This window comes from Schistocerca cancellata, chromosome 1 (genome assembly GCF_023864275.1).
Source record: "Schistocerca cancellata isolate TAMUIC-IGC-003103 chromosome 1, iqSchCanc2.1, whole genome shotgun sequence".
Lineage (NCBI taxonomy): Eukaryota > Metazoa > Arthropoda > Insecta > Orthoptera > Acrididae > Schistocerca > Schistocerca cancellata.
The window spans coordinates 1,035,043,068-1,035,187,246 of record NC_064626.1 but is presented as its reverse complement, the minus strand read 5'-3'; the positions used below and the strand labels follow the sequence as shown (position 1 = coordinate 1,035,187,246).

General features: G+C 40.9%; 1 protein-coding gene across 1 annotated transcript; it reads right to left on the bottom strand.

Annotated features, from left to right (window-relative positions):
* Nucleotides 1-32,007: 32,007 nt before the first annotated feature.
* On the bottom strand, nt 32,008-87,533 carry LOC126162892 (loricrin-like). Its single transcript, XM_049919701.1, has 4 exons — nt 87,419-87,533; nt 56,577-56,672; nt 45,915-46,572; nt 32,008-32,394 (listed from the first exon to the last, which is right to left on the bottom strand). The coding sequence occupies exons 1-4, from the start codon at nt 87,501-87,503 to the stop codon at nt 32,382-32,384; spliced, it is 852 nt and encodes a 283-aa protein (XP_049775658.1). The 5' UTR covers nt 87,504-87,533; the 3' UTR covers nt 32,008-32,381.
* Between the last annotated feature and the right edge of the window lie 56,646 nt (nt 87,534-144,179).

The following is a 144,179-nucleotide window of genomic DNA, read 5'->3' as shown; positions in this document are numbered from 1 at the left end:
AAAACACACACACCATGTCCGAGGGAGGACTCGAACCTCCGCCGGGACCAGCCGCACAGTCAATGACTGCAGCGCCCTAGACCGCTCGGCTGGAATCAGTTGATTGCGAGCAGGGACGGGGGGCAAAGACCAAAGACGGATAATGGATGTTGCCTCAAGCGCGAGCGTGCTCACATACCTTATGCTCAACCGGTCACATTTTTCAAGTTATTCGTAAGGCAGTAGGCAAATCAGAGAGCTCCTAAGCCAACGTACTGCACACACACACACACACACACACATACACACACACACATCAAGCTCAGAAAGAAAACGGACAAGGGGTATGTAGCCCCTATAGTTTACCATCTTAGTATCTTTTCCTCCCACTTGGCTCGCATTGCGTTAGTCACAATGTAGCCTCAGAATCAGGTACTGGTACCGCGTGACTGCTACAGTCCAAGGTTCGAATCCTGCCTCGGGCATGGATGTGTGTGATGTCCATAGGTTAGTTAGGTTCAAGTAGTTCTAAGTTCTAGGGGACTGATGACCTAAGATGTTAAGTCCCATAGTGCTCAGAGCCATTTGAACCAATCAGGTACCACATCGTTATTTCCGCGTCTAAATTACCTGTACTACATTTCTATAACAGCGCAAACCACATGTTGTTCACTTTGCTACTACTGGTCTAGCTTACAGATAAAATAATTTTGACGAAGACTGTAAATTGATCTTCGGACCCCATTTGGTGCAAGGTACAAATTAAATGTTATAATGTTATGAAGTATGGACCTTGCCGTTGGTGGGGAGGCTCAGCATGCCTCAGCGATACAGTGCAACCACAACGGAGGGGTATCTGTTGAGAGGCCATACAGACGTGTGGTTCCGCAAGAGGGGCAGCAGCCTTTTCAGTAGTTGCAGGGGCAACAGTCTGGATGATTGATCTGGCCTTGTACCATTAACCAAATCTACCTTCCTGTGCTGGTACTCCGAACTGCTGAAAGCAAGGGGAAAGTACAGCCGAAATTTTTCCCGAGGATATGCAGCTTTACTGTATGGTTTAATGACGATGGCATCCTCTTAGGTAAAATATTCCGGAGGTAAAATAGTCCCCCAATCGGACTTCTGGACGGTGAGTACCCAGGAGGACGTCGTTATTAGGAGAAAGAAAACTGGCGTTCTACGGGTCGGAGCGTGGAATGTCTGATCCCTTATTCGGGCAGGTAGGTTAGAAAATTTAAGAAGGGAAATGGATAGGTTAAAGTTAAATGTAGTGGGAATTAGTGAAATTCGGTGGCAGGAGGAACAAGACTTGTGATGAGGTGTATACAGGGTTAGAAATACAAAATCAAATACGGGTAATGCACGAGTGGGTTTAATAATGAATAAAAAATAGGAGCGTGTTTAAGCTACTACGAACAGCATAGTGAACGCATTATTGTAGCCAATATAGATACGAAGCCTATGCCTACCATAGTAGTACAAGTTTACATGCCAACTAGCTTTGCAGATGACGAAGAAATTAATGAAATGTATGATGAGACAAAAGATATTATTCAGATAGTGAAAGGAAACGAAAATTTAATAGTCATGGGTGACTGGAATTCAAAAACAGGAAAAGGAAGAGAAGGAAATGTTGTAGGTGAATATGGAATGGGGGTAAGCAGTGAAAGAGGAAGCTGCTTGGTAGAATTTTGCACAGAGGGTAACTTAATCATAGCTAACACTTGTTTCGAGACTCCTGAAAGAAGGTTGTATATATAGAAGAAGCCTGGAGACAGTATTAGGTTTCAGACAGAGTATATAATGGTAAGATAGAGATTTAGGAACCAGGTTTTAAACTGTAAGACATTTCCAGGGGCAGATGTGGACTCTGACCACAATCTATTCGTTATGAACTGTAGATTAAAACTGAAGAAACTGCAAAAAGGTGGGAATTTAATACGATGGGACCTGGATAAACTGACAGAACCAGAGGTTGTAGATAATTTCAGGGAGAGCATAAGGAAACGATTCACAAGAATGGGGGAAAGAAATACAGTAGAAGAAGAATGAGTGGCTTTGAGGGATGAAATAATGAAGGCAGCAGAGGATCAAGTAGGTAAAAAGACGAGGGCTAGTAGAAACCCTTGGGTAACAGAAGAGATATTGAATTTAATCGACGAAAGGAGAAAATATAAAAATGCAGTAAATGAAGCAGGCGCAAAGGAATACAAACGTCTCAAAAATGAGACCGACAGGAAGTGAAAAGTAGCTAATCAGGGATAGCTAGAGGACAAATGTAAGATTGTAGATGCATATATCACTATGGGTAAGATAGATACATCCTACAGGAAAATTAAAAAGACCTTTGGAGAAAAGGTATGTATGAATATCAAGAGCTCATGTGGAAAACCGGTTCTAAGCAAAGAAGGGAAAGCAGACAGGTGGATGGAGTATATAGAGGGTCTATATAAGGGCGATGTACTTAAGGGTAATATTATGGAAATGGAAGAGGACGTACATGAAGATGAAATGGGAGATATGATACTGCGTGAAGAATTTGACAGAGCACTGAAAGATCTAAGTCGAAATAAGGCCCCAGGAGTAGACAACATTCCATTATAACCACTGATAGCCGCTACCATCTGGTGAGCAAGACGTATGAGACAGGCGAAATACCCTCAGACTTCAAGAACAATGTAATAATCCCAATCCCAAAGAAAGCAGGTGTTGACAGGTTTTAAAATTACCGAACTATTAGTTTAATAAGTGGCGGCTGCAAAATACTGACACGAATTTTGTACAGACGAATGGGAAAACTGGTAGAAGCCGACCTCGGGGAAGATCAGTTTGGATTCCATAGAAATGTTGGAACACGTGTTGCAGTACTGACCCTACGACTTATCTTACTAGATGGATTAAGGAAAGGCAAACTTACTTTTCTAGCATTTGTAGACTTAGAGAAAGCTTTGGACAATGTTGCCTGGAATACTCTCTTTCCAATTCTGAAGGTGATAGAGGTCAAATATAGGGAGCAAAACGCTATTTACAATTTGTACAGGAACCAGTTGGAAGAGTCGAGGGGCACAAAAGGGAAGCAGTGGTTGGGAAGGGAGTGAGACAGTGTTGTAGCCTATCCCCGATGTTATTCAATTTGTGTATTGAGCTTGCAGTGAAGGAAACAAAAGAAAAATTCGGAAAAGGAATTAAAATACATGGAGAAGAAATAAAAGCTTTGACGTTTGCCGATGACGTTGTAATTCTGTCAGAGACAGCAAAGAACCTGGAAGAGCAGTTGAACGGAATGGATGGTATCTTGAAGGGAGGATATAAGATGAACATCAACAAAAGCAAAACGAGGATAATGGAACGTAGTCTAATTAAGTCGGATGATGCTAACGGAATTAGAGTAGGAAATGAGACACTTAAAGTAGTAAAGGAGTTTTGCTATTTAGGGAGCAAAATAACTGATGATGGCCGAAGTGGCGAGGATATAAAATGTAGACTGGCAATGGCAAGGAAAGCGTTTCTGAAGAAGAGAAATTTGTTAACATCGAGTATAGATTTAAGTGTCAGGAAGTCGTTTCTGAAAGTATTTGTGTGGAGTGTAGGCATGTATCGAAGTGAAACATGGACGATAACTAGTTTGGACAAGAAGAGAATAGAAGCTTTCGAAACGTGGTGCTACAGAAGAATGCTGAAGATTAGATGGGTAGATCACATAACTAATGAGGAGGTACTGAATAGGATTGCGGAGAAGAGGAGTTTGTGGCACAACTTGACTAGAAGAAGAGATCGGTTGGTAGGACACTTTCTGAGGCATGAAAGGATCTCCAGTTTAATACTGGAGGGAAGCGTTGAGGGTAAAAATCGTAGAGGGAGACCAAGGGATGAATACACTTCATTTTATAACACTTCATAACACGTGTGGCTGATATAGGAAGCTGTAGTACACGGGAAACTATCGTCGTTGAGTAACTGTAGAAGAATACAGGATGACTTAAAGAGAATTTCTACTTAGTGTGACGAATGACAGATTGCTCTAAATATAGAAAAATGTAAGTTAATGCAGGTAAGTGGAGAAACAAACCTGTAAGATTCGAATAAGTGCTAGTGGTGTGCTGCTTGACACAGTCACGTCAATTAAATATCGCTGCAAAGCGAAATGAAGCGAGCATGAAAGAATGGTACTTGGGAAGGCGAAAGGTTGACTTCGGTTTGCTGATAGAGTTTTCGGAAAGAGTTAGGAGGACAGAACATTTGGGGGCCGATTCTTGAATACTGCTCTCGTGCTTGTGATCCCCCACAATCGGATAAAAGTATGACAATGAAATTATTCAGAATCGTGCTGATAGATTTTTTGTAGGTAGATTCGATCTACATGGGAGTGTTTTGGAGACGCTTCGAGAACTCAGGTTGGACTCCCTGGAGAGAAAACGACTTTCTTCTTTTTTTGGAGTCGCTATTGAGAAAATGTAGAGAACAAGCATTTGTAGATGCCTGCCGAACTATTCTACTGCCACCAATGTATATTTTGCGTAAGGACCGCGAAGACAAAACGTAAAATTAGGACTCGTGCAGAGGCATACAGACAGTCGTTTCTCCCTCGCTCCATTTGCTAGTGGAACAGGAAAGATAATGAATAACACCTGTACTTGGTACCCTTTGCCATACACCACACGGTGGTTGCTCAGTACAGAAGTAGGTATGAAATAAGGTTTGCTATGTTTTCAACTACCCACTTTAACAACTTTTCAAAATCACGCTACTTCTCATTTTCAGCTATTCTTCGAGATCACCATGCATAAGAGACATACAGATTATTCTAAACAGAAGACCATTTCATTACCTTGCACAGGGTAACGAAAAAGAAAACAAATATTATTGTACTAAATATTTTTCGGCTTTTGTTTATGCGTTACACACCGCGAAAATTCTTTCTTTTTTATGATTGGTGTAGATTTAATAGTATCTAGCTTAATTCTTGATTTAACTTTAATGACCTAAGGTGGCGGCACTTCCGATCATATGATCATGACGTAATCCACACGCCAGTGTACGTGCAGGGTAGTACGATGTGTCTGTTATGTGTCGCGGTGCCCCGGGTTAAGCGATGTTGAACTAGGTTTTGCACCTGAAGGACAGCACCCACTAGCGTTTTAAATTTAGAGGGCGTAAAAGGAAGTGACACCATAGTCATGTAATCGGAAGTGCCGTCATATTGGTTCTTAAAGTATACAACAAGCCTTGATAGCCACAAGTGATCAGCATTCTGTGGTATCGAGAAGTGTCAACGTGGTTTCCTCCATTATGCTTAACATCCCTCACCTATTAGGCTAGAAGACGAGACCAAGCGATGAACACTTTGGTTTGTGTTTATTACTGGAGAACCTGGATAATCTTATTACTGACATTGGTAACATAAATTACACCGTCAATGGTGCACTTCTTGCCAAGAAGACTTTAAATGTGCTTGCACCCATTGTAGAACCGTTTCGTGTCTGTATATCATTCAAAAATCGTTAATGCCTTCGTGGCCACTTATTGAGAAACTGCTTGTTGGCTTCTGTATGGAGTTCTTCGGCCGACGTTTGTTTGATGATTTTTCTGACGTTACGCCAGCACGAATGGCTAGCATTGTCAAAGCTTCATCTTCCATTGCTGGTGGTGGAGTGCAGTCGAGCTCGCGGCCACAGATTGTATGTACCTGGCGATTCAACGTCCAAGGGCTTTTCCATGGTCATTTCCGGTGCTGTTCACCTCTTGTTGCCTGCAACGGTCTTTCGATGCATCTTGGGAATGCACGATCCGTTCGCTTTGAGGCTTTCGCTACCATTTCTCCTCTACAGGAACGGCAATGCGACAAAAAGAGACAAATTGGAAAAAATAGGCTGGGATGAACTAGAAACCATTTTGAAGAAAGATAAAACTCCTGTGCTGCATCATACAAAGCGTAATTGGTTGACGTTAAAATGGCTGTATTATTATAAGAGCTGCCTGGGATATTGAGGCAGCTTCTTGTAAACGACTATTACTTTACAAAAGTAAAGGTGATTTTCTGACAGAATGGAGGTATGTGATTGTTTAACATTAAACTCCTGTATGCACTAAGATACGAAGGAACCAGCAGTGTGACTGTGGACAGTGATAACACAGTTTTGTCTGGTGAATGTGAAATTCACGGCACGTTGTTTTTCCATTTGCCTATCCAGGACTGGTAGTGCTGATCTGACGATAACTGTATGGCCAGAGAACGTGGGCGGCGGTTTGAGCCACAGCCAGCAATAGTCCAACGTATGTTGGGATGGCGATGGTTGGAGGTAAGTCAGTGACCTGCTCCACTTGCTACCATGAATATCTCCTGGATTCCAACACCAAGATCGTGGTAGAGTGGTCGAGAAGCCTGCAGTACACCGCAAATGATCAGGCCTTGGGGAAACGGTCAAGGCTGTTGGTGGAAGCGGGCTAGACCTGGAGGTGCTGGACAGTGGGTGAGAGATGTAGCAACAACAACTTGAGTCTATGCTCGGAGCCGTGGTGCTAGTGACTGTGGAGTCTGCGGGCAGTGCCACTCCCAGAATCTAGTTGTGCTTCAATCACTTTGGATGAGTGTGTCAAGTTTAATTTGTTACAGTGGTTTGTTGTTGGAGGATGGAGCAGAGTGGATGGGAGAAGTGAGTCGGTTGGTGGCCAACAGCCATGAAAGTCAACTGGGAACTGGCGTGCCAAAAGCCAGGCCTTTTGAATAACCAATTGTCGATCTGGGATGTGGATGGGCACTCATAAGTGAGAGAAGAGGAAGGGAACCCCTGCAAAATAGGCAGGTGAGTGACTTTGGTTACTACATTAAAGGTGGAGCACTAGGAGTGTGCTCTAGCGATCTACAGTGATCCTCTGTCAGTTGACAAGTATCTAAATTCAGATTCGTAGGTGATGAGACAGCGTACAGTGAAGAGAGAGAGAGTCAATGGGCTTTGAGTGCGATGGTTCATTACAGTCATATATTGCATGGTGGGGCTGTGAGTACAGTATAGTGTGTTTCTAAGTTATTTGCTTACATGTTGTCAATGTGTATTAACGTTTCTCAAAATGAGAGTTCTAGGGGTTACTTGTTACGCTGAGAAAATGGTGAAGAAAACTGGTTTATTACTGTTGCTCACAGAGTAGGTAGATATGCAGTTTTCCTGACTGTAGTGCTAGTAATCAATAATTGGTGGAGGTACTTGCTACTGGAGGTAGAGGTAGATATTATTGTTCATTCGTTCCACTGTATGGAGTTGATGGCAAGTTCTAAAGTGTAAGGGCTGAAAGTCTGATTCTGTTGTTTGTATATCTGTTTTAAATCTAATGTGAGCCTTATATTAAGCATTTTTCCATTATATTGAATGGTGCCCACTTGTAACGTCTATGGGCCAAGTGTGGGAATTTTGGATCTGTAATTTTGTTCTAGATTGTGCCTACTTATGTGTTACTGTGGTTGTATCTAATATCAATTTGGTATACGATCTTGCTTAAAAACGGTAAACTCTGTCGACAGGCCCTGGTAGGCTCAATGGTAAAGACTGAATGCGCTGTCCTCCCGTGCCAGTGGCATCATTAGATTTGGTATGGAGGGATGTGGGTTCAGCCTTTGTCCGTTTTCGTTACCTGAAGCTGCTGCCACCCAGTCAAGTAGCTCCTCAGTTGTAATCATAAGGCTGAGTACACACCAGTCCTTCCACTGAGGAAAAATCCTTGGCAGTACTGGGAACCAAACCCAGGTTCTTGGCATGCTGGTCGCTGAGCTACAGAGGTGGACATGACTATTTCTTAAGGAGTATTTAAATTATCTGCTCCAGAAACAAAGCTGAGCTATATATATTTGTCATTATTGTTTAATATTCTGGACTTGTTATTTCGTTGTGGAACGTATTTATTTTATTAATAAATGTTTTTTGGTAAAATAAGCTCATGACAGCACCATCCAGTGTTGTGCAGTGGGTCTACTGGGGCAATAAGAATACATGAAAATTGACTGGTGAGGAAGTAAATCTTCCATGCAATCAAGACTGAGCAAGGTTGTAAATTATATTGCGTCCACCTATAATTTCAATTATATACTGGTAAACTATGAGGAAACTGTCAACAGAGAGATGGAAGAGTTTTCTCATGGCTGGGTCTCCCAATGCTATCAGTAGTTCTAACGGAATGTTGTCTACTCCCAGGGCCTTGTTTCGACTTAGGTCTTTCGGTGCTCTGACAAACTCTTCACATTTCTTCTTCACATTTCATTTCTCTTCATCTGCGTCCTTTTACAATTCCATAATATTACCCTCAATATATCCCTTCCACCTTTCTGCTTTCCCTTCTTTGCTTAGAACTGTTTTTCCATCTGAGCTCTTGATATTCATGCAAGTGGTTCTCTTTTCTCCAAAGGTCTCTTTAATTTTCCTGTAGGCAGTATCTACCTTACCCCTATGATATATCCCTCTGTATCCTTACATTTGCCCTCTAGTCATCCCCGCTTAGCCATTTGGCACTTCCTGTCGATATCATATTTGAGACGTTTGTACTCCTTTTTGCCTGTTTCATTTACTGCAATTTTATACTTTCTCCTTTCTTCAATTAAATTTAATATCTCTTCTGTTACCCAAGGATTTATACCAGCCTTCGTTTTTTACCTACTTGATTCTCTGCAACCTTCACTATTTCGTCTCTCAAAGCTAGCCATTCTTCCTCTGCTGTATTTATTTCCCCCATATTTGTCAGTTGTTCCCTAATGCTCTCTCTGAAACTCTCTATAACCTCTGGTTCTTTCAGTTTATCCAGGTCCCATTTCCTTAAATTCCCAAATTTCTGCAGTTTCTTCAGTTTTAATCTACAGCTCATAACCAACAGATTGTGGTCAGAGTCCACATATGCCCCTGGAAATGTCTTTCAGTTTAAAACCTGATTCCTAAATCTCTGTCTTATCATTATGTAATCTATCTGAAACCTTCCAGTGTCTCCAGGCCTCTTCCACGTATAATCTTTTTTCATGATTCTTAAACTGTTAGCTATGATTAAGTTATGCTCTGCGTAAAATTCTACCAGACGGCTTCCTCTTTCATTCCTTACCCCCATTCCATTATCACGGACTACTTTTCCTACTGTCGAATTCCAGTATCTGAAAAACTTCTTTTCTCTCATTGTACATTTCTTCAATCTCTTCGTCATCTGCGGAGCTAGTTGGCATATAAACTTGTACCATTGTGGTAAGCGTGGGTTTCGTGTCTATCTTGCCTACAATAATGCGTTCATTGTGCTGTTAGTACTAGCTTACCCGCGTTCCTATTTTTATTCATTATTAAACCTACTTCTGCGTTACACCTATTTGATTTTTTATTTCTATCCCAGTGTTCACCTGACCAGAAGTCCTGTTCCTCCTGCCACCGAACTTCACTAATTCCCACTATACCCAACTTTAACCTATCCATTTCCCTTTTTAAATTTTCTAACCTACCTCCCCGATTAAGGGATCTGAAATTCCACACTCCGATCCGTAGAACGCCAGTTTTCTTTCTCCTGATAACGACGTCCTCCTGAGTAGTCCTCGCCCGGAGTTCCAAATGGGGGACTATTTTACCTCCGGAATATTTTACCGAAGAGGACGCCATCATCATTTAACAATACACTAAAGCTGCATGCCCTAGGGAAAAATTTTGGCTGTAGTTTCCCCTCGCTTTCAGCCGTTCGTAGTACCCTCACAGCAAAGTCACTTTGGTTAATGTTACAAGGCCAGCTCAGTCAACATTCAGACTGTTGTCCCTGCAACTACTGAAAAGGAACCGGACGTAGTTTGTCTCGCCTCTCAACAGATACCCCTCAGTTGTGGTTGCACCTGCGGTACGGCTATCTGTATCGCTGAGGCACGCAAGCCTCCCCACCAACGGCAAGGCCCATGGTTCATGGCGGGCCACAGGGCATATGTTCTGTAGTTGAAGACGTCTCATGATGATTTCTCCACTGGCAAAAGATTCCAGGCTAGTCCGTCATTCAGATATCCAAGAGAGAACTTCCAAGTGGGAGGAGACCTTGAGAAAAAGACTGAAGAACCAGAGATAGGGTAACGTTCGACGAGTCGGGGTATGGAATGTCATGAGTCTGATAGCGGTGGGGAAGCTAGAAATCTGAAAAGGGAAATGCAGACGCTCTATGTACATATTGCACGTCAGTTAAGTAAAATGGAATGTTGACTAGGATTTCCGGTTAGACGAGTATGGGGTAATATCAACAGCAGCTGAAAATGATATAACTGGAGTAGGATTCCCTATGAATGGGAAGCTATGGCAGAGAGTGAGTTACTGTGAGCAGTGCAGTAGTATGGTTGCTCTCATCGGAGTTGACATCAAACCAACACTGATAACAACTCAGGTGTACATGCCGACGTCGCAATCAGAGGATGAAAGGATAGAGAAAGTATATGAGGATACTGAAAGCATATTTCAGTAAGTGAAGGGAGATGAAAATCTAATAGTCATGGAACACTGGAATGACGTTGTATGGGAGGGACCAGAAGAATGGGTTACCGGAGAATATGGGCTTCGTTATAGCAACGTGAGAGGAGAAAGACTAATTCAGCTCTGTAATAAATTTCAGCCAACAATAGCGAATATTCTGTTCAAGTATCGCAAGAGAAGGAGATATACTTGGAAAAGGCCGGTAGATACGGCAAGATTCCAGTTACATTACGTCATGGACAGGCAGAGATTCCGAAATGAGGTATTGGAGTGTAAGGCACACGCAGGAGCAGATATATAGTCAAACCACACTTTAGTAATGATGAAGAGTAGGGTGAAATTAAAGAGACTAGTAAGGAAGCGTCAGTTCCCGAAGAAATGAGATGCGGAAATACTAAGGAATGAAGATATATGGTGGAAGTTCTCCGAGGCGGTAGATACTACGATAATGGATAGCTTAGTAGGTAGTTCAATCGAAAAGGAATGGACATTACTAAAAAGAGCAATCACAGAAATTAGAAAGAAAAACGTAGAAGCAAGGAAGTTAGATGTGTAGATGATTACAGAAGACCGGTGTTATATCACTAGACTTTCGGAAAAGCATCATCGGTACATTGAAAAGATAGCAAAAGTCAACAAGTGTGAGAATTATCGCAGAATCAGCTTAACAGCTCACGCATCCAAGTTTCTGAGAATAATAATACATAGAAGAATGTAATAGAAAATTGAGTATGTGTCAGATCAGTTTGGCTTTAGGAAAGGTAAAGGCACCATAGAGGCAATTCTGACGTTGCAGTTGAAATTGGAAGCAAGACTGAAGAAAACTTAAGACACGTTGATAAGATTAGTTGACCTGGAAAAGCGTTCGACAATGTAAAACGTTGCAAGATGTTCGAAATTCTGAGCAAAATAGATGTAAGCGATAAAGAAAACTGGTAACATACAATATGAACATGAACCAAGAGGGCATATTAAGATTGGAAGATCAAGACCGACGTTCTCGGTTTTGAATAAACAGTCTAATGAGTGCAGAGCATGGATTGACAGTAATTAGAAAAAAGACGAAAGTAATTAGGAGTAGCAGAAATGAGAATATCGAGAAACTTAACATCAGATTTGGGATCATAAAGTAGACGGAGTTCTGCTACCTAGGAAGCAAAATGAACGAACGGAACAAAGAGGACATGAAAAGCAGATTAGCACTGACAAAGAAGGCATTTCTGTGCAAGAGAAGTACACTACTGTCATACATAGGTCTTAAATTGAGGAAGGAATGTCACAATATATTTGAGGAGTCTTGGATGATAGTGAAACTTTGTGTATAGAAAAACCGGAACAGAAAAGAATCGAAGAATCTGAGTCGTGGTGCTACAGAAGAATGTCGATAATCAGTGGAATGGTAAGGTAAGAAATGAGGAGGTTTTCCGCAGAATCGCCGAGGAAAGGAATAAATGGGAAAGACTGACAAGAAGAAAGGACTGGATGATAGGACACCTGTTAAGACATCAGGGAATAACTTCCAAGGTACTAAAGGGAGCTGTAGGAGGTAAAAACTGAAGAGAAAGACAGACATTAGAACACATGGAGCAAAAGTAATTAGCCTGCATTTTTGCACTTTTCAAGAGAGTTGGTATTCGTTATACAAAGTGGGAATTACGTCTACGTTTTCCTGCTTTTCTTTGCAATCAAACCACTGTTATTTACTCTTCTTTTTCCTGTTCCATTAGCGAACTGATGCTTGTTAAGAACGACTGCGTCTACACATCTGTATGAGAAAATTAGAAGTTTTATGTTAATGTATTCCTTGACTTGTTCCCCAACTTTGAAGAATCTCCTTTCGGATGGGAACTAGGGAACACGATGAAAACAGCAGTAAATTAGGCTCGTTTCTTTTGTCAACGTTGGAGATTGTAGGTGAATAACTGTATAAGCTAGTGAATGGCTCATTTCCGTGGTGTTTTCAATGTAAAATCCAGTTCCATCAACGGCTTGTGCCTTGTTGAGTTGATGTAATTACATTTCCCTGGAGACATATTGAGTCTTAACTAACCTTATCGACGGCTTGTGCGTTGCTCGCTTTGAGTAGTATTAATCAATTTTCTTTGCTCGTTCGCTTACATCCGCATCTCTCATTTGTGCCGTGTGGCTTATGTCAAATGTTTAGAAGATTGTTTGTAGTTACATAGTGGAAGTAACTTGGCAGGACAGTCACTTTTTTCTTTTCTTTGTGCTACATATTCTCGGCTGATATTGTACGTATCATCTGAAGATGTGGCTTAACGCCACGACACCAGTAGTGGTACAGTAATAAAGGGCCAAAATACAGTTGAAGCAATTATTAATAGCCAAGATAAATTGAAACAGAATGTATACATCAGAGCCTGGTGAACTTCTTACAGGCTGTCATTCTCATTGTGCCGGCTGAGAGAAGTTGCATCTATTTTGACTTTCTCACAGCTTCTTCCATATGTCGAATATGTCTGATATGTACTAGGCACTTTACGCGATTTGTTGCAACTCTTCTGTTCACAGCAGCATCATACAACATGGCGTTCCTATAGAAATGGAAACTGTCGAGATTATTTGAAATTAAAATCCCTTGGTTCTGAGAGTTAGAAGCAAACTGCAATGGAGAAATTGCAGAACAGTGAACGTTTTATGAATTTTAGCTACCATGTATAAATACTTAGTCTTATTTTAGCTGCGGCACCTAATAAGAAGGGTTACTTGCAAATTCTTTTGGGTTGTTACTGATATTACTGCCGCTTATGACGAGATCTGGGGGACTGCATTGCTCTTCAAATAGGACTATCAGACTATATGAACATCTTCGTATGATAATGCCCTTTTGCAGCATGATACGGAATTAAAACTTTTTGAGAAGTTACAGAGAAAAGTTATTGAATAACACAATATTGGTCGTTTCCAGAGCGAAACACCGAAAAAATGGCACTTTTATTGAACAGATAGCTCACAATCTCGCAAGCGTAGCATAATATAATGTCTTCCGAATTATATTGAATTGTACTTAATATATTTGAGATTTACATTTTGGGAGAAGTTCAAAGTTTTCTGTTCGCGTTTCAGAGATACTTCTGGATAATATTAGTTTTTGTAAACACGTACATGAGTTCTTGTTTCTGGAATAGTCAGTCAGATAGATGTACTGTGACACTGATAATTCTCTGTCCAATAATTCGTAGACATCCCATGGTCCAAAAGCCTCTGAATCGCCAGTTTCTTTGCATTTCAAGCATCATGTAAGTAATAATCGTACTGACGATCTGCTTGTAATAAATGGGATAATTAATTATGTCGTGCCTCAGAGCACTACGCCACATTAACAGGTTACATGTAACTGATATGAAATTCTTCTACTTCACGCAGAGAGTACAATACATTATATGTTACAACTTAGAACTATTTTAACCAAGAATAAACTCAAGAGCCTCATTTCTCGTTCGAGATCGCGTGATATATCGACTTAAAACTTTCTCTTGTCTTCAAGTTTCGTCCATTGCACTCAAACTTTACAGGAGCTCTCCTATTGGTGTTGTAGAACCAGCAGTCCTTGGAGATTACATTGTGCGGGAAGATGTGATGTTTTCACAGTCACTGAGTTGTAACTAATGTGAAATTATTTTATTCTTGGCGCTGTACACGGGACGTTGTTGATTTTTGGGAACGTACATCCATACAGCAGGTTGAAACACGAACGTCGATCCCTGTCGTTCATGGGCAGCGCCTACAAACTTTACTTTCTTGTACGGTCTATCTCCATTGAAAACTTCCTGCTCTTTATCTCATATTGCCGTAAGTTTTTGTATTTCGTGCACAATTTCGTGCATGATATATGTGTAGAAAATCTACTTCTTTGTCTTTGTCGATCGATAAATGTAAGTACATTTGTAGTATGGCAATGTACTAATTGTTACTTTGTTTACATTGGCGGCTGTGGTGCACTTCGTATACATCATGTGATCCAATCTGTTGAACTCTCCTTCACATTGACATCCAGAGAATATCAGTGTGTATTAACATTCAGTTTCCTTGAACATAATCGATGAAGTCTGCAACCATGTCATTCCTTATTTAAATAATTATAGTAAGCAAATAATCAAAGTAAGTAAGGAAAATAAATTTAAAAAATGCAAGGTTATGGAACTATTCCGGTTGTGCTTTGTAGCCTGTAAACCTCCCCTTTCACTTCCTCCTCTTCGTTTAATTATTTATTAAAAAATCACACACACACACACACACACACACACACACACACACACACACAAGCACACACACACACACACACACACAGAGAGAGAGAGAGAGAGAGAGAGAGAGAGAGAGAAACACACACCTACACATCATAGAACTTTAGTTTCAATTAATAAAGAAATGAGATAAATTTAAAAAATCCAACTAGCACAGTTACACTTTTCCCTTCTCATCACCACTGCATCCAATAATTCAACTAGCCCTACCCTCACCTGTTCTCCAGGTAGTATTAAAATGAAACAGCCCAGTCATAATGTAGTTTCAATAAATAAATGACATAATTTAAAGAACTACTCCTTGGAATGATTGATATGCCTCTCCAGTAATTGTGTGCGGAAAGCTTTATTTCCTATTGCTGACACACATATTTATCCCAAACGTAATTATAGGGTGTAACTTATAGTCATTCATAGCACATTATAGGATTCTCAAAGGTATCCGAACGCTCCTTTTTGCACCATGTTTGTCCAAAACATTATGTAAAACAGAACTTTGATACGTGCAGAATTTGAACGAAGCCTCGAATGTGTTATTTTCCACATCAGTAATGTTTTCAAGTGTCACAAGGCAGACAGGTAGGCATCAACAAATCTCAGCTCACCTACTAAGCATTTTGCAAGCCCCAACTTATCTGAGATTTAGACAAGCATTTTGTCAGGTCAACGACATTGTGATTCCATGACTAATAAAGAGACATAATTTTTTCCATTCTTTTACTACCTTGTACTCCATAGATATATTTCTGATGACGTAGAATATTTTTCAGTTGGTTATATAGTGTAGAACATGAAGTGTCTATGACTATGTTTACTGTGCTATTTTCTATACGAGTTCCTTATGTAAAGACTTGGATTTTGTTTCTGGTGGTATTTTATTAAACGTATTGAGTGAAACGGAATGCAGTAGGCAGAACTTTTTAAAGAACTGTGGAACGAGAGAGGTATCGTAGTTGTCGGGTGGAACAGTGTGCAGTTAGTGAGCATGGCGGTACGGAAGCAAGTACTGAGTGGAGTAGTGGTGCGCGTTTAACGCGATATCAATACCGGACGTTTTATGTTAGACCTGTTTGAAATCTGACTTTATGATGTATATGCTAAACGTGCGTTGTGTTACGCAAACGCTGTTGGTTTTCGCAGAATGATGCTTGTGGCAGTGACAATGCACTTGTGAACAGACAGTGTAGTCGTTGGTTTAGAATTGAGCTGCATTACATAAACTGTGAATTTAATAATGCTTATTTTCTTGACTACGATATATGAGACGTTCTATAACATTAACTGCCAATGTGGAAACTGTGAACTGTGTTGCTACGTAAGTGACTGTTTTCGCGGGAACAGCGTTATTGTAAACCATGAATATTAACAGAAGACGGACTGTCTAGCTTCGTAATTGGCAAAGTATAGTAAATGGAATGCTAATTTAAACACGATGTGGACTGTGCCAAACTATCGTGTGTGAAAGTTGCAGTTGAACTAATACGACTTTGAGGTGCTGCATAAGCAGTTACTTTGTTCTGGCCTACGACAAATGGATGCTACGCAACTTATTATCAGCGCCAGCCGAAAGAGGATCTAAGGATTGGATTGGATTTTTTTGGGGGAAGACACCAAACAGCGAGGTCATCGGTCTCATCGTATTAGGGAAGGAAGAGGAACGAAGTCGGCCGTGCCCTTTCAAAGGAACCGTCCTGGCATTTCCCTGGATCGATTTAGGGGAATCACGGAAAACCTAAATCAGGTTGGGCGGACGCGGGATTGAATCGTCGTCCTCCCGAATGTGAGTCCAGTGTGCTAATCACTGCGCCACCTCACTCGGTGTAAGGATGTAAGGAAAGAGGATACTTTAATGCCAAGGACATGACTGGATGAACTTACAGGATTCATATCAGCGGCTTCTAACTGCTTCTACCGCCTTCGCGACAACATACTGACCCAGAACAGATGAGAACCATTCCTCTTTTCGAGAGTCGCAATTGTAACCATTTCTTCCTGTGTTGTAATAGACTATCTCTTATGTTTCTCTCTGTAAATAAAAGTAGTGTACTGTAATGACTGTTCACCTTCAGTGACTGTTGACCACATCCCTAACAGTAGTTATTCCCATCAATTATTTGTTTTTGCTTTTCGGTGTATTTGTACTAGTCGTTGCATGCGTTGTATGTGTCTTTCGGAAGGGTGTGCTTCGATGTGTGTATACAGTAGTTTAGACAGGAGAATGTATGCGTTGCACTGCGAAATGTGGTCAAACGTGTAAGTTGAGGCATCTGCCATTGAAGTTATTCACAAAGAAGTAGCTTATTCGCCATTGGTTGAATTTAGCGTATTAGCGGGAACTTTGAGTCTGACAGCTGTCAAAGTACGTGATCTTTGTTTACATGCCACTTACCATCAGCCGGCCGCGGTGGCCGTGCGGTTCCAGGCGCTTCAGTCTGGAACCGCACGCCTGCTACGGTCGCAGGTTCGAATCTTGCCTCGGGCATGGATGTGTGTGATGTCCTTAGGTTAGTTCGGTTTAAGTAGTTCTAAGTTCTAGGGGACTGATGACCTCAGATGTTAAGTCCCATAGTGCTCAGAGCCATTTGAACCATTTTTGAACTTAACATCATATTCCCATTCATCCATGTTTAAATGCAAATTTATCTGGGTTTAACTGTTACTGGTAAGCAAAATTACAGCTTCAGATAGTTTTACTGTTTTCCACTTTCAATGGATTTTATTATCAGGATTTTAACAGGTTTGGGAAATTTCTCATATAGAGGTGCGCTTTTGAAGTTTCAGGAAATCAAACGGGTTAGGCGGGTTTACAAAATTTTAATTTAAATCATGCAGTTTTCCTTTAAAGATTTTCTGATTACAAATTCATGGTCATAGAAAATCTCCAGGAATTGTTTTCTTCACAACAATTAACATGTCTGGAAATTACAGAGTATGGATTCATTAGCTAAGCACTTTGCTTGTTCTGACAAGCCTCACATGCGGTCAGCATAATATGACATGCATGTCACACTCCAAAACACACTGGGCTACTTGATCTTAAAATGGACTTGTCAACATCAGTAAATAGTGTTAATACCACATCAAAAACTCGTCTGAAACGTTAGTCAGTTTAAAGTTATGTTGAGTCTCACAGAGCAATTCTTTTATACATGTATCACAGTGTTCTTTCCCCGCCAATATTTAAGTCACACTGCTTTCTAAGACACGACTGCGAACCCTTAAGTAAGTACCCCAAAGTTATTTTAATGCTTACACACATGTGGCATGTAAACAGGTACACAAACTTCTAATGGGATATGTGGGTGACTGACTGTAAGGCATACTCTCTACAAACTGACATTTGTGTGTGCAATGCAGCTAACGAATTAATAATATTTAACTATCAAATATGAGTTTTACTTTAAATGTTATTCTGAAAAACTTCAAAAACGCGGACGAAAATCAACCACTTCTTTAAATTCCTGTTACTTCTCACCACCTGCATGGCGTTCATACTACAGTCAGCATGCCACGCCTGATTTAAGACACAACAGAACCTGAAATTAATTATTTTCCACATTTATGGTGCTTGTCAAATGCCAACGTTCTTTTCTAGTTTAATATATTTGCAAAAACACGCCAGCAACTTGAAAAAGTACAATATTCACCTCGAGTACCATAATCTTATTTTTCAAACATATACATTTCCCTCAAATTGGTGCCTAAAACATTATTGTGAGCTGTAAAATAACTACCTCAACACCATTTCCAAAGCTAAAAAGTAGAAATAACATACTAAACCAAGTAATAAGTTAGCTTTACAAGTTAGGTCTAAAAATTTACGTTTTAGAACTAACCTGTCCAGGCCTACAACTGCAGAAAACACATGTTCACTAAAATAATACGCTAAGTGGGTAATCACATTAATAACCAGGCAGTCACAATTACTGGAAGTATGTCGTTAATTAAGTCTTCCCTTGGTCACAATACAGTCTTGCATCATCCATTAAACTGGTAAATAATTATTGCTTTTATTACAAATGATTCAGCCCTGCTAGAAATATGTACAATAACTACTTTTGATGAAGGCTACAATATTTATGTATCTGAACCGTTGTGCCGAGCCTTTCTAGAACAACCAACTGAGAAATCACAATTTAGCAAGGAAGAGAAAAGTGATTTGACGATTTAATTGCCATATAGAACTTGTAATTGCATATTTTGCGTAATTTAGAGTGAGAACTTCTCCTAAGTATGCACACAACACACTCAAGAACAATGATGGAGATGAAATTTCTCCAAAGAACTTAGTTGATGTCTCGAAGGTAGTCTCTCTCATAAAATTATTTATCATTTATTGAGTACATGAAACACATGAAAGCTGCTTGTCATAATATATAAGTAAAAATTCATACTTCAAAAAATAAAACTTCGCACCAAAGTAGAAGTGCATAATGTATAAGATTTTGCACACTTTGCAAGCACAATGACCCTCCAGATTAAATATTTCCACATCTGAGTCGTTTGTATTACTTGAATCATGACTTGTTAAAAGGTCCTGTAAAGTATGTTGTCAAGGAATTAACACATAAATAAATAAATTAGTCTTAAAAAGTGTTGTGGACTGGCAAGACAGCCAACCCACTGTGAGGAAGCCGAAAGGCACGCGTTTAAACTCACGCAGGCTGGCGTGAGGTCTGGAACAGGGCACGGAAATGAGACTAGTAAAAAACGTACATATCTTCTGGAATACTTAACTTTAATCCATAATTGGTGAACATCGCTCTTGACTGTACATGTTTTACAACATCAATAGTAACTGGTAATGACGCCTTGCTAGGTCGTAGCAAATGACGTAGCTGAAGGCTGTGCTAACTATCTCGGCAAATGAGAGCGTAATTTGTCAGTGAACCATCGCTAGCAAAGTCGGCTGTACAACTGGGGCGAGTGCTAGGAAGTGTCTCTAGACCTGCCGTGTGGCGGCGCTCGGTCTGCAATCACTGATAGTGGCGACACGCGGGTCCGACGTATACTAACGGACCGCAGCCGATTTAAAGGCTAGCAAGTGTGGTGTCTGGCGGTGACACCACAAAAAGACTTTCCTCCTACGAATCCCCGACTAGACACTAAGGCTTCAATCTCTTCATGTAGTGTCAGTAGGATTTAAGTCCTTTTAACAGTGAACTGTATGTGTGAACATAATGAAAGCGATTATGTCTCGAGATAATAGACTTATCTCTGACCATAAAGGTAATACAGAAGTAGCTGTGATTCTCTTTTTGATATTGCTTGATTATTTTATTATTTTAATATGGTTGACTTAGGTGGAATTGTTAATGAAACAACAAAAAAGGTAAAAGGAGGAAGTGTGTGAGTAATGACACCTTATATTCAATAAACATAATCAAACAATACAGCTTGTGTAACAGTACAATCAAAAATAAACAGTTGGAAGAAATGAATTCCTCCAAGTAAACCTGGTAACAAATGTAGGTAAATGTAAGGGAAAGGTTATGTGTGGAAGCATTATTTGGAAATCAGACACCTGAAGAACTAAATAATGTTAGTTAGTGGTACTGTAATGTAAACTAACAACAGTATTTATGATATTTCGTTCACTTGTAGACTGCACTGCTTTGTAAAGCTTAAGGAAGAAAAGCAGTTGGATATCTTACCCCATTTCAACAATGACATTGCAAACAAGGACACCCAAGATATACATCTTCAGAGCTGAATAGAAATGACACGTGTTAGTCATAAAAGAAAGAGAAAGATCGATAAAAATAAGCAATGGGGTGCTAGTTTCACCTACAATATATAGTGCTATGGTGAAAAATTAAAAATTTGTTAGACAGCTTTCTTAAGTTTACATGGCAATTCAGAACAAGGTGTTAATCGTTTGAAGATCCCTTTTATGCAAGGAAAATTACCAAAGGGCCACTGTGGTAGGCATCCAATCCAGAATGGAGCAGTGGTAGCACAACAAAACAAAATACACAACTGTATTTCATTGTATCCAGTGAAAGAGAATCACTATTCAGGAAGAACATCCAGTACCTTGGCGCTTGACTATGAATCAGTGCTCTGTATGACAAGTTTAAAGCAAAACACCCAGAAAGAAGTGTGAAATATCATTATTACATGCAGTATTTTCAAGAACACTTCGAACTTTCATTTGGTCGTCCTCATGTCTACACTTGTATAACCAGTGAGGAATTGAAGCTAAAACATAAAAGGTCCACCTTAACCATGTTGCAGAAAGCGTGATTCCAGCTGAACTTTTAATGCATACAAGAAGAAATTCTACTGCAGTCCGAAAGTGTCTGAGCAGAAGTGTCAGGACAACATTAACACACACGCCATAGCGATAGATTACATACAAAATCTGTCTTTGCTGCACATATTTCTATACAAACAGTGTTTCATTTATGTCAGCTCTGGGTGAAAGTATTTGCGTAGATGATTGAAAACTGAAGATTCTCGTTTTTGTTTATGCCATAAAGGTATAGCTCGAAAGGTAGCAAATGAATTTCTTTCTTTGAGATGGATTACATCAATATAAACATTCCATGTCATGTAAAAGAGCTACATATATAAATGATAGATGTGTGAGAAAAAACAAGAATCACATGGTTATATGTATGTTTCTATCACTCACTGGTAAAGACCATTTCACTACAATCATTCGCAGATTTCCTATTTGTGGATGAAGTGTGGACTCCTATCCAGTACACAGCACTAAAGTTACATAATTAGAAAAGTGTCACCACTGTGAAAATCATCTAATTACCTGACAAACTGAATTTTAGTACTTGGTGGAAACAATACTGTAAGAAAACAACACTATCGATGGAAACCATGAAATTTTCTGTGCGCCAATCTGGAGAAGTTACGTTTAAGTCTTGGGGTTTCATGGAATTTATGTACTCTTCAGATCTGAAAGGATGTGTAGTGACTTCACCATACATATACAGCTGTGTACATCATACATTTAAGGTTGCACAGCCTAATAATATGAATGGTGTAGCTTTCCGTAACACCTTAGTATATCCAGATGGCAGAGTTCCTAGCAAAACAAAGAAAGTAGCGGGCATTGAGTAACTATTGTCATATATTCCTCTTGGAGAACAAGAAGAGATTTTTTACCAAGCAATTGTTAAATGGAACAACATGGCCGAAGCAGATTATGTTCGTGAAGAAGAGTGAAAGAACATTGCTAAATAGTGTTCATAAAATTATTGCCTTCGTGCCAGGCCTAAAAATAACAGCTTATGTTCTGTTTATTATGTGTTTGGATGTTCTAAAATATTAAATAAATTTCCTTCTGGAATATTGTTAGAAACCTGCAAAAATGAATTAGATAAATTGTTTTACCTGAATTAAAAGTCATTCAGGTAAATATATTGTGTCACTATTGACTTCAAGAAAATAATCTTTATCAGATCGGAAAGTATGATTTTAGTTGAGAATAACAATACCAAAAACAGGAAGAATTACTATTTTAGAAATTTTTTACAAGGTAATTGTTAAATGGACTTTCATCCATACACTAAAAACACCTTTAAATACATCTAAATTGCTTCTGAAATAAAAAGTGTTCTAATAAACACGTCCAAGAGTAACAGTAGAAAGAGTTACAGTAGTCTGAACTGACATCACACAGCTGAACTAGATGGCAAACAGTATTCTTTAGTTTTCTCAAAAGTGGTTCAGTGGACTTAAGCCCTTTTAACAAGTCACAATTCACATATTAAAATACATGCAGCTCTCTTGCCAGCACTACTGAAATAAATTATTGGTTAGCAGATGAGCGTAGGTCGATCTGCAAACTAAGGGTTAAATTCATACAAATACTTAACAACTGCCTCTAAAAATACACATTTGCAAAACTGCTTAAAGGCCACTTGTCAGCCAGAATTAGCAATGTTTATTCTCACTTCAAAAATTCTCCTCTTACTACTCACTCAATGTTCGTAGTTTTACACGTATTTCCGATACCAAACTTACTAGAGAAATAAACAAAGTTCCTACTGAATGGAGTTTTCAGTCCTTCGTTAATGCATTAATTTCTTATGAGTAGCATTGAGTACAGGCACCCTGAGAGTGTCTTCAATGAAAAAAGATCATTTATGCTTACCTTGCAGATATCAGTCAAATACAAGCGTTTTTAAGAAAAAGGTCAGCTGTAGAACCACAGATCTGACAATGCAAAACTTTAAAAAATTTAAAATACTTGGTCTGGAATCGATATTAAAGTAAAGGTCAGCGTGGAACATATGGATAAATTCCCTGAATGCATCCTCCACACAGTTCTGTTGGATTTTGAGAAGTAACTGAGACCTCTTTCACAACTTTGTACTCCATCATGCAAAATATATAGGGTAAACCATTTATGATTTGGTAATGTATGTGAATTTCAATTGTCACCTCAGGCATCTAACACCATCTGTGAAATTTTCAAGTGTCACATCAAGCATACAATACAATTAATTTTTGGGGAAAGCTGATACATTTTCAGGGCAAGTAGATACATTTTCTCTTGTTGAAATACCATTTACCCCACATCCACTTTTATTTTTTGTAAAATTAGTATTCATGTTAATAATCTGATGTGTTCAAGGTCACTGATCTCACATGACATCATTAGGATTCAAGATAAAAAATATCCCTCACTGGAACATGAAGCCAAAAAAAAAAAATTAAAAATATTAAGTGGCATGTAATATTTTGTGTGATGTAATATCTTGTATAGACACCTTTTATTAACCTGACACATTCCACATCATTACGAAGTGTCATATTCATGATCTATGGAACAAGTACTAATATAATCTAATCTAGACCTGAAACAAGGGCTGAGGTTATCTTTCCACTTATATTTTGAAACATATTGCTTATTTCCTGTGATAAGCTCATAAACAAGCAAGTGCACCATATTTTCTGCTGCTTTCTACTATATTTGATGTTGGCTGCACAGGTGTATGGTGTGAAGCTCCATCATCTAATTTTTTAATTTTAATTTTTATTTTTGGTGTGTTCATTTATCGTGAGAGGGCTGTATCCATTGGCTGAGGCGGTGGTTTTTAATCATATTAACTTCTTTATGTCGTTCGATGGGTTCAATTGGTATTTCCTGTGATAAGCTCATAAACAAGCAAGTGCACCATATTTTCTGCTGCTTTCTACTATATTTGATGTTGGCTGCACAGGTGTATGGTGTGAAGCTCTATCATCTAATTTTTTAATTTTTATTTTTATTTTTGGTGTGTTCATTTATCGTTTATTCTCAGTTGGTATTGTTTTCGGGAGTTTCAGTGTGAATCTAAAACATACCATTTTATGGTCGTTTGGATTACAAGATGTGCTGTTTCAGAATGATGTCTATGGTTTTTTCTGGAGAAGTTAAATTCTAAAACGTTAACACTGAAGGCATTAGGAAACAACAGAAAATATGTTCCACCTTTTATAATAGAACTTATCCTACAAAATAAGCAATTTATTCAAAAATATAAACATAAAGAGAAGATTCCACACAACAAGAAACTTCAGCAGATAACCACTCATAATTTAAAGAATAATAGTCCTGATTCAAAAGAAATCTGGCATATACAAATTCAGCTGACATAGGTTTCCTCCTATTATACAGGGTGATTCAAAAAGAATACCACAACTTTAAAAATGTGTATTTAATGAAAGAAACATAATATAACCTTCTGTTATACATCATTACAAAGAGTTTTTAAAAAGGTTTTTTTTCACTCAAAAACAAATTCAGAGATGTTCAATATGGCGCCCTCCAGACACTGGTGCAATATCAACCCGATACTCCAACTCGTTCCACACTCTCTGTAGCATATCAGGCGTAACAGTTTGGATAGCTGCTGTTATTTCTCGTTTCAAATCATCAATGGTGGCTGGGAGAGGTGGCCGAAACACCATATCCTTAACATACCCTCATAAGAAAAAATCGCAGCTGGTAAGATCAGGACTTCTTGGAGGCCAGTGATGAAGTGCTCTGTCACGGGCTGCCTGGCGGCCGATCCATCGCCTCGGGTAGTTGACGTTCAGGTTTCATAACTAACCTTTTTCGTAGGACTCTCCATACAGTTGATTGTGGAATTTGCAGCTCTCTGGTAGCTCTGCGGGTCGATTTTCCTGGGCTGTGAACAAATGCTTGCTGGATGCGTGCTACGTTTTCATCACTCGTTCTCGGCCATTCAGAACTTTTCCCTTTGCACAAACACCCATTCTCTGTAAACTGTTTATACCAACGTTTAATACACCACCTATCAGGAGGTTTAACACCATACTTCGTTCGAAATGCACGCTGAACAACTGTCGTCGATTCACTTCTGCCGTACTCAATAACACAAAAAGCTTTCTGTTGAGCGGTCGCCATCTTAGCATCAACTGACGCTGACGCCTAGTCAACAGCACCTCAAGCGAACAAATGTACAACTAAATGAAACTTTATAGCTCCCTTAATTCGCCGACAGATAGTGCTTAGCTCTGCCTTTTGTCGTTGCAGAGTTTTAAATTCCTAAAGTTGTGGTATTCTTTTTGAATCACCCTGTATAGGAAAAACTTCGAGAATCTTCTAAACTCAGTTCAAAAAGCATTTAGATGCCTTACATTTAAACAACATACCAAAATCCTCACATGAAATAAGCACTTCTCTCAGCAGACATGGAATAAAAACATTGAACACCACATCTTGATACCCCATCATGCTGAAAAATGTAGCCTTTTAAATCTACTCAAAGAGGTAGAAATATATGAACGTAAAAGCAAATCACAATATCACTTCATCATTGAAGAGACTGAGTTAGGCAATGTGGAATTACTTCAAAACTTCGTTCACCTGCTTTCCAATCCAAAGCATACATTAACACTTCTCAATTTGACAATAATAACATGCAGGTAGTAATCCAACATTACACTAAAACATAACAGCCCACTTCTATTTGCCATGAAACGTTTGTACTTCGTAAATTTTCTACTGTCTCATCAGTATACAGATTGTAACAGAAAAATTCTTTGGCATATGGACATTTATATTTGTGGTATCACCATTTTTTAATACAGTCTTCAACGTGGCAAAGTCTTTTTGGTGTGTATGTATGTGGGCGTGTGTATGTGTGTGGGGGGAAAACATATACACGTAAAGGAGCGTATACAACCTTCAGCAAACACATAACACAATAAAGCGAGATTTGCAACTAAGTAACCTGAAAGTAAAGCAGTTCTGCCTTAAAAGATTTTCTTGGGTTGTGTTCAGTTGTTATTAGGCATGTAGAGCACTACACATGAAGGGCACTATGAACACAAGGAACTTTCACCACAAGGGAGGATGAAGAGGCGAAAAATAATATAAACATAAAAAAATGTACATCTAAACGGAAACAGCCGTCTGATGATGAATCTTCCAGTTCTAAACCGATCACAGCGCTATTTCTGTGAATAAATAGCATTATTAACAGTGGGTGGTTACTGTTTTCTTCTTTACAAATATCAACCTATATATTCTTCGTTACGGACTAAACAATTTTGAGTTTCTTTGCTATTGGCCAATTTCGACACTATAGTCACTATCAAGGAAGATACAGATTGCACTACGCAACAAGTCGCAGCAGATGTGAGATACTAATTAATCCTTAAGTCTTGACCGCATTGGCTATCCGTTCACGACACACGGCCAGATTCATACTTCCATATGTCCTAGTGTCTACGTCCCACATTGCACGGATGTCTGAAGGAACATTGCCTCGAATTATAAATACACTGTAAAATACAGACACTGCCGTACTGTATTTCATGTCAAGGCAAGGCAATTTGGCGAGCAAGAACGATATCTCTCCCGGTTCGGGAATCATACGATTTGCATGCGAACGCTAAGGGACGTTGAGAGTAGGTCATATGGACGTTTTATTCTGGCTGTAGGTCTTGCAGGGATAATCAATGCAATTAAGGCAACCACTTGCGTGAAGCGGGAGATCTGGGTTCGACTACTGGCACAATACAGATTTTTATATGTTACTAGTAAATAGTATAGCAGGTGTACAATCGGATTCACAATTTGGAAATACATTTCGCAATGCTCAAGATGTGTTGTGCTTTGTTATCCCTCATCTGCATTACTGAAACACTATCCAAGGACCCGGTACCAGTTGCTGCATAGGCACAATAAAAATTCGATTTTGAACATTTTGCGGAATTGTTGGCCGAACTTAAAAATGGTGACATAATCTGCTCAGTAAGAGGTACAATGTCGTGTTAAGATTTTAACACAATAAGACAAGACTTAGGGTTAGAAACAGTATGTGTTTTTCTTGAGGCAGAGTAATTGACAGCGTGCCAATATGCAGCATTTTAGAATGAGAGCGCTTAGCGACTACCAACAAACTTTACACATAATTTTGAACCATTATGAAATTTTTTCTCGCTGAAACCTCTCACAGAATGGTGAAGGAGAAAAGGGTTATCGCTTACTACATTTCCACTGTTCATGCAGTGAAATTTCAGCATTAAGAGTGATGCTATGATTTATTAATTCTTTACTACTAACTCTATTCAGGACGCAGTTTTCAGACAGTACCCACATATACCACTGTACATAACTGCACAATTGTATTATTGTGCGACACGTAGTTCAGGAGATATGTCGTCATACACATTTATATGCGTGAAAAACTAGCTTATGTTTGAAATGGCGCACAGTAAAACTTCAGGATCAGGAATCCATGTAGATGTAGATGTAGAATTAATTACTTCTTTACTACCAATTCTATTCTCAACACATTTTGGATGCAATATCTACATATATCACTCAACGTACCTGCCAAATTTTACCACTGTATGACTCATAGTTCAGGAGATATGATGTAAATATTAACATGCGCGCGAAACTAGTTGCTTAAAATCGAGAGCAGATTTAAGCATTATATTTATCTAGTTTTTCATTTGAGATGTGGTGCTATAGACGAATGTTGAAAATTAGGTGGACTGATAAGGTAAGGAATGCGGAGGTTCTACGCAGAATCGGAGAGGAAAGGAATATGTGGAAAACACTGATAAGGAGAAGGGACAGGATGATAGGACATCTGCTAAGACATGAGGGAATGACTTCCATGGTACTAGAGGGAGCTGTAGAGGGCAAAAACTGTAGAGGAAGACAGAGATTGGAATACGTCAAGCAAATAATTGAGGACGTAGGTTGCAAGTGCTACTCTGAGATGAAGAGGTTAGCACAGGAAAGGAATTCGTGGCGGGCCGCATCAAACCAGTCAGTAGACTGATGACAAAAAAAAAAAAAAAAAAAAAGTTTTTCATAATGAGAGCACTTAGTGACTTCCAGCAAACTTCAAGAATAATTTGAAGCCTTTCTTAAACTTTTTGTTGCTTGCATGCTTAAAGGCATGAATTTAACACATTAACTAATTTGTAAACTAATCAGTTGTTTTATACATGGGAGTTCGATTCCTTACAGAAGCGGTGATTACTGCTCTATTATAAACTTCCCCGTTCATATTCGATACAGATCTTATTAATGTTTATGTGTGCTTCCACATGTGGACTGATGGATTATTAATGTGTCACACCATTGTGGCATGTTGCGTAGCGATAATTTGTATGTTGCCTGGTATAGATTACAGAGGAGAAATTGGCCAATAGCAAATAAAATAAACTGAAAAATGTACAGCCCGTAACAGACAGTGCCCCCTTTTTTTTTTTTTTTTTGAAAAATATATCAAGGCTGTGGACTGGTGTACAAACAAGAATAGCTTTAGTTTACTTCACTTGCTAACTTATTGTTATGCGTAATATGGAGGTTTCTATCAAAAGGCATTATCCCCACGAAAACATAACATTGTTTCCAACGAAAATATCACAAATGAAACTGGTTATTCATTTACAGTTCTAGGTGTTCTGTTTCTTCACTAAGCCTGTTAATAATAAAACCTAATTAATATTTCTTTTAAATACAGATCTTTGCTGTAGAGCACCACCAATCAGATAAATATAAGCTCACCTGGAAACAGACAACATCTGAGTCAGAACATGAGGAAATATGAGATAAACGTGACCAGCAGCATGAAGAGAACCTTTCGGTTCGAATCAAGTAGTTGCGTTATCTTTTTTAGTAAATGGAGCCCTCAACAGTAGCTGGTTACTCGCTTTACTTTCTGTATTAAATTTGTATGCATAATACAAAGTTTAACAATAGCACTCATTCATAAGAAACTAAATGAATCTTGCTTACATAGGCTATCTGATCAAAATCCCCACACACCCTACCAAATTCACTATTTGTGACGTGAAACTAGCTATAAATTCAGATGTGTGAGATGAAAGGAACTCAACCCTGGCACGTATGTAGGGACAGAAATATTTCCCCAGACAGTAACACTCCAAGTGACGTGTTTGTTATTGTAATGGCTAAAAAGACAATGGTGACTCAACTCGAAGGCTCTTGTCCATGAATATAGCCGGTAACAAAACAGTAGAACCGGCAGTCGACGGAACCTGGAAGGATTTATATCGCAACAGGACTTGGAGTTCGCAGATTTACATTTATAAGGCAAAAGTAAAAAAAAAATGAACGCCTTTAGACACGAAAAATTTGGGAAGGTGTGTGTTTCAGCATGGGTGTTACGCGACAGCAACGAAAAGTTCTAGCAAATAATTTGATTTTGCAGACAAAGAGTCCAGATATAAGGACACGCTCAGGGAATGTTTCGTAGACGTGTGGCACGGTTGCTTCCACGTCTAATGTATGTCGAGTTCTGGTGAAAATTCTCTCGAGATTAACTCTGAGTATCAGTAAGGACTGTAAGCAAGACTCGTTGCTAGTAGACGCCTGATCGAGTTCAACCTGGTCACCATCACCATAGCTGGAAGATGCCTACACACAAGTCTCGTGACCTCAACTCATAACCATACACCAAGTGGTAATGACTGCAGAAGACCCCTAAAAGTCCGCATGCAGGAATCCTGTTTGTCTTAAAGTAAATCCTCATTTCTCTTCTGTCCTCAGGTGTGTCTAGGAATCAACGCATTACAATTCCTTGGAGATGGACGGGTCAAGTAAATAATAATTTCCTCCACTGCTTCATTCGGTAGAAAAAGTATGTCAGGACCGAAGAACATAACAAGAATGTTCTCATACACATCCCTGATGAAACTCTACACAGAATAGGAGCGCAGGAGTTTGAATCGATCGATGTACAGAATTACTGTGATTAATGCTGACGAAAAGTGTCTTCTCAGATTTGCACATCGACAGCTGGACAGACTTCTTGTGGGGAGTGGGATCATAAGCCATGCTTCTATGAACAATAACTAGTCTAGAGACGCAAAGAAGTCGTCACAGATTAACCACGCTAATAACGAGGATTTCAGATGAGATAGAATATCGCTCATTATATATCGAATAAGCTCTTTGGGGAAAAAAAGATATGGACACTGGACAAGAAGTCAATCAGCCCCAACAGGTGTCATGCTATTATCGTGTAATACCACCTCTAGCATTGGTTAATGGCCCTCACTGTCGAGGAAGAGGGATCACAAGATTTTTGAGAGGAATATGTATGCTTTGCATCCCTGCGAACACGGCTGTTGTCATCTTCCAATGGAGGAATGTGCGCAGCAGATTCGTCATGAAAATGTACTCGTAAAAGATAGGGCAAAACATGGTTACCGATAATCTTGAAATAAAGATTCTGGCCCATGTTCAAGGTAATGTGAACTGCTGGTTAAACTCCTCATTGAGTTGTCGCTTCACTAAACGATTTGAATCATTTGGAAATAAGCAAAATCGTTCGTTTATGAGACCACGTCTCCAAAATGCTACTATGAAGGTTCTGTTTTCTTTGGTCCACTGAAGATGTGCAGCTTCTTGTGTCGCTTTGAGTGATTGTAGTTTTCAAGGCATCCGAATCATAATGTTCTCTGCACCCAGTTCTTGGAAACTGGCTGATGTGATCCTACAGTCACTGACAGTTGCAATTCCTGTCGTATTTCAAATCGATTGTCATTGACTGGGTGCTATCTGATCCCGGTCAGTTATTAAACTTTTTCGAGCACTGTTCCTACGCCGTGCTAAATGGCTCCGAAGGGTGCAGCATTCCATGTAGACACATTAGAAAGCACACATTGAAATGTCCAAAACGGGCAGCTTTATTCCCCATGTAGTCATGGGCACGTCCAAACACGATAGCCATTTCCTGCCATTCTGTCACGTATCACTCTCGACTTATCTTGCTCCACTGATTCTATATAACGGAATGGTGCGCGCACACCACTTCATTCACAAATTTTATGTCAGCCATGCAGGGTCACATGAGTGACTTGTGCTAATTCCACACGAATTTCGGAAGCTTAGTCGGATCCTATGCTTCACAACTTGAAGCTGTTCGTAGATATTTCAGTGATTCTGTCCCAGCCCGAGCCCTTTTTTACTGTTTTCCGCGTTACTCCGCAACTTAACATTGAAGGCACGCCCTCCGGATGACGTGTTAGTCGCCCCCATAAAAGAGCACACCACAAGAGGTATTTTCATTCCAGAATAATCTATTTCGCAGAGTACTATACCTAGGCAAGAATGGCCCAATTCTGATTTTGAAACGAACTTACTTTTTTTTGCTATTTCTAATTCGATGCTTGTAATTGAGGTAATTACCATAAAAAAGCAAAATAGTACTATACCTCTTCCTCCCATTTCTTTTTACTTTTGAAAACTTTTGTATTTTTTGCTTAATAGCAGCTACAGCAGTTAACTCCACTCTTTTGCCGGTTTTTATGTTTACAATATTGTGGCATAGTGCGAGCTGATGCAGAGGCACAGTATTCACTGAATTCTCTGGTTCCTAAACAACATAACCTGCTCACCATTTTCTAATCAGCTGAGTGAACTATATATTAAATTATGCAAGAAGCAAAGATACGAGGCGTTTCACGGATGTTAAGCGTCCTTTGAAGGCTCTGTGTAGTAGATAGGAAATTTAGTACATTATCAACTTTTAACGAAATCATACTACTTGTTATACATTTTTAATATTTTTATTCAGTTCTTATACTATTTCACCTCCTAAATACACAATGCGCTACATTATTTTTCTTAGCAGAATGAAATTTTCAACTTACTTTGGATTGAAACTTCCTGGCAGATTAAAACTGTGTGCCCGACCGAGACTCGAACTCGGGACCTTTGCCTTTCGCGGGCAAGTATCGAGTCTCGGTCGGGCACACAGTTTTAATCTGCCAGGAAGTTTCATATCAGCGCACACTCCGCTGCAGAGTGAAAATCTCGTTCTGGATTACTTTGGATTATTAACAAATTCATAATTAAGGTCTCAGGTGCAGGCAACACTGATAGTGCGGTTACAGTCTTAGTCTCTGACTCCCTGTCACTCACACAAAAAATATTTTATTATTATTGAGAACGCTAATCAAATATAGTGTCACTGCTAATCGGATGTTGTATAATAGCTGAATAGTTTCTTTGAGAACACTTTTTGATGTATGTTCGGAGGTCTGTCGAGGAATTACATCAACTAACAATTTGGCAGTGTCCACTTCCAGTCTTCTGGAACGATTCTCTAAGTTCAGTAGTATCTGTTCAGAAAACAGGCAGTGCTTTTTAGAGTCGTCCGGATGTGAAGCATCGTCCATGGTGAAGCTCTCCAGGTGCAGAATATTACTTCTTTCTCCTGAAACAAACAAACAAATTGCTTATGAAAATATCTTAGTCAGGTCGTGCGTTTCAACTCTTCAAATATTTTAACAAGAATTTCTGTTGTAGGAGATACCGTTCTTTGTTCGCATATTGCGCTGTATTTCGTATGAACTCCAACTGTATCTTATTCGATATAATCTGCAAAGCGATTAGGTCAATCATTTGTTGTTTTCAGAATCACCACTGTGTGTAAAGAGCAACTATCAGAAAATGGTTTCCGAACAAACGATCATGGCTTCATGAATGATAGAGAAGTATTGTTGATTTATCTTTATTTGCTGCTAAAGTGGGGCTGTAAAGTCGTTTGTAGATTCCTGATTCCATTTCTACCAGAGAAAAACAAGTGAAAAAAGATTTTAGTTTCTCAAAATCATATTTTCTTAGTTGTATTATGTTTTATATGTTGATTCTCTATGGTGATATTTCGTACATGTATGAGCTGCTGACATTCGATACCATTTTAGTCTATTTTAGTTTCAACGATACTTTGTTAGTTATTAGGACTTGTATGTTTACTTTAATAATTGTCATATCATGTATTAGTTTTCATAAGTTTAGGATGTGTTGTAAATAGGGTTACTACATCAGTTTTTCTTTATTTTCCTTTTCTTACCTCGCTGCATAATGCATTAACTAAAACAACGTTGCACGTGAAGAGAATGATAACAGACACATATATTGATATTGATCCAGGTTGGATATTGCCGGAAATGTGATTCACAGTAACGCTGAAAAGGACACACCGTTATAGGAAAACCAGACACTGAGGAAGATGGAAGTGATAAAGGATGAGATTAAAAGCAAGAGAAAATTAGTTCAACCGCTTGCACTACTGGCCAAAAGATATGAATGTGCTGTGCAAGTGCCAAAACTGGTTACTCAAAATGAACAGATCAACATCCAGAGGAGGGAGAATTGGTCAAATATGGGATATGTACGGTGTACTGAATACGATATGTTCATTTGCTTTACTTCAGCAAGAAATGCGTTTAAGAAGTATCCTACATAACGACATATCACTATTTTAATATTTCTTGTAAGTTTGTAATGTCATTTATTTTTATTTTTAGAGAAGTTTTTTGATAACATCGAATGGTACACATTCTTTGAAATTCTGTACGTAGGAATAGTACCTACGAATTGTAAACAAATTGGACTGCAGTTACACAGCCGGAAAAAGAATTAGTACTCCTGGAAAGACGATGACGATTATATCCGATGATGGAATATGCCATCTGGGGAACAGTAGGTGTACTGATAATGGTTTCAGCGTTGCCAGCCAACAGATAGCATAGTGGCGTAGCTATCAGACCACCGTCTGTATCTAACCTTTACTAGAGAATGCTCGCAACCAGAAGGCTCGTGTGAAATGAGCAGGCAGTCTTACCACAGAGACGCACTCGTGCCTCATGCAGCCTACTGAGCGAGTTTGAAAGGGGTCAAACTGTGGCCTCTCGAGTATCTTATCAGGGTCACATGAATATTATCACAGCTATAGATGAGGTTCTGGACGTCCACGCAGCACATACACCCGCCAGGATCGTTGTATAGTAAGGGAAATAGGGGTGGATCGTGCAGCTACCACAGTACAGATAAGAGGGCTTGTCAGATCAGATGTGTCAACACAAACTGTTGCGAGTCAGTTATTAGCAGTGAGACTATAGGCAAGCACGTATCTGTCCCGTCTTAAACTCACGCCACGGCATCGACGTTCACGGATCGACTGGTACCGTCAGAGGATCACTTGGAAGATGGAATGGCTCGCGTTGGTCTTCAGCGATGGAAGCAGATTCTACCTGCACTTAAGCTATGGTCGTTCGAGCATACGACGTAGACGTGGTGAGCGCTGTCTCGTAGAGTACATTCGTTCTAGATGAGCCGTGGCGGCTCGGGTTTGATCTATCGAACGTACCGCGTATAACATTATCGCTGTATCGCGGAGGAAAGAGAGAAGTGGGGGAAGTCATCGAGGCACCTGTGACAGTCGAGTAGTTGGATTTTGGAGGACGAGCAGAACCAATGAGAGAGGCAGTAGTGCGCGCAGCGTGAAGCCGTGTCTGCCGACGCCGTGTGTGGTGGCAAGAGGGAAGTTTGCCATCTTACCTGGTTGTGTTTGGGCGTTTGCGGCGGACTTGGTGAGTAGAGGCGCTGATGCTGTCGGGAACAGGCTGCTTCCTTGTTTATGATGGATTTACCGTTTGCTTCTAGTGACTACATTCTCGTTTCCATGGCTCTGTGACTGATGTGATGCCATTGCGAGCACAGTTGCTTTGGATATAAGCAGCATTTTGTTTTCAGTGTCCATCGTTCTGTCGATTACTGAGTGTTGTGGTGTATTTATTGAGCAGTGTGCTTTGGGCGCTTGACCTTACTATTAGGAGTCCATTGCGTAAGGCCGCGTTTATCCTGTGAGGACTTGTGTTCTGCATTTAAAAACTTAGTTGTTGTTAGTCACTGAATTGCTCAAATGCATTCATACTTCTCTGCTTAAGTGTTATTGTTTTAAGCCCCTCTGAATGGGAAAATGATAAAGGGCCTTACTATTGCTGACCTTTTTGTGTGCCACTGACTTGGTTGTGTTTTTCAGCCACGTAATTAGTGCGTTTATTGTAACGAACCGATGTCTGTTTCTGATTAATGTTTCCCTGTGACATTGAGTGTTAATCTTGTAACGAACACTGTTTTAGATATTTTAATCAGTGTGTTGCAGGACATATCCTATTTGTGCCTCGCAAGTGGAGAGGCGGCTTATTGGCCATGATAATGTGTTGGTAGATCCATTTCACGAGTCCAGGCCAGTCACCCGGAGATTTAGAAGTAGTATGTTGTGTTAAGTTAATACTCCTTATTTTAACCGTAGTGCGCTCATGCACAGGAAGTTTATGTGGATTTGCGCAGATTGCGCGGTATGTTCAAATGACTCTGAATACAGTGTGTTAAGCTAGTACTCCTTATCTTAAGCGTAGTCTGCTCATGCACAGGAAGTTTATGTGGATTTGCGCAGATTGCGCGGTATGTTTAGATGATTCTGAATTAATTGTGTTAAGTGGTGTCCTCTGAGGTGCTGGAAGTTGTGGATAGACAGCTGTTTTCGACACGTTGTATATGCAAATAATTTATGTCCTTATTACGTTGGTGAGTTGCTTGCCTTTGTGTCACAGGTGGTACTAATTTTATTAATTTTGCCATCGGTCTTCGCAGAGGCTGCGGGAGGAACCGACCCACTGTGCTAAGCAGTTACGTAGTCGCGCCCGCCCACCGTAGCGGGCGTTGTTTACTAGCCCGACGCCTTCCAGTACTTGGTGGCGGGAGCGTGTTGACTGGTTTCTTACGGCTTGCAGTCTGGGAAACCGTGCCTTTGGTGTACACGTGGAAGACTTATGTTTTGCTTCCAGTACCTCGGAGTGGCTCTACGTGGGTAATGAGAACGACTTGTGTTGTTGGTGGCTCAGGCCGAAAGTGGTTCATTTGCTAAACAGAACGTGTATATGCATTTCTTTCCCATAATTCTGTAAACATGGTTTAGGTGGTTGTGTTTTTTTTTCAGGTCAATTGAATTGTTGTTCAGAGGTTACTCTGTATGGCCATTAACTTATGCAGACATTTAATAGCAAGGAACTGTATTGAAGTCTGGTTTCAAGTTGTGTTGATTGTATGGGGAAATTGCTTTGAACAGACATTTAATTAATTAATAAACAACTGAATGCTATGTCTGAGTTGAAGTTTATTGTGTTTCTAAACATATTAACTACTATTTTTAGTAGTTCACTTATGCAGTTAGGCGATTTACAAGGCCTGTTGCGTTGTTTCCTTTTAAAAGTATTATCAATGTTATTAATAAAGAAGTGTGTTGTAAAAAAAAAACAGTGAATGAAGTGCCTCAAATCCCTTTGGTCCACACCTTCCGTCATTCACCCTTGGGTGGTATTAGCAAACCGTGAAAGCCCATTCACTAGACACACTGGCCGCAACCCAGGTGTTAAGGTCTGGGGTACGATAAGCTACAACTCTCGTTCCCCTTTAGTGTTTTGGAAGGGACGCCCCTCCCACTGCCCATGAAACTCATCGTGCTCTGCAAGACGTGCAGCAACGTCCCTGGCTGGTAGAATATTGGGAATTTTCTCCAATGAAGTGCGTGTGGGATATGATGGGACGAGAAGTGACTCGTGCGACTCGTCAACCAACAACTCTTACAAAATACGTCAACAGGTCGAGAAGTCGTGGCATAACGTATCCCACGACAGTGTTCGCCATGTGTACGAGGCTGCGCCGTATTTCCTGTTTTGAACAGAACCGAGGTGGAATCTTCCTGCACGTCGGTCAGAGGCCTGAAGATGGAGTAGTAAATCGCCGAAACTGGTGGGATAATAAAATATGTTTGAAAATTAGACGGCTGAAAGGTGTTTGATTTGACATCCTGTATTCTAATATGGGTGTTTGAGCATGGTTCGATACCTGGTAGCTCAGAACCGCTTGTGCTATTGATCTGTAAATGTCATCATTTCATGTACTCAATGTACACTGTTGCAACAATAGATCTTGAATTAATTGGAAAATTTTAATATGGAGTATTAGTTTTTTCAGCCCGTGTACTCGTAACATCTTGATATTGTTAAATGGGGTAAGATGTTTGAGGTACTCAAAAAAGTAGGAATAGACTATAAAGATAGAAAAATGATATGGAACCTGTACAAAAACGAGACAGCAGTTATCTGTGGACGGACAAAACAAGAAGAGGTGCAGATACGGAAAGGTGTCCGACAAGGTTGCGTATTACCCCTGTTATCTTTAACCTAAACATTGAAGAGGCGCTGAAAAAAGTAAGAGAAAATTCACAGACAAGTGTAGTAATTCATGGTCAACGAATAGATGTGATAAGATATGCCGATGACATAGCTCTCCTAGCTGAAAGTGAAGAAGATCTTGTAGTCCCACTGAATAGAATGGATAAAGTTATGGGGGAAGAATATAATGTGAGAATTAATAAAGCAAAAACAAAAGTAATGGCATGTGACGAAAAAGATCATGTAGGCAATTAACTGCTTGAACAAGTTCATAAATTCACTTATCTGGGCAGTGATATTACCAGCATTGGAAGGAGCAAGGCAGAAGTGAGAAGTAGAATTGCTCACGCAAAGACTGCCTTTAACAAGAAGAAAAACATCTTAACGTCTAAGAGCATCAGCCTTGAAATCAGGAAAAGATTTTTGAAATCATATGTGTGGAGTGTGGCATGCTGTGGGTGTGAAACATGGACGCTCGGGACAGAGGAAGACCAGAAGCTAAATTCTTTTGAAATGTGGTGCTATAGACGCATGCTAAAAATAAAATGTATCGACATGGTCACAAACAAAGTGGTTCTGGAAAGTGCAGGTGAGAAGAGAAGCTTCTGGAGTTTCATTGTTAAAAGAAGAGTGCAATTTACAGGCCATCTATTAAGACATAAAGGACTCCTGAACACAATCATATAGAGACATGTCAAGGGAAAAAGACCAAGGGGAAGACCACGGCTGAGGTACATGGATCAAATCGTGAAAGATGTAACACCTATAAAGAAATGAAAAGAAAAACTGAAAGACGCTCAGAATGGAGACAAGCTGCCATTGTAGCTGTTGCAAACCAATCCTTGGATTGACCACTACAGAAGAAGACTCGTATAAGAGCCGAAGGCCCTGAAAGGGAAAAGGAGAAGGGGGTAAAAAAGGATTGTAGCCTCTCGCCGATGTTATTCAATCTGGACTTTGAGCAAGAAATACAGAAGAACCTGTAAAAGTTTGAAAAGGGAAGAAGGTTTCGGGGACAAAAACAAAACTTCGCAGTTTCCCAATAAGATTCAGTTTCTATCAGAGACAGCAAAGAACTTGCCGGGTCAGTTGAACGAAATGGATAATATCTTTAAAAGAGGTGTTAGACGAACACCCAACAAAATTAAAAAATAGATTTAATCAGGTGATGCTGACAGAATTATAGTAGTACATGAAATGTAAAATGTAGTATGTGACCTTTGCTATTTCTGATGCCAAGTGACTAACGATTGTCGAAGTACAGAAGTTATGAAATGCAGAGTAGCAACAGCAAGAAATTCGATTCCGGTGTAGAGAAATTTGTTAACACCGAATGCAAACGTAAACGTTAGAAAGTGTTTTTGTAGGTACTTGCATGGGGTGTACCCTCGTATGGTAGTGAAAAAAAGAAGGATAATAAGTTCACACTGGAAGAGTCTTGAGCCTGAAATGTGTTGCTAGAGAAGAATGTTGAAAAGTAGATGGGTAGATCAAGTAACTAATGAGAGGCATTCAATCGAGTTGAGGAAAAATTAAATATGTGGCACAGACTGACTAAAAGTAAGAATCAATGGACAAGATACATCCTGAGGCATCGAGATCGTCAGTTTGGTAGTGGAAGTAAGAGCATATAACACCACAACCCCTTTTGGAATCCTGTATCCTATTCCAGTCTCATCTCCACTCTTCCGAAGAGGGCATATATGTAGTATTAGTAACTTACACCAATTTAAACTGTTGCCTTGACTTTGTCTACCTTGTGTCTCACCAATATATGGAATGAAGAAGACACTTTTCTGGTTATCTGGATTCGAGGAGGAGGAGGAGGAGGAGATTAGTGTTTAACGTCCCGTCGACAACGAGGTCATTAAGGACGGAGCGCAAGCTCGGGTGAGGGATGGATGGGGAAGGAAATCGGCCGTGCCCTTTCAAAGGATCCATCCCGGCATTTGCCTGAAGCGATTTAGGGAAATCACGGAAAACCTAAATCAGGATGGCCGGAGACGGGATAGAACCGTCGTCCTCCCGAATGCGAGTCCAGTGTGCTAACCACTGCGCCACCTCGCTCGGTATCTGGATTCGAATAACTGAAGATTCTTCGTGCAGCAACTTAGTAATTTACACTAATTTAAACTGTTGTTTTGACATTTTTTACATTGGGCCTCACCAGCATATAGCATGAAGGAAACATATTGGATTAAAAACTAATGTACCATCGTAATTTACACACAATACGAACTGCAGGCACATAGTAGGAATAAATTTTCTATTGTAATTATGGAGTTATTAACGATTAAAGTTCTGATACTTCACGTCATCGAGAGACAGCTATTTTTATGGCTTTTTATGTCAGAAATTGATTACTTTCCTAACAGAAATATGTCACGACGATTTTTCAGTCAGAACCAAACATGTTTATGTTCTCATTGGTGTTAGTTAATAGAACTGTAATTACGACCATATAGGAATGTAAAATTTTGCTTATAGAAAAATTTAATTAGTTGAATCCAGGATTTTCATTCAATAACAGTAATAGCTCTATTCACCTGAAAATAATAAAGTGATTTAGCTTTAAGTCATTAAAATAAAATATGCAAATTAACGATATATATTGTTGCAATGATAAAACATGTAATTTATAGTCTTAATAGAAACAGGTCCTCTCCTGTCTTTGTATGAAATTGTTCACTGTTATTCCATGTAATTTTCTATGTAATTTGGGAAGATGTATGTATAAACTTTAATTGTTAATATGCAAAAGTGAATATGTAAAAATGACAGTAATTGTTTGAAATCATATAAATAGAGGCGATTTGTACGCCGCCATAAGTCAGTTTTAGGTTACTCTTAAGCCAGTCTTAACCCAGTCTTCGAGCGAATTTTGTATCAACAGCATGGAGTCAAACTTTGTAAGTTCGCCACCGAACATCTAGTGTGCGAAATAAAATGTATGGTGAACATGAAGTACTGAAACTTATTGAATCCATTGCATGAATCCCAAGTGGCGATGCAGCAACATCAAAACGAACCTAGGTCAGCATCAAGAAGCAGCACCATGGATTACACAAGATACGTATAATTTTTTTGGTGGAGAATATCCGTAATAAGACGTGGTATATTGAACATTGCTTTTCTTGTGTTTAGCAATGATACACATCCCAAATTTCACAAAAACATTTTCGTCACGTTTTATTGCAAGTAGGAATGTGGGAGGAATTGTAGAGGGAGACCAAGGCTTAGAAACAGTAGTCAGGTTCAAATGTATGTAGGTTGCAGTAGTTATGTAGATATGTACGGTCTTGTACAGAACATATTAGCGTCAAGAGTTGCATCAAAAGACCACAACACATTTTGGAATGTGTGTTCACATTTTTTGTCTATATTAATAACAATGCTAGGACAACATTAATCAATCACATGCACTTTACAGCATGAAAAGGTGTTAGTATTTCGTTGATAAACTACAATTAATAATAATTCTCTTTTCCAAGTGTAGCTTTGTCTTGTTAGCAACCATATGTATTAGGTGTGATACGTTGGCTTTAACAGTGTGTAAATACAATAAAATATTCATAAATATATTGTTATTAATGGTGTCGTCAAGGCGATTTCCTTCAATTTACTTTACAAATTTAGCAAGCACTTATGTCATGCAAGGGAAACTCTCGCGACGGAATGCCACCCGTTGCTTGATGCTTGAAACTACTCCTTATTCCAGCAGAATAATGCCTTGCCTCAGAAGACAAAGAGTTCCAGATCTCTACAAAAGTCCCCACAGTTCCTTGATAATAACGTCCCGCTGTTAGGAACACAGCTTGTGAGAGATGTGTTTAGGTAAAAAGTATGGTACGGTAGATACCTGTTCCTAACAGATTCCTGTTCGTTTTCTACGTTTTCTACAGTTAGTCGAGTTTTTGGAACTACTCGTAAAGGGGTCACTCACCATGTGATTGTTCTGTTAGTTTATTTAGAAATAAATTTATAGCTACAATATTTTTTTTGCGTAGTTTTTTTCAACGTCATTAAAACAAGGTAAGTTTCAATAAGTGTTCTGCATTAACGGTACAGAAGCTCAGGATGCAAGTATGTGTTTGTCATGACATATTTCGAGTGAATATTGTCCAGGATACGGTTTTTGGAAAGGGTGGGATTTAAAAATCTAACTACTTAACTGAAGGTAATCCAACACGTTCTAAAAAGCGAAGACGGGCAAGAGTTTCATAATCAGAAAGTTAATCTGGTAGTACACGGATGTGTAAGTTATGAAGCAGTCGTACTCGACTACACGCGACGAGCCGTGAAGATCAACAGTACTAAATGGATTTCAGGGAAAACGTCAAGAAGGATGCTGGCGCAAAGAGGCTGATGAAGCAGCAGGTTACGAAAGACGATCGCTAATAACACGTTTAGTTTAATTGGTGGCAGGCGACGTTTTTTATACCGCCCGGCAGGAATTGCTGCGGTTGCAGCTTTGAGCAGACTACTGCTGTAAAGAGGAAGAGCAAGAAGGTATGATGACGTAGACAGTGGTTGGCATTTACTTCGTTTTCGAATGAGAATCATCGCTTGGAGATCCGAGTGATCCATCTGAGGCATTTTTCTGTATGCTTGTACCTACATACAGGGTGACAATTATTGAACTATATGAAAAAAATGTAAAGTAGTTACAAACTACAGCGTCCACACATTTTATTCAACATGTAAACGTCACTACAGGTATTCGGTTCTAGCTTACGACATGTTCGGTATGCCTGCCATCGTTGGCGATGATGTGGCACAGACGAATACCGAAATTCTGCACGACCCGCCGAAGTCTTGGAACATCGATACTGTTGACGATCTCCTGAATGGCTGTTTTCAGCTCAGCTATGGTTTTGGGGTTACTGCTGTACCCCTGGATCTGGAGAACATGGCGGCCACTGGAGCCCATACCAGTGGCCTTTGCGGTGGTCTAGCGGTTCTAGGCGCTCAGTCCGGAACCGCGCGACTGCTACGGTCGCAGGTTCGAATCCTGCCTCTGGCATGGATGAGTGTGATGTCCTTAGGTTAGGTAGGTTTAAGTAGTTCTAAGTTCTAGGGGACTGATGACCACTGATGTTAAGTCCTATAGCGCTCAGAGCCATCTTGAACCAGAGGCCTTTGGCTACCTTAGAACCAAAATGCGATCCCCAAGTTGCTCCTCCAGGACATCAAACACTTTCCCGCTTCGATGGGGTTAAGCTCCGTCTTGCATGAACCACATCTTGTCGAAATCAGGGTCACTTTGGATAATGGGGATGAAATCATCTTCCAAAACCTTCACGTACCGTTCGGTAGCCACCGTGCCACCAAGCAATATCGCTCCGATTATTCGTGACTGGAGATTGCACACGACACATTCACTTGTTGAAGGCGAAGAGACTTCTCGAACGCGAAATGCGCATTCTCTGTCCCCAAAATGCTCCGATTTTGCTTATTGAAGAACCCATACAAATGAGTGTGGTCTTCATTGCTGAACCAAACCGTGCATGCGCATAGTAATTCCCATCATGCTCCGCGGCCAACCGTGAAGTTTGAGCGTCCTAACGCAAATCGTTCAGAAGTTACGACGATTTTTTTCATATAGTTCAATAATTGTCACCCTGTAAGAAAGGCATAAACATTAATGTGGGAATGGCGTCCTTATATTCAGACTGATGAAAACAGCTTCATCCATAAACTAACTAATCATGTAAAAGACTAACAGGTCAGACATAATTTCGGGGTATAAATTGTGGTACTCATATCCATCATTCTTACACGTACCACATTCCATCCATCCCTAAAAGCTTCTCGAAACTCTTCGTCTCACACACCGACAGCCTTGCAGTATGAAACCTTTCCTTTCTCATTAGCTCTTTTCATGACTTCGTTCCGTTGCATATATCTAGAGCATACCACGAAGACAAGTTCTTCAGATTTATTAACCTAGCAGTTCTCATGCTGTGTCTTCTATTACATTCACAAGAAAATGGTTCAAATGGCTCTGAGCACTATGGGACTTAACATTTTAGGTCATCGGTCCCCTAGAACTACTTAAACCTAACTAACCTATGGACATCACACACATCCATGCCGGAGGCAGGATTCGAACCTGCGACCGTAGCAGTCCCGCGGTTTCGGACTGCAGCGCCTAGAACCGCACGGCCACCGCGGCCAACTATTACATTCACAATATCTGTACATAATACGTTCTCTGTCCATAAATGTGCTGTTCTCTCCTGATCTTTCTAGTAGAGAGCATACCTTCACTTTCCCCTTTTCCATTCCCTGAAAAGTCCGCATTTCAACACAATGAAGTGCTCCATACTTACTAATTCGGAAACTTTTTTTAAAATTATGATCGGTAACAGCAGACTTTAAATGTCAGTGGTTGTTAAAAAATTCCTATGTTTGATCTCATCATTGCTGCTCTGTTCTTGCATGGTTCTGCTTTTCTGATTGAAAAATTCTTCTGTCATTCTACCGAGCCATCGTTATTTGTCAACCTTCTTCTTAGCAAACTCTTCTTATCGCTACTATTTTTATAGGGCTTTTCAACTTACAATTACAGACTCTGTGAGAAGAAGAAAGCAAATTCCTATAACTGGTAGCTCAATAGTAACTATTCCGTACACGTCTCCCTTTACCTCATTTAGAGCTCACTAGTATTCACTGAAAGGAAGCGAGAATACTATAATACACTGCCCTGCCCTGTTGAGCTGGCAGTGGTGGCCGTGCGGTTCTAGGCGCTTCAGTGTGGAACCGTGTGACTGCTACGGTCGCAGGTTCGAATCCTGCTTCGGGCATGGATGTGTGTGATGTCCTTAGGTAAGTTAGGTTCAAGTAGTTCTACGTTCTAGGGGACTGATGACCTAAGATGTTAAGTCCCATAGTGCTCAGAGCCATTTGAACCATTTGCCCTGTTGAGTAGGGAATGGTTGTTCCAAAGAGTGAATTCAACATTTCGTCCTAATAACGTTCTTTACTTTCGGTCAGAATGACACCATCATCCAAGAAATCTGGTATTGATAAGTGTTCAACTTGGACTTGTATTCCTGGCTGGAAATTTTCTATCACTTCTGTGTCTTCCTCTTAGAAATTCAACAATCAAGGTGCAACCCAGCCTTATGTACTCCTTGGCAGGAGATGGCCTTTATTGTTCCCTTGACTTCCACTCCCATTACTCTCACCTGTGAAGAAAATGAACTTATGTGGCTCGCGGGACATGATGTACAGTTTTTATTATTGTGGTATGTGGCTTGTATATCAAGCGCCGTAGGTGTAAATGTCTCGTCCACAGGGTGGAGAAGAACAATAATAACGCCTGGAAACCAGACGGCACGTCGAATCGAGTAAAATATTGCAAACAACTGTAACGCATCTTTGTGGAACTACGGCCATATCTACAACTTAATCTGCACCTACATGACTGCTCTACAACTCAAAAATCAACTGTGTGTGAAATCTTATGGGACTTAACTGCTAAGGTCATCAGTCCCTAAGCTTACACACTACTTAACCTAAATTATCCTAAGGACAAACACACACATCCATGCCCGAGGGAGGACTCGAACCTCCGCCGGGACCAGCCCCACAGTCCATGACTGCAGCGCCCAAGACCGCTCAGCTAATCCCGCGCGGCTCTGCAACTCACACTTAAGTGTTTGTCAGAGGGTTTATCGAACCACCTTGAAGCAATATCGGTACCGTTTCACTCTCCAATAACACGAGGGAAAAACGAACATTTAAATCTTTACGTGCGGGCTCTGATTCTCTTATTTTATCACAATTATCGTTTCTTCCAACATATGTAGACATCAACAAAATATTTTCGTATCAGGAAGAGAAAGCAGATGATTGAAATTTCGTGAAAAGCTCTATCCGCAACGAAAAACGCCTTCATTTAGTGAATGCCAGCCTAACTCGTGTATCATGTTCTTGGCACCTTCTCCCCTATTAGGCAATAATACAAAACGAGGTACCGCTCATTGAACATTTTGTATGTCGTCTGTCAGTCCCATCTGGTAAGGATCTCATATCCGGCAGCAATACTCCAGAAGAGGACTGTTGGCAGTCTCTATTTTGGTAGACCACTTGAAACTTCCAAGTGTTCTGCGATAAAACAACAACCAATCAAGAATGAGCAAACGGAAGTTTGTCCGCTAAGGCAACAGGTTTGTCCGATTAAACTCCTGCTGTGGTATGCTGTGGATGTTGCACATTACCGTATTTTCAGCGTAGTTGGTAGTAGTTGGTGTAACAGTTAAGCTGTACCCAGCAAACATTACAGAATATTCTCCTCTAGCGTAAGCAACCGCAGATAAGAATTTAAGGTTTGCGTAGAGTTGTGTGTTTAGCAGGAACCGTTGTATTCAGCTTGTTTAGTTAGTTACTGCACTATTTAGCATATCAGGTGCTAGCTGTGGCGTGTTAGTTTACTCGCACGCACCGCCACGCGCTCGTCCTTGATGTCCGTAACTGTAAGTCGGTGCATTTTAGAACTATGCCATTTTAGAACTATGGTTGTCTAGAAAATTTTTCTCGATTCGACTTCCCTTAGCTTGCTCTGAACTTATAATGAGATTTTCTTTATGCTCTATAAGACTGTAGCGAAACTACCACTTATTTCTTGTGGGAAACTGTAGATTAAAATATAGTTATAAGTGGGAAGGGTTTGTGGATAAAAGCCAGTAACAGATGGACGACTTACCAGCCGGAGCTGTAGCTGGAGCTGGACGCTTGGCTGGAGGCCTGGCTGTACGAGTGGCTTCCTCCGCCCCCGCCGCCTCCGCAGGTGGAACAGACCTGGGGCTGCGGGTTGCAGCCGCCACCTCCGCAGCCAGAGGGCGGGTAGTGCACTGGAGGCGGAGCAGGCTGGAAGCAGCCTCCCGTCGGACATCCGCCCCCGCTGGGCGGGTAACGAGGGGGCGGAGGGGGAGGAGGCGGCTGATAACAGCCTCCGGTCGGGCAGCCGCCGCCGCCGCCGCCGCCGCCACTTGGTACCACAGTGATTTTGACAGGGACCTTCACTTCCACTGGCTGGGTGATCTGCTTGTAACTGCCGCCGCCACCCCCACAGCCACCGTATCCACAGCCGCCGCCCCCGCTGGGCGCATATCCGCCTCCGCCGCCGCAGCCTGGATGGCCGCAGCCGCCGCCGCCGCCCCCAGAATAGACGGGAACAGGTACGGCCACGGGGACCGGGACAAAACCACCCCCGCCGCCTCCGCAGCCGCCACCACCGCAACCGCCACCTCCTCCCCCGAAGCCACCAAGTTTCTTCCCCAACAGACACTTGAGGCAAACTGTCCGTTTCTTCCTCTTTCTCGGATCAGGTTGTGCTTCGGTATCTTCTTGGTTGTTGGTAGCTGGAGGAAAGGGAATGCAATTTGTTAGAATAGATCCAGTATTGAACACGTTATCAAAATGGCAGTTGAATAAATTGAGTTCGCGCGACTGCACGCCTGAATGCTAATGGGTGTTAAATATACTGCTCTTCAGCAGGACAAAGAATTTTGAAAAATGGCGATAAATGTTTTAAAATACACAACTGGCTATTAAAATTGCTACACCACGAAGATGACTTGCTATAGACGTGAAATTTAACCGACACGAGGAAGATGCTGTGATAGGCAAATGATTTGCTTTTCAGAGCATTCACAGAAGGTTGGCGCCGGTGGACACACCTACAATGTGCTGTCATGAGGAAAGGTTCCACCCGATTTCTCATAACAAACAGCAGTTGACCGGCGTTGCCTGGTGAAACGTTGTTGTGATGCCTCGTGTAAGGAGGAGAAATGCGTACCATCACGTTTCCGACTTTGATAAAGGTCGGATTTTAGCCTATCGCGATTGCGGTTTATCGTATCGCGACATTGCTGCTCGCGTTAGTCAAGATCCAATGACTGTTAGCAGAATATGGAATCGGTGGGTTCAGGAGGGTAATACGGAACGCCGTGCTGGATCCCAACGGCCTCGTATCACTAGCAGTCGAGATGACAGGCATCTTATCCGCATGGATGTAACGGATCGTGCAGCCACGTCTCGATCCCTGGGTAAACAGATGGGGACGTTTGCAAGACTGACTATTCAGGATCTATGCGCCCAAATTGCGTGAAAATGTAATCACATGTCAGTTCTAGTATAATATATTTGTCCAGTGAATACCCGTTTATCATCTGCATTTCTTCTTGGTGTAGCAATTTTAATGGCCAGTAGTGGAAGATTATTGGAAAGAGATCTAACGGTTTGAAATATTTTTAGATGGTGGGTGGTGTTGATGTTGGAAGAAAAAACCTATTGAAAAATCTGCAAAGTGTATTGGTATGTGGTAAGTATAGTAGGGGCATGGAGCTATTAAAGGAAGGAATGTTCGACATGCTGAGAACATATGTTGTCCGAGGTAAGTTATTACGCTTATGAGCTTCCTGCGATTGAAGGTGAGTGAATGAAGACAAGTTTTTTAGGGATGGCTTAACCCTTTCAGAGAGGAGTGCGTTGTCACAGTGTGCTTCACTCCGCACATTCGTGTGCCGCTGAGCCGCTCCGTGCCGCACTCCCGGCCGTTGTGGGTACGATACGCGCTGAGTACTCCGGTGTCTGCTACGCTGAGTTATCATCACTGACTCCTCAGCATTCATTCTCACCTACCTGTTTAAAAAATTAAGTCTAGTTTGGATATTCTTCATTTTAGAAGATTCTGAAAGCTAGATAACATTACAAAGAAGCACAAATCGGAAATTTTATTCTTGTGTGATATACACCGACGGGAAAAAATCGCAGCACCAAAGAAGGAGCTGTGCGACCCAGACGAAAGTTGGCAGGTGTGTTCTACATCTGAAAGACGACGTCTATTCCAATTTCGCGCCAGTCGATTAAGGGTGGCACTAGAAGCGCCACTATGAGGCTGCAAATCTGGTTTGCTTTAAATACACGGTGTTACGGTCGTGAGTGTTAGTTACCTCAGAGATTGGCCGTTAGGAGTTGATGTTAGTCTAGAATGCCTTTATGGCGACGAAGACGCCATTATCAACACTTCACTGAGATTGAACGAGATCGTGTAATAGTGCTACGAGGAGCTGGATGTTCCTGCTACATACTGCAGAAACACTTGGCAAGAATGTAGCCACTGTACATGATTCCTGCCAGCGGTGGTCAGCAGAGTATACGATAGCAAGAACACTGGGCTCCGGGCACCCGCGGATACTACTGAGAGAGCAGACCATCGTGTGTGGCGTATGGTTCTGGTACGTCGTACTGCACCTGCAACAGCAATCTGAGCAACAGTTGTCACCACAGTGACACAGCGAATGTTACAAATCTGCTGCTTCAATGCCTGCTCCGAGCCAGACCTCCTGTAGCGTGTATTCCACTGACCCCAAGACACCGCCGTTTGCTACTTCAGTAGTGTCATTAGAGAGCTAATTGGAGGGCCGGGTGAAGGTCTTTTGTGATTTCTGCATTCAACTTCTTCTTTCTTCTGGTAGACAAAACAAAAGGCATACTAGGAACAAGAGTGCCATAAGGCTGTTTAGCCATAAGTCATGTAGTCTCAGCAATACTCCAAGTCTTACATGTAATAATATTGGCATCTGGAAATGCTTCAAGGCCACCATAATCTGCATGATTGGCCCAAACAACAGCCAGTGACAGCCATGTACTGTATCCAAACACTGCTTGCACATCACAAGTGAAGTTCAGACACAGTCCACGAAACACATTGGACCTCCAAATTAATTGCTGTTTATTAAATTGTCCAGCCAAGTCAATATCAATTGCTTTTAAGCTCCGATACACAGGTACACTGCGCCGCCAGCGATGACGGTAACCTAGACGTCGCAGAGGCATTGCTGAGGCACGTTAACACACAGTGAACGTAGGAAGCCAACGCCCAGCGAGACCCAGTGCTATGCGTCCGTACTCCTCGATGTTTTCAGAGCGAATAACGCTCCGTGCACGTGATGGCCATGTCTTGGTTAGAAATAGCAGAATCGGGGGCCTGTAACCAACCTGTCTGCGTACCAGACGCACTGAACCTATACATGGAATTGTGGTCTGGTGATGCAAAACTGTTTGTCAGTCTGATGATTCGACCTATTGTGCTGCCATTCAGAATAGAATTCCAGGGGATGTTTTCCAACAGGATAACGCTTGCCTGCATACCACTGTCGTAAACCAATATGCTATGCGGAGTGACGACATCTTGTCTTAGCGTACTCCATCACGAGACTAGTGTCCAATACAGCGCATAAGGGACATCAAAGTGCGTCACCTTCATTGTCATCCATAAACAGCATTAACCGTCCCTGTATTGACCGACCAGGTGCAACACCATGGAGCTGCATTCTACAAACTGACATCCGGCGCCTGTACAGCTAAATGCATGAATTTTATATGCTTGCATTCAACATTCTGACTGTTATAACGGTTATTACAGTATCAGAAGTTCACATTTACAGTGGCTTATCTCGGGCTTACATTAACCTGTGATCTTACAATATAAATCACGGAAATGTGTTCCTTAGACAAATGTATTCCAGAAATTTCAATACCCTACATTAATAATGTTTTGGTGTTGCGACTTTTTTGGGTCAGTGTATTTCGAAAAAAGGCCAAACACACAGCTCCCCTCCACAGTGTTCATAGCAGTCACACAGATTCCTTTCCTTTCTCCATCTCGCTGCATTTGACGCATATTCTTATGCGTCTTGTGTTTTACTGACGATTCAGTAACGCTTAGGAAGTTCCTTTTTCGAAGCAACAGTGGATTTTCCATGTCTAATCGACGAACTCCGTATGCTTTCATTTCTTGGTGGTCTCTTTTCTAAGATTTCACAATGAAGCTGACACGAAATTCAGGGAATAAAGTATTCTTTCGCGTATGATCTTGTAAACAACGTGGGAATCTAGCACTGACATGTCTAAGCAGTGAAAATAGAGCTATTTGTATCATTTTAGTGAGTAAAGTAGCGCGTTGCAATTGTCCAATGCATCCATTAACTTGTAATTCAGCACACAATGCGGGAACATCATCTTTATCTTCATTATTTCTGTCAGTTGTACTTCTGGAAGTGGAAGGTATGCAAGAATTTCCAGTCCCGGAAATTTAAAAGATGAGAAACCGGAGGCACAGTATTCTCAATTTGAGACGAAGGAAGAGAAACCTCATTCTCACTAACATTTCCCGTGAGAATACGTTCTCTTTATTCGTCTGACAGCATGGATATAAACATTTTCAAATACAATGAAACAATGCTAAGCAAGCCACGAGGTCAACAAACCGCCACTTCTGCAATCTGAGTCACATCAAGGAACAACTAGTAACCCTTTAAACTGCCCAGCGCACTGTAAGCAATGACGTGTTATCACGCTTACTTTGAAAACCTCGGAACGGATATATCCAACGTCAGCACTCCTGGTACTCCCAGCTCCCGTTTCATACACAGCGTGATTCAGCTGCCCCTACCCAGGGGTTTTTTACAACCCGCAACACTTTTAGATACCACGGCCAAGATCTTCTTCTCCTCTCGTACGATATGTACAAATCATTAGTAAAAAAAATTCTTGTTGCAACTAGTGTTTCTTTAAATCAAACTTATCCAAAATCTAGGCTATAGTTATGGTCGTCCTAGAGACAATATTTAATTTTTTGCTACCACCTAACTACAACGGTCATACACTTGGACTGAAACTAGATTATGAGTTAGTCCACCCGCAAAACCCACTAACCATTCACCATCAATATGTTACAGCCGATGAAGCTGGTGATTGTACACCTCAGCTACCAGAGCCTGTAGTTTTAGAATTATTCGAGGAAAATGTACAAAAGTGACCTTAAAATGCGTTTTTTTAATGGCTCAAAAACCAGACAAAAAACACGCCAGTACAACATTTAGCTTCATTAAATTTCTTGCAAGACGACCCTGTTAATTTTTTATGTAGAACTAACAGTTTGCACGTAGTGAGCGAGAGAATATGAAAATCTCAAATGCGGTTTTTGACCGCATTGCAGGTTACATAAAACCCAGAGGTTGGGACAACTGAATCACCCTGCATGTATATAGTACTGGAGGCACGACGATTGTGTGCTGGTATGTTAGGTCGTAGCTAGCAGTTAAAGGGTCAATAATAGTAAAGTTAAGGACGCAGTCCTTTCATATTTTAAGAAAAGGAGGAGGAGAGGGAAAGGAAGGAGGTTATATGAGAGATGGAACATGAGATTTTATAGTCAGTATAGATATCAGGATGTAGTTCGGGTTAAGAAAGATGGTCTTTGTCGAAGTTGTGTTGGGATACGATGTGAAGTGAGTAAGGTACAAGTTGCCACTGAGCAGAGCTGGGTGAGAATTAGAAATGAAAAAGTGGGACATCTGGTTTAAATCTTAGATTTGTAAATGTACAGTATGAGTGGGTGATGGAATTTCAGGTATGCAGAAATGCGAACGAAAGGGGCAGGTGTCTAAAAAAAGTAGATGATATCTGAGAGGTACAATCACCAGCTTCATTGGCTGTAGCCTATTAATGTTGACTGCTTAGTAGATCGCGGGGGTGGAGAGGAGGTTGCATACTAGCTCATAATCAAGTTTTACTCCAAGTTCTCAATGTAGTAGTTGGCTAGGTGGTTGTAAGAATTAAGTAGTGTCTCTGCAACGACTAGAATTATGGTCTATATTTTAGCAAAATTTTGATTTAAAGAAGGACTAGTTGCAACAAGGCATGAAATAGGTGTGATGTAGCAGGAGTGATTATTGGAAATTGTGCAGAATATGATTAGGAATGTGACGTCCTAACTGAACAGGAGAAGACAGATGGAAGGAGATGTTTTGGGTATGTTATCGGACCTGATTTTCGACGGTACAGTTCCGATGGTACTTTTAATTCTGACCTACGATGGGGACTGGAAAAAGGAATTGAAAAAGACGGACATGATTACTAAGTGCCTTAGGCTGGAGCTTTAGACGGACATACCACAAATACTTGTAGGCTTCTTTAAAGTAGACAAACACAGAGCTGTTGTAACAGGAGATGGGTGGGGCGCAGGAATTCCTAATCAACATAGATGTAGCGAGAATACACATATGATTAACACGGGGATACATGAGCCGGCTAGATTCTTTGTGGATGTATGGGTGTGTTGGGCGAGGGCAAATTCGGAAATCTAGCTGAACACTGAAGATGAGCTGCTAGATTGGTTGGAGAAAATTTCGCTGGTAGGTTTTGTGAGATTCAGAAAAATCGGGATTCTAGAAGCGTTACACGGTTTAGCAAAATAAACTTCACAGACGTTCGTGTTTTGAGGACAGTGACGTTTTACTAAGAAGGCTCCAGTTTGCAATGATTGTGGTCAAGGAACGATTCTGATGCATTTCTTTTTAATTCTTATTTTTATTAATTTTTATAGTACTTATTCAGTTTTGTGATCTAAAGTCAGTTTGTATCATTAGGAAATAAGAAAGTATCGAAGTTCGCTTTGTTAAGATTGACAGTTAGTACACAGAGGGTACGAGAGAACACGCACTGGAGCGCAGTGGTATGGTTTCTTGTGCTTAAAAGAGCTTATGTACACTGTGTCAGGCACTTTGTATGGCGCAGTTTTCACATCAGTCCCAACATTTTCCTGCGGTACAGAGATTTATGTGTCATTGTTTTTTTGGTGTGGCAATTTGATTGGCGAGTCACCTGTGGCAAAGAAGTAATTATCAGTTTACAAGAACGTCAGATGATGCGTACAGCTGTTGGGGTGGATGATATTGATAGATTTGATTGGTATGTGACTGGATACAGCGTCGGACGACCTGTTCTAGAGGAAGAACGCGGGGTGAGGAATATCACTGAGTTTCTGAGGGCTAGATCACTAGGTACTGACCTAGATGAAAGTATTATGATCAGGTTTTAATTATCACAGAGTCGAGAATGGGATCGTTAGAGATGGAATTTAATATCGAATTGGGCAAGGACAGCGAAGGATATTGCCACGCTGTTTCGAAAGAAACTAAATCGAATTTCATCGTTAGCGATTTAAAGTAAACACGAAAAACCTAAAACTCGATAGGTAGGCTATTATATCAATGTTTCTTAACCTCTGTTCCGCCAGTTTCGGTACTGATATGTCTGTCTGTGACTACGACAGTTATACCACTCTGGACGAAGTGGTCTTGTATATGTTAAGCAGGAGTTCTGCGCGGTGGGTGTGAGTGTGGACTGGAGTGTAAATGATGTTGAGAGAAGGGTGTAGGTAGCCACAACTGCATAGAGGAGTCATGCAGTGTCATCCCCAAGAAGGAAAACCAAAGCGAAGATGACATCTGCCTTAGAATTCTCAGAGGTAACTATTCCATGAAATATACTCCATATTTTCGTGCTGCGCATCATTAAATCGACAGCACTCTTATAATTCTGTTTGGGACTAGCTATGCGCGGTAGGGTTTGAGCAAGAAGAGTGGAACTAAGAGGGCTTACGAGGCATGATTATTTAGTTGTACATGGTGGACTCTAGATTTAGTGTCATGATAACTTTACACACTCAGTGGTTCCATGTGCAATTAGTTCTAAACTATACATGAAAGGTAACACTAAGTATGCAATGCCTTGTACAAGTCACAGTAATCTCTATGGAGCCTGTAGCAGTTGAAGAAGCAGAACTGTCCCAGCTATCTTATCTACCCAAAATATCTCTGGAACAATAACAGCTATTGGAAAACGACTTTCACCGGTATTAATGTAGGGCTGGGGCCCATGAATGTACATATTTGGAGACATTCTAAAACGAAAGCATATTTGTTTTTTAACACAAACTTACGTTTCTTTAAATGGACCTCCTATATTTTTTCTTCAGCAATCCATAGCATGACAAAGCACATACACAATGGCATTGATTGCATCGCAATATTCCCATTACATCCCGAGATATTAAGACGCGAAGTTGACGCTTGAAACACCCGACATGCGCTGCTAGCGCACGTCCTGAGGCTCAGGCGTGAACCCCATGCTGCCCGTAATCGCGATGTGATTGACATGCGTAATCACACTTCCACACACACATATATATATATATATATATATATATACACTCCTGGAAATTGAAATAAGAACACCGTGAATTCATTGTCCCAGGAAGGGGAAACTTTATTGACACATTCCTGGGGTCAGATACATCACATGATCACACTGACAGAACCACAGGTACATAGACACAGGCAACAGAGCATGCACAATGTCAGCACTAGTACAGTGTATATCCACCTTTCGCAGCAATGCAGGCTGCTATTCTCCCATGGAGAAGATCGTAGAGATGCTGGATGTAGTCCTGTGGAACGGCTTGCCATGCCATTTCCACCTGGCGCCTCAGTTGGACCAGCGTTCGTGCTGAACGTGCAGACCGCGTGAGACGACGCTTCATCCAGTCCCAAACATGCTCAGTGGGGGACAGATCCCTTCTAGAGCACGTTGGGTGGCACGGGATACATGCGGTCGTGCATTGTCCTGTTGGAACAGCAAGTTCCCTTGCCGGTCTAGGAAGGGTAGAACGATGGGTTCGATGACGGTTTGGATGTACCGTGCACTATTCAGTGTCCCCTCGACGATCACCAGTGGTGTACAGCCAGTGTAGGAGGTCGCTCCCCACACCATGATGCCGGGTGTTGGCCCTGTGTGCCTTGGTCGTATGCAGTCCTGATTGTGGCGCTCACCTGCACGGCGCCAAACACGCATACGACCATCATTGGCACCAAGGCAGAAGCGACTCTCATCGCTGAAGACGACACGTCTCCATTCGTCCCTCCATTCACGCCTGTCGCGACACCACTGGAGGCGGGCTGCACGATGTTGGGGCGTGAGCGGAAGACGGCCTAACGGTGTGCGGGACCGTAGCCCAGCTTCATGGAGACGGTTGCGAATGGTCCTCGCCGATACCCCAGGAGCAACAGTGTCCCTAATTTGCTGGGAAGTGGCGGTGCGGTCCCCTACGGCACTGCGTAGGATCCTACGGTCTTGGCGTGCATCCGTGCGTCGCTGCGGTCCGGTCTCAGGTCGACGGGCACGTGCACCTTCCGCCGACCACTGGCGACAACATCGATGTACTGTGGAGACCTCACGCCGCACGTGTTGAGCAATGCGGCCTCCCGCATGCCCACTATACGCCCTCGCTCAAAGTCCGTCAACTGCACATACGGTTCACGTCCACGCTGTCGCGGCATGCTACCAGTGTTAAAGACTGCGATGGAGCTCCGTATGCCACGGCAAACTGGCTGACACTGACGGCGGCGGTGCACAAATGCTGCGCAGCTAGCGCCATTCGACGGGCAACGCCGCGGTTCCTGGTGTGTCCGCTGTGCCGTGCGTGTGATAATTGCTTGTACAGCCCTCTCGCAGTGTCCGGAGCAAGTATGGTGGGTCTGACACACTGGTGTCAATGTGTTCTTGTTTCCATTTCCAGGAGTGTATATAGGGTGTCCCAGCTATCTCGTCCACCCAAAATATCTCTGGAACAATAACAGCTATTGGAAAACGACTTTCACCGGTATTAATGTAGGGCTGGGGCCCATGAATGTACATATTTGGAAACATTCTAAAACGAAAGCATAATTGTTTTTTAACACAAACTTACGTTTCTTTAAATGGACCTCCTATATTTTTTCTTTAGCAATCGATAGCATGACAAAGCACATACACAATGGCGTTGTATGTATATTCCCATTACATCCCGAGATATTAAGACGCGAAGTTGACGCTTGAAACACCCGACATGCGCTTCTAGAAATAATATATATATATATATTATTTCTCAAATCAACACCCCTTTTTTTCAATACATATTAATCGTACAGGGCTGAATGAGGTATCATTAGAAATGATTTTTAACAGTCTTCTGACATTGAATACTGATTTTGCGCTGGAATGCAAAACACATTTTTAGACACATAGGAATGTCTATAAAGGGATGTATCGTAACTTCATGAGCATTATTTCACATCGTCGGTTCATCTGTAAAGATGTTTTCTCTTTATTCCCCACAACTACCCTCGTCGCAACGGCTACGCTTATTCAAAGTATTATTATTATTATTATTATTATTATTATTTTAAAAGCGGGAAAGTTTCTCACTGACTCCCAGATTAATATAATACTAGAACAGCACTGCAATTATGGGCATCAAAGGTAAATACTTACTTGACAGTTTGTAAAATGTTTTTATAGTATTGTGGTTTTTGCTAGAAGCTCATTGGTACCACCACGTTCGCAAAAGTAAGACATCTACGCTGTTGTCTTTGAATTCACTAGTTTGATTTCGTCGATACAGTGTATTTACCTATAGGATAGTTTCAAGAAGATGCTTCCTTAATATAACTCATTCACATATAAAAAACATACTTACGAGAAACGGCGTCAGCCCGCGACTTAATGAAATCGGCGACAGTTCCTCGCTGAGGTTCTGGTGGCTGCTGACTAATTACTTCAGCATCATTTCCACCTGAAAAACACCATGTTGTTTATGATGAATTCATTTTCTTCTAAGCCTGTTTATTACGATGTACTATCACTATTCCAAGTATTAGGGTTAATAAAAGGAAGAAAGAGCAGTATTGTGTCCGAACGCTTAAATACGCCAAGACGAGCTAGAGATGAGATTTAATATGGATTTTGACTTCTACCAACACCCAAAACAAATAGTCATAAAAAGTTTGTGGAGACATTTATGTTTGGGAGAGACCTTAACAAGATAAGGAGAATAAAGCTGATATACGAAGTATATTTTGGTAACAAACAAAACGTAACTTTTCTTTTCAGAGAACTGTATGGCATATTGGTTAACTTTCTCACACTCAGACGCAGAGCAGTTTAAATATCCATCAAGCCATCTCGTATTTGGTTTATATTTGTCTCCCTAAATCACTACAGGAATATGTCGGATGATTCCTTTTATGATATGCAGAAAAGCAGTGATTTGTTTCTTATTCATATCACGTAAAGCTTAGCCGTAATTCAATTCTTTCGTGATTTTTGTAGCTGTAAGCTTTAATAATAATATTTTTAGCTTTTAAAAGGAGGAAAATCAACAGATAGTGCGTATACCACTCACAGAACTCATGTCGGTGAGACCAATGGATCAACCGTCGTAATTCTTCCATATTTGCGTTGCTTAAACACGCAAACTGATATCATGATGTTTCACGGCTACGAAGGCATTACTGTTTACATCACACCAATCATATTTCGTCAGTCCCATACAATGAAACGTCCTCAGCTATTTGAAGGACATAATCCAATCTCTGTCTTCCCCTACTGGTTTCCCTCTCTACAGCTCACTCTAGTATCATGTAAGTTATTCCTTGATGTCTTAATACGTGTCCTAACATCCTGTCACTTGATTTTGTCAACGTCTTCCAATTATTCCGCTCCTCGTCAGATCAGAGAATCTCCCAATTTCTTATTAGTTCACGTAATTTTAAATATCCTTCAACAGCATAACGCCTCGAGCGCTTAGCTCCTCTAATTTGCCGGTTTTTCCACAGTCCAGCATTCATCTGCATACAGTGCTATGATCCAAACGTATATTATTAGAAATTTCTTCGTCAAATCACTACCAATGTTTGATACTAGCTGACTTCTTCTGGCCAGGAATGCTCTCTTGGTTTGTGGTAACGTACTTCTTATGTTCCTCTTGATTCGTTTGACACACATGTAATATGCTCTCATAGGTTGATGAGTAAGTATGCACTGATGAAGATGATTTTTTAGTCGAAGGTTTTCAACTAGTTCTTCATACCGCAAAGAGCAATCATTTCCCTGCGAGAAGCATTGGAGGTTTCCTTGTTTCGGAAACAATTCTACTGACAGTGAAACTCCAGAATGGGTATATATCTGTGAGTTTCTCTTTCTTTACTGCTTAATACGTTGACGCCAGTGTGTACCGTTGGTGGCACACGCTGGAACCTCCAACCTAGCGGCATGTACCAATGGTGGCTCACATTCGACTCTGCTAATCACGCTACCAGCAGCACATTAACGTATGATGTGTTACCTGTCAACCAGGAGCATCGAAAAGCTGTGCATATAATTTTGTGTGATCGTTCAATGAGGGATCTTTCTCAGCAAATGAGATCACATAATTTTTGATTAATGTAGTGTAAACTTATTTATGTGATCTCCATCGATTTAAAACAACGGACTTATAATGGACTTTTTTTCCTAGGAAAATCGCCAAACAGCCGTACGTTTTGATAAGTTATTTTATTTTATTTTAACAATCAGTTTCGGCATTTAAATATACCGTCCTCAGACCCCAATGCATTTCATGTATATTTTGAAACGCTGAAATTGGTTGTTAAAATAAAATAGCTTTTCAAAAGGGTACGACTCTTTGACGATTTTCCTTTGTAAATATTTGACCACCCGCTGTCCCACGTCCACAATGGAACAACAGAAATTCAGAATAAAAAATTAATATTTTAAAATACGAGGCCTATTGGGAAAATAAGGAAAGATCGGCCGCGAAGATGGAGTTTTGCACAGATATGTTGGCCGGTGTCTCTTGTACGCCAGTAGACAGCGTCACGTCGCCCTTCTCAGGTCTGATCACACAGTGAAGACTAAAAATACCCCAAAAATAGTGTCTTCCTAGAATATGGGTATCTACCGAGAGATTTCGCCTGATTTCATGCACCGCTGATCGAAACCGATAGCCAGAAAAATAAAGGTTTCTTGCGGCCAGCACTGTTTATGTTCATTTCAAAGATTCATTACGTTCATTCTTTCTTCATATTCTAAACTGATACAGTTTATTTAGAATATGCTCCGTGAAACGGGGTGTTTGGACCTTTTTGTCGTTTCACTGTGTGAGGTGGCGCACTGGTTAGCACAAGTGACTCACATTCGGGAAGAAGACGGTGCAAATACATGTCTAGCGATGCAGATGTTGGTTTTCCATGAATTTCCAAAATCGCTTCAGGCAAATGCCAGTATGATTTCTTTTAATGGGGCGGCTTACATCCTTTCGATTTCCCGAAACATTCCTAGCTTGAGTTCAGTTTCTAATGACCTCGATGTTAAAGTGACGTTATACTCGAATCTTCATTTTTTTTATCGTTTTCTTCTTTTCCCGTGCCCTTTACGAAACCGTGCCGGGTCGGAATTGGAATGATGCTTCTCAGTTTCGCGGACAGTCAACCATACCCTTATATGGGCCACTACTGTGTTTGGGCCTCCATTCGCTAAGGCATTTTAAAAATGCTGCTAGATTCCGCCCTGGTAGGAATGCGTATTCTCGTTCTGTCGGCGTCTAATATAAAAACATTGTCAAATATGACCCAGCTTTTCAAAGCGATCGCCCATCGTATATGTGAGGCGAAACGTCGTGTTCAGCCTGGTATTTACTAGAGATCAGAAATTAACTCTATACACTGGCTTTGAACTAGCCATTGCGTCCCGTGATGTCATCTCCGAACTCGCCGACCCCGTGTGCCCGTGAGTTCGTAAGAACAGTAGTGGACTCGCGGCATTCCCCCTACATATCCAACATTCCTGAAAAAAATTTTCACTATTAAACTATAAATTACTATTCATTTATTTCACACAGGTGTGATTTTGGCTTTGTAGCCATACTAAAGAACAATTTCAAATGCCGCCAAATGTCTGACATTTCTAAATCACGAAGCAAGTTATATAACAATACATCGACTCATAGTTTTGTAGTGAACATTGTTCTGTTTCTACATACATTTACATAAATAAATCTTTTTCGAAGACTGCTTTAAATTTATTTTAATTTTGAATATCTGCTCAGAAAATCTATAACTTCTACGTTGACATATACACCCTTACGAGGCGCTACCGAGTCTGTAACAACACTATCAGGAAATATCATATGAGGATGAATTGCAGTCTGGAAATGGCGATTAATTATTAAAATAATTACATGCTCCACATCTTGCTGTTAGCCTACAAATGGAAACAGACATGACCCAGTGAGTGCAGAAACAACATGCTTTTTTGGCACAGGGATGTACCAATGACGTTGCTCTGTATCCAGTTTTCGTTTGACGCAGCACACACGGTGGAGGAGGAATAAACAGGAAAAGAACCATTTCGTTTGGACTCGACATGGTTTGAATGCTTTTCGTATGAAACGTGTATTATAGCGTGAAACTTATTCCTGATATCATTCCTCCTTCAAAGGGAAACATTTGCTATTGTGTACTTCGCATCAATTAACTATCGCCTCACAGCCTCCACAGTCTTACAAGACACAGATTCGTTAAAGCCCAGCCTGGCAATATGTCTTTTCGCTTTGCCAGTGCTACTTTGCAGTAGCAAGATTTTGCACTCATCTTTAGCGCTACCAATAAGCCACGACTAGCCTCACATTCCGGCATTCTTCAGTGCCAGAGAACGAGTATACGGGTATGAAGCGAACACAGCGCCAAAGTTCTCAGATTCGTCATACTCGCGGAACTACAGGCGGAATGAAGGAAGAAACACTTCAGCACTGACATAATAGCGGCGCCTTGATTTCTTCTTTTGCTTGCTTTACTGTTTGCTCAATATACAGATTGAATAACATCGGGGATAGGCTACAACCCTGTCTCACCCCCTACCCCACCCACTGCTTCCCTTTCATGCCCCTCAACTCTTACAAATGCCATCTGATTTCTGTAGAAATTGTAAATAGCCTCTCCGTTCTTTGCATAGAATTAGTGGTTCTCTTTTCTCCAACCCCTGCCACCTTCAGAATTTGAAAGAGAGTATTTAAGTCAACATTGTCAATACTTTCTCTAGGTCTACAAATGCTACAAAAGTAGTTTTGTCTTTCCTTAGTTTATCTTCTGAGATAAGAAACTGATTTTCCCTGATGTTGGCTTTTACCAGTTTTACCATCCCTCTGTAAAGAGTTGGTGTTAGTATTTTGCCACCATGACTTATTAAACTGATAGTTCGCTAATATTCACACCTGTCAACACCTGCATTCTTGGGGATTGGAATTATTATATTCTTCTTGAAGGGTACTTCGCCTGTCTCATACAACTTACAAGATGGTAGATCTTTGTCAGGGCTTGTTCTCTCAAGGCTCTCAGTAGTTCTGATGGAATGTTGTCTACTCCTGAGGCCTTGTTTCGACTTGGGATTTGCAGTGCTCTGTCAAACTCTTCATGCAGTATCATGTCGCCGATTTCATCTTCATCTGTGCCCTCTCCCATTTCCATAATATTGTCCTCAAGTACATCACCCTTGTATAAACCGCCGCTGTATACTCCTTCAACCTTTCTGCTTTCCCTTCTTTGCTTAGAACTGGTTTTCCATCTGAACTCTTGAAATTCATACAAGTGGCTCTCTTTTCTCCAAAGGTCTCTTTAATTTTCCTGTTGGCAGTATCTATCTTACCCTAGTACGCCTCTACATCATTACATTTATCCTCTACCAAGCGCTGCTTAATCATTTTGCACTTCCCGTTGATCTCATTTTAGAGAGGTTTGTAATAAATTTACTGCATTTTTGTATTTTCTCCTTTCATCAATTAAATTCAGTATTACTTCTGTTACCCAAGGATTTCTACTATCCCTTGTCTTTTTACCTACTTTATCCTCCCATCATCTCTCAAAGCTAGTCATTCTTCTTCTACTGTATTTCTTTCCCCAGGTTCTTGTCAATCGTTCCCTAATGCTGTCACTGAAAGTCTCTACAACCTCTGGTTCTTTCAATTTATCCAGGTCACATCTCCTTAAATTCCCACCTTTTTGCAATTTCTTCAGTTTTAATCTACAGATCATAACCAATAGCTTGGAGCCAGAGTATATAGCTGTCCCTGGAAATGTCTTACAATGTAAAACCTGGTTCCTAAATCTCTGTCTTACCATTATGTAATGTGTACGAAACCCTGCAGTGTCCCCAGGCCTCTTCCACGTATACAGTCTTCTTTCATGATTCTTGAGCCAAGTGTTAGCTATGATTAATTTATGCTCTGTGCAGTAATCTGCCAGACGGCATCTTCTTTCATTCCTTACCCCCATTCCATGTTCAACTACTACCTTTCCTTCTTTTCCTTTTTCTACTATCGAATTTCAGTCCCCGACGACTATTAAATTTTGGCCTCTCTTCACTATCTGAATAATATATTTTATCTTATCATACATTTCATCAATCTCTTCGTCATCTGCGGAGCTAGTTGGCGTATAATGGTAGGCGTGGGTTTCGTGTCTATCTTGGCTACAATAATGCGTTCACTATGATGTTCGTAGTAGCTTACTCGCACTCCTATTTCTTTATTCATTATTAAACCTACTCCTGTATTACCCCTATTTGATTTTGTATTTATACCCATGTATACTCCTGACCAGAAGTCTTGTTCCTCCTGCCACCGAACTTCACTAATTTCCACTACACTTAACTTTAACTTTGCCTTTTTAAATTTTCTAACCTACCTGCCCGATTAAGAGATCTGACATTCCACGCTCCGATACGTAGAACGCCAGTTTTCTTTCTCTTGTTTACGACGTCCTCCTGAGTAGTCGCGAAGATCTGAATGTGGGACTATTTTGCCTCCGGAATATTTTACCCAAGACGACGCCATCTTCATTTAACCATACAGTAAATCTGCATGACCTCGGGAAAAATTACAGCTGTAGTTGCCCCTTGCTTTCAGCCATTCGCAGTTCCAGCACAGCAATACCGTTTCGGGTAATGTTACAAGGCCAGATCAGTGAATCATCCAGACTGTTGCCCCTGCAACCACTGAAAAGGCTGCTGCCCCTCTTCAGGAACGACGTGTTTGTCTGGCCTTTTATCTGATACCCCTCTGTTGTGGTTGGACCTACGGTACAGCTATCTGTATCGCTGAGGCACGCAAGCTTCCCCACCGACAGCGAGGTCCATGGTTCATGGGGGGGGGGGGTGGGGGGGGGGGTGGGGGGGGGGTGGGAGGGCACACTACGAAAGGAAGAAAATGGTCACTATAGCAATCTGGTTTACTGCTAAAAGGTATAAACTACTGAATCAAGAACACAGAAAATTAATAAGTGGACAAGGGATTCCTAACGATATAAAGATGTGTAGCAAATATGATCATTGATTTTGGAATAGGTTAAGAGCACAAAGGTCTCAGACAAATATGAATGAACAACAGCGCTCTCGCCTAAGTGCATGGTGGGTGCAACTAGCTGGCTGTGAAAATTAGATCAGCGAAACTAGAGCCTGATTTTAGTTATCTGACTTCGCACTTGTCTCGTCTCAGCCTGTGCAAAGATGGCCCAAGCTTACTACTCTAAAGATGCGCAAGGGCAGAAAATGGCTAATAATTCTAAGTTTTATATTTCCTATGTGTTCTGCTCTAAGAAAGAGATGTCTCTCCCCTCAGCTCTCTGCAATGGCCTGGAGCAACTACCTTCTATGATGTCCTCAGGAGAAGTGTTCTCTATGATGTCAATTCAGGAAATGTTCTATGATGCCCTGTGGAGAAGTGCTCTATAACTTTCCTGTACCTAATCTGGCTGATTCTGCCAGCGTTGGAATCTTGACGCCCAATCGCAGCAGAGCTTGTGAGTGATGGCCAATGATAATTTAATAAAAAAGCTTAACAATCATGTTTATCAGATTTTATCTTGGTTAACCAGTGGGTTATATTTTTCCTGTGGTGCGGGGAAGAAGTCAGAAAATCTCCCCAACTGTGTACCAGCTTTCAGCTAATGGCCAGTATGAAAACATCCGTTAGGCAAATGTAGGAACTCTCCCCTACTACTACCAAAATAATTACTAAGAGCCAACCAGTGAAGGACCAGTTATTAAAATCTGAACAAATTTTCCAGACGGCTTTCTGTTTACTTAGAAGCTGTTCCAATTTTGGTAGTGTCGTATCATCTCCTGCATTTCAGATTTTTATCGCTGTGAAAAAGCATTCCTTTCATTTTCTTGCACAATGACCATCCTCACTCCATGCCACTGCTGGGTTGGGCTGGTAGACTGCCCTACCTTGCACTTTACTTGCCCACAACTGGCTTTCAATAGAAACATATGTTCCCTTAAGTAAATCTTCCCTTTCAATAGCCAATTAAAAGCCCCAAGGCTGATGTTATTCCAGGACTCTCTCATCACACCAAGAGGAAAAGAGATATAGAAATAATTAGAAATGCAATCATTGGCAGTTGTTATTGTTGCCTGCAGTGTGCATACTGGATTAAAGATATGACTTGTGTTAATGTTTTGATCTGCATTTTAAATTATAAATCAGGTTATGGGACAGTTTGGGAATAACCTGCCATGCAACAATTGACTGTGCATTTCATGTTACTCTCTTACAAAAACTTAAGTTTCACTAAATTAATGAAGTTGTTAGAATCGTACTTAACAATCAGAATGCAAAATGTTATGCTGAATAATTCAAACAATGTTGGCAGAAATGTACTGAATAAGTCAGACAATGCTGAAGGGAGATAAAATTTTAGAGATTGGAAAGAAAGTATGAAGGGGGTCCTACATGGTACAATTTTTACTCCACTCGTGTTCTTTATATACGAATACGTCAATGACTTTCCACTTAACATTCATGAAGCAGAATTGCTATTATATGTTGACAGTACCGAATTATAATAAATACCATTAGAAAGAAAGCAAGAGAATAAATTTTTAATGATGTTTTTCAAAGAATTATTAAATTATTTTCTGAAAAGTGTTTTTCCATTTAATTTTGAGAAAACATACTATATTTACTTCTGGGCAAAAAAAGAGTAATTTCAACTACTGATGTAGCACCATAACAGGGATCAGTAAACAAGGTAGAAATCTCAAAATTGTTGGGCTTACATATTGATGAAAACTTGAACCGGAAGAAGCGTATGACGGAGAAGCTCAAAGAGCTAAATCCCGCTATTTTTGGTCTTCATATAGATGCTAGTTTTCGTAATAAATGGATCACCTTCCTCACATATTTTATATACTTCCACATAACAATGTTTTACGAGATGATTTTCTTGTGCAATGCAATATTTGATTGCATAAAAGAGAGGAGTAAGTATAATATGCGGTGTCCACCTGCCATAATCTTGTAGGTATCTCATCAAGAAGTTAAGCATTTTAACTGTAGTCTCAAAAATATATATATCATTAATGAAATTCGTAATAAATAGTCTGTCACCATAATCCATTACGATTTTGAAGAATGATTATTTCCATATCTACAATACGAGAAAGACAACGACCTTTATTACCCACTGTCAAAGCTGTCAGGAGTTCAGTACGTATCTACAAAATTTTTTGATCTCTCGATCAATAAGATTAATTGTCTGAAAGGTAACAAAGAAAGCTTTAAATCTAAGCTAAACCCAGCTTTTCTGGGCAACTCTTTCTCTTTGAAAGAACAATTAATTTTTGATCATAGGTCAGTAAATGGGCCTGGAAAATATTATGTTCGTTACTGTTAACTACATGTACTGTAAACTGACTCGTTGTACACAATTTCGATTTAAAAAATTTATTCAAGTGATCTACGGTACACGTGACTTTGTAAGAGAGTTCTTTCTCGTATGTAGCTTTCAGGTGGACCACTTATGAGTCAGTCGTCTTCGAAAAATTTTCAGACGAACAACATCGAGGAAGAAAGAATTCTGGCTGTGTAAAATTTTTACCTAAAATGGGCCTAAACCTTTCTACTGCAGTGAATACGTTGTTTTTGGTCTTAAAAGAAGATGCTCCGAGTCACCTTTTGACGTTTCTGTACGAAAGCTGTGATTGCTGTTCCACAGGGCTGGATGTTAGGTACCACACTTCAAATTCTTTACGGTGTAGAGGTGCTCTGTATAGAGCAGCATTTAGAAGCGGTAACGACCGTAATTTCTGCAAGACTAACAGGAGGACTGTCATAAGTCTCGAAGTAAAAAATTTACTCCAGAAGAGTCCTTGCACTTGCTAACTGCAAGCCCCCGACTGTCAAATTCCATTGGAGGCCGAAACTTGGAACGCAATGATACAAGGTCTATTTAGGCTTCGAACTCGATGTGAGATTAATTTCCTGCTGGTGTATTAAAAGAGCTTGCAGTAAAGGTTGAATTATCACACAAAGACACACACACACACACACACACACACACACACACACACACACACACGTATACAAAGAAGTTCTGCTATCTCTGCAAAGCAAGATCATATGCACAGTAGCATACACTTGCCAGTATCTATCAGCAAGCAACGCAGAAACTTCTGACAGGAGTTAGAAAATCTCCGCGATATGGACGCAGTTCACTGATACTTCAGAAAAAGGCCAATCTGCAAGCTCAGCAGGAAATTTACCCCATTGCATGCACCGAATATCATTTTCACTCTATCAGTCAAGAAGAAAACCAGATTCAATATTGATGATGCCAAGCTAGATGTTTAATTAGCGTAGTACAGTTATGTTAGTGAGGTAAAAATTCAACAAATGGTTACGTTACAGTCGGTTTATTTGTTAACATATTCTCCTTTGGAGCCTATACATTTGGTGTAGCGGGGACTCCAGTTTCTCATACAATCGTAAAAGTGGGTTGTGTATCCTCATCCAAACATACCCTTTACAGAGATAATGAAATTCTTGCCTAACGAAAATTTCTTCTCACTGAGATAGTGTTTCAAGAAGAGAGTTGGAAATTTTAGTAAAAAAAAGTGTACATGAAACAAATTCGGATCACAACTGATGTACTTTTACCATTGTACTATGTCGACGGGACGTTAAACATTAAACTCTTCTCTTCATCATCGTACCACAGCTGTGAGTTTGTGGAAGATAACTACCTTACAAAAATTGGCTGCTGTTTCAGTAAGCAGTTCTTTCAAATAACCCTGTAATAAAACGCAAGAGGATTTATACTCATCACCACCTTTCAAGCTGACAAAACACTTTTTCCAATCTTTGATTCACTTTCACTACCTTCTGTCCATTGTTTGACTCCTTTTCTTATTTTCTGAGTTTCCGTAATGGAAAAATATTTCATGCACATCCGGAATCTATATATATATATTGTAACAATACCCGAAGTTGGTTTGTGGTGCCAGAGCTGGCAGAGGGGTCGTTAACTGTCTGTATGGTGTCTAGATATTATGCTCGACAACAGAAATGAATAAAGTTACACCACTAGAGTAATTACCTCATACGAAATACCAATGAAATCTGACGATGTCAGCAAAGAGCACAGTAGGTTGCACTTCAAATTCAACATGTGTATTGGAAACAACAGATGATTAATTAAAATATGTAAATGCAAATATGCCAGAGCCATAAATTCTATACTAGATGTACATGGTGTGGAGGCAGTACGAGTTCTGTAGTTCCTTATCTAATCATTCCAGGTCATGTCTACCTGCAGTTAAGTATCAAAAACGCTGCATATTTTTATTACGTAAATGGCCGTTAACAGTTAACGTTTTTATATCATTAACAAAATTTGTATTAAATCGCTACGGGAGTGTGAATAATAAAACTTAAAACATGTCCATGAAAGAACCTGTATCAAGAGAGCAGAAGCATGCACTCTCTCCAATAATACAATATGTAAAACTTCCTGGCAGATTAAAACTGTGTGCTGGACCGAGACTCGAACGCGGGACCTTTGCCTTTCGCGGGCAAGTGCTCTACCAACTGAGCTACCCAAGCACGACGCACGCCCCGTCCTCACTGCTTTACTTCTGCCACTATCTCGTCTCCCACCTTCCAAGCCTTACAGAAGCTCTCCTGCAAACCCTGCAGAACTAGCACTCCTGAAAGAAAGGAGCTTCTGTAAGGTTTGGAAGGTGGGAGACGAGATACTGGCAGAAGTAAAGCTGTGAGGACGGGGCATGAGTCGTGCTTGGGTAGCTCAGTTGGTAGAGCACTTGCCCGCGAAAGGGAAAGGTCCCGCGTTCGAGTCTCGGTCCGGCACACAGTTTTAATGTGCCAGGAATTTCATATCAGCGCACACTCCGCTGCAGAGTGAAAATTTCATTCTGAATACAATATGTATTCTGCAATTTTAACGTAACTATTTAATATTTTAAAACTGAATGTAAGCATATTTAGACATTTTGTTAATAACTGAAGTAATACTGTGCCGTTTTTATAATGAGAGGTCCAAAATTATTGTAATAATTGTGGGAATATTTAGCATCATGTGTATAATTGTTATATTTAAATGGTTTCAATTGTGTGTGACATAACGGAAGGCATTTAAGGGCGAGCTGTAGGAAACATGCATTCGTTTGTTGGCACCCTGTCGTTGTTGGCGGTTTTCACTTCTTACTAGCGGTATTGCATCAGCGGACCTAGAATAATTTTGGTGAGCGCAAGCTCATACTTCAGTTTTTCACTGGACTTAGAGTATTAGATGGTAGTTTTAAGCGCCCGTACGAATTTGAACTTTGTTTGTGGGACTTTAGGTAGCTGAGAATTTACACAATTTAACTGCAGCTAATATTGAGAGTCACGTGTGGCGCACTTGTTTGCTACTTATCGCTTTGATTATTTTGGAAAAGGAACTTTAGTTGCATATCACAATGAACAGTGAGAATTTGTGGTATCAGACGTTGAGTGTTTGTTTAAGATTCCGTGATTAATTGGCTTTCAAAGGAAGTTTGCATGCATGTGTTCCATTTATGTTGCTCTGCTGAACTACAACAATTATTATCTGTTTTTGTTTTCACATGAGTGCCCATTTGTGTAAGGCCACCATTCAAAATTGTGTGCATTTGTTGTAGTAAACATTCATTGAATTTTAATGACAGTTGTTCTGTTTCGAGAACATTATTAATCCCGTGTAATATACGTACAGTTTATCTGTTTTGAAATTATTTCGCCAATGTGCCTTCTACCTTAAAATGAGCTAAGGGCTAGATGTTTGTTAAATATGTGTGATTTAGACCGTTGGTGTACGACTGACTATTACTACAACGAAGCGAGCCAACCTAAGAGACTAGGTCGTACACTGGTCAAACCAAAAGCGGTTTGTAAAACTGATGGAGCAGTCATAATATTCTACATCTACATACACAATCCGCAAGCCACTGTGAAATCCATGGTGGACAGTACACACACCAATATTATCAGATTTCTTTCGTAATTCATTAACATATTGATGGAGGAAAAAAGTCCATTTGCTAGTGTTCGTGCCCTATTGTCTTTCATCGTATCTCATGACTGCTATGAGAGATATAAAATGGTGGAGGCATAATGGTCGTACAGCTTTCTTCGAATATACACTCCTGGAAATTGAAATAAGAACACCGTGAATTCATTGTCCCAGGAAGGGGAAACTTTATTGACACATTCCTGGGGTCAGATACATCACATGATCACACTGGCAGAACCACAGGCACATAGACACAGGCAACAGAGCATGCACAATGTCGGCACTAGTACAGTGTATATCCACCTTTCGCAGCAATGCAGGCTGCTATTCTCCCATGGAGACGATCGTAGAGATGCTGGATGTAGTCCTGTGGAACGGCTTGCCATGCCATTTCCACCTGGCGCCTCAGTTGGACCAGCGTTCGTGCTGGACGTGCAGACCGCGTGAGACGACGCTTCATCCAGTCCCAAACATGCTCAATGGGGGACAGATCCGGAGATCTTGCTGGCCAGGGTAGTTGACTTACACCTTCTAGAGCACGTTGGGTGGAACGGGATACATGCGGACGTGCGTTGTCCTGTTGGAACAGCAAGTTCCCTTGCCGGTCTAGGAATGGTAGAACGATGGGTTCGATGACGGTTTGGATGTACCGTGCACTATTCAGTGTCCCCTCGACGATCACCAGTGGTGTACAGCCAGTGTAGGAGATCGCTCCCCACACCATGATGCCGGGTGTTGGCCCTGTGTGCCTCGGTCGTATGCAGTCCTGATTGTGGCGCTCACCTGCACGGCGCCAAACACGCATACGACCATCATTGGCACCAAGGCAGAAGCGACTCTCATCGCTGAAGACGACACGTCTCGATTCGTCCCTCCATTCACGCCTGTCGCGACACCACTGGAGGCGGGCTGCACGATGTTGGGGCGTGAGCGGAAGACGGCCTAACGGTGTGCGGGACCGTAGCCCAGCTTCATGGAGACGGTTGCGAATGGTCCTCGCCGATACCCCAGGAGCAACAGTGTCCCTAATTTGCTGGGAAGTGGCGGTGCGGTCCCCTACGGCACTGCGTAGGATCCTACGGTCTTGGCGTGCATCCGTGCGTCGCTGCGGTCCGGTCCCAGGTCGACGGGCACGTGCACCTTCCGCCGACCACTGGCGACAACATCGATGTACTGTGGAGACCTCACGCCCCACGTGTTGAGCAATTCGGCGGTACGTCCACCCGGCCTCCCGCATGCCCACTATACGCCCTCGCTCAAAGTCCGTCAACTGCACATACGGTTCACGTCCACGCTGTCGCGGCATGCTACCAGTGTTAAAGACTGCGATGGAGCTCCGTATGCCACGGCAAACTGGCTGACACTGACGGCGGCGGAACACAAATGCTGCGCAGCTAGCGCCATTCGACGGCCAACACCGCGGTTCCTGGTGTGTCCGCTGTGCCGTTCGTGTGATCATTGCTTGTACAGCCCCCTCGCAGTGTCCGGAGCAAGTATGGTGGGTCTGACACACCGGTGTCAATGTGTTCTTTTTTCCATTTCCAGGAGTGTAGATCTACTAAATTTGCTCACCATGGTTTCGAAGGATCTACGTTATCTTTCAGGGTTTGCATTTAAAGTTTCTCGATATCCGTCGCGCAAGAGTTTTGTAAGCGACTTCCGCCGCGCAGGATAGCCGCGTGGTGGAAGGCCGCGCATCTCTCCCCGTCGGAGGTTGGAGTCTTCCCTCGGGCATGGGTGTGTGTGTCGTCCTTCGCGTAAGTTAGTTTAAGTTAGATTAAGTAGTGTGTAAGCTTAGCGACCGATGACCTCAGCAGTTTGGTCTCATAAGACCTTACCACAAATTTTCAAATTTGTAAGCGACTTCCCTCTCAGATTTATTGCATTTACCCAGAACTCTTATAGCAAAGTTGTCTCCCACTCACCTCCCCAGATACTGAATTTGCGCTATCGTTTCATTACCTATTGCTTCTTAGTTTTAACCCTAAATACTTACAAGTAATGATGTTCGTAAGACGCTCATTATCGGGTACACCTGGGTTCTTTCTCCATTTGATAGGGACTGACTTTCGTGTGCCTGGATTTAAACAAAAACTGCCTGTCATTACACCAAGTAGAAATTTCGTCCAAGTCTTTCTACGTTTCCTTATGATTGTTCAGTTACGGTATTTTCCTATAGGGGACAGGACCATTAGCTCATAATCTTATACTACCGTTGACTCTATATTATAAACAATTTATCTACACTGCCGGAAAAAGTGCAACAAGTTCAAGGGAAGTGTTCAGTGGCACCAGGCTACAACACGTGCATACTGAAGGTTTTTAGTGTTAGTGATTCATTTGTTACGGCCATCGGCGATCAGATGGCATTCAGACGGCCTGTCTGCGCACTCACTCTGCAGGCTGTAACTGGGTTGAGCCAACACCGACTCAAAGGAAGGCCTCGACGCTTGTTGGTGACGTCACGTCAGCTAGACACGGCGAAAGCCAGGTCTGTTGCAGGCAGAAACGCCTGGGCGTGCTTATCACTATAAAGCTCTTATTTTTGGACAAAATGTTTGGTATTGTTTTGGATTCTGCAGTTTTATTTAGATGAAAGATTTTCATACTATCGAAAAGCTACAAATGAAGATCATAGTTCTGTATTACTGAATCCTGTCGAAACAAACGTAGATCAATATGAGAAGATACTTTGCCCCATTGCAAGCTTCGGAAATTTTAGATTCAATTAACTGTATTTACTTGATCCATTTTGTTATCGAAACTTATCCCAACCCCCTTACAATTAACTAGTTTGTTTTATTTATTTATTTATTTATTTTAGTTTACCATAGTCACTGGAAATGTGAAGTAATTTACATGTCTAAATGTCCAGCTGTTGTCAGTCATTAGACTACAGTCGTTTTCAACGAAAGGAATTCTAAACAGGAAACAAAATAGCTTCATACATCGAAAATACTCCTGAGCTTAAACTTTTTTAAACATGCACATTAGAAAAGATAAATATTCCCCTCTCGCATCTGAAAGGAGGAACCTTATAAGATAAAAAAAATATTTGATAAAACAAGTATCTCTCTTTTGCCTGTTCTTCTGTCCCCAACCCCCTCCCCCAACGTGTACAATCGCAAGATATTTCATTAACATTCAGTGCTCCTCACTCCATAGCCAACCAAGATACCTAAAGAAGAGCACCAATATGTTCACAGTTTCTTGTAAAAGCAACCCAGTACAAACGTAACTTCCTCAGATTTACAAATAAGGTAAAGAAGCATGAATTCTGCTGCTGCTGGACCATGAAGTTGTTTTTGTATGTCAGTCCTAAAAACAGGTGGAAATATAAGTTCAGGAGTACACTAATTGTTAAGAAATGTAATGAATTGCACAATTAATTGATTGTAGAAATCTCTCAGAACAATATGTGTTGGTCAACTACCGCCAATAGTTTCACATTTTCGTGCGTCAGAGAGGGAGACACCACCATTATGAATTTGCCTGCAACAGACCTGGCGTTCGCCGTGCCTAGCTGACGTGACGTCACGAACAAGCGCCGAGGCCTTCCTTTGAGTCGGTGTTGGTTGAGCTCAGAGGTGAAAGCTCTTTTTGGCATAAAACAAATGCCCTGGCCAGCAAGATCACCAGATTTCTCTCCAGCTGAACGCGTATGGGACATGATGAAACGGGATCTTACTCTTCCTCCAGGGAAGCAAAAAAAGGCACAAGATGCTTGGGGCAATCTATCGCAGGATGCCATTTGGCACCTCTGTGATCGTTTGCATGCCAAAAGACACGCCTGCGTTACCGCCACAGGGGGATACACTGTGTAATGATGTGACTGTTTGGGCATCATTTACAGTGACATGTGTGTTTCAGTTGATCCGAATTTGCATCTGATATGATCATATCTGTCTTCCTGTAGAAACAGTTAACAGCCAATCACTTGCAAATTCGAAGGGTTATTAAAACCAATTTACCACAGTTTCAACTTTTATAAAAACGGACTCTTCAGAAGGAATTATAGACAACTGGATTACATATTTGGCACACGTATTTTAAAATGAAGGCGAAAGACATCAGTCAAAATAAAATTTCACCTCCATCAGAAATTAAAATTAGCACGTCGTGGTTGTTGTCGTATGGTATTGCCTCACCAATCTACGGCTAGTGCGTTAGCTGTACATTGGTGTGGAAGTACAATGCGACAACAAGGATGTTGTGAATCTTTTTATTTATTCTGAAGGTGAAATTTTGTATGTGACTAACACCTGTCGACTATATTTTAACGTAGCTCTGCCACAACACGTAATCCAGGTGTCTACATTTGCTTCTGAAGAACGCTTTTACATAAATTTTAAAATCATGGTAAAGGGGTTCTAATAAACCTTGCAATTACGACTTCTACAAGAAGATTTCATTCTACTTTTGCTGCTCCAGCCATGGACAAAATTTTAATATGATCATATCTGTTTTACTATTGACGATGTGGTACAGCCTCGAACGACTTTCGGAAATCTAGGAAGAGGACTCTACCTGTGCAACTGCATTTATTGCTTGCAAGAAGTCGCATATGAATAAGGCAAACTGCATATCACACCCGTTCGAACTTCCTGAAACCACTCTGGCTCCCTGAAGGCAGACTGTTTTCATGCAGGAACAGAGTAGTGTTGGAGTTCAGAATATGCTCTAGCATCCTTCAACAATTTGACGTGAGAGATATTCGTCTGTGCATCCGATCTTTTATCCTTTTTGCAAACAGAAATAAGTACGGCCTTTTCCAGCCAAATGGGACTGAATGTTGTGCAAGATTTTCCCTACAAATATGAAATAGGAAAGCAGCTAATTCCTTGGAATATTCGATGTAAAATCCAAGTCTAAACCTAAGCTTAAAATTAGATCCCATGTTAAGAGTTTGGTCAAAATACATCATTCACGACACCAAAAAAAACTTAATTGTGTAAATGTATGTTCGTTTCCATTATTTCTCATCTAAAGATTCCGTTCAGGTTCTAACATGCTAGTGAGATTGAGATTCACGCTATATCAGGCATCCCGTGCAGTTACTTTTTGCGCTCTTCCATAGTAGCTTTATGAACATTTCTATGGGTGCTAGAGAGACAACTTTATGTAATGAGCTTCGGCATTTGAACTGATTTTTATTTTAGTCTGCGCAACTATCGCTCCAAAACTCAATGTTTAATTGCAGCACTACATTCACTATCGTTCACACCACACTGAACACTTTAAAGGCCTACAACAGTTTTAGACTTTCATAAAAAGTGATACAGTCGTGACCTTTGTAAGTAGTGAACGTGGTTATCAAAATATCTCTAACTTCCACAGAATTTTTTTTTATGTTATAGAAATTCCTAGGTTCATACCATTTAAATAAATGGTATGAAATTTGTTAGTGAAATACAATGGTGGTGATGGTCAAAAGTCAACATTATTTAAAAAGACGCAGGTAGAGTGAATTCGGTTAAATATTATTAGGAACTGTTCTCCAGCTCAGGTAGAATTGTGATGGAATTTTGAAGTGTCTTTATTTGCAATAACTATCGCAGAAGTTAGTTGAAAGGATCTATTGAATCAATGAGACTCTCAAATGAGGGCAGATGTGAGGAAATTCGAATTTTGCACTATCCGATTTCGAGTCCAGACTCTGAACCACAGCGTCACCCCGGTATGTACAACGCACGCTGCACAGTAATTTGGTTGTCTGTCATTTTGATGCAAAGGGCAAGGAATCAAATATTATTTTAGTTTGTGCGAATTGAAGAACTCAGATGGTTCAGTTAAAAATAAGCACTACCCTGAATACTTGCATGGTTAGTGTCTGTTTGCTCACAGGCCTTTCTTTACCACAGGAACGCACTACGTATAGCCGGTATAATAAAGGTAAACTTAAGCCTGCATTACCATTGCTGTTCATTAGAACCTGCTTGAGATGTGAATAAACATTTTGGTTGATAAAGCAGAAGGTGAATGTATCTGCAGTTTCAGGTAACCTATGTGACAGAAAAACATCCAGTAACGTCATTCTTATGCTTAATTGAGCATTAAAAACGGTATAAGACGAAATAAACGCATTCACCATTTTATTGCGAAATTGAAGTATCAGACTGTAGTTAATGATAAGGGTTCTTGAAGGTTTGTTTTCTCTGTGAGAGTAATAGGTTAAGAAACACTCGAGAGGGTTTCTTCCTCTGAATGAAGAATGCTTATAGTTTAAAGTCTCTTTGAAGTCTCTTGGTGATTCAATAGTTACAGAGGAAACAGTAGCTCATTTCGGCAAGAAAGGGCGAACGAAGTGGAAATATCCTGTTCGGCCCGTCGTATTCCTGCACTGACTTTGGGCGACATGGGAATCACAAAATCTGTATGACCGAAATGGGATCTGAATTCTCCACCTGAAAAAGAGACCTGAGTTTCAACCATTGCATTACCTATCTCGGTCGTCCCACCTAATTGTGGCCGTATGTCTGGGAAACATATCAAGAATGTCAGATTGAGGGAAATCAAACATGGTCCAACATACTGAGTATTTGATAACGTGTCTAAATGGTCTGCACGTCAGTATACAGAGAAATAATAACTTCAATTTAGAGTTGTCATACATATCAAGTGCCGTTAGTTTTATGATTCGAAGGGGCTATCTTCACAGTGGATTTTAAGAAGGTATTACTTCTTCCTGGTACACAGCGCGAGGATCAAACCGATCACACCAGAGTGAATGGCGTACGTATCCTATTTGCAAGAGGATTCATGTAAACACCTGGGGGTGTTAAAATGACTCACCTATCATTCTAAAACAGTACACGGAATTGAATATGGCGTCATGGGTAATACCAGGTGCACTTCGTTTAGTGTCGTCGTTGCTTAATGGGAAATGATAGGTTCGCGCAAGGAGTTGCGAAACGTTTGTGACGCCCTCGTCTGCACGTAGCATCTGCCGCCATAAAGCGAATATCTGCTGGGAGATTTCCTACCTGCCTTGAACCCGACGAGACCTGTGTGAGCGCACGTGCGTGCAACCCGTTCCACGTCATACTGCGACGTTTTGTTGTTACACTGGAGCGGTTGTGCTTTCTTTTCTGTAGTGGCGCTTCTTCTCTTTTGCGTCCCCATCTGCGGATTATGTGCGACAAACAAGGAAAGAGGCGAAACTTGCTATACAAGATGTTCTGGATTTCGAATTGCGTATTAGTAACACTTAAGTATTCAGTGGTAGTTACACCCACTACAAGCAGCCCTTGAATATACGACTGCAAGAATCAAGTACTTAACGTTCGGAAGGAAAATAAATTAGTATAGGTAGTCATTTATCAACATCCTCTGGTATGTATAGGTGTAGGCGTTGTCGAATCTTGAATTACCACGGGTGGCTGATATACAGATACCACTAACGCAAAGAGATAACTTGGCTTTCCATCAGTTTGTCTGGCAGTATACACTGAGATGACAAAAAGTAATGGGATAGTGATGGGAAAATATACAGAAGGCGGTAGTATCGCCTACACAGATTATAAAAGGGCAGTGAACTGCTTGAGCTGTCACTTGTAGGTAGGTGATTCACGAGATCAGGTTTCTGACTGTTATGATGGCACCACGACGGGAATGAACAGACTTTGAACGCGGAGTGGTAGCTCAACCTAGACGCGTAGGACATTCCATTTCGGAAATCGTTAGGGAAGTCAATATTCAGAGATCCACAGTGACAAGAGAATAACAAATTTCAGGCATTACCTCTCACCACGGACAACGCAGTGTAGGACGGCTTTCACGTAACGGCCGAGAACACCGGCGTTTGCGAAGAATTTGCGGTGCTAACAGACAAACAACAATTACTGCAAAAATCAGTGTAGGACGTACGACGAACGTATCAGTTAGGACATTTCGGCGAAATTTGGTGTTAATGGGCTATGGCTGCAGACGACCGACGCTTTGTTAGCAGTACGACATCGTCTGCAGAAACTCTCCTGGAAAAGTGACCATATCGTTTGGACCCTAGATGACTGGAAAAACCGTGACTTGGTTAGATAAGCCCCAACTTGAGGGAGTAAGAGCTGATGGTAGGGTTCGAGTGTGGCACAGGTCCCAAGAAGCCATGGACGCAAGTTGACAACAAGGCACTGTGCAAACTGGTGGTGGTTGTATAATGGTGTGGGCTGTGTTTAAATGGAATGGACTTGGTCCTCTGCTCCAGCTGAAATGACCATTGACTGTAAATGGTTATTTTCGGCTACTTGGAGACCATTTTCAGTCATTCAGGAACTTCATGTCCCCATACAACGATGGCATTTTTATGGATGGCAATACGCCATGTCACCGTGCCACGATTGTTCGCGACTGGTCTGAAGAATATTCTGGACAGTTCGAGCGAATTGTTTGGCCACCTATCGAACATTAACGGGATCGAGAGATCAGTTAGTGCGCAAAAACCTGTACCTTCAACACTTTCACAATTATGGACGGCTATAGAAGCAGCGTGGCTCAATATTTCTGTAGGGGATTCCAACGAATTGTTGAATCTAAGCCACGTAAAGTTGGTGCACTATGATGGGTAAACGGATCTCCGATGCGATATTAGGATTCGGTCCCCACCACAGTGAAATTACGCACACATTGCGTGCTGAGTATCACAACTGACATGCCCTCTTATTCACGTTATCGTCCATAGAGGATGTATGTCAGCATGTCTGTACGGAAAAATGTTAGTACCACGATATATTTGACAGAACAACTGTACTACATGTCCCACGTGTCCAGACTGAAACTACCATGGATTTGATAGTGAATGGATCATTACTTAAAATCGTCAAACATGCTCACCAACGCGCATCCAAACCTAATTCACCTCCTGGAATAACTCATCGCCCTGAAAGAACAAATAGGAAGCTAAAGAAGTAGGTTTCAAGTAGTCTTTGACGACGACTAATGTCAGTTGAGCTGAACACGAAAAGCACGAAACATACGTCACACAATGCACAGTGGTTGGTTGGTTCGTGGGATTAAAGGGACCATACTGCCACGGTCATCGGTCCACAATGCACAATGTTCTACCTGAAAACAAGATGTATAGTTTCGTGTGCGAGAGGTCATATTTAGATCGGACCATCACTTCTGAACGAGCATCTCGACTTATCTGACCGAACCACAGGTTTTGAATTTTCTGTGGTTTACAGAGCGAACGGACGTGTTGCGATATACGTAACTGTTATTTGTTCTGAATACTCTTTGCAGTGCCAGGTGTAAGAGTTTTCGATCCTTAAAGCAGTTCAGCTGTTACTTATACGTACATGTGATACAGCTGATCGAGAGTACTAAATCATGAACTGAGTGCTCACCTATTTAGCGCCTGTTCTTCAGCCTGTGCTACATTTAGTAGAAGTTCATATCGTGTTCTCAAACGCATGTTCGCCTTCCTTCAACGGATATAAACAAATGTATGGCACAGGCATATACATCAGAATCTCACTATTATTTTTGAGTATTTGAAGGAATTTTACCGCTAGTAACTAATGACTATTTCAACTAAAGGTGAAAGGTAAATAAGATATGCTCTGTCAGTTAAGGATCATTGAAACCCATTATACACAAGTCTCACTTTTTTTGCGTTCCCTATTGTTTTCGCAAATCACTACTGGTTAATACCTAGTTAGTTTCCAATTGTAATGGATATCTTATGCAAAGTCTTATTGTGTGTATCCATTATTTTTAATTGTTATTCACTTAATGTTGTAATATGTTTTGTACTCGTAATTATTGAGCTATGATGAAGTGGTCATAAAGAATTAAGAAACGTAAAAGAATCATTTCCCAGCATCCAGTTATTAAAAGATGAATACAGACTCTGAAAACCAGAACTATAGAGATCACTGAAGATGAGATAGGAAATTAAGTCCGAGTTATACAAATTTTTCTTTAAAGGCAGAAATCGGGATAGCAAACTTGTTATACAGCCGTTTATATAGCACCCTGTCATAAGATAAATGAGTTTTCTCGCATTAATAAGAAACTGTTCCGATGTTGATCTGTATCCTTACATTGTGATAGGTTACATCAACTTCTGGCAGAGGAAGAGACGTTCCGTGAACATATGTGCGTGCACTGTGTGAAAACGTCTCGTATGCGTTGTGACAGGACAGCAGTGAGACTGACGCTGGAGATCTATCTACTACGGAGCGCAAGAACACATTTGCAGTAAACAGGTCGATGTTGATGAATCTTGTCACACTGAAGAGACACAGCTGAAGGTCGAATGGCAGACGCGCACTAACTGCTACGAGAAATCCTTCGTCAGTAATACAAGCAGTCATCTTTATATGCTGTTGATATGACACCATTGTAACACACTGTAGACGGTTAGCGGTAGGTATATACGAAGAAACAACAGCACTATCAGGAATGATCGATCGGAATGGCACATTTGTGAAGCACTGGAATTTTGTAGGATCGGGGCTTAGTTCCCCGTCTGGCCGTACGAGAGTCGTATTTCTGTTCTTTCCATAAATCGCTTTAGGCAAATTCGGAGGTGGTTCCCTTGGAAGAGACGATGCTGTTTTCCCTCTCTGCAGACGCTGAAGCTGACTTCATGCTCCGTCTCTAATGACCTCACGTCGACGGGATGTCAGCATTAATCTTCCTTCTTTCCTTCCTTCTTTTTCTAATAGAAGCGGGATACTCAGTGAATATCTATCCGTTAACGAGAAATATCAGCCTACTAACTAATTTGTGAGGAAATCTCTCATTCTGGGGCGCTTTTAATGCCCATTCTGGAGCCCCCAGAATCGTTTTAGTGATCGTGGGGCACAGTCACGCCTTCCCTTTCAACTTTAGCAGCTGAACAATTGCATCGTTGGATATGTTTTCCTAATCACGGAGGAAGTGACATTAAAATGTGTTATTTTCTTTGGAGAATCATTCTGCAGTTACGTATGGACTGTAGATGACTAACAATGACCCTAAACCGTTTAGTAACTCTTATTTACAAGACATAACGGGCTGGGATACGATCATCTCCCGTGAATACTTGAAGATTGGCGAGAAGCACAAAGTCCAGTAACATTTAGCAGCGAATTGACGCATGGTGCAGGGAATGGCAATTGAATCTCAATGTAGACAAGTGTAATGTGCTGCGAATATACAGAAAGATAGATCTTTTATCATTTAGCTACAAAATAGCAGGTCAGCAACTGGAAGCAGTTAATACCATAAATTATCTGGGAGTACGCATTAGGAGTGATTTAAAATGGAATGATCATATAATGTTGATCGTCGGTAAAGCAGATGCCAGACTCAGATTCATTGGAAGAATCCTAAGGAAATGCAATCCGGAAACAAAGGAAGTAGGTTACAGTACGCTTGTTCGCCCACTGCTTGAATACTGCTCAGCAGTGTGGGATCCGTACCAGATAGGGTTGATAGAAGAGATAGAGAAGATCCAACGGAGAGCAGCGCGCTTCGTTACAGGATCATTTAGTAATCGCGAAAGCGTTACGGAGATGATAGATAAACTCCAGTGGAAGACTCTGCAGGAGAGACGCTCAGTAGCTCGGTACGGGCTTTTATTGAAGTTTCGAGAACATACCTTCACCGAAGAGTCAAGCAGTATATTGCTCCCTCCTACGTATATCTCGCGAAGAGACCATGAGGATAAAATCAGAGAGATTAGAGCCCACACAGAGGCATACCGACAATCCTTCTTTCCACGAACAATACGAGACTGGAATAGAAGGGAGAACCGATAGAGGTACTGAAGGTACCCTCCGCCACACACCGTGAGGTGGCTTGCGGAGTATGGACGTAGACGTAGACGTAGACGTAGAGAGTCTGCACGTATGTCTTAAGTTAGCACTCTCCATGAGGTTAACCCAGTTGTGACGTATGGTGAACGGCTTTAGACTATGGTAAATGTCAATCAATCAGCCTTTCGGTAGGCCACTGTCTTCCTTTGAAGTGGCAAAGTAAACACAATTTGATTCTATTTTATGTTTCTCTCGTGTGAACCTGCGTTGCAGATACGCCTAGCATTCCTTTTATGGTGATGCATATAACTGCTTCACTTGTCCTAATTGATTTTGTAGTCCGGTAGATGGTACACCCACATTCGTAATTTTTGAGATTTGCGTTTCTGCGAATACCATGATGCAACACTTAAAGCACCATCGTCCAAATTATGGAACATTATTTGTTGTAAAACCTTTGCAGTATGTGAGCTCTTAATAGCGCAGGTACTCGACAGAAACTATTTTGGTTTGGGTTCACGGAAGTAGGGGCGACGAAGCGAAGCGAACAAGATGCATTCCAAGAGATACCGGTTCATGATATATTTGCTTAGCAAAACAGTACCTTAACAAGGGATCTTCGTCATAAAAATTGCAATAAGCAATAATTGTTCTTCAAGTAAGGAGACAACAATACTAAATGCATCTTACATTGATTGTAAGAGTACGAATAATTCCATAGTTCTGGAAAGACTTAGGGTTCTTCGAGTTAAGCTATTTTTAAACGACTGGTACTAAACTGCACCGTAGTACGAAGTCCAATTTATATTGTAGGACCCCTGTAACTGGCTGGGTAAATCAGCCAGAAGCTCGCAAGTAGGCAAGTGCAACCTATCTGCATCAGGGCCACGCCCACGGGAGCACCGTGGGATTTAAACCGGCCTTCGGGTCAAGGAGAGCTTTATAAGTTGTTTTGAAACAGTTATGAAAAGAAATCTGAAGGTATTTGTATGGAGTGCAGCCATGTATGGAAATGAAACGTGGACGATAAATAGTTTAGACAAAAAGAGAATAGAAGCTTTCGAAATGTGATGCTACAGAAGGATGCTGAGGATTAGATGGGTAGATCACGTAACTAAGGAGGAGGTATTGAATAGAATTGGGGAGAAGAGAAATTTGTGGTACAATTTGACTAGAAGAAGGGATCGGTTGGTAGGACATATTCTGAGAAATAAAAGGATGACCAATTTAGTATTGGAGGGCAGCACGGAGGGTAAAAATCGTAGATGGAGACAAAGAAATGAATACACTAAACAGATTCAGAATGATGTAGGTTGCAGTAGGTACTGGGAGATGAAGAAGCTTGCACAGGATAGAGTAGCGTGGAGAGCTGCTTCAAATCAGTCTCTGGACTGAAGACCATAACAGCAACAACAACAACAACATGAATAGAAAAGAGATAATTCTTAAAGATGAATAGAAGGAACTGGAACCCTGTCAGAAGAGTGAATTTTTTAAATTCGAACGACTGCGCTAAGAGGAACAACAGCTCACGAATCCCAGATACCCGACACATCGAGGTTACAAACCACGTCCTATGCCTGAAAATCATATTGCTTACAAGCGGAAGCAGAGCAGAGTCAGCCAAGTTGTGAGAAATGCTAAACTTGGATATGACCATACATCAACTACCAACAGAAATAGACCATCTGTCCTATGGAAAAATGTGCATGGGTGTGGTGTAGGCAAAGTGGAAGTTGCAGCTGATCCCATTGTCCCAGCCGAAGAACTGAACCGGTACTTCGCATTTCCTACGACCACAGTTAAAACAGAAACAAAACAGAGACCCATTCATTAGTGGTAAACGACTATAATCCCGAAGAATTGTATCTACAGCATGTTACTTGCAATGTCGTCGAAAAAGGCATCACGCGTATCAGATCAACATCTACTGGACACGATAGTATCACAGTCCAAATGATGAAGCTTACTGTTGATCCACTACTGTCCACTAAAACAGATATTCTCAACCACTGCTTAACCGCAAGTATTTTCCCTGAGGCCTGGGAACAGGGATATTTATGCAATTTCCTAAAAAGGACATTGCCACAGCATCCTCTGGTTAGCGACCTACTTGCATTCTTCCTGCACTACCAAGGCCTTGAATATATAGACCACGACCAGCTAACAAACAACCTAACCATAAACAGCCTACTAGAAGAATACTATTCAGGTTTCCATAAACATCGCAGCACAACGTAAAGGTAGCAGATGACCTGGAATTTGTCATGGATGCACAAGAGGCGACTATCATATGCTACTTAGACTTCAGCAAAGCCTCTGACGCCTACCACTTCGACATTTTAGCTGCAAAACCTAGCATACTAAGTGTCTCTCCAAGCGCTGTGCACTGGTTTCGCTCATACTTGACGTCTCGCCAGCAATGCGGAAAGTTTGGCATCATAAGGTCACAATGGAGCATTGTAGTATTAGATCTCACCCACGGTTGGGTATTAGATACTATACTATTTTCATTGTATGTCAATGATGTGCCATCAATTTGTTCTGATGCAAATACCATAGGTGTGCTGAGGACCTCCAGTTATCTGTAAGTCCAGAACCAATAAAGCTGAAGACAACTATCGAGAATCTTAATATTGATCTGAGCACCCTATCAAAATAGGCGCAGAATATAGGGTTAGAGCTCCGTTCATCCAAAACCCAAGCGGCACTGGATGATCATTCCAGGCTCATTAGCCCAAAATATAGAGAGTCTCTACTGTCTTTAATCATAAATGGGACAAATATCAACTGCTCACCCTCAGCAAAGAGTCTAGGAGTAATAATGAAAACCTAAATTGGATTGAGCACTTAACTGAAATGTGCAAGAAGGCATCAGTATCTCTCCACGCCCTAAAAAAAATATAAAAGGTTCTTCCTTCTTGACCTGAAGGGACTTATACCTCCAGATATTGCTTATATCGATGTTATCCTGCAAGGTCTTTCTCAGGGAGGCTAACGGCTCCAGGAACCAGTTGTGAATGCCTTCGTTCGATATATTTGTGATCTTCAATCTTTGATCATATTTCACCACATATGCACAGCTATCCTGGCTGCAGGTAGTCACGCGCAGAGGTTTCCATGCATTCTGTCTTCTCTACTGTCTTATTGACGTACACTGTCCCTCACATCTCTCCTAGACCTTAACGCTCTTGTCTGAATAACACGGCGGAAACACCCGTTCCCATCAGAGCAAAATCCTTTCCGTCCCATTCCATCGTTCAGGCAGATTCTCGAAGTTCTTCTCAGTAGCAGGAACTTGACTCTAGAATAACCACTCGTATTTTATTAGAAAAGTGAATGATACACTGAGGCGCAAAAGAAACTGGTTTAAGGATGCGTATTCAAATACAGAGATATGTAAACAAGCAGAATACTGGGCTGCTGTTGCAACGCCTATATAAGACAACAAGTGCCTGGCGCAGTTGTTAGCTCGGTTACCGCTGCTACAATGGTAGGTTATTAACATGTGAGTGAGACTGAACGTTATATTATGGACTTGGCTTGTTTTAGGCAAACATTTAAATGATATTTTATGTTCTGAAGAAGACGTTATTACTAACGTTGAAACCTAGGTAAACGGTAAAGTTAACCTGCAACTGTAGGCTGTATATTCTTACATAAACAATATCAGTTGCTGTCGCTGCATAAAAATGTTAAAAATTATGACGTTGTATTATAGTCGGCGCACGAGCGATGGGACACAGCACCTGCGAGATAGCAATGAAGTGGAGATTTTCCCATACGACCATATCACGAGTGTACCGTGAATAACAAGATTCCGGTGAAAGATCAAATCTGCGACATCGCTGCGACCGGAAAAAGATCCTGCAAGAACGGGGCCAACGACGACTGAAGAGAATCGTTCAACTTGACAGAAGTGAACCCCTTCTGCAAACTGCAGCAGATTTCAGTGCTGTACCATCAAGTATCATGGTGTGAATCATTCAACGAAACACCATCGATATGGGCTTTCGGAGCTGAAGGCCCACTCGTGTACCCTTGATGACTGCACGAGACAAAGTTTTACACCTCGCTTGGGCCCGTCAACACCGACACTGGACTGTTGATGACTGGATGCATGTTGCCTGGTCGAACGACACTTGTTTCAAGTTGTATCTAGCGGATGGACGTGTACGGATATGGAGACAACCTCATGAATCTGTGGATATTGCATGTCAGTAGGGGACTGTTCAAGCTGGTGAGACTCTGTAATAGTGTGGGGCGTGTGCAGTTGGATTGATATGGAACCACTGATACGTCTAGATACGACTCTGGCAGATGACACGTACGTAAGCATCCTATCTGATCTCCTGCACCCATTCATGTCCATTGTGCATTCCGATGGACTTGGGCAATTCTAGCAGGACAATGCGACACCCCACAAGTCCAGATCTACGCAGAGTGCCTTCAGGAACGCTATTCTGAGTTCAAGCACTTCAGCTGACCACCAAACTCCCCAGGCATGAATATTACTGAGCATATTTGTGATGGCTTGCCACGTGCTGTTCTGAATAGATCTCCACCCCGTCGTACTGTTACGGATTTATGGACAGCCCTGCAGGATTCATAATGTCAAGTCTCTCTAGCACTACGTCAGACATTAGTCGTGTTGGGGCATTTCTGCATGCTCGCGGGGCTTCTACACGATATTAGGCAGGTGAACCAGTTTCTTTCGCTGTTCAGTGTATCCCCAAGTTCAGAAGACACTTAATGAGATACCTACTGAAGCAACAATAATGACAAACACCGTCCCTGTACGCACTCGTTACCCCTGTACGTCCTTCTTTCCACCAAGCCTTCCTCGTTTCCCAGTATTCCTAGTTGGTGGAAACTCCTCAAATTTCTTTTCACGAACCTCGTTGTATCTGAAAACATCAGTTTTGCACACCCATAAAATGTTTCTACATCTACCACTATCAATATATTATTGCTTTTATTATTGTTGTTATCACTACTATTAGTCGTAGCGGTAGAAGTACGGCAGTACTAACTTTGTTAGTTTTAGTCAGTATTATTTGGTCACGTTGTCTCTATGGACACAAAAACCATTTTAATATTATGTATCACATAAAAATTATTATTTCTTAGCTAACTATGATTTATGAAGGCACTGCATGAGTAAAACCATGGTCTGATGTAAGAGAGGGCCTGAAGGCCCTAATCAGATGAAATTAAGTAAATAAATAAGTAAAAATAAAAGAAATATTCTATTGCAAAGTATCAGGTCGATGACAATATAGTACGGTTCACTTATTTGGTTTTTAAACGAGTTCAGTGGAATCACCTTAGTTCGTCTTTTAAGTTTGGGGATAGATGGTAGCTTCTTTCATGTGGAGGTACCTTAACAACAGTTAAGGTAACCGACGAAACAGTCTGCTTAGGCAGCAGATGACCGACACGAGTGCCTTAACAGCACGATGTCTCCTGCAGCGCCTCTCCTGGGCACTTGACCATATCGATTGGACCCTACGCAACTGGAAAACTGTGCTCTGGTCAAACGAGTCCAGATTCCAGTGAGTACGTACTGACCGTAGCGTTCGTGTGTGATCCAGAGCCCACGAAGCCATGGACGCAAGTTGTCAACAAGACACTGTGGAATCTAGTGTCGACTCCATAATGGTGTGGGCTGTGTTTAAATGGAATAAACTGGGTCCTCTGGTCCAACTGGAACGACCATTTACTGGAAATTGGCTACTTGGAGACCATTTGCAGCGATCCAAGGACTTCACGTTCCCATACAACTATGGGATTTTTATGGATGACATTGCGCCATGTCGCCGTGCAACTACTGTTCGCGAATGGGCTGAAGAACACTTTGGACAGTGCGAGCGAATGGTTTGGTCACCCATCGAACATTTATGGAATCGAGAGTTCAGTTTGTGCACCAAAACCTACACCTTCAACACTTCCGCGTTTATGGGCGGCTACAGAGGCAGCAAGGCTTAATATTTCTCCAGGGGACTCCCAATGACTTGTTGAGTCCATGCCATGTCAAGCTGCTGCAGACACCGGGCAAAAGGAGGTTCGACACGATGTTAGGTGGTATCACATGACTTTTGTCACCTGAGTGTACATTGCTCCATGGAGATATAAAAAAAAGCAGCGCGTGAGACATATTTAAGAAATACTATTGCACTTGCCGCACCAAACTTCCTGGAAACCTGGCACACTAACACCAGATTGTCTCTAGTGAGACTCGGAGCGCCAGAATAGTGGATGTACACAAATTATGCACCGCATTAGGTTGCGTTGCACATCAGACTAGCATCGACACCACAAATATCCTGAATTATCAGCAATGAAGTGACCAGCTTGTGGCACAAGCTCTGCCATAGCTACGTCAGTGTCGCCCCAGATGTGCGGCGACGACTCACCTGGCTGTGCGACGACGCCGACGCCGCCCCCGCAGACAGCAGCGACGGCGAGAGACGCCAGCAGGGCGAGGGTCCGCGGATGCATGTCGGCTGGACGCGGCCGGCACCCACGCCTCTATTTGTAGGCTCGCAGATACCGCCGCCGCCGCCACTGGCGTTACGTAAGCCCGCAGCCTCTGGGGCGCGCGACGGCCATCCGGAGGCCGCTGGTTGTCCTCTTCCCCTACTTCCCCTCCACTTCCCGCTGCTGCCGTACCTTATGGAGAGAGAATGAACATTTCAATGAAGCTGGGGAAACACAGAATTCAGCCAGCGTTAAATATCAACCCGAGCAGCTACGTAAAAAAACGAGTACAGACCGCAGTTCGCAGTGCGTATCATCGCCTCTACAGAGCCTGACTCGGTACACCGAAACTACGGGAAATTTTTCTTGTCATAATGTGCGGTCGGGCGAGATTAGCGGATCCTCTCTGGAAATTTGTGTTGTGTATCTTGTTCACACAACAAATTCCCTCTTTGTTTCTTCTTACATGCATGACAACCGCAGTAGAAATTGGCCAACGAATAGCAACGCATTTCAGTGTATACCCTGTGGTCCCAGGAGAGGAAATGCTACCGTACCATTTGGAGAATGGTTTATTTGTAAAAAGGTAACATTCTCTGCAAACAATTGCGACATCATTTACTGTCGGCTGGCCGGTGTGGCCGAGTGGTTCTAGGCGCTTCAGTCTGGAATCGCGCGCCCGCTACGGTCGTGGGTTTGAATCCTGCCTCGGGAGTGAATTCGTGTGATGCCCTTAGGTTAGTTAGGTTTCAGTAGTTCTAAGTTCTAGGGGACTGATGACCTCAGGTGTTAAGTCCCGTAGTGCTCAGAGCCATTTGAACCATTTATTGTCGTGAGGGTCCGACTGGTTTGCTATCATGTGCTTTAGCCAGGAGATGCAAAGATTGTCAGGCAACCAGAGTTGTCATCTCTTTAGCTGTATCCGGAATCCATCACGTGGCGATGAGCTGATGTTGCACTCCAGTCCCACTACTATTGTAGGCAATTAAAGACGTTCTACCTTCCTGCAAGAAAACTTGTTTTGTTTAATATATAAACATGTTTCACGACAGTTGTGATATTTTCAGTGGATTCTTTTTCCTTTTATCTATCTGAAATATATACTCGAAAATTTTATTTCGTCAGGAATACTCAGTTATCAGATTTTGTAGCTGTTTATATTACATATGTACTTTACCTTTTTTTATTATGTATGCACTGAGGCTGCCAAGAGAAATCAGTCACAAGCCTAAATTAGTACAGCGTTTCATCTGCAATGTAGAGATATTAGGGCTACGTCTGAATGGAAGTTTTGTTTAGAATGTTAGCTTTAAGCTGTGTATTCTGGTTAGACTGTGGTGTGAGTCCCTTTTTTGTGCCTGCCATCGGTGTCGTTGAGCTGTCCTGAGCTGTATATAATTTAAATTCCAGAAAAATGTTTTGGTCTTACGTTTAAAATGAGCTAAAATTTGTTGAGGTTTGCTCTGAAAAACAATTTTGGTGCGGTTTGCTGCTTACAAATTGTGTTTCAGATTTTTAACAGCGTTTAGCCAGGTTTTTATTCCTGATTAGTCAATTCAGGATGTTACCATGTTGTTACTACACACTATTCGCTTCATTTTTGATGAGTTGCCAGGAAATTTTAGTTTACCCGATTTTGTTTCATTCTGGTTGTGTGTGTTTGTTTTCTTGAGTTTTCTTGTGAACTGCTAGATAGTTCACTTAGAGTGATGAAGAATGGAAAGTGGAAATTTTTGGTAAGGTCTTATTGGAGCGAACTGCTGAGGCCATCGGTCCCTAAGCTTACGCACTACTTAACCTAACTTAAACTAACTTACGCTAAGGACAACACACACACCCATGCCCGAGGGAGAACTCGTACCTCCGACGTGGGGAGCCGTGTGGACCGTGACAAAGCACCTTAGACCGCACGGCTACCCCGCGCGGCGATGAATAATGTTTTGTTGCGCAGCTCTGTTTGGACATTGATAACTTTTTGCGCTGTAGGATAGGTTTTTGGATTTAGTAATATTCATTTATTGTTAATATGTGGTGCAGATGATAACTTGAGAATACTATATGATTACTTAATCGATACTGTCTGTAACATCCCTAGCATGTTCCTAGCGCGGCCCATAGCTGATTACTCGATCTAAATGAAAAGAACACCTGACGCTCGGCTGGTAATAATTTGCAATAAATGAAGTCAGATTAACTAAAATAATAAGGAAACGCCGAGAGGTCGTCGCTGTAGAAAGACCCATTATTGTGTGATTACATGACTGAAGGACAATCACTGGAAGCAGTCACATCCGTAAAATGCCTGGGGATATATGTATGTAGCGATTTAAAGTGAAACGACTGCATACAAGTGAAGACAGATGCCAGACTGGGACTCAATAGAAGGATCCGTAACAAATCTAGTAAACTCACAAAGGAGGCAGCCTACAAAATCCTTGTTCGGGCAGTAATTGATGATTGTTCGTCAGTTCAGGGTCCGTACCAGATAGTATTGATAGAAAAAAACAGAGCAGATACAAAGAAGAGCAGCGCGTTTCGTTTCAGGTTCATTCAGGAAGCGTGAAAGCGACGCGGAGATGGTCAGTCAGCTCCAGAGGCAACACTGCAAGAGAAGTATCCTGCATAACGTGGGGTCCGAGTGCATACTTCCTAGAAGAGTGCACCAATATATTGCATCATCATACGTATGTATCGTGGAAAGGTAGTGAAGGCAAATTGAGAAGAGATTCGATTTCACACGGAGGCTCACCGGTAATCGTACTTCCTGCGAACCTTTCGTGACTGTGACAGGAAAAGTGGGAAATGGCAGTGTGAAAGAGTACCTACCTGGGAATTCTATTCCAATCTCCATATCTCACAGAATGTCATTGTTGTAATACTGGCTTTATGGAAAATGATCCAATAATACACCCTATACAACTTGGAGTTAATGTAACTTGCTCCACATTTATTTTGACTACTGACCCTACTTGAATACTTTCAGCTTTCACCTATGATGGTTTCCACAGCCAGGTATTTTCAATATCTTACTAATTAAGTTACAGTGGCAAATACAGCGCGCTATCAAAAGTGAAGTCTAACAGCTGAACATTTCAGTGTTCACATCAAATTGTACACTTAATGGACAGAGAAACTTTTACAAAGAATGATAATAATGCGCGGAAATGATTATAGTTGGCACTCAACAATTAACACCACATATTGTTTTCTTGTTACAATCATCGGTCTTCTGACTGGTTTGACGCGGCTCGCCAAGAATTCCTAGCATTTGCAACATACGTCGTCAATTATTTTCTTGATATATTCCAGTTTCTCTCTTCCTGGACAGTTTTTCGCTTCTACAGCTCCTTCTTGTCCCGTGTAATTTCATCTGACTTCCTAACAAGTGTCCTATCATCCTGTCCCTTCTTCTTGTCAGTGTTTTCCATATATCCCTTTCCTTGCCGATTCTGCGGAGAATTTTCTCATTCCACCTAATTTTCAATGTTCTTCTGTAGCACCACATCTCAAATGCTCCTATTCTCTTCTGTTTCGGTTTTCTCGGCCATACAAAGCTGCGCTCCAAACATCTATTCAAGGAATATCTTCCTCAAATTAAGATCTCTGTTTGATGCTATAGATTTCTCCCGGCCAGGAATACCCGTTTTGTCAGTGAACTCTGCTTTTTTTGTTCTCATTGCCCCGTCCAGCATGGATTATTTTGTTGCCTAGGTAGCAGAATTCCTTAACTTCATTCGCTGCTCCATCACCAATTATGATGCTACGTTTGTCGCTCTTCTCATTTATCCTATTTCTCATTACTTACGTCTTTCTTCGATTTACTCTCAGCCCATATTCTGTAGTCATTAGACTGTCCATTCCATCCGAAGGATGCTGTAATTATTCTTCGCTTTCACTGAGGACAGCAACGTCATCAGCGAATCTTACCGCTGATATCCTTTCACCTCGAATTTTGATCCTAGTCTTGAAACTTTCTTTTTTTCCGTCAAAGCTTTTTTGACGTATAAATTGAATAGCAGGAGCGGAAGACTACATCCCTGTCTTATACCGATTTTAATCCAAACACTTCGTTCTACATCTTGCGCTCTTATTTTTCCCCCTTGTTTCTTGTTCATATTGTATATTACCAGTCTTTTCCTATAGCTCACCCCTATCTTACTCAGGATTTCGAAAATCTTACACCATTTGACATAGTGGAACGCTTCCTCCATGCTGACAAATCCTATGAACGAGTCTTGATTTTTCTTCAATCTTGCTTCCATTGCCAACCGCAACGTCAGAATTGTCTGTCTGGTACATTTGCCCTTCATAAAGGCAAACTGATAGTCATTCAACAAGTCCTCAATTTTCTTTTTCATGCTTCCGAAAATTCATCTTCTCAGCAACTTGGCTGCAAGAGCTGTTGTGGTGCTTGTCCGACAATTCCCGCAAATGTCGGCTTTTGCAGTCTTCGGAATGTGTGGATGACGTTTTTTCGAAAGTCTGATGATATATCGCCAGTCTCATACATTCTACATATCAGCGTGAATAATCATTTTGTTGCTACTTCCCTCAGTGATTTTATAAATCCCGGTGGCATGTTATTCAAAGCTCTTCTAAATTCTGGTTCTAGTACTGGATGCCCTATCTCGTCCCTTTTGACTCTTGTTTCTTCTTCTATCACGTCATCAAATAATTATTCCTCCTCACGTAGGCCATTAATGTATCCTGCCACCTATCCACTCTCTCAGCTGTATTTAACAGAGAAATTACCATTGCACTCTTAATGTTACGGCCCTTGCTTTTAATTTTACCGAACGTTGCTTCGTCTTTTCGATATGCTGAGTCAGTCCTTGCTAAAATCATTTGTTTATCGATTTCTTCATATATTTCTTGTAGCCATTTCACCTTACCTTCCCTACAATTCCAATTTATTTCATTCCTAAGTGACTTGTATTTCTGTATTCCGGGATTCCCTGAACATTCTTATACTTCCTTCTTTCGTCGATCAACTGAAATATTTCTTCTGTTACCCATAGTTTCTTCGCCGTTACCTTCTTTGTACCGACGTTTCTCTCTCCAACTTCTGTAGTTGCCCTTCTTAGAGACGTCCAGTCCATTCCTCTTCAACTGAACTGCCTACTGAACTATTCCTTATCGCAGTATACATAGCCTCAGAAAACTTCAAGCGCATTTCTTCATGCCTTAATACTTCTGTATCCCACTTCTTCTTCTACAGTCATTATACTCTCTGCCTGATCATAATATATTCTAACTGAAATCGTTCCTCATCTCCCAGCCTTTTCCTAGTACACCACCCTATTTGTGATTATTGAACACAGTTTTTGCTATTACCATTTGAAGTTTATTGTAGAACTGAATTAGTCTTTCTTCTCTCTCATTCCTACTACCAAGCCCATATTCTCCCGTAACCTTTCCTTCTACTCCTTCCCCTACAACAGCATTCCAATCCCCCATGACTATTACATTTTCATCTCCTCATATCTTCCTACACTATTTCTATCTCTTCATCTTCTAGGCGCTTCAGTCTGGAACTGCGCTGCTGCTACGGTCGCAGGTTCGAATCCTGCCTCGGGCATGGATATGTGTGGTGCCCTTAGGTTCGTTAGGTTTGTGTAGTTCTAAGTCTAGGGGACTGATGACCTCAGATGTTAAGTCCCATAGTGCTTAGAGCCATTTGAACCACCATCAGCTAGCGGGGTCGGCATGTATAACGGAACAATTGATGTCGATGTTGGTTTTCTGTCGATTCTGATGAGAACAACCTCATCACTGAACTGTTCACAGTAACACAGTCTCTGTCTACCTTCCCTATTCATAACGAATCCTACCACCGTTATACTGTGTTCTGCTGCTCCCTTAAAATCTTCTGACGAGAAATCCTTTTCTTCCTTTCATTTCACTTTAGTGACGCCCACTACCTAATATCGTGTGAGACCTCCTTTTGTCCGTCGCAGTGCAGCAGCTCGGCATGGCATAAACTCACAAGTCGATGGAAGTTCCCTGCAGGAATATTGAGCCTTGCTGCCACTATAGCCGTCCATAATTACGAATGTGACTCCGGTGGAGGATTTTGTCCACGAACTGATCTCACGATTACGTCCCACAAATGTTCGATGGGATTCATGTCCGGCGATCTGGGTGGCCAAATCATTCGCTCGAATTGTCTTCAAGCCAACCGCGAACAACTGTGGACCGGTGAAAGGCACTTTCTCACCCATAAAAATTCTATCGTTGTTTGGGAACATGAAGTGCATGAATGGCTGGAAATGGTGTCCAGGCCTCCAAACATAACCATTTCCAGTCAATGGATGGTTGAATTGGACCAGAGGACCCAGTCCATTCCATATAAACACAGCCCACACCGTATGGAGCCAGTACCAGTTTGGACAGGGCCTTGTTGAGGAATTTGGTCCATGGCTTCGTGGGGTCTGCGTCATACTCGAACCCTACCATCAGCTCGTACCTACTGAAATTGGACTTGTTTGACCAGACCACAGTTTTACAGTTGTAAGGATACACCCAATGTTGTCACGAGCCCAGGAGAGGTGCTTCAGACGATGTAGTGCCGTTAGCAAAGGCTTTCGCGTCAGTCGTCCGCTACCATAGTCCATTAATGTCAAATGTCACCGCACTGTCCCAACGGATACTATAGTTGTCCGTCCAACCTTGATTTACGAGGTTATTTCACGCAGTGTTGTTTGCCTGTTAGCACTGCCAACTCTATGCAAACGCCACTGGTCTCGGTCCTTCAGTGAAGGGCGTCGCCACAGCGACGTCCGTGGTGAGGGGTAATGCCTGAAATTTGCTGTTCACAGTGTACTGTGAATCTGGGAATACTGGAGTCTCTATTTCCGAAATGGAATGTCCCATGCACCTAGCCCCAATTGCCGATTCCGCGTTCTAAGTTTGTTAATTGGCGTCGTGCGGTCATAATCACGTCGAGAACCTTTTCACATGAATCACAACTCCGCAATGTCCTTTTATACCTTGTGCACGCGATACTAGCACCATCTATATAATGAATATCGCTATGCCATACCTTTTGTCGCCTCAGTGTATATCCAGATTGTCCCTTAACATTTCCCTTTACAGATTTTATAGGTTCCTTACCACGTTCATACTTCAGACGTTCCACTCCCCAAGTCGTAGAACGTTATCGTTTCGTTGGTTATACCTTTCCTATCTTTTTCTCAAGGTCGTGTCCTCCTTAGCAGCCCCCACCTGGTAATCCGTATGGAAGATAGTCCGGAGTCTTTTGTCAATGGAGGGATAATCCTTACACTTTTTCAATTACAGGCCATGTGTTCTGTGGATATGCGTTATATGTCCTTAAAGCAGTGGTCTGTAATGCCTTCTTTCCAATGCCCTGAACTTAAGTACACTCCTCCCGCCCTCTTTGACATCGTTGCTGGCTGAAAGAGGCTGACTTCTTCTGCCGGGATCTTCGGCTTCAATAGCAATGATTTTTTCACTTAGAATTAAGCAGTGGAACCCCTCTACACAGGACTATTGTAATACAAAAGAAGCAGGTAATCACGTTCAAGTAGAGAGTGATCAATGTTGTGGCTCGAAGAGAATTTTATCCATGCTGATTTGGAAAGATACGGCAGAGGAGATGACTTGTTACCACATTAACTACTGGCCTCCGGGTATGAATACTGCCGGCAGACTTGTTGCATGGTTGTTGCTCATGTGCTAGCGTGTGCAATACAGCATATTTCGGGGTATATGAGCGTATTAGTATATCTGAAGCTACATGATGGTTTGAAAAGCTGATAGGCTAGATTTTACTAATTCTCCTGAGTTATAATTTGATTTGTATAATATTTGTAACTTGGTTTACGTAACTTATATTTATATAAATCTAGAACTGAACTAAACTCCGTCCGAACAGACCTCGGAAGGCCCAACCTTGCCGACCATCCGCCGTGTCATCCTCAGCCGAGTGTATCATCGCATGCGGGTATGGAGGGGCGTGTGGTCAGCACACCACTCTCTCAATCGTTGTCAGCTTTCGTGACCAGAACCGCTACTTCTCAGTCAAGTAGCTCCTCAATTGGTTTCACAAGGGCTGAGTGCACTCCGCCTGCCAGTTGCGCTCGGGAGACCAGAACGGTCACCCATCCAAGTGCTAGCCAAGCCCAACAGTGCTCAACTTCGGTGATCCGACGGGAACCAGTGTTACCACTGCGGCAAGGCCGTTGACTCTTATGTAAATCTATATAATTTTTATTTATAATTTTATTTGCACAATAAAAGATTAGTTAACAAAATAAAAGAAATGATGAAACTATTTAGTGTGTGTACGCTGTGATTTCCCTAATTACAAGTACGGCTGCCATATTTAGATGTACAATAATTTACAATAATTAACTAAAATTCTCAATTAATGGCTTAATTAAATAGCGAGTGGTGTAATTCAGTCTAGAAAATGTAGAGCGACTAAAGTATAGCGTCAAATTTAGGAAACTAACAGTGCAATAACATACAGGGCAACAGCAGTTTTAGGCGTTTCCAAGATTCAGTACCAATTACGTTTTAAATTAGATTGTGCAGGAAAGTTAGAACACATTAATCTAAAGTCAGGAACATTAGCTTTCTACTAGTAGATGTCACCACGAATAACAGGACTATTTACCTCACGTCAGTCAAAATCTGTCCTTACGTGTCCTTGTGATAGGTTCAGTTACTCATTACTTTTAACAAATACAGTTTCCTGCGAAACTAAATACAGGGTGGTCCATTGATAGTGACCGGGTCAAATATCTCACGAAATAAGCATCAAACGAAAAAACTACAAAAAACGAAACTCGTCTAGCTTGAAGGGGGAAACCAGATGGTGCTATGGTTGGCCCGCTAGATGGCGCTGCCATAGGTCAAACGGATATCAACTGCGTTTTTTTTAAATAGGAACTCCCATTTTTTATTACATATTCGTGTAGTACGTAAAGAAATATGAATGTTTTAGTTGGACCACTTTTTTCACTTTGTGATAGATGGCGCTGTAACAGTCACAATCGTATAAGTACGTGGTATCACGTAACATTCCGCCAGTGCGGACGGTATTTGCTTCGTGATACATTACCCGTGTTAAAATGGACCGTTTACCAATTGCGGCAAAGGTCGATATCGTGTTGATGTATGGCTATTGTGATCAAAATGCGTGTGCTATGTATGCTGCTCGGTATCCTGGACGACATCATCAAGTGTCCGGACCGTTCGCCGGAGAGTTACATTATTTAAGGAAACAGGATGTGTTCAGCCACATGTGAAACGTCAGCCACGACCTGCAACAAGTGATGATGCCCAAGTAGGTGTTTTAGCTGCAGTCGCGGCTAATTCGCACATCAGTAGCAGACAAGTTGCGCGAGAATCGGGAATCTCAAAAACGTCGGTGTTGAGAATGTTACATCAACATCGATTGCAGCCGTACCATATTTCTACGCACCAGGAATTGCAAGGCGACGACTCTGAACGTCGTGTACAGTTCTGGCTCTGGGCACAAGAGAAATTACGGGACGATGACAGATTTTTTTGCACGCGTTCTATTTAGCGACGAAGCGCCATTCACCAACAGCGGTAATGTAAACCGGCATAATATGCACTATTGGGCAACGGAAAAACCACGATGGCTGCGACAAGTGGAACGTCAGCGACCTTGGCGGGTTAATGTATGGTGCATCATTATGGGAGGAAGGATAATTGGCCCCCATTTTATCGATGGCAATCTAAATGGTGCAATGCATGCTCATTTCCCACGTAATGTTCTACCAATGTTATTACAAGATGTTTTACTGCATGACAGAATTGCGATGTACGTCCAACATGATGGATGTCCGGCACATAGCTCGCGTGCGATTGAAGCGGTATTGAATAGCATGTTTCATGACAGGTGGATTGGTCGTCATACCATGGCCCGCACGTTCACCGGATCTGATGTCCCCGGATTTCTTTCTGTGGGGAATGTTGAAGGATATTTGCTATTGTGATCCAGCGACAACGCCTGACAACATGCTTCAGCGCATTGTAAATGCATGTGCGAACGTTACGGAAGGCGAACTACTCGCGGCTGAGAGGAATGTCGTTACACGTATTGCCAAATGCACTGTGGTTGACGGACATCATTTTGAGCATTTATTGCGTTAATGTGGTATTTACAGCTAATCACGCTGTAACAGCATGCGTTTTCAGAAATGATAAATGATACAAAGACACATGTATCACACTGGAACAACCGAAATAAAATGTTCAAACGTACCTACGTTCTGTATTTTAATTTCAAAAACCTACCTGTAACCAACTGTTCGTCTAAAATTGTAAGCCATATGTTTGTGACTATTACAGCGCCATGTATCACAAAGCGAAAAAAGTGGTCCAACTAAAACATTCATATTTCTTTACGTGCTACAGGAATATGTAGTAAAAATCGGGGTTCCTATTTAAAAAAACACAGTAGATGTGCGTTTGACCTATGGCAGCGCCATCTAGCTGGCCAACCATAGTGACCTCTGGTTTCCCCCTTCAAGCTAGACAAGTTTCGTTCTTTGTATTTTTTTTTTTCGTTTGACGCTTATTTCGTGAGATATTTGGCCGCTGGTAAAAACTGTAATTACATAGGGAAGAAATTTCAGCAGCAAACCTTACATGAGTATAAAAAGCAGATCGTTATGAACAATTGCCTTGTTACGTTTTCTCCCAATTCGAGTAATGACATCTAATATAAATGTGCAGCAGAAGAAGAAAGGAGTCCAAAGCTGAAAATGTTTACTTATCTGGAGAAGAACAAGGAACAACTGAGTAAGATTAGTAGGTAAGATGGAGGAAAGAAGACAAAAACAGAAAGGAATGAACAAAGCATGATTAATGTTGACAAAATAGCAGAAATACTTGTTCGCTTTTGGACAAAAATAATGTAGTTGCGATATGCTGAGAGAAAGTCTACGTCGATGGTCACAGGTAAAGCCTTAATATTCTTCGATAAGACACAGGTTATTAATTTGTTCCATAGTCCCATTGCTGACATGCAGAAGAAGGGGAAAATTTAGTGTTATGCAGAGATACAGCCAAGACACTAGATGATTCAATTTGCATGTTGCAGTTACGGAAAAATGATAGGTGTCTGATATGCGAGGAGACATGTTAAGGCCACCTGTGGGTTAGGAACCAGTATGTGAAAATCAAATCGTCCATCCAGTAGCGTCCACTATAGATGAGCATAGACTGGACTGCAGTAATCAAACAACAGAAGGTAATATACATATTTTACGTATACATTCATGGCTACCTTGTGTCTTCTAGTGTTATCACTATCTGTAGTCCGTTGAAGCTATTCACAGTAGTAAAGATTATACCTCAATAAAGATTGTACAAGTTTATGTTTTGTTGTAGATGGAAACACTTTTCTAAATTTATGCATTGTACATATCTAAAAGAGAGATTTACTGCGTGTTGTGATGCTTTGTTCTTCTGAGTTTAAATGCTCATCAAAGATTACAGCAGGATCTTTTACTGGTTTTAGAGAGAATACTATGATACATTCAAGGTGTCAATGGGGAATTTTTTAATAAAAATGTTTACTGACAATTTTTCGATGTGATACGAGGATGATTACTAATCAAAATGTCATCGGTCCCGCGTTCGAAACACGCCACCGCTTAAATTTTGATCAATAATCAGTATTAACGGAGAAGACTTCCGGCATAAGGTGTCAATCTCATTCTGCCAAAGGCCTTGTCAAAAAGGATACATTAAAGACACATATTGTGTATCCAGCCTGTGACTGGAAAAGTGTCCTGATGATCTCTCCATGGCAAAATATTGCGGAATAGTCTCCCATTCGGATCTCCGGGAGGGGATTGCCAAAGGGAAGGTGACCATGAGAAAAAGATTGAACAACCAACGGAAGGATCACGTTCTACGAGTCGGGGGGGGGGGGGGGGGGGGTGAAATGTCAGAAGCTTGAACGTCGTAAGAAAGCTAGAAAATCTGAAAAGGGAAACGTAAAGGCTCACTCTATATACAGTTGGGGACAGTGAAGTGAAATGGAAAGAAGGCAGGGATTTCTCGCCAGATGAATATCAACAGTAGCAGAAATAGGTATAATGGGAAGGTAGGGCAAAGAGAGTGTTACTAAGAACAGTTCAGTGACAGGGTTGTTCTTGTCAGAATCAACAGCAAACCAACATCGACAATACTAGTCGAAATACACATGCTGATGACGAAATCTGAAGCCGAAGAGATATTGTAAAGGTAATACAGTACGTAATGTGAGATGAAAATAAGGGAAGGAACACAAGAGAAGATTACAAGAGAATATGGGATTGGGACAAGAAATGAGAGAGGAAAAAGACTAATTGAGTTCTGTAACAAATTTCAGCTAGTAACAGCGAAATCTCTTTTCAGGAATCACAGGAGGAGGAGGTACACTTGGAAAAGGCCGGGCGGTACGGTAAGATTTCAGTTAGATTACGTCATGGCCAGACAGGGATTCCGAAATCAGGTACCAGATTTTAAGATATACCCAGGAACAGAGAAAGACTCAGAATATACAGAATTCCTGTTGTTTTCCTTATGTTACCAACACTGCTTTTAATGTCACCGAAGTTTGTTTTTTCTTTCCTATACGCTGAATCACTCCTTCCGCCAACCATTTCTTTTTCGATTTCTTCACATTTTTCGTGCAGCCATTTCGTCTAGTACATTAATAACAGCTGTAACCGCCAGAATGGCTTCGAAACCAGAACAGCTGTTAGCATGAGTGACATAAAAGTAGATATTTTACGTGTTGCGAAACAACTCAGATCACTTAAGAAAGGCAAATCTTCCGGTACTTATGGTATACCAATCAGGTTCCTTTCAGAGTATGCAGACACAATAGCGCCTTTCTTAGCAATCATATACAACCGCTCGCTTGACGAAAGGTCTGTTCCTAAAGACTGTAAAGTATCACAGGTCACGCCAATATTCAAGAGAAGAAATAAGAGTCACCTATTTAATTACAGACCCATCACTGACCTCAGTTTGCAGTAGAATTTTGGAGCATATACTGTACTCGAACATTATGAATCACCTTCCAGAAAATGACTTATTGATGCATAACCAACACGGACTCAGAAAATATCGTTCTTGTGCAACACCGCTAGCTCATTATTCCCATGAAGTAATGAGTGCTGTCGACAAAGGATCTCAAATCGATTCCATATTCCTAGATTTCCAGAATGCTTTTGATACCGTTCCTCACAAGCGACTATTAATCAAATTTCGTGCATATGGAGTATCGTCTCAGTTTTGTGACTGGATTCGTGATTTCCTCTCAGAGAGGTCACAGTTTGTAGTGATAGGCGGTAAATCATCGAGTAGTACAGAAGTGATATCTGGTGTTCCGCAAGTTAGTGTCATAGGCCCTCTGCTGTTCCTGATTTACATAAATGATCTCGGTGATAATCTGAGCAGCCCCCTTAGACTGTTTCCAGATGACACTGTAATTTACCGTCTAGTAAAATCATCAGACGATCAATTCCAATTACAAAATGATCTAGAGAGAAGTTATGTATGGTGTGATAGATGGCAATTGGCACTAAACAGGTCACCTATATGGGTACTAAAGGAAATTCGATAAATTTTGGGTACCGTATTACAATAAATCGCACAGATCTAAGGCCTGTCAAATCGACTAAATACCTAGGAATTACAATTACGAGCAACTTAAATTGGAAAGACCACATAGATAACACTGTGGGGAAGGCGAAACAAAGACTGCGCTTTGTTGGCAAAACAGAAGATGCGGCAAATCCACTGAAGAGACAGCCTATATTATACTTGTCCGTCCTCTGCTGGAATATTGCTGCGCGCTATGGGATCCTTACCAGGTGGAATTGACGGAGGACATCGAAAAAGTGCAAAGAAGGGCAGCTTGTTTCCTGTTATCGCGCAACAGGGGTGAGAGTGTCACTGATATGTTACGCGAGTTGGGGTGGCAGTCATTGAGACAAAGGCGGTTTTCTTTGCGGCGAGATATATTTACGAATTTTTAATCACCAACTTTCTCTTCGAAATGCGAAAATATTTTGTTGACATCCACCTACGTAGGGAGAAATGATCATCATAATAAAATAAGAGAAATCAGTGCTCGAACGGAAAGATGTAGGTGTTCTTTTTCCCACTCGCCATTCGAGAGTGGAATGGTAGAGAAGTAGTATGAAAATGGTTCGATGAACCTTCTGCCAGGCACTTAAGTGTGAGTTGCAGAGTAACCATGTAGATGCAGATGTAGATGTAGGTGCAGAATGTTGAATGTAAGCATACAGGTGTGCTTGTGCTGAGTTGCACAGGTGCCGGACGCCATTTTAAGAGATGGAGTTACATGGCTGCTGCACTTGGTCGGTCAAAACGTGCACCGTTCATGATGTTTCTGGATGACGCTGGAGTTGATATCCGATTATATCCCATGTCTGCCCGACTGGAGACAGGTCTGGTGATCGAGCAGGCCAAGGCAACATGTCGACACACAATAGAGCATTTTGGGTTAGAACAAAGTTATGTAGGCGAGCATTATCCTGTTGGAAAGCACTCCTGCAATGTTGTTCATGAATGTCAGCATAAGAGGACGAATCACCTGATTTACGACCAAACGTGCTTCAGGGTGCAAGGGGTAACCCTGAGAGTGCTCTTGCTGTCATACGAAACCGCACCCCAGACTACAACTCCAGGAGTAGGTCCATTATGTCTTGCACGCAGGAGGGTTGGTTGCAGACTCTCAACTGGCGTCCATCTGTCCAACACACAGTCGTCACTGCCACCAAGAAAAGGCAGCTTTCATCACAAAACTCCACAGGCCTCCACCCTGCCCTCTAATGAGCTCTCGTTTGACATCACTGTAGTCGCAAATGACTTTGGTTTGGGGTCAGTGGAATGCAAGCTACAGGGCGTCTGGCTCGGAGCAGTTCTTGAAATAATCTATTCGTAACAGTTCGTTGTGTTACTGTGGTGCCAACTGCTACTCAAATTGTTCCTGAAGATGCTGTACGATGCACAACTCCATCTTCGTGTCTCGATTTTTTTCCATCAGTGTATGTCAGAAATGGTTAGTCACTTCGTATAGCATGTTACATCCGTTCTTACCTCGTCTAGTAGTTTTATCTTACTGATAAAGGCAGGAGGTATGATGCATCTGATTTGCGGTCACTCCAAAACACAACTAATGAGATTTGATATGTATGGCATTCTCGAACTTCCCTTATTCAGTACAGACACGTAAGGAAGCATATCCTGTTCTAATCAATACCAAAAAGAGGTCACCTAAAAGAAACTGTTTATGACAAATTCACAGACTAACTTTGCAACTATAACAAGAACGATAAATATCAGCTGCACTTTGGAACCACCAAATCATAGCAACTATAATCCTTGACGTGATAAACGACACCGACATACGTAAATCCGCCATTTTAACAATGTCTGATTTCGGCAAGTCTTTTAATACTCTTGAAGTAGACAAATTGCTTATGAAAATGAAACATCTGAAGTTTTTAAACACTGACATATTACACTTCGATATATACCCTAATAACAGGCATCAAAGAGTAGTCTGTGGATTGGAGACCTCATCATGGGAACATGTCTTCCCAGAAGTCCTTGGTCTATTGGTCTCCTCGCCGTGTATAAATGACATTTCATCGGCACGAAATTATTGCAATATCACTCAAATACTAATGACATACAGTTGTATCCAAACGCCAGCCTTAAGATAACCTAAACAAGTCACAGGTCATCCTCATTCCATTTTTTTTTTTCTGACTGGTTTGATGCGGCCCGCCACGAATTCCTCTCCTGTGTCAACCTCTTCATCTAAGACTAGCATTTGCAACCTCGTCCTCAATTATTTGCTGGAAGTATTCCAGTTTTTGTCTTCTTCTACAGTTTTCGCTATGTACAGCTCCCTGTAGTAGCATGGAGGTAATTTCCTGATGTGTGAACAGATGTCCTATCACACAGTCCTTTCTTCTTGTCAGTGTTTTCCACATATTTCTTTCCTCTCCTATTTTATGCAGAACATCCTCATTCCCTACCTTATCACTCCATCCAATTTTCAACATTCAGCGAATCATATCATTGATATCCTTTCACCTTGAATCGTAATTCCACTCCTGATCTTTTCTCTTGTTTCCCTCAGTGCTTCTTCGATGTAACGATTGAACAGTAGGAGTGAAAGACTACATCCTTGTCTTACGTCCTTTCGTTCTTGGTCTTCCACTCTTATTATTCCCTCTTGGCTCTTGTAGATATTGTATATTACTCATCTTTCCCTACAGCTTACACCTATTGTTAACGCTATTTTGTCGAAAGTCGACATGTTAAGAAACGTGGCTGTTGTACTTAAGGTTTATAATTTATATAAAAAACAGCTACCAGCCACATGTATGGTTTAAAAAGGTTTATTATCTTCAGACCATGACCGGTTTCGGATTTTTCTTTACAAATCCATCTTCAGATGGCAGATTACAAGCATTCTTAGTTGTACCTAGTTTTGTTTATGTTATTGATTTGCTGCACTGGGAAAGAAAAGAAATATTTTTGTTGTCATATCGGTAATGGTATTTTTAAGAAAGATTTACTTCTTTTACAAGATCTAATTGCTCAGAGATGGTTTTATAAACATTAGTAAACTTGCAGGTTAGTGTACTTACGAGCTGTGTAGTTCTGCCTGACGAAATATTCGTGCGTTTATGTTTTCGAACGCAAGCTTGATACACTTTTCAATATGCACTATGTGAGTGCTATTCCAGTCAATGGACGTCACTTTCAATCTCATCATCTTAATTACACACGCAGCACACACGAATAACGTTTACAAATGTTTACTAATGTTTATAAAAAACATCTCTGAGCAATTAGATCTTGTAAAAGAAGTAAATCTTTCGTAAAAATACCATTACCGATAGGACAACAAAAAATTTCTTTTCTTTCCCAGTGCAGCAAATGAGTAACATAAACAAAACTAGGTCCAACTTAGAATGCTTGTAATCTGCCATCTGAAGATGGATTTGTAAAGAAAAATCCGAAACCGGTCATGGTCTGAAGATAATAAACCTTTTTAAACCATACATGTGGCTGGTAGCTGTTTTTTATATAAATTATAAACCTTACACCTATTGTTCTCAGAATTTCGAATATATTGCACTATTTTACATTTTCGAATGCTTTTTCAAGGTCAAGAAATCCTATGAAAGTCTCTTGGTTTTTCTTTAGTCTTGCTTCCATTATCAACAGCAACGTCAGAATTGCCTCTCTGGTGCCTTTACTTTTCTTAAAGCCAAACTGATCGTCAGCTAGCACATCCTCAATTTTATTTTCGTTTGTATATTATGAAACGTCCCCTTTGAACAATTATACATGACTGTGTTTAAACTGACACACAATATTTTTAGCGCAACGCAATCTGACTTTCAAAAATCCCTACAAAAGAATGGCCCTGACTAACATTAACCTATACCAAATCTCCGTTACTCGAACTACTGCAATACAGCGAGCGCCACTACTGCCAGCTAAATAAAAGATTCAAACTACTGAAGGCACTAACTACTAATAGGCATAGTTTGCAAATGAAAGATTTTGATGGAGAACAAACAATGTATTTACCTCAATAGTGTTCAAAAGTCATAATGTATATAGCAGTTCATGACATCCAGTCTTACAAATTTCAAAACTCCGCCATCTCTCTCCCCACATCCACCACTGCTGGCGGCTCACCTCCAACTGCGCAACGCTACGTGCTGTTAACATCCAGCTGCCCAACACTACAATGGCAGACAACAATGCAGACTACCCACAGACTGCACACAGCACAGCCAGTGATTTTCATACAGAGCGCTACGTGGCGTTACCAATATAAAAACCTAAGCAGCCTATTTACATAGCCCCCATGCTCCCCACAAAAAATTTTACAAATTGTTTTGGGCACTGGCCAATACATGTTTGTTAAAATTTTTTACAATTACAATAACGAAGAAATCAAATGCACACACTTATTGATACAATGTTGGTCAAAAGATAAAATTTTCTCACCATAAAGACAGTCCTGATCGTTCATCACAGTAAAATAGCAGTGTTTTTATCAAAGTCTGAGCATTAAAAGAAAATGCACACAGAAGTAGTGGGTTTCCATGCAGTCTTGAAGAAGTAGTGTTGTCCTTCCAACGGAAAGACAGTGCTGACTCTCGACATGCAGACAGGTAATGGGCCACAACAGAGCAAACCCACAGCAGAGTCAGTCGAAGTTTTGAAGAATATTGGTAGGTAGGTCATCACAGAGCAGACCCACTGTAGTCCTGGTAGAGATTATGTTATTGGTGGGCCACCAGAGGTGCAGACCCACTGCAGTGATTGTAGAAATAATGGTATTGGTGAGTCATCAAATGTGTAGACCCACTGTAGTCCTTGTAGAGACGGCCAGCAACCATCTGTTGCGACTGTGCAGATGCACAATCACCATCGAAGAGTCTTGCGGACAATATAGCAAGTCCATAAACCACTTGTGCAGTCACAAAGTTTTTGTTTTTTGTCCTTAGAACCAGCAATGCTGTTAACCAGTCCCTTGCTGAATTATCAACACACGTGCAAACACTAACGGTCCCAACTTCTTACATATTGTGCATATACTATGGCCAACAGAAATGTGTGCACTGAAATGAATGCTTACAAATTTCTTAATTTGCTGAACTGGTGTCCATTACAATTCTATAACATGAGAATACAATTACAAAGATACAGAAAACATCATTAAAAACATAATAATACAGATAACATTTGTAATAGTACAGGCTTTACAAAATAATAAAAATAAACATATACATCAGTGTTACAGGAATTATGACATAAGTAAATATAGAAAATAATGAGAATAGTTTTCTAAACATTAATTTCACGCATGAGCATTAAAACAGAACAAAATAAATAATGTATAAACATCTTTACAAAGAAAATAACATAGTATTTGAAAAATTCTACAACATAAATCTTATTAGCTAAACACATAAAGACAGGAAAAAGACAAATACACAAGGATACATAAACACATAGCGGAATAATACGAAAGGAAACACAGGGTTCGTTTTCAGGGTAACATTTGGTACTGCAGTCCAACCCAAAACTTCATTCCATAGATCTTTCGTCTTATTTCAACATTTGTTTCCACCAAATAAATCCTATCCAAGCATGCTTTCTGTATTTATATGTTCACATATTTCTTACCTCATTATTTATTTTCCATTATCTTACCTCATCATTTATTTCCAAGAAAATCCTACCTAAACCTGTTGTCCCTAAACCATACGTTTTTGTTCATATCCTCTTTCACAATACTTTTTGGCCAAACCATTTTCTTCTCAATGCATTTCTTCCAATTCATCACAACTCGTTCTCACATATAGCCTACCCCATCTTAAGCTAACATAAATCTACTGAGCCCAGATGCTAAACTAAGGAACGAGGCAATGCAGCAGCACAAAACAATTTAACACAAACAGCAATGACAAAAAATGCCAATTTGCAAAGCAAGCAGCAGTAAATCTAAATTAACTGATAAAATGCAAAATTACAACTAATATGAACCAATGTGCAGCAACAAGAAAAATAAATCAGTAGTAAAACTGGCTTAACAGAGTAATGTAAAGTGAAATTTAGTAGTGCTATGCCTGGCAAACAGCAGCAGCAAATGCAATAACTTATATCTAAACATGACATAGCTCAAGCAGAAAAAATATTACACTAAAGACAACAATGCAGATAAGGGAAATGTCTATTCACATCTTAATGTCTATGTAATTAAAGTGGTGCACCATAAAAACTATTTCTACAAAAAAATTACCAAGTACTTGAAACGAAAATTCTGTATGCAATTCCTGTGAAATGTTTTTGTGCTCCTCCGTTTTTTAAGCACATCATAAAGTGATTATTTACTGGATCTGTAGGCATAAAATATCTATATTAGTACATCTATTAAATTTTATTTTAACCAATGCTGCAGTGCAGCTAGAAACTAGATATTAAACAAAATGAGCAATCTCTCAACTAGAAAGACAATAGATGTAAAATGTTTCTCATCATTTCATCAGGCATTTTAGTAAATATCATAAATTAAGAGCTCCACAGTGTAATCATGTATTTTCAAGTTTGAGCATGTCGTATTTGTGATGCTTTCTACAAAGAAATGTCAATAGCGAGGATAGTGTCTGTGCCTCTGAAAGGCACACACTAATGGCTTTTTTCCAGACGACTGTCGCGCAGCTGCCCACGTAATGCGCCGTGCCCACGACACATTACGTGAAGGTCACTTAACTTTCTTACCGAAATATTTACAACACCAGTTTGCACTACAGTGGCAGTCTCATATTCAAAATTTCACGGGTCGAGAATTTGCGTTGCAAATGTGTAGAAACAAAATCTTATGAATATAAGAGTGTCCAAAAATTTTCGCTGGCATTGTGATACATTCGCGCATTTACACAGATTTCATAACTCTTAAAGTACGATTCTTGGTTTCCAACATCCTTCTCCACAAATCAGAGTCCCTAACCACTACTCATTATTCCTTACCTTATTATACATATACATATTTGTCGACACTTCTTCAATATTTCATCATAACAGATACGTAGCATAATCAAATAACTCATATAGCATCAGCTTATTAATCATAAACATACCTCAGCAGCATAATACACATCGTCGTCGTAATAATAACATCATAACACCTCAGTCAAATCTCAAAAACGTTGTAGCTTTCTGCAATAATTTCAAAACCTAAAGAAAATTCTTTGCTCATTTCAATAGTGTCATCTACCTCAAACGTACTTTAAAATCATGCTCCCTTACCAAATACATCATTCAAAGCTCTCATAGTATCACAATGGTTCCAAAAAAATATGAACAGGTCACAAAGTACAGACAAAATACAATTTCATAAGTGTGAAGTTACCCAACTGTGTAATTGCGTAAACATGTGTCACTGATGTAGTAAAAAAAAATGTTTATCTCTCAGTTAAATGATCAGATAGCTGTGTAATTTGTGTGTTAGAGAAATATGGTACCAATGTGTAAAGTTATATAAGCAAATACCATATTAGCTAGGGCTCCTTGTGCTTGCCAAACACAGTAAGCATGTACCCCTCTGAGGATTAATGTAATTATACCCTCAGGTGTTACAGATTACAGCAATGGAATGAAATGTATCACAGAAAACCTTTGTATCATTGTACTTCAAATATCTTTATAAATAAATGATTTAAGTACAAAATTAATCACTCAAATACGTGTACTATAGCGCTAAATGTGCGTCTTGCTGTAAGATAATTCTGTGGAAGTGACGTAGTTATCGTCCTCCGAAAGCTAAGTTCTGCAGAAGCCAATGTACTTACCTCATGATAAACAAAAGTGAAATGCTTTGCTTATAGATATCTTAGTTATTACGCTTACTGCCGTGATGAAGAAAGTACTGTGCTGTAACTTATTGTTGTGCTACAGAAAAGGCAGTCTAATTGTAGCTATACCACAAAAGTTACTACTAAAACATGTTTTCCTTTCCAGAAGAATTCAGAAAAACTGTGCAGATATAAAACAGAAACACCGCAAAAGCAACATTGTAAATTGTCACTCATTAGTAGTGGCGTGATAAAATCGTGTAGCTGTCACATAAACTAACCACTAAGTCATCTGGTATCTCACAGAAAGCACTTTAAATCCAGAATGTATTTTCAAGTAAACCAAAATGTTGCATTAAAATCTCATTAGCAGTACTGGTAAATGTTGTAAGTATGTGAGCCTTATAGTCGTTACGTAATCATGCAACTAACAAGCAAGAATGTACACACACAATAACATTGTGTCGTCTGTTCACAATAACAATGCATTCGTAATTTCTGTTTAAATAAGTTCTCTTGGTTCTTGATTGGATATTTAACTTCAAACATTGTTGCATGTTAACAATTTCTAAGTCTGACAATGCATACTAGAAATGTGAAGTGAAAAGTTTTATGGCAAAGACAAAGTTAAAAAGCAGATTATCTTTCAATAAACGGTTTTACATGTGAAATGTGGTGCAATCCTTTACTCTTCCTAGTACGCAGAGTTTCAACCTGAATGCAATTATCATGCGGTATACGTCAGTAAAGAATACTGGAATTATTCTCAAGGTTAGCGTCTACGTTATTTTTCTTTGAGCCAGCCGGCGCATGCGGCTGCCTGCGGTGCGAGTCATTGTCTGTCTCTTTGTTGGCACGCGTCGTTATTAGGATTAGGAGACCTAACTTCTGCAAATTCACCTTGTAGAGAATGCCCTGCCCTGTTTGAAGCTCGCCAGGTCTGATGGGATTCAGGTCTGTCGTTGTGTTGGTAGTTTACATATTTTCTTGTTTGTTGGTCATGTGGTGGAGAATTTCTCCCGGAATCGTAACTGCGTGGTGGACCGTTGCATCTGAAGTTATTCTGTCTCCCTTTATAATAATTATTTCGGTTCCCATATTGTCTGTTTCTCTGATTGTTTCTGTGATAGTCACTACCACGGAGAGGTGATCTTTCCCTGCAATTATTACTACTCTGCCAACGGTTGTCATACCGGTGGTGTCTGTTTTGGTCACAATTTGTGTTGTGAGAATAGCCTTGTCGTGTCCAGTTATTATTTCTTTCATCGTGGAATTGCGATGGATGTGACCTGTATTTGTTGTGTTCCTGTTTTCGCGTTCCGCGATTGTCAGCGTCAATTTCCAATTCTTGTAACAGTCCCTGAAAAGCTTCAATGTCGTCTTAGCAACGTCCTGCCAAAATAAGCAAATGTGGATGAGTTCTGGGCCGGCCGCGATAGTCTAGCGGTTCTAGGTGCGCAGTCCGGAACCGCGCGCCTGCTACAGTCGCAGGTTCGAATCCTGCCTCGGGTATGGATGTGTGTGATGTCCTTAGGTTAGTTAGGTTTAAGTAGTTCTAAGTTCTAGGGGACTGATGACCTCAGATGTTAAGTCCCATAGCGCTCAGAGCCATTAGAACCATTTGATGAGTTTTGAGGGGCTGTATGGGTTTGACAGGTACTGATTCTTGCACAACATGTCTTCAAAATATCTCACAAGACTGGAAAATTCAGATTGTTCGAAATGTTTCATCATTATGATGCTATGTTTTACTCGGTCTTGTGTAGCTTGAGACCAATATGCTGAGAGGAAGGCATGGTAAAATTCTCCTTCACTGTGACAATCGTGAATGACCGATCGCATTCTTACAGCTGGTTCATTCTCTAAATAGCCACACATAAATTCTAATCTGTGCTCTAATGACCGGTTGGGAGGAAAACAATGAGGGAATTGATAGAGCCACGCTTGTGGATGAATGTCGTTGCCAGAATTCTTAAATGTTTTAAATTTACGTGTGGTAATGAACAGCTTATAGTCAAAATCATCATGTCGGCGAGTCGCATATCGGCCATTGTTACGTCGTTTCGGCGGCTCCATTTCCAAATTCGGTGCACCTTGCCAATTTATTTCATAATTTCCGAAATGCGCTGTGTTATTATTTTGTGGTTGTTCCGTATTTCTATGTCCCTCTTCCCGTACTGGAGCGCGAGTGTCCTCTGAAATATGTAATTCTTGTATTACCTGCGTCAACTGATCTTGTACTTCCCGGATTTCTCTTTTGTACTGTGTATTGATTTGATTTTGATTTTGTTTGAATTTTCTAATTTGTTCATACTCTTCTGTGTCAGTGAAGGCTACGGGTCTTGTGTCATTCAGATCATCATCTACCTTTGGAGATAAGTTAGTGAACTGATCCGAAAGTTCGGCTACTTTCTCAGATAGTGAACACATTTCCTGTGTGTTTTTCTGAACCAAGTTTTAGAGTGTCCATTTGTGTTGAAATCGAATCTACTGTGTCCTTTAAGTTTTCCTGAGTTTTTGCAAGTTGTGTAACCGAATCGGTAGATGCAACTGAGTTAATTTTAGCTTGCAAGGTGTGGTGATTTTCATGAACAATAGTTTGCAGTTCTTTTATGGCTGCTTCGTGATTCTGTAATGCATTTTCATGACGCGAAAAAATAGGTTGGAAATGCTCACAAATTTGTGTTTTTACGTCATTACAGACTTTTTGACATTTCGATTCAATGTTATGTAACTCAGTAGTGAAATCTTCACGTGTTTGTTCAAGTGTGGTGTCTAACTTCCTAAGATTTTGTGTCTAACGGTTGCTGTGTTTGTCTCTGGTGTTGTTCCATTGTGTCTAACTGTTGCTGTGTTTGTCTCTGGTGTTGTTCCAATGTGTCTAACTTTTGAAGATTTTGTTCCATTGTGTCTAACTTTTGAAGATTTTGTCCCATTTGTTTCTGATTTTGTTCAAGCGTTGTGTCTAACTTTTGTAGCCTTTGTCCCATTTGTTGCATTAACTGTAACAACAGTGCACTGGTGTCGAAACATGTTCCTCAGTGCTATTCGGCAGTGCATTTGAATCGGCAATATTCGCATTTTGAAAAGCAGAAAATGTGTCTTGATTTATTTGAGAAAACGGTGAGGACGCAAAACCTGAATCTACAGTATTTGCAAAATTGTGTCCTGTCATTTCGGAATCCTGAGGCGAGCTGTTGCCGACCGATCGATCGATAATGCTTCTCTGTTCACTAATTGTTTCACTGCCTACACCTATATTTGCAGCCCGCTCCATTTCCCTATGCACAATTATCAAATTACTACTTTGAACATTAGTTAATTCATTACATGGTGGCGCTAAAACACTGCTTTGGTCTTCACTGCCATTTCTCAGTTTACTTTGGAGCCTAGTATTACGTTTTCCACACGCCATTATTGTCACAATATTTCACACGACAACACAGAAAAACACAATTTTAAGAGCAAAAATAAGAGAACACATTAACATAGCACTGAAAACAATATCTAGTTAATTGCAAGCGCAGCTGCGAAATACTTGGCGCACATTTACATGCGTGCCACACCTGTTTTACTGTACAACAATGAAAGACTGCAACTACAAAATGAGATTATGTCTACAATTACGCGCTAGCAATAAACAAAATCTACACTAATTACACAAACTACAAGTAAAAATCAGAAGATTCCAGTGAGGTATCCTCAGCTAAGGGTCGACATATGAAATGTCCCCTTTGAACAATTATACATGACTGTGTTTAAACTGACACACAATATTTTTAGCGCAACGCAATCTGACTTTCAAAAATCCCTACAAAAGAATGGCCCTGACTAACATTAACCTATACCTTTCACAAATCACTTACCTCACCAAAAATCTCCATTACTCTAACCACTGCAATACAGCGAGCGCCACTACTGCCAGCTAAATAAAAGATTCAAACTACTGAAGGCACTAACTACTAAAAGGCATAATTTGCAAATGAAAGATTTTGATAGAGAACAAACAATGTATTTACCTCAATAGTGTTCAAAAGTCATAATGTATATAGCAGTTCATGACATCCAGTCTTACAAATTTCAAAACTTCGCCATCTCTCTCCCCACATCCACCCTGCTGGCGGCTCACCTCCAACTGCGCAACGCTACGTGCTGTTAACATCCAGCTGCCCAACACTACAATGGCAGACAACAATTAAACTAGCCACAGACTGCACACAGCATAGCCAGTGATTTTCATACAGAGCGCTACGTGGCGTTACCAATATAAAAACCTAAACAGCCTACTTACAATTATTCTAGTCAGGAATTTGGATGCATGAGCTGTTATGCTGACTGTGCGATAATTCTCGCACCTGTCAGCTCTTGCAGTCTTCGGAACTGTGTGGATGATGTTTTTCCGAAAGTCAGATGGTATGTCCCCATACTCATATATTCCACGCACAAATGTTTAGTCCCCACTTCACCCAATGACTTTAGAAATTCTGACAGAATGTTGTCTATCCATTATGCCTTATTTGTTCTATAGTCCTCCAAAGCTCTCTTACATTCTGATTCTAATACTGGATCCCCTATATCCTCTAAATCGACTCCTGTATCTTCTTCTATTACTTCAAACAAATCTTCCCCGTCATAGAGGCCTTCAACGTACTCTTTCCACCTGTCCGCTCGCTTCTCTCCATTTAACAGTGGAATTCCTGTTGTTCTCCTTATGTTACCAACACTGCTTTTAATGCCACCGAAGTTTGTTTTTTCTTTCCTATTCGCTGAGTCACTCCTTCTGCCAACCATTTCTTTTTCGATTTCTTCACATTTTTCGTGCAGCCATTTCGTCTAGCTTCCCTGTACTTCCTATTTATTTAATTCCTCAGCTACTTCTACTCGATGATCTACCGTCTATGACTACGAAATGTGACCTCTCTGAGAGGAAATCACGAATCCAGTCGCACAACTGAGACGATACTGCATATGCACGAAATTTGATTAATAGTCGCTTATGAGGAACGGTATCAAAAGCCTTCTGGAAATCTATGCATATGGAATCGATTTGAGATCTCTTGTCGACAGCACTCATTACTTCATGGGAATAATGAGCTAGCGGTGTTGCAGAAGAACGAAATTTTCTGAGTCCGTTTTGGTTATGCATCAATAAGTCATTTTCTTCAAGGTGATTAATAATGTTCGAGTACAGTAGATGCTCCACAATTCTACTGCAAATTCACTGGGCTTGGCTGAGCACCTGCGAGACGCTTTCGTATTGAGTGAACCTGTAACGAAACGAACTTTTCTTCCTTAGATCTTCCCTACTTTCTCTACTAATCCTATCTGGTACAGAAGCCAGACTGACAAGCGGTATTCAGTTATTGGTCGTAAAAGGGTTTTATGAGCTACCGTCTTTGCGGACGGACTACATTTTCTGTGGATTCTTCCAGAGAATCTGTCTAACATCAGCCCTGCCTGTGGTTAATTTTCTATGGTCGTTCCACTTTGAATCACTCCGTACGTATGCTTCTAGACATTTTATTGTCAGACTGCTTCCAGCGACTATTCTGCAGTCGGGTAATTGTATAGTAGTGTGTCTTTCTACCTATTTATGCGCAGTGCGTTACATTTGTTTATGATGTGAGTAAAGTACAAACCCGGGCACCAAGCTTCGAAACTCAGACAGTGTTTCTGCATTTTGCTACATTTTTTTTTTGTCTTTCCAACTTCTCTGTAAACAACAAATGGCTCTGAGTACTATGGGACTCAACTGCTGAGGTCATAAGTCCCCTAGAACTTAGAACTACTTAAACCTAACTAACCTAAGGACATCACACACATCCATGCCCGAGGCAGGATTCGAACCTGCGACCGTTGCAGTCGCGCGGTTCCAGACTGTAGTGCCACTCCGGCCGGCTCTGTAAACAACAGCATTATCGGCGATATACCTTAAGGAACCTCTAATCTACATCTACATCTACATGGTTACTCTGCAATTCACACGTAAGTGCCTGGCAGAGGCTTCATTGAACCATTTTCATACTGCTTCTCTACCATTCCCTTCTCGAATGGCGCGTGGGAAAAAGGAACACCTAAATCCTTCCGTTCGAGCTCTCTCCCAACGTAAGTGGGTGTCAACAAAATATTTTCGCATTCGGAAGAGAAAGTTGGTGATTGAAATTTCGTAAATAGATCACGCCGGAAAGAAAACCTCATTTGTTTCAATGACTGCCACCTCAACTATCACGATAACACGAAACGAGCTGCCCTTCTTTGCACTTTTTCGATGTCCTCCGTCAATCCTACTTGGTAAGAATCCCACACCGCGCAGCAATATTCCAGCAAAGGACGGACAAGTGTAATGTAGGCTGTCTCTTTAGTGGGTTTGTCGCGTCTTCTAAGTGTTCTTCCAACAAAGCGCAGTCTTTGTTTCGCCTTCCCCGCAATATTACCTATGTGGTCTTTCCACTTTAAGTTGCTCTTAATTGTAATTCCTAGGTATTTAGTCGAATTAACAGCCCTTAGATTTGTGCGATTTATCGTATACCCAAAATTTATCGGATTTCTTTTAGTACCCATGTGGATGACCTCGCACTTTTCTTTGTTTAGTGCCAATTGCCACTTTTCGCACCATACAGAAATTCTCTCTAGATCATTTCGTAATTGGAATTGATCCTCTGATGATTTTACTACACGGTAAATTACATCGTCATCTGCAAACAATCTAAGGGAGCTGCTCTGATTATCACCTAGATCATTTATGTAAATCAGGAACAGCAGAGGGCCTATGACACTACCTTGCGAAACGCCAGATATCACTTCTGTTGTATTCGATGATTTACCGTCTATCACTACGAACTGTGACCTTTCTGAGAAGAAATCACTAATCCAGTCACAGAACTGAGACGATACTCCATATGCATGCAGTTTGATTAATAGTCGCTTGTGGAGAACGGTATCAAAAGCCTTCTGGACATCTAGGAACATGGAATCGATCCCTTGTCGACAGCACTCATTACTTCATGGAAATAAAGAGCTAGCTGTGTTACACAAGAACTATATTTTCTTAATTCGTGTTGGTTATGTATCAATAAGTCATTTTCTTCAAGGTGATTGACAATGACCGTGTACAGTATATTCTCCAAAATTCTACCGCAAATTGAGGTCAGTGATGGGTCTGTAATTCAATGGGTCACTCTTATTTCTTCTCTTGAATATTGGCGTGACCTGTTCTACTTTACAGTCTTTAGGAACAGACCTTTCGTCAAGTGAGCGGTTGTATATGATTGCTAAGAAAGGCGCTATTGTGTCTGCATACTCTGAAAGGAACCTGATTGGTATATTTGCAATGGCTTATCTCACGCTACATTAAACTGTAGTATTAGAATGTTAATCGTTTTAACATGCTAGATAGACATTGGTGTTCCAGAAATTTCATTACTGTATATTAACTATTTTTTGGTACTGCCGTTTTTTCCGTCTGTGTATCTGCTCACACACGTCGTTCCTAGGCAAAACACAGAGAAAAATTATTTTATTGAATAAACTGTCGTACATTGCAAGACCATCTAATGCACATGATGTAATATTCGACTGTTGAAGAAACAGTGTGCTGGAAACTGTTACGTTGGATTGAGGGACATACCAGTGACCTTTGTTGGTTAGTATGAGAGACCAGGATTTCGAAATGAACAGTTCGGTATACAATACTGGAACCGTAGTAACGAAAAGCATCGTATGCCCCGTAGTCTTTGGTCGGGTGTATGTGCTGTTTAACATGAGAGACAAATGGTGATTTCAAGAAACTTTGAAAAGTCGATGTCTTCTGCGTTTTTGTCCGACTTTAACTACTTTGTCTCATTGCTATTGTGAAAAAAAGTGGTTAAAATAATGAACGTGGTTTTCTTTGTGAACCTAGGTATTGGTAATGCTGAGAGATAATTAAGAGGTGCCTTTATTGCTTCTGTTGCTTCTGCTTGACGCATGACAGTTCAGAGGAACATCGTGTTTACACCACAAGATGGCGCGGTTACAACAGATCCCAGGGTATTCCTCATGTTTCCAGAAGCAACTCATTATCTGGATACACTGGTAGGCAAGCGATGATAGCTTATTACAGTGTTACTGTATCTCACGGGTCATCGGCTGATGTTAGTGTGCTATGAAAAACATTTCGCAATTACGAGTCAACGTTTCATATTTTCACCTTCAAGTCAGCGTTTGTTACCTTCTTTTTTGTGTCTTATGAAACGGTGTGGTAATGAACTTTTTCCGCAACGGGTAATAATTTAACAAGTCTTTTGTTTTGTATATGCAGATGCAACGAAAAAAAATAAAAAGTGGTCAGCGTGACGGATTGCTGTCCTACAGGTCTGGGTTCGATTCCCGTCTGGGTCGGGGATTTTCTCCGCTCAGGGACTGGGTGTTGCACTGTCTTCATCATCATTTCATCCCCATCCGACGCGCAGGTCGCCCAGTGTGGCGTCGAATGTAATAAGACCTGCACCAAGGCGGCCGGACCTGCGCTGCATGGGGCCTCCCGGCCAATGACGCCAAACGCTCATTTCCATTTCCATTGCGCAGATTTCGTAGGGGACGTCATAGTCCAGCGAAGGTGCTTTTCTTATTTATTTATTGGAAGTACATACTTTAATCCATATTTTTGCGGGATTAGCTAATTTTACCACTTAGACATTTTCAAGCTAGCCGGTAGTAAAACAAATGACAAAAGTTACACCAGCTTCAAGAATGGAAAAAGATGAAAAATGTACATGAAGTGTATAAAACATAAATAGAAACCTTTTACACGGCTCTGTCACAGTGAAAAATAGTCGTCACATGTCTTACCTTCCACACGTTATTGTGAAGGAATCCCCATCTAATGGTATCTTTAATAAAGGTTAATTCTGAGCGTGGTGGTAACTGGTACTCTGTTCATATGCATCACTAATTAGCTCATTCGTACGAAAAACGTAAAAATATTAATTACATTTGATATTACCGTCAAATGACGTTATAGCTTGTCTATTATGTATTGAACCGAGGACCTAGAAACGACGTTGAGGCTTAGCTCCCCGACGTAGCCCTCAGTGGTTCACGACCCCACAACAGGCTACAGCAGTCCACTCACCCCACCGCCGCCCACATCGAACCCAGGGTTATTGTGCGGTTCTGCTCCCCAGTGGACCCCCCGGTAAAACGTCTTATACCAGACGAGTCTAACCCCAAACGTTTGCTTGTTAGAGTAATTATGGTGTATGGGTCCGTGGAGACAGTGTCTACGCAGCAATCGCCAACATAGTGTAACTGAGGCGGAATAAGGGGAACTAGCCCGCATTCGCTGAGGCAGATGGAAAACCGCCTAAAAACCATCCACAGGCTGGCCAGCTCCCCGGATGCCGACACTAGCCCGCCGGGCGGATTCGTGCTGGGAACCGGCACGCCATCCCGCTCGGGAAGCAGCGCGTTAGGCCGCGTGGCCAGTCGGGTGGAAAAAAATTATAGCTTACTTTCACTGCTATGAACTGGGACTTTAAAGCGATAAAATGCAACCGTCATGCTGTCTTTATCGCTGTGTATGTGCCATTTTACTCAAGAAATCATTTAGCAGTTTAAGTGACTACTAGTTTCCGAAATTGCACCAATTTTTTTAAAGTCAGTTTAACGTTGTATCGAAGTACGTCATACGAAATTAGCCGTTAATTATTTTCTGTCAGTTTATCAGGGAACACAAAGACAATTTAATGTAGTTTGAATGCCATTGCTTGCCAGTTTGGAAACAGAAGTGGTGGGGGGGGGGGTCGAAGATAATTATAGAGAGGCGGTGGCTTGAATACGGTGTGCAGGTTCAAATGGAAGTATGCTGCAAAAGTTGGTCAGAGATGAAGAGTCTTGCACAGAACAGACTACCATCGAGAGCTGCACCAAAGCATTCTTCGGACCGAAGAGCACGACTTCTTCTCTCAGCTGTTGTATATTGCCTCAGTGTTGTGCCTTAGTGTATTGTAGAGCTGCATTACGAATGGAAACCGTTTGAGTGGTATGGAAGTGTAATCAGTTTTGAGCGAAGAAAAGAAATTAAAGGAAATATCATGTGACGACGATGGAGAGATCGATGCTATTGTTTCTGAAGGCAGTGAATCAGCTGATGATAATGATGATGGTCGAGGACTGGGAAATATTTTTTTCTGGAGCTGATGACATCTCAGATCTTAATGTTTTCAAGTATTTCACCAACCATGGTTATAATCAGAACAGCAATAATAATAATAATAATGTTTTCAAGTATTTCACCAACCATTTGGTTATAATCAGAGCAGCAATAATAATAATAATAATAATAATAATAATAATAATAATAATAATATTTATTATTATTATTATTATTATTATTGCTGTTCTGATTATAACCAAATTATTATTATTATTATTACTGTTCTGATTATAACCAAATGGTTGGTGATATACTTGAAAACATTAAGATCTGAGATGTCATCAGCTCCAGAAAAAAATATTTCCCAGTCCTCGGCCATATTCATTATGACCTTGCAATCCTCACAAATAATAGAAAAGAAGCCACTAACGCCATAGAGAAGTTAGACGAAATTGCACAATGAACTGGCCTGCAAATCTCATATGAGAAAACCCAGTACATAGAAAGAGTGCCACAAGACAAATTTCCTATTGTGACAACCCACGGGAAAATCGTACAGGTACCACATTTTAAGTACCTGGGAGAAATCATCCAGCCATCAGGGATCAATCTAAAGGCCAATGAGGAAAGAATAAAAAAACTACAGAAAGCATATAAACTCACGTGGAACTATTATAACAAAAAGTCCATATCTATTAACGCAAAATTGAGGCACTACAACACTGTCGTACTTCTGTATGCATCTGAAACAACACAAATAGGTGGGCAAACTAAAATCAAAGAAATAGAGAAACAAGAAAGGAAAATTCTCAGGAAAATTTTTGGACAGGTATAAGAGCAAGGAATCTGGAAGAAGAGACCAACATCAGAATTATATAAATACACAGACAAAATTACGGATACAATAAGGAAAAGGAGAATGCAGTTCTACGGACATATCCACAGGATGAATGAAAACAGAATTTCAAAGCGAATTCTTAAAGTCATCAACTCAGGCAGGGGAAAAACAAAATGGATAAAAGAAGTTGAAGAGGAGCTCAGACAAGCACACATAACAGTAAACGATGCAGAAAATAGAACTGAATTCAGGAACATCTTCAAAAAACATAAATTTTACACCACAACACAGAAGAGACCAGTGGAGCGAAAGAAACAACACAGTGAACACATGAAGAAAATTTGCGCTCAGAAGAAACATAAACCATCATCATAAAGGAATTCAAGTTCAAACGCTCTCTTAAACGGGAATAATCGACAATAATAATAATAATAATTATTATTATTATTTCTAAAATAACCACTCAAATATCCCAGAGCAAACAAACAAAGAACAACACGCATCAATTAAACAATCAGAGGAAAACAAAATCTTAAGACAGCCACCAGATCAAGCACAAAAAGAACACGAATTGACACACATGTTAGATATAGAAGAAAAATTTCAGCTGATATATATAGAATAAAAAGACACAAATACAGACATTAGACCATTCTTGCATAGACCACCAAATAACCCACAAGTCGAAACAACAATAACAACTATCAACACAATCATACACAACAAAATAAATGAAAATACAACTATGGAAGAGTTACAACAACTGGTTTATATAGGAGCACTCACTACACTAAATATACACACTAGGCAGAAATCAGAACCAACCAACACACAGAAAAAACCCACAAATCCAGCATGGTAACACAGGCTACAGATCAGAATAGAAAAACTGAGAAAGGACATCGGACAGTTAACACAATTTATAAGAAATGAAATATCAGACGAAAAACGAAAAATGTTAAGTAAAATCTCACAACAAGAAGCGATAGAGCAATTAGATGAAAAGAAGCAGGAATTACAAGCATTGGCCAAACGACTTAGAAGATACAAAAAAAGTGAAAATAGAAGGAAACAAAACCAATGATTCAACACAAACCAAAAATGATTTTACCAAACAATAGATAACACACACATTAAAATAGACAATCCACCAAACATAACAGACATGGAACACTTCTGGAGCAACACATGGTCAAACCCGGTACTACATAATAGACATGCATGGTAGATACAAGAAGAAACAGACACATACAAGATGATACCACAAATGCCTGAAGTGATCATTTTGCAACATGAAGTCACCCGGGCAGTTAATTCTACGCACAAATGGAAAGCCCCTGGAAAAGATAAAATAGCAAATTTCTGGCTAAAGAAGTTCACCTCAACACATTCACATATAACTAAATTACTTAACAGTTACATTGCAGACCCATACACATTCCCTGATACACTTACACATGGAATAACTTATCTGAAACCTAAAAATTAAGCATACACAGCAAACCCAGCAAAATATCGCCCCATAACATGCCTACCAACAATATACAAAATATTAACTTCAGTCATTACACAGAAATTAATGACACATACAACACAGAACAAAATTGTAAATGAAGAACAAAAAGGCTCACCAGTAATCGTTCTTCCTGCGAAACTTTCACGACTGTGACAGAAAAAGGCAGTGTGAAAGAGTACCTACCTGGAAATTCTATTCCGATCTCCATATCTCACAGAAAAAATTTCATAGCATTGTTGCAATACTGGCTTTATGGAAAATGACCCAATAATACGCCCTATACAACTTGGAGTTAACGTTACTTGCCCCACATTTATTTTGACTACTGACCCTACTTGAATACATCCAGCTTTCACCTGAGATGTTTTCCACAGCCAGGTATTTTCAATATATCTTACTAATCAAGTTACAGTGGCAAATACAACGCGCTGTCAAACATGAAGTCTAACAGCTGAACATTTTAGTGTTCACATCAAATTGTACACCTAATGGACAGAGAAACGTTCACGAAAAATGATAATAATGCGCGGAAACGAATATAGTTGGCGCTGAACAATTAGCACCACATATTGTTTTCTTGTTTCAATCATCAGTCTTCTGACTGGTTTGACGCGGCTCATCAAGAATTCCTAGCATTTGCAACATACGTCGTCAATTATTTTCTTCATATATTCCAGTTTCTCTCTTCCTGGACAGTTTTTCGCGTCACAGCTCCTTCTTGTCCCGTGTAAGTTCATCTGACTTCCTTACAAGTGTCCTATTATCGTGTCACTTCTTCTTGTCAGTGTTTTCCATATATCCCTTTCCTTGTCGATTCTGCGGAGAACTTCCTCATTCCACCTAATTTTCAATGTACTTCTGTAGCACCACATCTCAAATGCTCCTGTTCTCTTCTGTTCAGGTTTTTCCACAGTATTTGTCTCCCTGCCATACAATGCTGCGCTCCAAGCATCCATTCAAGGAATATCTTCCTCAAATTAAGATCTCTGTTTGATGCTATAGATTTCTCCCGGCCAGGAATACCCGTTTTGACAGTGAACTCTGCTTTTTTGTCCTTCATGTTCCGTCCATCATGGATTATTTTGTTGCCTAGGTAGCAGAATTCCTTCATTCGCTTCTCCATCACCAATTATGATGCTACGTCTGTCGCTCTTCTCATTTCTCCTATTTCTCATTACTTACGTCTTTCTTCGATTTACTCTCAGTCCATATTCTGTAGTGATTAGACTGTCCATTCCATCCGAAGGATGCTGTAATTATTCTTCGCTTTCACTGAGGACAGCAACGTCATCAGCGAATCTTACCGCTGATATCCTTTCACCTCGAATTTTGATCCTAGTCTTGAAACTTTCTTTTTTTCCGTCAAAACTTTTTTGACGTATAAATTGAATAGCAGGAGGGGAAGACTACATCCCTGTCTTATACCGATTTTAATCCAAACACTTCGTTCTACATCTTGCGCTCTTATTTTTCCCCCTTGTTTCTTGTTCATATTGTATATTATCAGTCTTTTCCTATAGCTCACCCCTATATTACTCAGGATTTCGAGTATCTTGCACCATTTGACATGGTTTTAACGCTTTCTCCATGCTGACAAATCCAATGAACGAGTCTTGATTTTTCTTCAGTCTTGCGTCCATTATAAACTGCAGCGTCAGAATTGTCTCTCTGGAACCTTTGCCCGTCCTAAAGGCAAACTGATAGTCATTCAACAAGTCCTTAATTTTCTTTTTCATGATTCCGAAAATTCATCTTCTCAGCAACTTGGCTGCATGAGCTGTTGTGGTGCTTGTCCGACAATTCCCGCAAATGTCGGCACTACGCGGCACTACGCGGATGATGAAGAAGTTATTGATGCAGTACGACGTTGGCTCCGACATCGACCAGTGCAATGGTACCGTGCAGGCATACAGGCCCTCATTTCAAGGTGGCGTAAGGCCGTAGCATTGAATGGAGATTACGTTGAAAAATAGTGTTGTGTAGCTAAAAGATTGGGGAATAACCTGGTGTATTTCAATGCTGAATAAAACACAACCCCTGTTTCAGAAAAAAATGTGTTGCATTACTTATTGAACTGCCCTCGTAGTAAAGGAGTTTTGCTATTTGGGGAGCAAAATAACTGAGGATGGTCGAAGTAGAGAGGATATAAAATGTAGACTAGCAATGGCAAGGAAAGCGTTTATGAAGAAGAGAAATTTGTTAACATCTAGTATAGATTTAAGTGCCTGGAAATCATTTCTGAAGGTATTTGTATGGAGTGTAGCCATGTATGGAAGTGAAACATGGACGATAAATAGTTTGGACAAGAAGAGAATAGAAGCTTTTGAAATGTGGTGCTACAGAAGAATGCTGAAGATTAGATGGGTAGATCACATAACTAATGAGGAAGTATTGAATAGGATTGGGGAGAAGAGATGTTTGTGGCACAACTTGACTAGAAGAAGGGATCGGTTGATAGGACATGTTCTGAGGCATCAAGGGATCACCAATTTAGTATTGGAGGGCAGCGTGGAGGGTAAAAATCGTAGAGGGAGACAAAGAGATGAATACACTAAGCAGATTCAGAAGGATGTAGGTTGCAGAAGGCACAGGGAGATGAAGAAGCTTGCACAGAATAGGGTAGCATGGAGAGCTGCATCAAACCAGTCTCAGGACTCAAGACCACAACAACAACATGGAGATTTATAACAGGTTACTTGTGAATCTTTTATACTAGTAAATTTCCTCCAACTACTCAAACATACGATCGCTTTCGTTTGGTATTGAAGCGTTTAGTGGCACTCAGACCACAACAACAACAACAGTACAAGAAAACAAATGGTCTTGCCTTAGCAATTTCGAATTAAGGATTTCTAAGATGGTTTGAATTTAACCTAGTAAAAAAAAATCATCATCACCTTGAAGAGTTCTATCGTTCGTCTTTGTTCGAAAACAATTTTTCGCTGCTCTTTTGAGCAAGGAAAATCGCAGCATATCAACACCTGTGCAATGTAGGTAATCGCAAGCCTGCATTTTAAATGTAGTGTATTAGAACGCGCTTCGTATGAAACTTAATAACTTCAGGTAGTAAATAAGCGTTTCAGATGACAAAGCAGAAGGTTACTGAACATGTAGTATCATATACCTTGCGTGAGAGAAAAACATTCCCGTGACGTCATTCTGATACGAAATTGACTCTTCAAAACGACATAAGACGAAATTAGTAGATATATCTTTTTGTTGCGAAAATCGAATCAGACTGTAGTTAATGCGAAGGGCTTTGGGAAAGTATATTTTCTCTGTGGAAGAAGTGGTCTAAGAAACGCTCATGGTGGTTTATCCCTCTGAATGAATAAAACTTAGAACTTAACGCCTCTTGGCGATGAAATCATTATAGACAAAAGAGTAGATCATTTCCAGAAAGCAGAGCAAATGAAGCGTCAAAAGTTCATTCCCCTCGTACTTCTACCCTGACACTGGGCAACCTAGGGAACCCACAGTCTCTGTGACCAGCAGGTGATTTGAATTTCGTTGCCCTCATCTAGGTGCAGTAACAAGACTGACAGCGTGAAAAAATTGAAACTTGTTAGTACAGAACTGTTCTATTTTGTAATAAGTTTCATTGGTCAGCATGTCAGGTTATAGACATCAGAGTTTAAATCATAAATGTCAAACGTATCACTCGTATCACTTATGTTGGTTTTAAGATTCGCAGACTATCTTCACACTGGATCGTAAGAAGATATTACTTCTCGCTGGTACAGAAACCGTTCGAGTACTATGATGCCAGAGAGAATGGCTTACGTCCCTTGCATACAGGAGGCTAGTCGAAACAACTGGAAGAGGTAAAATGACACTCAGCTGTTATGGTAAAACTGTACATGAAAATTAGCATGACGACATCGGTAATACCAAGTGACTTCGTTTAGTGTCGTCGCTGTCTTTTGTTTAGAAATGATAGGTTCGCTCGACGAGTTACGAAACGTTTCCGACGCCCTCGCCCACAGGCGAATCTCTGAGCTGAGATTGCCTGCCTGTCTTGAAAACAAGAAAACTTGTTTGTGTGCACGTGGGTTCGAGCCGTCCGACATTTTGCTCTTATTTTGCGTAGCTGCTGTGAAAGGGTAAAAACTTTAGGGGAAGGCAGAGATTGAAAAGCGTCCTGCAAAGATTGGCACAGGAATTCGTGGTGGAAAGAAGACACTTAGTGCTCCATAAAAACATTCCTCGATTTCAAATTCCTAACCAGCAGCAATTTAGGATTTGGGTGGTAGTTAGAATCACTACATACAGCACTTAAATATACCCTACGAAAGAAAAATTGCAATATTAAAAAATAATTAATGTAAGGTAATGAAATTTCGGTAGTACATCTGCCTACGTAACATACTTAAATGATTAAAATTGGAAGATCACTGGTTGATGTAAGCGCTAAATAAGCCATTGCAAAAGTGAAGTGCTGGTGCCTTAATAACCGTTGTACCCGTCAGAATGTTGAATGCCAGCATGAAACGTGCATACATTGTGTTGTACATGCGCCACTTGTCAGTTTCGGCGATGGAATTCCATGCCTATTGCACGTGGTCGGTTAATGCTGGTTGTGGATGACGCTGGGATTGTTATCCGATGATGTCTCGTGTGTGCTCGATTGGAGACGAATCTAACGATCGAACAGTCCAAGGCAAAGTGCAGACTCTCTGTAGAGCATGTCAGGCTACAATAGCAGTATCTGGGCGAGAGTTATTCAGTTAGAAAACATTCTCTGGAATGCTGTTCATGAATGGCAGCACAGCAGCTTGAATCACCTGATTGACGTACAAATTTGCAATCCGAGTGTGAGGGATAACCGCGAGAGTCTCCTGCTGAGATGCGAAATCGCAACCCAGACCATAACATCAGGTTTAGATCCAGTGTTGTCGTGAACGCAGACGAGCTGGTTACAGGCCCTAAACTGGCCTCCTTCTAACCAACACACTGCCATCTCTGGCACAGAGTCAGTACAAGCTTTCTTTAGAAAACACAAAGGACGTCCACCCTGCCCTTCAGTAAGATCTCACTTGACACCGCTGAAGTCGCAAATGGCGGTATTTTGGAGTCAGTGGAGCTCATGCTACAGGGCACCTGCCTCGGAGCAGTCCTTGAAGTAATCGATTTGTTACAGTTCGTTGAGTCACTGTGGTGCCAACTGCGGATCAAATTGTTTCTGAATATGCCATATGCCATATGCCATATGTCGAACAAAATCACTTTCATTCTGGGTAATGCCGATATAGCGCCTGTAGGATTTGTTGATCCTGGAAAAGAGTCTTATAACGTAAAATAGTGCAAGATATTTTAAATTCCGAGAAAAATGTGGGTAAACTAAGGGAAAATATGACTTTAAGAGCGCGATTAAAATTAAATGTAAATGTCGTGTGTCTCCTGTCTCTACTCCTGTCGGGTAGACCGTTCGCCGGTGCAAGTCTTTCGAGTTGACGCCACTTCGGAGACTTGCTCGTCGATGGGGACGAAATGATGATGATTAGGACAACACAACACCCAGTTCCTGAGCGGAGAAAATCTCCGACGCAGCAGGGAATCGAACCCGCTCCCTTAGGATTGACATTCTGTTGTGCTTACCACTTTTTTGTTGATTTTATTTTGTTCTACATTGTTCGTAGAATTTGTTCGTGGCGGATGTCCAGTGACACCCGTTCCGCTTGTTCGTTGATCCGTTCACTCAGTTCTTTATTTCAGAGGATAGCTAAACCCTCTGACCGAACACGCGGAGCTACCGTGCCGGCTCCACTCAGCTACCGGGGGCGGACTTTAAGGTGAATGAATATCAATGATAAGATTCGCTGATGGCATTGCTATCCTCATTGAAAGTGAAGAAGTATTATAGGACCCGTTGAAAGGAATTGACAGTCTAATGAGTACAGAATATGGTATGAAAGTAAACCGTAAAAAAGACAAAAGAAATTAGAAGTAGCAAAAATTAGAGAAGCGGTAAATTTAAGATCATAATTGGACGTTACGAAGTAGACGAATTCTGCTGCCTTGGAAGAAAAATAACCCACAACGGACAAGAAAGGAACACGTAAAAAGCAAACCAGCACGGGAAAAGATGGCATTCCTGGCGAAGAGAAGTCGACTGGTGTCAAACATATGCGTTGATTTGTGGAAGAAATTTCTGTGTATGAGCTTTTGGAGCACCGCATTGGATGGCAGTGAATCATGGACCGTGGGAAAACCGGAACCGAAGAGAACCGAAGCATTTGAAATGGGGTGCTGCAGAAGACCGTCGAAAATGAGGAAGACTGACGATAAGGAATGATGAGGTTCGTCGAAAATCGGAGAAATAAAAAACACATGGAAAACAGTGACAAGGTGAAGGGACAGGATGATAGGACATGTTTATCAAGGCAGTAATTTCCATGGTACTCGAGAGAGCAAATGACTGAGATGAAGAGGTAGGCGCAGGAGAGAAATTCATGACAGGCAGCATCAAACCAACAGTTAGAGGTTGATGTAGTGCTCTGTATAACAGTTCGACTTGGATGGGTTTCTGAAAGGCCGAGAAAGACTTCCAGTTGACGGCAGCTACACTATAATAATTTTACTGGATTTCCTGAGTAAATATCACGCCAAAAAGGAGCATATATTGAGCTTTTTGAGACAGCATTTTCTTCAGGTTTTATTGCCAAAAAAATCGTAATACCTGAGATGTCATGGAAGTCATGCATGCGTGCATGCATGAGCTCATAGACGCGACTTCTGGGATAAAATACCGAAATATATTACGAAGCTAGTCTGGGTGGGTGTAGGAGCGGATTTATCAGTTAATACGTTATTAATTGAACCTTTGGCAGAAAACGTGGAACCGGATAAATCACAATTCTGTGTATGCCGTAGTTTGCTGCATGTGCAAAAGATTGACAGTAGCCAGGCACCGCTCGTCAGCCTGGGTAATTTTATGTCAGTGGAGGTGGAGCTATCACTACGTGTACTAATATCCAACCCGGAAGTGATTGAGGAAGAAGAACTAACAGAGATTTCCATATAAGGTGTTCTGAGCCATGACAGTCTGTTGATTCAGTCACAATGCGGGGGAAAGTATAACATTTGCCAGCTGTCTGGCTTGGGTTTGCTACGTGGACGTCTACGGCTGTCACTCACCCTGGCCAAATGAGTTTCAGCCATCTCACACTTAGCAGCCCAGTCACTTAAACTGAACAACCAATCGTCATTTACCCCACTTCACAATAATTTAAATTCGATACCTTTACTCCATTTAATGCAAGGCACAATAGACCCACAAATTAAATATGGCAATAGACAATGAAGAAAAGAACAGCAATCGATTGCAAAAATACGTCATTTTATTGCAGCAGATCTAGATTTTAGCTATTACATAGTCACTTTTATTGCTAAAAATTACCAAAAGGACAATCAGGAACGGATGTGAGATAGTTAATGACGATTCAGAAGTACAAACATAAGCACCATATAGCAACATACCATCTGATGACAGGTGACATTGTCCAAAGTGCCACATTGACAACAGTATTGGTTAATGTAGAACATAAAACGAACTAAAGCCGTTGCTTACGTGGTTGAAGAGGAAGAAAATGTGTAAGAGATGTTTGCTGCCCTCTACTCAAGTACGAGTGAATAGTTAAATAACAGTGAAGCAATATAACAATTTTTAAAAAATGTACTGAACAATAAAACCACAACTAATGGTTATACCATATAAAAGTATGAGGTAGTACGTAACGTATTTTTGCGTTAAGAATTAATGGAAGAAGATCCATTTTCAGGTCTATACAACAGCGAAAAGTGCACTCTCAAAATATAATAAGAAAATAATCGAAACATAAAGAAATGAAAATAGTACAATCAAACACGGTTTGCTCTCTCCGGGCATAAACTACAATCACAAAGATCATATATATATATATTAGCACAATCTTTGGTTTACAGTATAAACATGTCGAATAAAACACCGTTACAGCGCCGAAAGGTATGGAGCTAGCCAGTAGCACATAAAAAATGAACAAATAAGTAAAATAAAGGATTGTACCAGAGATATGGGAAAAACTGCGATTAAATGAGAATGTGTTTATATTCAGACATGCACGATCCCTGGCTCGATGTAAGACATGAAACCAGCGATGGAATAGGATAACACACTGAACGCAATTGTTTGAAATTAAGTCCCCAGAAGTTAATAAAAATACAAAAGTAGAATAGAAAATAATAAAAAAAGCATCCAGGAAACGTATGCTGGCTTGGAATGCCAAACAACTCATGGACACGATATATAATTCCGATATGCGGTATGTTGTGGCGATAACAGAAACGCCAGTAATACATTAAATAATGGAACAGGTTTTGTTGTGGACTATAAATGAACATTGTTAAAATTTCAATTAATGTTAAAAGTATTGCGTAGTGAGATATACTAGTCCTTAAGAAGACGGAAACAGTAACAAGGTAATTAGCAAAACTGTACTCGAATGTTGACCTGTTAATCGGCCAAATAAATAAGACACCTGGGTATGGGCTTTTACTGAATTTGGACTACATAAACCCTTCTTTTTGCAAGATGTTCCAGAATAAATTCCCAGAAGTGGCTATATTTCTCCATGACTTGCTCTCTGACCTGGTGGACGTCAAATGACCTCTAATGACGAAAAATCTCAATGTCCTACACTTTGCAAGTCCATATGGATCAGATGAGCGGCTAAATTTGATTTTTCTGCCGCATACCTCCGTTTGAGCGCCACATGTTCACTGTATTAGGTGTGCTACACATATGGCCCACAAACACTTTCTATAGTTTAGTTATTACTTGTAGCTTTATTGTTCGGTACCATTTTAAAAATTTTTTAAAAATTGTGTAGCTTCACTATTATTTAAGTATTCACTGGCTCTTCAATAAAGAGCACTACACATCTCTGATGCCACATTTTATCCCAATTCAACCATGCAAGCAATGGCTTACTATATGATATTTTGGACTAAGGTCGCCTGTTGTTGCATGGTATGTGGCACTGTGGTGCTCATGTTTGCACTTACGATTCGTTCTTAACTCGTTATATTTAGACCTGATTCTCCTGTTTTGTAATTTTTAGCACTGTATATGACGATGTGATAGTTGAAATCTGTATCTGCTGTAAACAGAAGTCATATTTAGAAATCGATTGCTGTCCTTTTCTCCTTGTCTACCTTCGACGATCGATGGGCACAATGGGATCATAATTGATTTCAATCTAATTAAAATCTCACAATGTTATTTTCGTGTATAACTTGTGTGTGTTACTGTTCTATAATAATACAAAATACAAGTGGCTCACTTACTGCCACTGCTGGTGTAGCTTACAACATATTCCAGAATTCGAATCGAGAACAGCGGCCAACATGAGTAAAGTAGAAGTAAATGTCCTCGGAGTAGTGAAGCAACGTACGTCACTTAATAAAAGCAAGTCTTCTGGTCCAGACTGTATACCAATTACGTTCCTTTCGGAGTATGCTGATGTATTAACTCCATACTTAACAATCATATACAACCGTTCGCTCGACGGAAGATCCGACCCAAAGACTGGAAAGTTGCACAGGTCACACCAATATTAAAGAAAGGTAGTAGGAGTAATCCACTAAATTACAGGCCCATATCGTTAACGTCGATATGTAGCAGGATTTTAGAACATATATCATGTTCTAACGTAATGAATAGCTTCGGAGAAAATGGTCTATTGCCACACAGTCAACATGGGTTTAGAAAACATCGTTATTGTGAAACACAACTAGCTCTTTATTCACATGAAATGCTGAGTGCTATTGACAAGGGATTTTAGATCGATTCCAGTATTTCTGGATTTCCGGAAGGCTTTTGAAACTGTACCACACAAGCGGCTCGTAGTGAAATTGCGTGCGTATGGAATATCGTCTCAGTTATGTGACTGGATCTGTGATTTCCTGTGAGAGAGGTCACAGTTCGTTGTAATCGGCGGAAAGTCATCGAGTGAAACAGAAGTGATTTCTGGCGTTCCCCAAGGTAGTGTTACAGGCCCGTTGCTGTTTATTATCTATATAAAAGATTTGGGAAACAATCTGAGCAGCCGTCTTCAGTTGTTTGCGGATGAAGCTGTCGTTTATCGACTAATAAAGTCATCAGAAGATCAAAACAAAGTGCAAAACGATTTAGAAGAAATATTTGAATGGTGCGAAAAGTGGCAGTTGAGCTTAAATAACGAAAAGTGTGAGGTCTTCCAAATGAGTGTTAAAAGGAACGCGTTAAACTTCGGTTACACGATAAATCAGTATAATCTAAAAGCCGTAAATTCAATTGAATACCTAGGTATACAATCACGAACAATTTAAATTGGAAGGAACACATAGAAAATGTTGTGGGGAAGGCTAATCAAAGACTGAGTTTTATTGGCAGAATACTTAGAAAATGTAACAGACCTACTAAGGAGACTGCCTACACTACGCTTGTCCGTCCTCTTTTAGAATACTGTTGCGTATTGTGGGATCCTTACCAGATAGGACTGACTGAGTACATCGAAAAAGTTCAAAGAAAGGCAGTATGTTTTGTATTATCGCGAAATGTGAAGCGAGTGTCCCAGAAATGATACAGGATTTGGGATGGACGTCATTAAAAGAGAGGCGTTTTTCGTTGCGACGGAATCTTCTCACGAAATTCCAATCATCAACTTCCTCCTCCGAATGCGAAAATATTTTGTTGACACCGACTTACATAGGGAGGAACGATCACAAGGATAAAATAAGGGAAATCAGAGCTCTTACGGAAAGATATAGGTGTTCATTCTTCCCGCGCGCTATACGAGTTTGGAGTAATAGAGAGTTGTGAAGGTGGTTCGATGAACCCTCTGCCTGGCACTTAAATGTGATTTGCAGAGTATCAGTGTAGATGTAGAACATAGGGTACACCTGATGCCTAAAAAAACGACTGCGGACTTTTCTTTAATTAAATGTCACTATATTGACCGCTCGTCTGTAAAATTACGTGAAGACATTTCGATCATGGACCTCCTTGTTACTGTTGGTCCAAAGATGGAACTTTCGTCATTTGACGTTACTACAATTTTTTTAGTTATGCTTCATCTCACCAACCACCATTTTAGGGAGGAAAGAAGATAATGTGTCATGAATGACATTAGAAAAGTGTAACTGACGTTCTAGAACAGCTAATATCCACACATCAAAAAACGTTTTGCATCTCCCCGGTTCCCAGAACTCCTGAAGATAGACGTTGACTGTGGGTATTGTCACAGAAACAGTCCCTTTGACTGTTTAGAGATGTCACTAAACCCGACCAAAGATGTAAACAACCATGCATGTGCAGCGCCTATTAGACGGAGAGGGTCCGACAGACTATCAGCTCCAGTCATTCCACCAGGAAAAAGGTACACGGCTCGTGTGGTCTGTAGTTCATCCATGCCTAGAGGGTCAATACCGCGGTTCGATCTCGTCGGCATCGTTATTTTGTGCCAGGAGGGGCTCTCAACAAGGGAAGTGTCCAGGCGTCTTGGAGTGAACCAAAGCGATGTTGTTCGGACATGGAGGAGATTCAGAGAGACAGGAATTGACGATGACTCGCTCAGGCCGCCCAAGGGCTACTACTGCAGTGGAAGAGCGCTACCTACGGATTATGGCTCGGAGGAACCCTGACAGCAACGCCATCACGTCGAATAATGCTTTTCGTGCAGCCACAGGACGTCGTGTTGCGACTCAAACTGTGCGCAATAGGCTGCATGATGCACAACTTCAGTCGCGACGTCCATGGCGAGGTCCATCTTTGGAACCACGACACCATGCAGTGTGGTGCAGATGGGCCCAACAACATGCCAAAGGAACCGCTCGGGATTAGCACCACGTTCTCTTCTTGGATGGGTGACGCATATGCCTTCAACCAGACAATAGTCGGAGACGTGTTTGGAGGCGACCCGGTCAAGCTGAATGCCTGACACACTGTCAAGCGAGTGCAGTAAGATGGAGGTTCCCTGCTCTTTGGGGGTGGCATTATGTGAGGCCGATGTACGCCGTTGGTGGTCATGGAAGGCGCCGTAACGGCTGTACGATACGTGAATGCCATCCTCCAACCGAAGTGCATCCATATCGGCAGCATATTGGCGAGGCATTTGTCTTCATGGACGACAATTCGCGTTCCCATCGTGGATATCTTGTTAATGACTTGCCTCAGAGTAACGATATCGCTCGACTAGAGTGGCCAGCATGTTCTCCAAACATGAACCCTGTCGTACATGCCTGGGATAGATTGGAAAGGGCTGTTTATCGACGACGTGACCCACCAACCACTCTGAGGGATCTACGCCGAATCGCCGTTGAAGTGGGAAAATCTGGAGCTGGACCAACAGTGCCCTGATGAACTTGTGGAAAGTATGCCACGACGAATACAGGCATGCATCAATGCAAGAGGACGTGCTACTGGGTATTAGAGGTATCGGTGTGTACAGCAATCTGGATCACCACCTCCGACGGTATCGCTGTATGGTGGTACAACATGCAATGTGTGATTTTCATGAGCAATTAAAAGGGCGGAAATGATGTTTATCCAGAATGAGATTTTCACTCTGCAGCGGAGTGTGCGCTGATATGAAACTTCCTGGCAGATTAAAACTGTGTGCCCGACCGAGACTCGAACTCGGGACCTTTGCAAAGGTCCCGAGATCGAGTCTCGGTCGGGCACACAGTTTTAACCTGCCAGGAAGTTTCAATGATGTTTATGTTGACCTCTATTCCAATTTTCTGTACAGGTTCCGGAACTCTCCGAACCGAGGTGATGCAAAACTTTTTTTGATGTGTGTAGTTTTTATTACTTTTGTTGGCCATTCTTGAAGTTATGTTCCACTGTCAGAAAAAAAAATCTTTCAAGGTTGGGTATAGCCTTTAGCAATCGGAAATATGCTACCAGAGCTCTCTGAAAGAAAGTGTACAGACTGTACCTCCTTTCCTTTTCACAATTACCTAAGGTCTATAGCAAGGTTATCCTTTGATGTCAAGTTTCCTGACACTTAATCTCAACAAGCGTAGTAAAGAGGAGGCATTTTGGAAAGATCTGAAATGTTGTTTATTACTTAATGGGAATTGGAACGCCCTATCCCGACAACGTTAAATTTAGTGACTTGGCTTCCCTGTATTTCAGGAACCACTGTAGTTATTGACATGAAGCTTTTACAGGACATTTAACGGTATTTTCTGATTGTGCTTAACTACAATAATTGCATTTCAGCCACTGCTTTCGGAAATACAATTTTTTAATCACACAGTTAAAATTTTGTGTAATGTTTTGTACGTTATCTTAAATAATTTTAATTATGCGTAACATTATATTCTTCTTTTAGTTCAGTAGACTAACGATATGTATGTTATTACTCCCTGAAAATTTGACTCGAAGTGGTTTCTGAGATTCAGGGAAAAATGCAACAGAAAATGTATATTTTCAGAAACGGTTTCTCAAATTTCAGAAGATTGTAACTCACTTAATATGTGCTTAATTTTTTTATTTTTAGTCACTGAGAAGCACCCTGCACCATACTGTATAGCGTCCTTTTGATCTTTTTGCACGTTTTTTCTTCTTTTCTTCTTTCTGGACTCTTTAGTGACCAACTGTGCTGCATACTCTGCTTTATCAATGCGAACCTTGTCCATCCATTCAAGTTTTCCGATGGAGTTTGCTCCAGGATTAATTCCCATGTGCTGTACCACTGCCGCCCTACCAATGATACCATCATTAAAAGCAATAACAGCATCACTGACCCCCCACTTTAGTATCTTCATTTCAACAAAAACATTGTTTGGTAAGCGAGTACATATAAGATTATTGAACGACTCATTGGGATTTTGAGTCTGACCATTTACACACTTTTCAGTATTCTTCCGTAATTCAGGATTTGCCAGATATGTTACATGCTTTTGAGTCTCCATCACCTAAGAACTTAGTGTAACACACTCCCCTTTCGTTCACAGATCGACTAAAAATTTCAGTAGCTGCAGAGGCCTCCATGCAACCACTTGTCCGTTCATAAATTATGTCACAGACATGCCCTTCTTTATTCCCTGATTTACTCTTATAACAACGTTTGGTTAAATTCTGGAAATCTATTACCTTCCTGGTATCCACTCTGGTCACCGTAGCAATAGAATTCTTAGAACTGTAGCCACGCTTCTGCCAAGTGCCATCAAAAGCTTCTGGTGTCAGTCTGTAACGCCGGAAATGCATACCCTCATATTTCCATCTATTGTACTATTATTTGTTTCCTTGCTTTGTTACCTCAATATACAACATTTCTGTGTCTTCGTATATTGTAATTGTTTTACTGTTTGTATATATATATATATATTTATACATTTGTGTCGATGTATAATTGGTTTGTTTCGTAAATATTATTTGTATTTTTACGCTGGGTCTTGCCTAGGGAAAACTGCTATCGAACGATTACGTCGATAGGTCGTGTGAAGAATCAAAGTGTGTAGGATCTTTGGTAGTGTTAACTCTGCCGCGTGGAGCGCGGGCTGAGCAGAAGGAGTGTGGCGGGAGTAGCGAGTGGAGCAGGTGTGTTGTGTGACGCTCCCGCGAGTTGCCGCGCTTTCGGGGTTTGGCAGCATGTAATTGCGCTCGAATTGCGATGATAGTTTCTGACACGGTGTCGCGGACGGGAAGCATTAGCTGGCGCACGTCAAGAGCCCGTTTCGCCTGGTGACCGTGTCGAGAGGAAGGCGCGCCAACATCCAGCTTCTGCAACAGCGACGGCCGACAATGAGTGACTGCCGCCACCTCCTCGATCGACGGCTTCAAACCTTCAATCAACCAACAAGGAAGACTGGGAGCACGTAAAGTTTTAGAACTGTATGGCAGACCTCAGCTTTTCAAACTGTACCATTTTCGTAACTATAATTACAGCAACTTAGCATGAACATTTGTTGCTCATTGTCCCAATTGCATTACCAAGCAGGGTCCCTTCCTTTTCCGAAATGAACCCGAGTGTCGTTGAAATTCAAACGCCAGCATTAAAGTAATATAGCTAACTCGTTTTCACTGCTTTAATTTCAAAGTTCAATTATGGCATTAATAGCTGGCTACAATATTCAGATTACACAAGCAAGAATTAAGAGTGCGAGCTTTGTTACCGTATTTTAGCTTACCTGTGACTGCAGCTCAGCTTGGTACGTACTAAATTTTACTATTGTTAATTGTTCAGAATCATTTAATTCAAGTTCAAAGTTAAATCTCTTCTTTCTAAATTGCGTAGATTCAAGTAGTTTTTGAAATGATTGTTGAGGTAGTCCAAGACTAACCGTATTTTACTGAATTTCGATGTGCTTCAGAAAGAAAGCTCACTATTAACTTCAGTCACTAAATTAACTTTCGATTTTCCGGTTTTATTAATTCTTTTGCTAAATTAAGTCAGGGTGTAGCGAAATTTATTACTTCTGACAAACTTTCAGTTTTCACACTACACGCGTCAACCTTCAGTTGCCACACTTCTAGTGCTAATTATATGTGTAATAACCTTTCTTTTTCAGTTACTATAGTAATTGTCCTTAGGACTGGCGACCGTGATTTCCCCCAAATCTCAAATACCTAATTACCGCTAGTTAATTGTTAATGTAACGGCTGCACATTTACTTTCTTTATTAACTTTACCCCTTTTCAAAATTAATTTCCACCAGTTTCATTAGCACATTTCCTTTCATTTAGATGTAACCCTTTCCTCCCTCTTTACCGACAGGTTAACTTCGGTGACGATTGCTTTTCCAAAACTCCCATTAGGTACACGCGGTTTCATGTTTCACTGTCATTAAGGTCGGTAAGTGAGGGGGAGGTTACACGTGGCGACCTGGTGACAGGACAATCTTGAGATTTGAGGTTGTTCTGGACACGAATTTTGCATTGTGCAAATCTCGTAACAAAGTATTGGTTATGTACAGGCCGTTACGTCAGCGAGAATAAGTAGTGGGAGTAATCCTAATTATATTTGTTATTTTGCATTTATATTGAAAATTATTAAAATGAGTGAAGGCAACAATTGCCAAAATTTGGTAGACTTGGATACGGAACAATCGGTCGAACAGTGGGAAACGCGCACCGCGGTACCCATTGTTCAGGAGCAGGCGGCTAGCATGAAAGACGCGACCGCCGAAACGCAACAAAGAGCAGAAATGGAATTCCAAACCTTAGAAAATGTTTCGGAATCGGAAGTTAAAATCAAATCTGAATCCCTTGATGACGAATACGGGGGGACAATTAAAGAGGAAGCCGCTACGGAAGTGAAACCGGTAGTTTCCAGGAATTTAACTGATTTATTGAATGTTTTGATTAACGAAATCAAGAGTCAATCGGCCAAGCTAGAAGTTAAGGCTGCCAAGCAAGAAGCTCAGGCTGCCAAGCAAGAAGGTCAGTCTGAAAAAATTGAACGGATGCTAGACAATCAGAACGTTGTTAACAACAATGTTGGAGTTGTTAACAAAAAAGTTGATAAAATCAAAGAAGATATTGTTGTAATTAATACCGAAATCGGTAATCTTAAACAGGAAATGATAGGCGTTCAGGCGGAAATTGCGAGCATAAATACTCGTTTTTATTCCGAAATTAGCAGAATCGAGAAAAGTGTAGGAGAGTCAGTTGCTCCAATCATCGAGAATAAGGTGACGGAACAAATTCAATTAGTGAAAAAAGAGGATCAAAAGAAAGTGGAAACTTTAAAGGCTTTAATGTCCGAAGTAGATACTAAAGTGAGGGAGCAGGCTAATACCTGCGAAGAGAAAAGGAGGGAACTGGAAATGCTTGCGACAACCACTTTCCAAGTAATTACGAGAGTGTTGGAATTAGAAAAGAAACTTGGCGAAAAACAGAGCTATGTGCCAATCTGTGCACATAGTTCGGAATTGTTGACGAAAGAGGAGCGGTTCGACCCCTTGAAAAAAGGCGGTATACACGCGACGGATTTCATTAAAAATTGTGAAAGAGTTTTACCCAGATCATGGACTAATGAGAGAAAAATTAATGCGGTTATTGATGTGCTGGCTGGTGATGCCAAGCGTTGGGGCTTAAACCTCAACATTACGAACCTGAATTTTGACGAGTTTAAAAATTTGTTTCTGGCTGAATACTGGTCAGAGCAAAAACAGCAAAGTATCTGGCGCGAATTTGTCGTATCGAGGCCTTTCGATGCGAATTCGCGCGGTTCGATGAGGGAGTTTTGTGATCCGCAAGTTGGAATATTTGCGTGATCGCCGCACGGAATCCGAAATAGTCTGGGAACTCTACAGGAAGCTTCCAGATGACACAAAACGCTACGTAGGAAGCAATCACAGGACAATCAATGATTTCCTGGACAGAGTTGAGGACGAGGACAATTGGCGGAATAATCGCGACAGTGGTAGACGCCGTGGTAACAACAACGGGTACCACAGCAACCACAACAACGATAACCATGGGAATAATGCATACCGCAACCATGGCAGCAATAACAATAATGGTTCGGACCGTAATAACAATCGGTACAATGCAAATAATAACAGGAATGACGGAAACCAGTATCATACTAGCGTGATACGGGCTTCGCAGAATAGTAATAACGCCAGAGAGTGTGATCAGCCGCCTCAGCAGCATCCAGGGAGCGTATCTGCTGGGACGAGACAGGGAAACCATTAGCCGCGCCGGTGAGGGGCCGACCGGGCGTGGAGAAATTTTGGAGGCCCAATAACAAGAGAAAACCCAGGTGTCGCCGTTATGAATATTCCGTATGGAATAATCAACGGCGGGAGAGTGTGCCAGTGTTAAGAGAAAGGAGTGCGCCCACAAGTAGTAGATCAGCTGTATGCACGGCAGTAGAAAATACATTCACTGTCAGTGAGAACAATTTAAGTAGTGTTCCGGAAATCGATTATAAAGTGGCAGCTGTAATACCCACAGCGGAACTGGAGATTGAGTTTAAGAATGATTCACAAGTGTTCAGAGAAGATCAGATGTCGGATAAAACGTCCGTCATCGAGCGAGGGGATGCAGAGAGGGATGAGGTCTGGTTAAGGCAGTTCGGTCGCTTATACGACGAACTAAGAGATTATAGGGGCCTGTATGGGAGAAGTGTTTATGGGGAGCGCGTGCAGGATTTTCCGCGTCTCGTCCCGCAGGAAGATAGTGTTTGTGAAGTGATAGAAAGTTCTGGCCCTAACCGGCAGACTTTACCAGAAATAGTTGATGTTAATGGGGAGCACGAGCAAGATTCGTCGCGTTTCGTCCCGCAAGGGTTGGATGTTGAAGTAGTAACGGAAAGTTCTGGCCCTAACCGGCAGACTTTACCAAAAGTTATAGTGGTAGAAGTAGCCGACCCATCCGACGCAAACCTCCAGTTTAAACATAGCGAGAGTACTAAGGAGAAAGATTACGAAAATTTTAGTGATAGCTGGACACGATTGGTAGAAAAGCACATAGATTACAGCGTGTATGAGGTTAGAGCTGACATTATACCGTCAGACGATAACAGTGTGGGTTGCGCAGATCTAGAGGAAGTAATTGCAGATACTACTGGGCACATTTCTCCAGGTAGATTGGCAGATGAGATCAATCTGACTAAAGAGGACTCAACGAAGGTGACAATTAGTGAATTGATGGCAAAGCAACACTCACTAGTTGACGAGTTAGAGGAAAAGGTTTCGGTATTGGAGGCGAAGCTACAGACTAAGCCTCAGGACAAACGTCTTGAAATTAAAACTGTATGTGAACAGAGGCTGAAAAAGCCGCCGGATAAGCCGGATTTAGGATCAAAGCCGGATGGTTTTTTCTGGAATGACCTGGATATAGACGAGGATTTACTGTGGGAAAACAAAGAAACAGCCGAGGACAAGTGTAGACAGATAGTAGTGTCTTAATATGCACGACCTACAACTAAACGTGTTGATTGACACCAGTGCAGAATTGAGTGCTGTATCTGGGAAAATATTTGAGTCACTGAAAGACAGACCCGGCATCGTAGTTATGCCAGTAACAGGAGTGAAAATTATCGGTGCTACTGGGAAGGCCAGTAAACCAGTCACAAAAGAGTTTTTTGTCAACTTCGAGATATGTGGGGCACGATTTCAACAAGAGTTTGTCGTCGTGCCAGACTTGACTATGGAAGTAATTATCGGGTTAGATTGGCTATTAAAGTACCGTGCAGTGATTAACTGCGAAAGCAAAACTTTGACATGTATGTCACTAGATAAAACAATGGTAGTTGGTTTTGACGAGGCAGGAGACGGTGTGCATAGGCAATACCAGCCTATACACATTGTTAACTGGCCGGATGACATTGACGGAATGAATTTGAACTGCCGTAACGTGAGGAATTTTGGCATTGACAAAAGTGTAGAAAGCGAATTGGAAGAGATAATCAAATTCCCTCCACGGATTGACATTAGTATTGGTGTGAAAGAAGATCGTTTGCGAGAAGTAATGAAGCTAAAAGCCGATGATCGCATACGTCGTAATGACGCTAAAGCGCGTTTTGCTAAGTTTGCAATCGGAGACTTAGTACTTGTAAAAGCTCATGAGAAATCGAGCGAGATAGACCATGAAATCTCTAAATTTAAGTTTGTTTATAATGGACTATATAAAGTCATTGGTATACCTCACACAAATGCTTATTGCTTAGAGTATCCAAGCTCTGGAAAACGATTAGGTATACGGAATATTGTAGACTTGAAATTGACTGATCGATTAATACCACACAATGGGTAATTTGTACAGTATGTAAATATAGAGTGTAAGATTTAAGGATGTGCCATGTTACGATGCTTTTGCCTGACCTAGAGGTCATTAAAGAAGTTGTAATTAATAAGTAATTAATTTTAACTAAATGATTTAAGAGTAACTGATTAGTAATCATCTGAAAAATCCAAGCTGCTAGTTTAAGTTTTCAGCTGAGTCACAGTAGATTAAGGAATGTAAATATGATTTTGTAACTTTCTGTAATATTTCATGAATGTGTGTTTTAATAGTCATTGCCGATGTACTTAGATACTGTTTTAAGTTTCAGGCTAGTACATGCGTGTGATGATGGACAGTGTTGAGTTATCCACTGTGATAGTGTTTATGGACTCCTTGAGATTGCTCGGGAGTGAGTTTTACAAAGAATTCAGCGAAACGGACGTTCTGGAAACGCCGTTACAAGGGCGAGTGAGATCAAGCGTGCCGCACAGGCGGGCGCAACAATACTGGCAAGGCTGAGCCGCTGTCGGCTCTTGTGTCGCTGTCGGCTCTTGTGCCGCTGTCGGCATTCTTTGTACTCACGAGTACGGAATGTGGAGTTGCTTTTCTTCCCGGACAGCTGATGTGAAAGAATTCTGCTGTCAATATTCATGTTTTTTTCGATCTGCTGTATATTATTTTCTTGTTTAGCGTTAATTGGACATGACGAGAAAATTAATTATGAAAAGGTTACATAAAAATGTGTATTCTATGTAATTAATCATTAGTTTGCGTATTTTGATATACCTGTTTTTTATGAACATGTACTCTGATTAATTTTGGAAATAGTCTTCCATTTTTTATAGTGTTACGAATTTTAATGATTTTGGAATAGCTAAACCATGTTCTAAGCTTTCTACGAATTTTAATATGTTGTCAACCTGTTTTATTTTGTGCAAGATGACAGAGTGGAATAAGATTAGGAGAGTCTCCACTCAATTATAATTGTCTAAAAATTGGTTTATGGTTAATTAGACAAATGCTAAATTTTTTTGATGTTTTGAGCATATGCATTTCCGCTGTTTCTTTTTTGGGACATTCTCTGAGTCTGTTTACGTTACACGAACATCCTCAGACAATGTGGGGCATGTGTAACGCCGGAAATGCATATCCTCATATTTCCATCTATTGTACTATTATTTGTTTCCTTGCTTTGTTACCTCAACATACAACATTTCTGTGTCTTCGTATATTGTAATTGTTTACTGTTTGTATATATATATATATATTTATACATTTGTGTCGATGTATAATTGGTTTGTTTCGTAAATATTATTTGTATTTTTACGCTGGGTCTTGCCTAGGGAAAACTGCTATCGAACGATTACGTCGATAGGTCGTGTGAAGAATCAAAGTGTGTAGGATCTTTGGTAGTGTTAACTCTGCCGCGTGGAGCGCGGGCTGAGCAGAAGGAGTGTGGCGGGAGTAGCGAGTGGAGCAGGTGTGTTGTGTGACGCTCCCGCGAGTTGCCGCGCTTTCGGGGTTTGGCAGCATGTAATTGCGCTCGAATTGCGATGATAGTTTCTGACACGGTGTCGCGGACGGGAAGCATTAGCTGGCGCACGTCAAGAGCCCGTTTCGCCTGGTGACCGTGTCGAGAGGAAGGCGCGCCAACATCCAGCTTCTGCAACAGCGACGGCCGACAATGAGTGACTGCCGCCACCTCCTCGATCGACGGCTTCAAACCTTCAATCAACCAACAAGGAAGACTGGGAGCACGTAAAGTTTTAGAACTGTATGGCAGACCTCAGCTTTTCAAACTGTACCATTTTCGTAACTATAATTACAGCAACTTAGCATGAACATTTGTTGCTCATTGTCCCAATTGCATTACCAAGCAGGGTCCCTTCCTTTTCCGAAATGAACCCGAGTGTCGTTGAAAGTCAAACGCCAGCATTAAAGTAATATAGCTAACTCGTTTTCACTGCTTTAATTTCAAAGTTCAATTATGGCATTAATAGCTGGCTACAATATTCAGATTACACAAGCAAGAATTAAGAGTGCGAGCTTTGTTACCGTATTTTAGCTTACCTGTGACTGCAGCTCAGCTTGGTACGTACTAAATTTTACTATTGTTAATTGTTCAGAATCATTTAATTCAAGTTCAAAGTTAAATCTCTTCTTTCTAAATTGCGTAGATTCAAGTAGTTTTTGAAATGATTGTTGAGGTAGTCCAAGACTAACCGTATTTTACTGAATTTCGATGTGCTTCAGAAAGAAAGCTCACTATTAACTTCAGTCACTAAATTAACTTTCGATTTTCCGGTTTTATTAATTCTTTTGCTAAATTAAGTCAGGGTGTAGCGAAATTTATTACTTCTGACAAACTTTCAGTTTTCACACTACACGCGTCAACCTTCAGTTGCCACACTTCTAGTGCTAATTATATGTGTAATAACCTTTCTTTTTCAGTTACTATAGTAATTGTCCTTAGGACTGGCGACCGTGATTTCCCCCAAATCTCAAATACCTAATTACCGCTAGTTAATTGTTAATGTAACGGCTGCACATTTACTTTCTTTATTAACTTTACCCCTTTTCAAAATTAATTTCCACCAGTTTCATTAGCACATTTCCTTTCATTTAGATGTAACCCTTTCCTCCCTCTTTACCGACAGGTTAACTTCGGTGACGATTGCTTTTCCAAAACTCCCATTAGGTACACGCGGTTTCATGTTTCACTGTCATTAAGGTCGGTAAGTGAGGGGGAGGTTACACGTGGCGACCTGGTGACAGGACAATCTTGAGATTTGAGGTTGTTCTGGACACGAATTTTGCATTGTGCAAATCTCGTAACAAAGTATTGGTTATGTACAGGCCGTTACGTCAGCGAGAATAAGTAGTGGGAGTAATCCTAATTATATTTGTTATTTTGCATTTATATTGAAAATTATTAAAATGAGTGAAGGCAACAATTGCCAAAATTTGGTAGACTTGGATACGGAACAATCGGTCGAACAGTGGGAAACGCGCACCGCGGTACCCATTGTTCAGGAGCAGGCGGCTAGCATGAAAGACGCGACCGCCGAAACGCAACAAAGAGCAGAA

Excerpts from the sequence above, each read along its gene's own strand:
- LOC126162892 (XM_049919701.1), bottom strand. The coding sequence starts at position 87,503 with ATGCATCCGCGGACCCTCGCCCTGCTGGCGTCTCTCGCCGTCGCTGCT. Across the intron at positions 56,673-87,418 it reads CGGCGTCGTCGCACAGCCAG|GTGGAAATGATGCTGAAGTA; the intron begins GTGAGTCGTCGC and ends GGTGTTTTTCAG. Across the intron at positions 46,573-56,576 it reads GCGGGCTGACGCCGTTTCTC|CTACCAACAACCAAGAAGAT; the intron begins GTAAGTATGTTT and ends CCTTTCCTCCAG.